Source organism: Schistocerca nitens, chromosome 1 (genome assembly GCF_023898315.1).
Source record: "Schistocerca nitens isolate TAMUIC-IGC-003100 chromosome 1, iqSchNite1.1, whole genome shotgun sequence".
Classification (NCBI taxonomy): domain Eukaryota; kingdom Metazoa; phylum Arthropoda; class Insecta; order Orthoptera; family Acrididae; genus Schistocerca; species Schistocerca nitens.
In genome coordinates this window covers 1249738918-1249883096 of record NC_064614.1, presented here as the reverse complement: position 1 = coordinate 1249883096, position 144179 = coordinate 1249738918, and the positions used below count along the sequence as shown (strand labels likewise).

The following is a 144179-nucleotide window of genomic DNA, read 5'->3' as shown; positions in this document are numbered from 1 at the left end:
TAACTGAAATTTAGCAGATTATTTTTAGTGCTCATGTGGATGGCCTCACACTCTTTATGATTTTGAGTTAATTGCCACTTCCTGCACAACACGGATACCTCGTATAAATCATTTTGCAATTCGGTTTGATCACCTCATGACATTACATGATGGTAAATGACAGCATTATCCTGCAAACAATCTAAGAGCACACCTCAGAAAGTCGCGTAAAAAATCGTTCCTGTAGATCAGGTACAAAAGGGGGCGTATTATATTTCCTTGGCGAACACCAAATATTACTTTTGTTTTAGTCGATAACTTTTCGTCAGTTACTACGAACTGTGACCTTTTGACAGGAAATAACGAATCCAGTCACACAACTGAGACTATACTCCATAGGCATGCAATTTAATTAGAAGTCGCTTGTGCCAAAAGACTTCCGGGGACCTAAAAATATGGAATCAGTACGACGTCCCTTGTCGATAGAACTCATTACTTAGTGAGGATAAAAAAGTAGTTGTGCTCCACAGGAACTTTATTTTCTCAATTCGTGTTGGCTATTTGTCAATAAATCGTTATTTTTTTTTTCGAGGTGAGTGACAATGTTCGAGCACTGTATTATATTCTAAAATCGTCCTGCAAATCGACTGGTAGTGATACTGGTCCGTAACGCAACGGATTCCTCCTATTAATTTTCTTGGGTATCGATGTGATTTTTGGCAAATTTCCAGTCTTTGGGTACTGATATTTCTACGAGCAAGCGGTTGTATGTGACTGCTGAGTATGAAGCTATTCTCTCAGCATACTCTGAAATGAGCCTGACTGGTATACCGTCTGGAACGGAATCCTAGATTTCCTTAAATGTTTTAAGTTGCTCGCTACACCGAGGGTATCTGCTTCTCAATAACTCATGTTGGCAGTAGTTCTTGGTTCGAATTCCGGAGCATTTTCTTCGCTATTTTTTGCGAATTAATATCGGAAAAACGTATTCAGTAACTCTGCTGTAGTGGCACTGTCGTCAATAATGTCACCACTGGTATCCCGCAGTGAGGGTACTGACGCGTCTTGATGCTGGTGAGCTTTACATACGACCGGAATCCCTTTGAGTTTTTTGCCAGATTTCGAGACAGTGTTTCGTTGTGGAAACTATTAAAAGCATCTCGCAGTGAAGCTCGTGCTAAATTTCGAGCTTCTGTAAAAATTCTGCAACCTTGGGTATTTAACGTTTTTATAAATGTGACATGCTTATTCCGTGTTATCAGATTGAACCAAACAGAACTTCGTTCCGAAGAGCGTATTCTCCTCCGATATGCCATCATGCTGACACTAATGCACAGAATGTCGTCCGAGCGACGATTCTCCCAGTGAAACGTCCCCTTAGAAAAATTATGACTCTGCTGGAAAACCTCTTACGTTATTTAATTTTCAAACACCTGAGCAAAACTGAACGTACTCAGACATTTCTCTCTTTACTTATTCTGATCATCACTAAACTGACACACAATATTTTTAGCGCAACGCAATCTGACTTTCAATAATCCCCACAAAGGAATGGCCCTGACTAACAATAACCGATAGCTTTCATGAATCACTTACCTACAAAAACCTTTGATACTCGAACTACTGCAATACAGCGAGCGCCAATACTGCCAGCTAAATAAAAGATTCTGACTACTAAAGGCACTAACTACTGATAGGCATAGTTAGCAATTGAAAGATTTTGATAGAGAACAAACAATGTATTTACCTTAATAATGTTCAAAAGTCATCATATATATATATCTATCAATTCATAACATCCATCTTTACAAATTTCCTTTTTCTGGCGGACACATGTCCAGGTCGTCCGCTTACAGTAACCTCTCAAAACTCTGGCATCTCTCTCTCCACATCCACCACTGCTGGCGGCTCAACTCCAGCCGGTGTTGCCAACTCTAAAAAACCCGAGTCGCTAGATCCAATATCAAAAGTCGTTAAAACTGATTTTACTATGGGTGTACTGAAAATTTCGTGTTGTGAATGGTGCAATAAGCCAGTGTGTGTGTGGGGGAGTGGGGGTATAATAAAATATTAATAAAAATTGTCTGATACGTAATTGCTATATTGTCTTAATTAAATGACGCACACGTTTGCAGCAACATACATATAAAATACGCTAATCAAACATGTTATCATAATTGACGCAACACATAAATTGTTGTTTCAATCACAGTAGTAAAATACAGTATACTAGAAATATACAAATATATTTGTAATAAAAGAAAGCAAGAACTCAAATTAGGTTACAAAATATATACATACCGGTATGTGAGCTATTCATCATCGTCACTCAATAACTCTTCTGTTTCATGCTCTGACAGAACTGTAGTTGATGTAGAGGGTTGAACGTCGCTCAAAAGGTGATGTTGCAGTTCGACTGGTTTTGTCACAAAAGAGTAGGCTAACTTTTGTCCGTTCCAATAAGCTCCAATACGTCTGACGGTATGTCAAAAGATGCACAATCTCTAGTTTGTTTCTTCAGCTGGTCTCTCAATATGATCAAAGCATTAATTGTCTTTAACGATAATCTGTTACGTTGTTTAGTTTTTATAATATTCATAGAACTAAATATTCTTTCCACTTCTGCATTTGAATGCGGTAGGCATAGAACAGTCATTGGTAGCTGTGAAATCAAAGAAAAAGGATTCTCCCCTGCGGCATTTTTATACTGCAAAACCTCACTCCAAAATCTAACAGCGTTAGTAGTGTTATTCCACCAAATGAAGTTGATATTATGCCATTCTTGCAGCATACCGTCTATGAAATCGCCACTAAAACCCAATTCTTTGGCTACATCCGCTACAGCATTATTTTTAATCACTTTTTGTGTTTCTTCAACATTCAGCACTGACATTTTTTTTTTGGGATCGTAACGTAACTTGGCAGTCTTTGTTGAATTTCTTTTACGAGTTTGACTAAACTGAATGCATCCCTTCTTCAAATAAACTTTATTTTCTTCAGACAAACTTGACTCACACAATTTCTTTTCAAACATAAAGCCAAGGTTCGGATTTGCGTACATACATTCGCTTGGAACTGGTGTTGTCAACAAATCAACAGTTGGAAAAACTGTTTTGTCCGAGTGACTGCATGAGAAATACAAGTGTATCTAGTAATTTAGTGGGGTCATTGTCTTCTCCTTCAAAAGCTTTTATTGCTATTTGTACGTCTTTTAAAGCATATTTAAGGTAAAACATGTAAAGATGATTTGAGTCGTCACAATACATCTTATACAAAAGATCGGCAGTGTAACAATTGTCTTGAACCATGACAAGTGAAAAATGCAGCTTTAGTTCTTCCCACTGCTCCCGAATTTTTCGTATTGCTGGTTCAATTGAAAGCCAACATGTTGCTGAGACCTTCGAAATTTTTAGTGACTGTTTTCCACAATGGCACTGAGGCGTGCGAAACTGCAAGCTGAAGAGAGTGACAAATGCAACGGATCAATACCAAATGCTTCAAACCATATTCTCTCTTGAGTTGTTCGAAAAGCCCATTGTTTATTCCAACCAATGCAGAAGCATTATCTGTGCCAATTCCTACCATAATAGCGATTGGAAGTTTTGCGATCTTTCAAAGAATTAGCAATAATTCACAGATTTCTTGCATCTGCAGTTTCTACTAAAGCGAGTTTTAGAAATGCTGATCTAATGGTTTGGTTGTTTACACTGTAGTACCGTATAACGATACCTAGCATTTTAGATATTGATACATCTGTGTATTCATCTATTAGTTCACTCTATTTTTGGTTCCCTATACCTTCAACCAATGATTGTGTAAAATATGAGGCCAAGACTTCAGTTATAATGTTAGTGCACTTTGTACGAAATAATTGCATGTTTTAACGCCCTCATCATCGGAAAACACCTTCTTGCACAGTATTCCTAAATGATCTACAGCTAAAATAGAACAATGTTAAGCAATAAATAAATAAAGGGCGCCTTCCGCTTTGCTTGCTACTCTAACTGTAGTTTTCGGAACAATTTTCACAGGCAAGGTGGTTTTTTTTTTTAAACCAATTTTTTGTTTATGCTTAATAGTTTTCGAATGCTTTCTAATATCACACAATTTACCATAAAACTCTGTTGCACATACTTGACATCTTGGCTTGGATAAGTCTCCAACGACTGGTTTCAGCCTCCCATTGAATTCAGGTTTTGCTTCCCACGCATCCCGATATTTTTTTAGCGTACTGCTTCTTCTTCTGCGGTAAACCCCTTATGTAAGCCACAACAACATAAGTGTCACCAATTTACAATCACTGAAAATACATTAAAACTGAGGCGAACTAGAGGTCATGAAACAATCTACTCACTCGGTAACTCGATATCAGTCCCACTGTTCATTGTTTAAAACATAATAAGGTCTGAGATACCCCCACCGAATTGTTCTTGCGTTACCACTGTGCATGTGGTGATAATTTGACTGCGAGTTAACTTACGAAAAATTAGAGGTTGCTGGACAGAAATGTATTTTATTATACTTAATATTACATATGTTTTTTGTCAATTAGAAAAATAAAGGGACTTCAAAAGTTGAAGACTTATAGATCCACGCGCTATCGATGATAACAGGCTAGTGGATAATGAATAATGAATTGTTCTCTAGTCAAGGTTTTCTTACTCTGTAAGCAAATACCACATTCGGGTTTACTAAATGCTGAACAGTGCTACATGATCTGCTATGAACTTAATTTAACTTAGTAAATCTAGAACAAAGTCAGTGTAGTACCCATTCTATAGTTGAAATATTAGTTTTGTTAATGAAAATTCTGGCCCAAAATAGTTTTAATTTGTACTTCAAAAGTCGTCAGTACTCCAAAAGTCGCCAGATAAGTCGCTAAATAATTTATGTCGCTAGAAAATTCTTTTTTGTCGCTAAGACGAAGGCAAAAGTCGCCAGTTCTAGCGACAAAGTCGCTAAATTGGCAACACTGACTCCAACTGCGCAACGCTACGCGCAGTTCACATCCAACTGCCCAACACTACACAAGCGAATATTCCAACAATGAGTCCAACCAGCCACAGTCTGCACACAGCATAGTCAGTGTTTTTCAAACGGAGGACTACGTGACGTTACCAACATAAAAACCTAAACAGACTCCTTACACCAGCAATGTACGTACGTTGCAAGTGCTACACACGCATTAACAAGCTGAAGATGCCATATTGCATGTTTGCCATTGCGACACACCACGTTTGTTCATCACGGACACATGCTGTCCCCCGCGTATAGAAATTCCTCGACCAATCACGCATCTATCGCCATGACATCACTGCGAGAGTCTTCATATAAAGCTGAAATCACCGATGGATTTCACTGCGAATCATCATGTGTTTGGCGAGACGCGCTAAAGGATGTATTCAGTGAAGTGGCAGAAACGCGGCGTGCACTACGCACATATTCTCGTTTGGATGACTGCGAAGATAAGACCGAAAGAAATCTATGATGTTATAGCAGTGTAAATTCGCTATGAAGAAGAAGATATAGACTTGCATGAAGTTACTAACAATATGATTCATAGCCCCTGCGGTGCGTTACATACCAGCTCTCCGTGTATGGTCAACGGAAAATACACCACCGGCCATTAAAATTACTAAACCAAGAAGAAATGCAGATGAAAAACGGATATTCATTGGACAAATATATTATATTAGAACTGACATGTAATTACATTTTAACGCAATTTGGGTGCATAGACCCCGAACAAACACCTCTGGCCGTAATAACAACCTTGATTCGCCTGGGCGTTGAGTCAAACAGACCTTGGATGGCGTGTACAGGTACAGTTGTGTATGCAGCTTCAACACGATACCACAGTTCATCAAGAGTAGCGACGGACGTATTGTGACGAGCCAGTTGCTCAGCCACCATCGACCAGACGTTTTCAGTTGGTGAGAGATCTGGAGAATGTGCTGGCCAGGGCAGCAGTCAAACATTTTCTGTATCCAGAAAGGCCCGTACTGGACCTGCAACATGCGGTCGTGCATCATCCTGCTGAAATATAGGGTTTCGCAGGGATCGAATGAAGGGTAGAGCCACGGGTCGTAACACATCTGAAATGTAACGCCCACTGTTCAAAGTGCCGTCAATGCGAAAAAGAGGTGACCGAGACGTGTAACCAATGGCACCCCATACCATCACGCCGGGAGATACGCCAGTATGGCGATGACGAAAACACGCTTCCATTGTGCGTTCACCGCGATGTCGCCAAACACGGATGCAACCATAATGATTGTGTAAACAGATCCTGGATTCATCCGGAAAAATGACGTTTTGTCATTCGCACACCCAGGTTCGTCGTTGAGAACACCATCGCAGGCGCTCCTGTCTCTGATGCAGCGTCAAGGTTAACCGCAGCCATGGTCTCCGAGCTGATAGTCCATGCTGCTGCAAACGTCGTCGAACTGTTCGTGCAGAGGGTTGTTGTCTTGCAAACGTCCCCATCTGTTGACTCAGGGATCGAGACGTGGCTGCACGATCCGTTACAGCCATGCGGATGAGATGCCTGTCATCTCGACTGCTAGTGATACGAGGCCGTTGGTATCCAGCACGGCGTTCCGTATTACCCTCCTGAAGCCACCGATTCCATATTTTGCTAACAGTCATTGGATCTCGACCAACGCGAGCAGCAATGTCGCGGTACGATAAAACGCAATCGCGATAGGCTACAATCCGACCTTTATCAAAGTCGGAAACGTGATGGTACGCATTTCTCCTCCTTACTCGAGGCATCACAACAACGTTTCACCAGGCAACGCCGGTCAACTGCTGTTTGTGTATGAGAAATCGATTGAAAACTTTCCTCATGTCAGCACGTTGTAGGTGTCGCCACCGGCGCCAACCTTGTGTGAATGCTCTGAAAAGCTAATCACTTGCATATCACAGCATCTTCTTTCTGTCGGTTAAATTACGCGTGTGTAGCACGTAATTTTCGTGGTGTAGAAATTTTAATGGCCAGTAGTGTATTCGAAGCCTAATCGAAGGGCTCTAGTAGCAGAAATAATTACTGGAAGTGGCTTTCATCCTCTATATCGTCATCGATCTACTCTGGACGACGTAAGAACATCAGTCGTCAAAGTGTCTCTATCTGAAATGGATGTTAATAATCGTTGGAATATTTCGTATTCGTCATTTGTCTCGAAGTGATTTACAGCGTACATCAATGTAGAATCTTGCCATTCCTTGGAATACATCAGATACGTCTGCAAAAATATGACCACAGGAAGGAAAGATGAAAGGAATATTTGGTTTGATGTCCCGTCTACATCGAGATCATTAGAAAGGGAGCACAAGTTTGGAAAGGGGAAGGAAATCGGCCGTGCGCTTCCAAAGCGACTATCCCTGCATTTGCCTAGACCGATGTAGGAAAATCTCGCAAAACCTAAATTTGGATGGCTGGACGCACGTTTGTACAGTCGTCCTCCTGAATGCGAATACAGTGTGCTGACCTGTGCTCCACCTGGCCCGGTGACACCTAAGGAGGTGTCATAAACGTGAATGGAGCCAGTGCGGAGAATTCCAACGGTGAAGTCACTCAGCATCAAATTGGCCTCTATATTAGCAATAAGGAAGCGGTTTGGTACACTTTTTTCATTCTTCATTCATGAAAGACAATCCACTTTTGTTCAATTGGTCGTACATCTGGAGAATAGCCAAAGACTATACTTCACTATGAAGAACGCTTTACAACGAGCTGATCGACCGCCATCTACAACAATGACAGGTTTTTGTGAAGTGCACCAGAATGTTTATTTTGCCTGAAAGCTGCTATACTCCGATATATTATAACTAGAATCATCTCTAAAGAAATTACAATGACGGAAACAAGGAAATCAACTTACAGGTTACCTCATGCACTTCCCACCTATACATTAGGTCGCACTGAGACAGTCCATCCAAGCAACGACCAGTGTTTCTGTTTCCGTTTGCTGTTAGTCAACGTTCGTGGCCCAACATCATCCTAAAATCTACGAACTATTAGTGGTGAATGGTGTAGCAAATACAGGCGAAGCTGTCACTGTTTGCGTCTGGTAGAAAATTACACCCATTTGGATTATATCCTCGGAGATGCCATTCCTGGACATGACACATAGAAATCGCCTGACTTGTCGAACATATTCGAAGGTGACATATCTGATGACATTTTCCGTCAGATGCTTACTAGAAAATCAAAGCAAGGTAATCCACTATGAGGAACTGAAATTAAATGAGGACTGTTGCATGATGATATCGAACAGTGTATTACCTCAATTAGGCATGACAGCCCGCCCGGTTGGCCGTGCGGTCTAACGCACGGCTTTCCGGGCGGGGAGGAGCGCCTGGTCCCCGGCACGAATCCGCCCTGCGGATTTGTGTCGAGGTACGGTGAACTGGCCAGTCTGTGGATGGTTTTTAGACGGTTTTCCATCTGCCTTGGCGAATGCCGGCTGGTTCCCCTTAATCCGCCTCAGTTACACTATGTCGGCTATTGCTGCGCAAACACCTACGCGTACACTACCATGACTCTACCACACGAACATAGGGGTTACACTCATCTGGTGTGAGACGTTCCTTGGAGGGGTCCACCGAGGGCCGAACTGCACAATAACCCTGGGTTCGGTGTGGGGCGGCGGAGGGGTGAAGTGGATTGCGATAGTCGTCGTGGGGTTGTGGACCACCGAGGCTGCGGCGGGGATGGAGCCTCTCCGTCGTTTCTAGGTCCCCCGTTAACATACAATACAATAGGCATGACTACGCCTAGTTGTCCAATGCACGACGCATTTAATCAAGAAATGAAGCGAGAAAAACGACTGCAATGCAGTGAGAAAGATCAATTCGAACGAAAGTTCCGCTGTTGAATCGGCAATGCAAATATGCAAGCGAAGTTCTCATGAAAGCTACCAACTACAAAAATGGAGGGATTTTCTTCTTGGACACTCCTCGTGGGAGTGGAAAATAATTTGTGATCACACTGATTTTGGCAACGATTCGCGCGCAGAATGGCATTACACTATCACTTTCCCCACCGGGTATTGGAGGCACGTTGTCGATCGAAGAGCTCATTCAGCGTTCAGGTTGCCGTTGAATATGGAAATCAATTAAACTCCACAGTGCAACCTTTTAAAGAACTGTTCAATTTGCAGCAATGCAAATTGATCCTTTTATATGTATGTACGATGGCCCATAAACAGTTTTTTGAGGCACCATATTGAAAGAGGTGCGATGATTCATCTGGCAGCTGATTTTCGCCAATCATTTCTAGAGATTCCACGGTCAACGCCAGCCGATGAACTTAATGCTTGTTTGAAACTATGCGTTTTGTGCAACCACGTTAAGACACTTAAATTAAGCATGAACATAAGTGTCGAGCAGTAGTACGACCAGTCTTCGGACGCATTTTCAAACCAAATGTTATATTTTTGACAATGTCAATACCCCTCGTTGACATTTTGATTGGCTGCGTTACAGTTCCCGTCGATATTTGGCAGTTCACTGAATCAAGGACCGAACTCGTCCGCGAGGTGTTCCCAAACATTGCTCAAAACTGCAAAATTCATGTTTTGTAGAGCCAACGTGCTATATTGGCAGCAGATAACATCGATGTCGATGAAGCGAAATTACTGGCAAAATGATGATGTACAAATCGGTGTATTCCGTTGCTAGTCAAGACGATGTCCTTAAGAAGAAATGTTTTTGGGAGGTTGCGCTTCTGCCCGAGATGGTGACGTAGACCTGTTTCAGTCGTGGCCTACGATAAATACAGGTCTGTGTGCACGTGTGGATGACGTCAGCAATGTAGTGTTACTGCCGGGCGACACAAACGTTGGAAGTACGTATTGAACCGTAAAAGATCTTTGTTAAAAGATTTCGTAGAACTTCTTCGACCAAACTACTTCACTGGAGCTGTTACACGATATCAAAATTTTTCTCTATAGTTATCTGGGAGTATGAGCAGCATAGTTTTTTCTGTACCATACCGTTTTATGGTGGCGACTGCCGAGCGAATTGCTTCAAAAGACAGAGAAATGGAAACACCTGTACGTGAAACGGTGCATAGAGAGAAGAAAAGCTCGACTTGTTCACCAGAATTTGCTTCTTAAGTTAAAGTGCGAGGACATAAGGAACAACACAAAATATTTGAGAATGGCGAAAGAAATTCAATTTGCCCTCATGAGCGTGGTCCCTCATATACGGTACCCATTTAAGAAATGCCATTTCTTAATTTCATTCGTCATAACCGATGTTTTTGGATAGCTACAATGCAGCTGGGCCATTAAAGATTTAAATAATGAAACACTGTACTAGTTACGTATTTTTTCACGCTTAAAATGACGCCTTTTGAGAATTTGTTCTCATTATCAAGAGGAAAGATTTACACACATTATTTACGTGGTGTTTGTGTGTTGTTCAAGTCTCTCGCCTTTTAGTTGTATTTTCGTGGGTTATTGCAATCGGATTGACTTCTTTTGCCCGATTTCTCTAAGCATCATACAACTTACCTATGTAAATATTTGTACTTGATCATGAGAACAAATTCTCCCAAAGAATCGTACAAATCATGAAAAAATACCTAAACGATGCAGCGTTTCATTATTTTTATCATGAATAACATTTCTGCTAAAGGTTCTCTCAAGAGGAGAAAGCTATTCTAACCTGTAATGTAGTACACGAATTCTTCAGTGTAGCATTTTAGGATTATTCCAGAGAGATGTAAACGAATCTATAAATCACCCAATGAGGAATTTATGAAGGGTATGTAGGTCAATTAGAGTACAAATAAATACATTTATTTTACTAAAGTACACACACGGCTTTTCAAATCTCCATCTCCTTCCACATCCTTTCCTGACGCTGCAGCAATTTCTTTGTAAGAGGCCATCCGCTTATTACGGTATTTGTAGTCATCGTACTTTGTATTATGAGAATTTTGAATTCTTTATACTTTGCAATGATCGCTGTGGTGATAGCGATGCACCAAATATACTTCGTCATTTGAAGCTTAAAGGCACTAAAGCAAGCGAGGCTACATGTAAGCAATGGCCCTCGCTCTAACTTCATTTCAAATATCTTCGCTGAAAGCTTCCCTGCAACATTAGACGAGTATACTCACTACTGCCCACTAAAATTGCTACACCAAGAAGAAATGCAGATAATAAACGGGTATTCATTGGACAAATATATTATACTAGAACTGACATGTGATTACATTTTCACGCAATTTGAGTGCATAGATCCTGAGAAATAAGTACCCTGAACAACCACCTCAGGCCGTAATAAAGGCTTTGATACGCCTGGCCATTGAGTCAGAGCTTGGATGGCGTGTACAGCTACAGCTGCCCATGCAACTTGAAGACAATACCACAGTTCATCAAGAGTAGTGACTGGAGTATTGTGACGAGCCAGTTGCTCGACCACCATTGACCAGACGTTTTCAATTGGTGAGGGATCAGGAGAATGTGCTGGCCAGGGCAGCAGTCGAACATTTTCTCTATCCAGAAAGGCCCGTACAAGACCTGCAACATGCGGTCGTGCATTATCCTGCTGAAATGTAGGGTTTCGTAGGGATCGAATGAAGGGTAGATCCACAGATCTTAACACATCTGAAGTGTAACGTCCACTGTTCAAAGTGCCGTCAGTGCGAAAAAGAGGTGACCGAGACGTGTAACCAATCGCACCCAATACCATCACGCCGCGTGATACGCCAGTATGGCGATGACGAACACACGCTTCCAATGTGCGTTCACTGCGATGTCGCCAGACACGGATGCGACCATCATGATATTGTAAACAGAACCTGGATTCATCCGAAAAAATGACGTTTTGCCATTTGTGCATAAAGGTTCGTCGCTGAATACATCATCGCAGGCGCTCCTGTCTGTGATGCAGCGTCAAGGGTAACAGCAGCCATGGGGTCCGAACTGATAGTCCATGCTGCTGCAAACGTCGTCGAACTGTTCGTGCAGATAGATGTTGTCTTGCAAACGTCCCATCTGTTGACTCAGGGATCGAGACGTGGCTGCACGATCCGTTACAGTCACGCAAATAAGGTGCCTGTCATCTCCACTGCTAGTGATACGAGGCCGTTGGGATCCAGCACGGCATTCCGTGTTACCCTCCTGAACCCACCGATTCCATATTCTAACAGTCATTGGATCTCGACCAACGTGAGCAGCAATGTCGCGATACGATAAACCGCAATCGCGATAGGCTACAATCCGACCTTTATCAAAGTCGGAAACGTGATATTACGGATTTCGTCTCCTTACACGAGGCATCACAACAACGTTTCACCAGGCAACGCCGGTCAACTGCTGTTTGAGTATGAGAAATCGGTTGAAAACTTTCCTCGTGTCAGCGCGTTGTAGGTGTCGCCACCGGCGCCAACATTGTGTGAATGCTCTGAAAAGCTAATTATTTGCATATCACAGCATCATCTTCCTGTAGGCTAACTTTCACGTCTGTAGCACGTCATCTTCGTGGTGTGGCAAGTTTAATGGCCAGTAGTGTACATTGCTGACGTCGCAAAGACAAGCACTCAGGCCTTTGTTTATCGTTGGCCAAGGTTGCACCTGGCAGCGTGTGTAGGACTGTGGGACAAACCGCGATTATGTGACCTGGAATAGGTTAAAGTGAACGGAATGCGGCTGTTTTTCTGAGGATTTAGACTCGACTAGCTACGAAAGAGGGAACGGCAGTCACGTTAAGAGAGTGTTGACTGCAAATATATAGCGACACTTGGTTCTGACTAATCATTCGAAAAGACGGAAAGATCAGAATAGAAAGGGTTCTCGTCTCTTGTGAACTGGTTAGCTTTGTAGTGATTGTGAAAGTGATGTGTTCTGCCTGTTGCCGTCTTCCCTATGATCAGATCTGAATTACCTGTCCTGCTAGTCTCCTGCCCACAGGACCGTGGTGACATCAGGCTCCTTCACGTCTAGCAGGGATTTCGATTGCCTATTAAAATTAATTGATTAATGAATGGAACAGTGAGAGACTACACTGGATCTTCTATCGATTTATGCGAACTTGTGTATTTCTTAAAATTAAACGATTGGTGATCACGAAAATCGCTAAGCCCTCCCCCCACCAACCATTCTGTAGTCCTATACTATGCAAGTTATCGGTGGCTTCAGTCAGTTTAGAACAGTTACTTCTAATGTATAAATGTTGTTGTTGTCGTGGCCTTCAGTCCTGAGACTGGTTTGATGCAGCTCTACATCCTACTCTATCCTGTGCGAGCTTCTTCATCTCCCAGTACTTACTGCAACACATATCCTTCTGAATCTGCTTAGTGTATTCATCTCTTAGTCTCCCTCTCCGATTTTTACCCTCCACGATGCCCACTATTACTAATTTGGTGATCTCTTGATGACTCAGAACATGTCCTACCAACCGATCCCTTCTTCTAGTCAAGTTGTGCCACAAAGTCCTCTTCTCCCAAATTCTGTTCAATACCTCCTCATTAGTTATGTGATCTACCCATCTAATCTTCAGTATTCTTCTGTAGCACCTCATTCCGAAATCTTCTACTCTCTTCTTGTCTAAACTATTTATCGTCCACGTTTCACATCCATACATGGCTAGACTCCATACAAATACTTTCTGAACCGACTTCCTGACACTTAAATCTGTACACGATGTTAACAAATTTCTCTTCTCCAGAAACGCTTTCCTAGCCATTGCCAGTCTACATTTTATATCCTCTCTACTTCGAACATCATCATTTATTTTGCTCCCCAAATAGCAAAACTCCTTTACTACTTTAAGTGTCTCATTTCCTAATCTAATTTCCTCAGCATCACCCGACTTAATTCGACAACATTCCATTATCCTCGTTTTGCTTTTGTTGATGTTCATCTTATACGCTCCTTTTAAGACACTGTCCATTCCGTTCAACTGCTCTTCCAAGTCCTTTGCTGTCTCTGACAGAACTACAATGTCATCGTCGAACCCCAAAATTTTTATTTCTTCTCCATGGATTTTAATACCTACTCTCAATATTTCTTTTTCTTCCTTTACTGCCTGCTCAGTATACAGATTGAATAACCCGGGGAGAAGCTACAACCCTCCCTACCTAAACACTGCTTCCCTTTCATGTCCCTCGACTCTTATAACTGACATATGGTTTCTGTACAAATTGTAAATAGACTTATGCTCCCTGTATTTTGCCCCTGCCACCTTCAGAATTTTGGAGTATTCCAGTCAACATTGTCAAAAGCTTTCTCTAAGTTTACAAATGATAGAAAAGTAGGTTTGCCTTTCCTTAAACTATCTTCTAAGAAGTCGTAGGGTCAGTATTGCCTCACGTGTTCCAACATTTCTACGGAATCCAAACTGATCTTCCCCGAGGTCGGCTTCTACCAGTTTTTCCATTCGTCTGTAAAGAATTCGCGTTAGTATTTTGCAGCTGTGATTAACCGATTGTTCGGTAATATTCACATCTGTCAACACCTGCTTTCTTTGGGATTAGAATTATTACATTTTTCTTGAAGTCTGTGGGTATTTTCCCTGTCTCATACATCTGGCTCACCAGATGGTAGAGCTGTGTCAGGACTGGCTCTTCCAAGGCTGTCAGTAGTTCTAACGGAATGCTGTCTAATCCCAAGGCCTTATTTCGACAGGTCTTTCAGTGTTCTGTCAAATTCTTCACGCAGTATAACATCTCCCATTTCATCTTCATCTACATCCTCTTCCATTTCCACAATATTGTCCTCAAGTACATCGCCCTTGTATAGACCCTTTATATACTCCTTCCACCTTTCTGCTTTCCCTTCTTTGCTTAGAACTGGGTTTACATCTGAGCTCTTAGATTAAATTCGTCGACTTTTTAATTAAAAGATGACACTCAGGTGAAAAAAGTCATGGGATACTTTCTAATAACGTGTCAGACAACTTCTTAACGGCGTAGTACAGCAACTCGACGTGTAGTAGAGTCAATATGTCGTTGGAACTCACCTGCAGAAATACAGTATTTAGTTATGGTGCCTCTTTGGCACTGTCCATGATCATGAAAGTGTTGCCGGTGCAGGATCCTGTGTACGAACTGGCCTATCGATTACGTCCCATAAATGCTCTATGGGATTCATTTCAGGCGATCAAGGTGGCCAATCATTCGCTCAGTTGTTCAGAATGTTCTTCAAACCGATGACATGGCGCACTGTCATCCACAAAAATTCCTTAATTGTGTGGGAACAAGGAGTCTATGAAAGGCTGCAGGTGTTCTGCAATCACGCGAACACAACTGACTGCATTCAGTGATCGTTTCAGTTGGCCCAGAGGACCCAGTCCGTTCAATGTAAACACAGCCCACACTATTATGGAACCACCACAAGCTGGCACAGTGCACTGTTGGCAACTTGGGTCGATGGCTTTGTGGGGTCTGCGTCACACTCGACTCATCTGACCAGGCCGTGATTTTTCAGTCATCTAGGGTCCAACCGACATGGTCACGAACCCAGGAGAGGCGCTGGCGGCGACGTCATGCTGTTAGCAAAGGCACTCTCGTCGGTCGTCTTCTGCCATAGCTCATTAACGCCAAATTTCGCTGGTCTGGCATAATGCATACGTTCGTCATACAAGATGCGTTCCATAAGTAATGCGACCAAATTCATAAAAAATCATTTATTGAATATAATCGTACAAATAATAAAAAATTTCCAAAATAGCACCCTCTTGCGTCGATGCACTTCTGGAGGTTGGAAGGCATCTTGAAATGCCTTTTCCGGAATGTCCTTTATAGCTGATGTAACATGCGCCTAGATGCTTTCTGTGGTGTCACCGCCAGACACCACACTTGCTAGGTGGTAGCCTTTAAATCGGCCGCGGTCCGTTAGTATACGTCGGACCCGCGTGTCGCCACTATCAGTGATTGCAGACCGAGCGCCGCCACACGGCAGGTCTAGAGAGACTTCCTAGCACTCGCCCCAGTTGTACAGCCGACTTTGCTAGCGATGGTTCACCGACAAATTACGCTCTCATTTGCCGAGACGATTGTTAGCATAGCTTTCAGCTACGTCATTTGCTACGACCTAGCAAGCCGCCATTACCAGTTACTATTGATGTTGTAAATAGTGGGGTACATGTTCCGCTATTAACCCGCCCATGCTTGCCCGGTGGCTAGGCGGGCAGGCCGCCGCACGTTGTCAACAGAACGGGCAGGCTGCTTCACTCCCAGCCAAGCCAAGCAGAACCCGACCCGGGCAGGCTGCGGGAAACTTACTTGCCTGCCCATATTACTGCTGAGCTGCGCTACGCAGCCGTGTAGTCCGCGCGCGTCATTGTCGTATTATGACCGTTAATCAAAAGTTTTTATTTTACCTGAGCACCAAAACACAAACCCCAACATTATATATATATATATATATATATATATATATATATATATATATATATATTAATTTCAGGTAAAAAAATATTGGGTTTTATTTGTATATTCTTCCTTTACGGGTATATTTCGGGCTTCTTATCTATATAAATAAAAATTAATTGCCAAATGTGTTGATAAGCGTAAAACTCGAGAACGGCTGGACCAATTCGGCTAAATGTTTTTTGCTGTGGTCGTAATTCTCAGGACAAGGTTTTTATGAAATAAAATTTTTCGCCGGCCGAAGTGGCCGTGCGGTTAAAGGCGCTGCAGTCTGGAACCGCGAGACCGCTACGGTCGCAGGTTCGAATCCTGCCTCGGGCATGGTTGTTTGTGATGTCCTTAGGTTAGGTAGGTTTAACTAGTTCTAAGTTCTAGGGGACTAATGACCTCAGCAGTTGAGTCCCATAGTGCTCAGAGCCATTTTTTTAAAATTTTTCGAAAATCGACCGAAAAATTGGAAAATTTGACAAAAACTGAAAGTGCGTTTTCATTGTGTCCGTGTGTTTGTATTGCATACAATCTTGATGAAATTTTGCACACTATACGTTGAAACCAAGAGGAAGGTCACAGTCTACATAAAATTTCGTATGGTGCATGGCAGAGGTTCCTTTACATAACGGAATTCGACAAATTGTACGTATTTATTCCGATCTTGATGAAATTTGGCACACTTCATATTCAAAGCAGGATGAAGGGCGCTGTCTGCTTAAAATTCTGAATGGTGCATGGCGGAGGGTACTTTACTTAGACACTTCTACACCAACCTACAATTTTATTCCAATCTTGAAGAAATTTTGCACACTTGACCATCAAGAGGAGCATCACTGTCTACATAATATTTCGGACAGTACATTGAATAGAGTACCTTACAAAAGATTTTGACATCGTTTGCGGGTTACCATGAAAGTTCACTATGTACGCATGTTTCCATGGAGAAGGTTTTTGAACATTTACATGTGCATATATATATATATATATATATATATATATATATATATATATATATGTGTGTGTGTGTGTGTGTGTGTGTGTGTGTGTGTGTGTGTGTGTGTGTGTGTGTGTGTATATGTATATATATATACATTTCTTTCGAACGAAATGTCTATGATCTTTTTGAAATTTGAGAGCTGTCTGACACATTCACAGTCATCGTGTTTGACAATTCGCGCACAGCAAATGTCGTTTAAAAGTTGCAAACCATTTTTGGTTGAGTGAACGTGTTATGTTGGCTGCAAAAAACCTTGATGTTAACGAAATGAATTTTCAGATTCAAAATATGACACCTGGCGAATTGCTGACATACAAGTCGGTTTATCCCGTTACTAACCAAGATGTTGTAGTCAACTATCCTACGGAATTTTTAAATTCGCTGGATTTCCCCGGATTACCGCCTCCCAATCTGTAATTAAGTCGGATCGGCAATCATTATGTTGCGAAAGGTAAACCAGCCACGTCTTTGTAATGGCACCCGGCTTCCGGGGAAGAAATTAAAGAACAACGTAATCGAAGCCACAATTTTAAAAGGAAAGTACAAAGGTGAAGACAGTTCGATTCCAGTATCACTAAGATTCCGACCGACATGCCATTCGACTTTAAAAGGTTATAATTTCCAGTGCAGCTTACATTTGCCATGTCGGTAGATAAATCGCAAGGGCAGTTGTTATATGTTTGTGGCATCAATTTTGAAAATCAAGTTTTTCACATGGCCATTTGTATGTCGCATATTCCCCTATCGGGACACCTTCAACTTCATTTGTTTACGCACCAGAAAACAAAACTATCAATGCTGCGTATCAAAAAGTATTACAATAAATGCTACCTAGCAATAAACTTTGACACTGATTCACTGATCACCTCAAAAGTTGACAGATATATATGAGTTTTCATAAATAGGTGAAGAGGAGATGAACTGAGGTGGCGGAATCCAACAGAGAGTGGACGAGGAGAAGGATAGAGGGTGGGGGGAGGTGGGACAAGGGATGGGTTCAAAAATGGTTCAAATGGCCCTGAGCAATACGGGACTTAACTTCTGAGGTCATCAGTCCCCTAGAACTTAGAACTACTTAAACCTAACTAACCTAAGGACATCACACACATCCATGCCCGAGGCAGGATTCGAACCTGCAGGCTGTAGCGCCTAGAGCTGCTTGGCCACTCCGGCCGGCCAAGGGATGGGGGGGGGGGGGGGAGGGACGTGATCAGAGAGATAGTGGGAGAGGACTAAATGGATAGAGAGAAAATAGGGGAGGGAAGATGGACTACGAGAGTATGGAATAAATAAATGCCCAGGCAACACAATGCAGTCTGTGCTGCACTTTTCAACACCGAAACGGATGGATATTTGTACTAAAGAAGTGAACCTCCACCCCCCAAAAAGAAGATTGGTCACCTCCCCAGAAGAATAAATTATCTACGCCCCTATTAACGACTGTACTGCAATGAGAACCAAATTAAGATTTTGGAAGTCTAGATTCATTAACTTTAATATGTTTCAGCCAAGTATGACACCAATTATATAAATATTTAACTACGTTTCCAGGATGTATTTTGCTGGTTCTGTGAATTCATTCGAAGTTGACAAAATCGTTCTAAATTGCCAAAATGCATTTTAACAAAATTGAAGGACTTGTTTCGTATCCAGTTCGTCTAAGAACTATAGTACTGGGAATACAATGGCGACCCTGAGCCATTTTTCGCGGCGCCTACGTTTGCGTCACGAGAGTCCACACTTGTAGTCTAGGTCTGCGTCATGAGGGACCATATTTCGGGCCATCATGATGCAGACTAAGACGACGAGTGTTTACTTGCATGATGCAAACCTAAACGACGACTGTAGACATAACACGGACCTAAACGACGAGTCTGAATCCTCATGACGCAGATGTAGACGCTGTGGAGAGTGGCTCAGAGTTTCCATTATATTCCTACTACAATACATTCATGGGAAAAGACGCTCTTCATTTTAGGAGCATTTGTAGTGTCTAGGTCTTCAGCATCTTGACTCTGCATGTGGGATTCCCCTTAATATAGAAATACAAGAATAAAATTACATTTTGCAACGCGTGTGGAACTCAAGAAAATAAATTGTAATTTAAACTCATAATGTGTATTGCCTTAATCCACAAATGAATATTTTATTTTGCAGGACACTTTTCAACATTAAATATTTACAAATTTTCCTTCAGTTCCCCTGAAAGTATTATTTAGGCCAAACCAGATACTCCTAAAAATATTTGGCTACTTTTGCAAATACAAGTAACAGAAAATGGTTTACAAACAATAATAAATGTCACTTGGGAGGATTGAAATCAAAAAGTTTAGTCTAAAATAAAAATGAACTGTATGCATTACAAAATTTCTATCTCAGAAATTGACGCCCAGAAAGCACAAGAAAGAAATCTGCACTCTTAATTAGTAAATTTGCGCTCAAACTCATAGTTTCCTGTTTAATGTTCTACTATATTCTTAATGTGTCTGCTGATTAGTGTTTGAATTAATTATGACGAGATCGTTAAGTCTGTCTGCTTTAAGACGTGATCGTTTTTCGCTAATTAGGTTTCCAGCGCAACTAAAAATTCTCTCACTAGAGGCACTAGTGGCTGGTATATTTAATATTTTTCTTGCCACACACGCAAGTCGAGGAAGTCGTTGGGAGTTATTTTTCCACCACTGTAGAATATCTCCCTCGTTCACACAGTGTTCTTGCAAGTATCTGCTGACTTCATCATGCAGGAGAGGAGGCTCTTCTGCCCAGTCCTCAAATTTCGCCATTTTGTACGGCCCTGGTTTTGTTCCTTGGGTGCTGTGACTGGGCACTTATACTGAAACTGTACAGGTTCCAATTAATTTTTGCAGAATAATGTGAAGATCGTAATACACATAGTTGAAATTATAATAGTTTTTAGATGATGCTATCATTTATCGTCCAGTAAAGTCACCAGAAGATCAAAACTGCAGGACGATTTAAATAACGTATATATTTTTGGTGTGAAAATTAGCAGTTGGCAATAAATAATGACAAGAGCGAGGTTATCCCTGTGTGTACTAAACTAAGTCCGTTAAACTTCGTTTACAAGATCAACCAGTCAAATATAAAGGCTGTAGATTCTACTTAATACCTCTGATTACAATTACGACCTACTTAAATAGGAATGGACACACAGAAAATGCTGTAGGCGTTTTAATGACAAAACACTCTTTTGGAGCATTGCTACACAGTTGGAGAGCCTTACGATTGACGGAAGAGGTCGAAAGAGTCTAAAGAAGGGCAGCTCGTTTGGTATTATCGTGAAACAGGGGAAAGAGTGTCGCGGAAATTACACAAGAGTTGGGGTGGGAATCATTACAACAATGGCGTTTTCTGACGCGGCGCGATCTATATATGAAATTTCGATCACCAACTTACACCTCCGAATTCGAAGTCCCACCTACATTGGAAGAAATGATCATCAGAATAAAATACAAAAAAGCAGCGCTCAGACGGAGAGATGTAGGTGTTCTATGCCGCGCGAAATTCGAGAATAGGAGACAAATAAGTTGAAAGTGGTTCGATGAACCCTCAACCAAGCACTTGCGTGTGTCTTGCAGAGTAACCACGTACATGTAGATGAAGAATATATGCATTATCTTAGGAGCTTACCTTCAGCACACATCTGTCGTGCTGCTTGGTAAACTTCAATTTTTTCATCCTCGGTTAACTTTCTTAATGTGCAGTAGTTAGCCACCATAAACGTTGCAATTTTATGCAACATACTAACGCACATTTTCTGTTCTAGGAAGGCATCGGCGGCTTGTTTCAAAGGTTTCGTGTCCTGATAATACATTTTCTCAACATACATATTTCACAAGTGGTTCTATAATATTCAGATGGAATAAAATTACAAACCACTTCATCGTTATCCCTTACGGTGCAGTGAGTTTTTAAGGCATAAAACCACGGTAGAACTAAATGTAGAGTTGGCTCCTTGTCACCCTCTAGATCAACTGTGGCTTCTTTAAATGGCTTAAGAAATTCTATAAGCTGGCCAGTTATATGGTGGTCATAACCCAGCATCTTATCAGAGGCACCTTCATTATGTAAAGCAGCCTTCACTGTATCAATCTGAGAATGGACTGATACAAGCATGTCAAAATAACTATTCCAACGAGTTGAAACCCACTGCTTTAAAGATGAGTTCAGTCTCACACAGAGACCGCTTCTCTTGTGGTACGAAACCGTAGCCCGCACTGTATTAAGAATGGCTAATATATTTGGAACATTTTCTTTCAAAAACTGTTCGCTCAGAACAAACTGTGTTTATACTATGAGCCATGCATGGAAGACGGTGATATATTTCGAGAGCTTTGGCAATGTTACTGCCCTGGTGTGTGACAAACGTGATTTTGGCAATGTCTTCACGAGAAACACCCATAGTTTCTAAGCCATCTTCCAACTCGTTTCGAATATTCGAGCCAGTTTTTGGGCAGTCAGGAAACGCAGAGCACATTAGTACATATTTATTCAAACGCCAGTCTGAATTTATGTAATGCATTGTCACGGACATGTAATGCACCCCTTCGTAATTGTCTGTCCATAGATCAATTGTACTGGCACATATACCAGAACGAATCGCATGCACTATATCTGGGAGCATTTTGCTGCGCACTTTATCAGCTAAGGTTTGAACTTTCCTAGCTACTGTCACTCGGGAAGGCATAACATTTTTAATATCAACTGAGCCATATTTTTTACCTATGTCGAACAATGTCTGCCCTAAATTAAGAAATCCTTCTCCCTCTATACTGCTAAATGGTCTCAGGTCCTTAGCACACATTTCGACGCACTTTTCGGCCACTAAATCTTTGTCCTCTTTCAAGATATTTACGGCGTGAGGGAACTGCTTGTCAAATTTGCACACATGTCGTAACATACTCGAGGTTCCCGAATAAGTACTTAAGAGCTTTTTACATAGTTTTCATTGAGACACACCTACCGATTTATTTGAAGCGGCCTCATAAACACACGAAGACGTTTCCCATGCGGCACTTGTGCTCTGTTTCGTTACCAGCATGTATTCGCCAGTTGTAATTTTTTTTCAATCTCACTAAAGTTCGACCTATTCATTGTGCTGCCTCCACCGTTGCGATAAATGAACTGCGGGCTAACTACCTGGCTACTCTATAGTCACGGTAGCTTGACAGCGCAACCTGTTGTCAGGCGCAGCAAGATGAGCGGGTCCCGTGAAGCTTGGCAGGCTTGCGGGAACCCAGGTAGCCCGGGCTTGCGGGAGCCCGTATCGGCTGCATTACCCACTATGCCTCAGTACACGCGCACTCTTGTGTTTACGTCGCGGCAGGCTGACGTGCATGAATGGCTGCAGAGGAGCTAGGGGCAAGCAGGCTGCAAGGGGAATTTGTACACCTCTAGTTGTAAAACATGTACCGTCACGAGCGATGTTCACCAATTGTGGATTAAAGTTAAGTATTCCAGCATTATTGGCTATATTAATTACCTTGTCCTGTTCCAGACCTCACGCCAGCCTGCGTGAGCTTAAACGCGTGCCTTTCGGCTTCCTCATAGTGGCTTGGCTGTCTTGCCAAGCCACAACACTTTCGATCGTGTTTTCCTTTCATGACTCCTTTTAACCGCGGAAACAAAAAAAAGTCAGCGGGAGCCAGGTCAGAACTGTAGGGAGGCTGGGGAACCAATGGAGTCTTGGTCCTGGCGAGGAATTCGTTTACAATGAAGGCGCTCTGACTCGGCGCGTTGTCGTGGTGAACTTTCCACGTGTCCTTAATGTCGCTTCGGCAGCGCGAGACCCTCCTTATCAGTCTTTTGAGCACTTCCAAGTAGAAAGTTGAGTGTTCACTGTAGTCCCAGTAGGTACGAATTCGTGGTGGACAATGCCTCTTATGTAAAAGAAGACAACAAGCATGGTTTTGATCCTGGACTTGCTCATGCGTGCCTTCTTGGGACAGGGCGACGATGGGGTGTATCACTGTGAACTCTGCCTTGTTGTCTTTGGGTCGTACTCAAAAATCCACGACTCATCACCAGTAATAACTGGGATTAAAATATGAGGATCATTTTCACACATTTCCAACATTTCTCAGCACCGAAGCACTCGAATGTGGTTGTGTTCGTCGGTCAACACTTTTGGGACGAGTTTGGCAAACACCTTTCCCATGTTCAAATCTGCGGTCACAATGCGGGAAATGGTTGTTTTTGACATGTTTAGAGTTTGTGCTATCAATTGAAGGCTCAGCCGTCCGTCAGAGTTCAAACAATCGCGCACACGTGTCACATTTTCGTCGACTCGTGCGGTTGATGGCCGTCCACTGCGAGGTTCGTCGGTGATCTCCTCTCGGCCCTCCATGAACGACTTGTGCCATCGAAAAACTTGTGATTTGGACAAGCAATCAGTTCCAAAGGTACGTTGAAGTAATGGAAATGTCTCGGTGGCGGACTTCCCAAGTTTAACGCAAAATTTGATAGCGTACCGTTGCTCTACAGAAGTATCCATTGTGCCGTGTTAAATAAACTCAAAACAGGGTTGACGGAAACTCACGTCCTGACTCTCCGGCAAATCGCAGCCGAATGAGGCAAAGAGCGTTTTGAAGCTAACACCCCCCTCCACTTAGCCCATCCGGTTACAACACGCTGTGGTGTACTGTTGCGTCAGAAAAAAATTGGTCTCATTAGTTACGGAACGCACTCTGTTCGTCGCACATTTATTTCTGGGGTTATTTCACGCAGTGTTGCTTGTCTGTTAGCACTGACAGCTCTACGGAAACACCGCTGTTCTCGGTCGTTAAGTGAAGGCCGTCGGCCACTGAGTTGTCTGAGGTGAGGAGAGGTAATGCCTGAATTGTGGTACTCTCGGCACTCTCTGAATAGTTTGGATCTCAGAATATTGAATCCCCTAACGATTACCGAAATGGAAAGTCCCATGTGGCTAGCTCCAACTACTATTCCAGATTCAGAGTGTGTTAGTTTCCGTCGGGCGGCGAACACAACGCCGGAAACACGTGAATCACCTGAGTGCAAGCAACAGCTCCGCCAGAGCACTGCCCTTTCATACCTTGTGTACGCGATACTACCGCCATCTGCATATGTGCATACCGCTATCCAATGACGTTCGTCAGTGTTATGGGGCTGGACTGGACTGCTGCTGTTCAGGCCTCATTACGGGCTCCAAACATCTCCAAAAGCAACTGTATTACAAACTGAAGCTGTCTTCTGTACTTTGACATAGCATACAATAATATTTAGAAGTGGAAAAAATAAATGTGACGAGCTTAGATCTTTCTGCGTCTTATCAAAATCATTTGATTCGTTCCATCATAACAATCTGACAAAGAAGTTAAGATTTTATAAAATCCGTGCTTCACCACTCACATGGTTTAGCTCCTGTTTACGAAGCAGGGTGTAGGAAGAAGCTACACTAAAATGTTTCGTCAGCGAAAAGAGTGCAACTACAGGATTTGCATAAAGAAAAATCACAATGGCCGTTCATCTGTATCCGACCATGTGCTCGTTCCTATCCTTGCTCTACGCTCGTGATCTACTATTCAGGTGGCTATAGGTCGACAAACTTAGAACTTCTTACGTGTGATTCACGAGTTATTATCAAAACGCTCAGATAAACAGTTCATAAAGTTTTTGTTAAAATTATCTGGTCTTACACTGCTGGGCTATCTTTTATTTACAGAAAATTGGCCACCCAGATTTAAATTGCCAAAAATATCCCCCTTGCTATTAACTTAACGTTCCAACAAAAATCGTAAGCAGAACTGAAAGATGTAATTTCTTCAGTGCACATCGTAGCTTCTAGACAAGCAGTATTCGTTGCGCAAAAGAATGTAATTAAAACTGTGAGGTTAAATTATGTGATCTTGCAGAAATACATACGCAGACACAAATGAACGTACACATACATTTTATTGTTGCCTGCGTGAGCGCTGTTCATTCTCTCTTTAAAAAGTTAATGAAGGAACCAATTCACGAGTTGCGAAGAAGGTTTCCGGGGTGCTTCTTTTCGTCCTAAGGCGAACGCCGGGACTGGAAATCGTCCCCCAGTAACCCAAATAAAGCAGAACAGTAGTATCACTACCTTCTATTGAATGTGACCTTCGCACTCAGTAGAGTACAACAGGGAAATACGGACTTTTTGACAATATTCCCATAGAAATAAAATATTTGCCGGACAGCAGAAGCGTTTAAAATGAAGGTTAAATTTATTTCTCTGCAGTAACTTCTGTGACACCATACAGAGTACACGAATAAAAGTGAACAATCTAAATATTAGGTAATGATTCAAGATGCTAGGCGAAAATATTGCAAACTAGGCTGCTAAATGAAAAGCAGTGGTTGAGCCGACAAAAAGAATAGCTACAACGGAAATGTAGAGAGGGGCAAAATAATTCCGCTCGAAATGAAACCAGGACATTTTTCCGTATCGTTCAAAAACTTACTACAGTGCTTAGTTTTTCAAATGGTGGCATAAAGGACAAAGACAAATGTATGCTTTTATTTCAATAGACCATGCAGTCTTAGCCCTAGGGACTCATCTTCAGGAGGTTGATCACTCTACTGCCTACTGAAGCACTCTAGCGATCAAACCAACACTCTGGTTGAGGACAGATTTCATTAAGGTCTGATACATCTTTGCCGTCGTTCGCCAGGGTTGTTACCTTCTGAGCTAGCCAAGTATGATTCACGACCCGCGCTGACAGCTTTACCTCCTCCTCTTCTACTTTTCACACGTCACCGAAGTTCTCCTGGATGCCTTACGGGTATAGTACTCTGGGAGGGAAGTGTATTGCGGAGAGGATTGTGTCCACAAATCTGGGGTCCTGTGTCCGGGTATCGGTGTGGCGCAGTTTTAACCAGGCAGGAAGTATGAAAGTTGTGGTGTCACCGCCAGACACCACACCCGCTAGGTGGTAGCCTTTAAATCGGCCGCGGTCCGTTAGTATACGTCGGACCGGCGTGTCGCCACTATCAGTGATTGCAGACCGAGCGCCGCCACACGGCGGGTCTAGAGAGTCTTCCTAGCACTCGCCCCAGTTCTACAGCCGACTTTGCTAGCGATGGTTCACTGACAAAATACGCTCTCATTTGCCGAGACGATAGTTAGCATAGCCTTCAGCTACGTCCTTTGCCACGACCTAGCAAGGCGCCTTTAGCAGTTACTATTGATGCTGTAAAACATGTACCGTCAAGAGCGATGTTCACCAATTATGGATTAAAGTTAAGTATTCCAGCAGCTACGTACGTTTTTTGTTAGTCTCATTTCCTTGACCTGTACCAGACCTCAATCCAACCTGCGTGAGTTAAAACGCGTGCCTTTCGGCTTCCTCTCATAGTGGGTTGGCTGTCTTGCCAATCCACAACAAAAGTAGCGCACACCAAGCTGCATAGTGAAAATTCGTTCTAGAAACAATTCCCTGGTTTGCGCCTACGAGCCGGCCACTGTGGCCGAGCGGTTCTAGGCGCTTCAGTCCGGAACCACGTGGCTGATACGGTCGCAGGCTCGAATCCTGCCTCGGGCATGGATGTGTGTGATGTCCTTAAGTTAGTTAGGTTTAAGTAGTTCTAAGTCTAGGGGACTGATGACCTCAAATGTTAAGTCCCATAGTGCTTAGAGCCATTTGACTTTTTTTAAATTTTTCTTTTATTTATTTATTTTTTGCGCCTACGAGCAGATAACTTCACACGAATTGTGTGCATTATTTCATGGCATCCAAGAGTGAAGGCGTTCAGTAATCAAAGCTAACAAAACCGGAATAACGGTTTATCTCATGGTTGCATATGGAGATTCATTCCACCATTAAACAGTAGCCTGGATTGTTTTGATAAGTGTAACATTTCCGGCCGCGAACGTTTACATTTACAGTTATCTCATTTATGCTTGCTTTTTCTCTGGGGATCGCTAAGTTGTGGTAAATTTCGTTAGATTTCTCAGTCTAAGATAAGAAAAATACTTATGGAATATTCCCTCAGGTCTTGGAGGAACATAGACATACTAAAAACCTGCATCACAGTATTGACACTCCACAATAATATTTATTTAATAGTTCGTTATGAACAGGCAGTCCACACAACTTCAGGAAGAATTCCTAGCTGTACAGACATCGTTTTGCACAGTTTTGTGACATTTCATGACCAATCGATAAGCATAATGCAATACCTGAAGAATCCTGAACAAATGAATCTTATATTACAGTACATCAAATATTAAAACTGTATGACTATAGTAGCCAAATATGAAGTACAAGTGAGTAATGGCACAGGCTAATATGCCATTTGGAAAAACTGGTGAATGTGATGATGAGGCCGAAAAAAAGTGGAGGGGGGGAGGCGGCGTGGAGTGAAAATGTCTATCGAATGTGGGTGTGAAACAGTTATAACAAGCTTGTTAACTATTGGTGAAAGAAATAATAACTGGTTACTGATACTTTAGTTAGGGTAAGTAATGGAACTCTGTTGGTTGCTAAGCACCACGTCAGAATTCATTGATTGGTGTGTATTAATGGCCAGAACTTAGAGTAATATTAGTTTTCTGCCTTTACTTTTTCTACGGAGAACATTACATTCCACAGCATGTGAATGACATTCTTTCAGAGCATGTTCAGCAAAGGTGGGATCTTTCTTTTTCAGTCTCCAGATCCTTTCATTATTATTTCTCTGAGCACTGGATAATTGGTTGTTGTAGCCAATCCACACCCAAATTCCATAGACTTCTTTCTGCCCCCTTTCCCTCCCCCTTTTTTCCGCCTGTTCATGTCATTTATAAGTGTGTACATATGATTTAGTGGCGTGTACTATTACTCACTTGCACAGCTTATTTGGGTATATACTGATGTATTTTTAATATTTGAATGTACTGTAACGTAAGATTTATTTGTCCAGAATCTCGTTAGGTATTACATTATGCCAGTCTTTTGTGTAGATATAGCCATAAAATGTCACACATCTTTGTGCAGCTATGAATTGTCGCTGAAGTTGTGTAGACTATCTGTTTAGTATTAAGTTCTCTGACCATGGCTTAAGAAGCCGAAAGCCGGTTCATAACGAACTGTTATATAAATATCATTGCGCAACGTTAATCCTGTGTATTCATATTACTGAAGAAAAATACAGTTAACGATGACAATTTTTATCGTCTCGGGGAAACGGACCTATATTCCTGGAATAATCAGTGGACGGAGATGTGGAATAAAATGGCTCTAGACCCTGAGCCAAGGTGCGTACTCCCAGGTGGTGAGACCTGTCGACCTCTCCTTGTGACTGTGCCACATCGCTAGCTCTTCGGTTTCGTGACTGACTGTGAGTGTGAACCTGCGCAGGCAAAGCGCGCGTTGCTGCAATCGTCCGCTTCCCAGAGCGGAATAACCGGTTTCTTCTTCCTGCGGCTAGCCCGACCCTGACCGCGTGCCTTTTTGTGCCACGCCCCCACGGGAGAGACGCCGGCCGTCATTGCAACAGAAGCGCGCCGTCGAATAGCTGCTCGCTGCACAGTGCTCGACTGCTGCGTCACAGGCAGACACTGGTGAGTACCTTCTAGACAAAGGCTCAAGGTCAGCGACGCGCGGGGCCGGTAATTACACTATCATATTTATTTGTCAAAGTTGATTTGTCAAATTTTTGTGTCAAAGAAATTTGATGGTGTAATAGGGAACTTTGTCAAATCTCACCTGTCGTCAAATAAATATGATCAAATCTATGGCCTCGCCGTAGATTCGATCATAAAAGTCGTTCGTCTTCCAATTACTGCAATGTGAAATGTAACCGCTTCGACGCTGGCGTCGCTAAAGCTATTTTACGTCTCTGTAGTCTGTTCGTAAACATGGCTCCACAGTTGGTTTTTTCCTTCGATTCTTTTATTATCTTAAACAAACTTGCTTCGACTAGGGCGGGGGGTGAACAAAGGGACACAGTGCATGCTATTAATTGTGCGTTGATGGGCATGTGAAACATGCTGCAGACCATTTTCACAATCACAGCTACAGCCATCCACCTCTAAATCAAGAAACATCCAGGCAGTTATTCAGCAAGCCGGAATAGAGGATGTGGTCGCACTGTAAAATAAAAAAGTTCTTTCTTAACTTTTCATTCTCCTTTGTCTATTTTTGAACACTGGATGCCACATGTTAAAAAGTGCTACATCAGTTTCGTACTTTTTATTTATTTTGTAGTTTGAACAGTAATTCCGTTAGTTAAATTATTCCAGATTAAAAATACTTTTTATTGCCCATATAGTGAACTAAATATTTATTTGCCGTCACATATTCCCGCTTCAGTGTTTTATAAATCGCTTCACACGTTTCTGGAATTATTTTGGTTAATGTGCAAAATGATATTCGAGTGCCAATATTGTAAACTGGAATAATTCTATCATGTAACAAGTAATCGCAGTGTCACAGTTTGCCTATCCTCTGCACACGCAGCATTTCTCAAGAGAGTATTCTGTTTTGTGATACAAGAAGCCACTGCACTGAGCAAATACTGAAATACATTCTCATCCATTCGAAAGTGATTTATATATTAATGCTTGACTTCCTCCACTAGTAGCTCTCGTAACAAATTTTGTTGAATGCTTTTACTATCTCGACGTAATACCTAGGGCCTCGTCTAAGTATGCTTCCTTTTTTTCAGCCGCTTTTCTTCCAAATAAATACACAATGTAATTGTGGTACTAACAACTGCATCGTATAGCAACAAGTCGTCTTCCGCCATCTTGAAATTTTAGGAAAAATATAACGACAGCGTAATACCCCTTTTTAGCGCCACGTCAAATATCTTTGTCAAAGAAATTTGACGAATATTTGATCACATTTCTTTATCAACGAAATACCGTAATACCGGCGTGAAGGCCGGCCGCGGTGGTCTAGCGGTTCTAGGCGCTCAGTCCGGAGCCGCGCGACTGCTACGGTCGCAGGTTCGAATCCTGCCTCGGGCATGGATGTGTGTGATGTCCTTAGGTTAGTTAGGTTTAAGTAGTTCTAAGTTCTAGGGGACTGATGACCATAGATGTTAAGTCCCATAGTGCTCAGAGCCATTTGAACCATTTGAACCAGCCGGCGTGAAAAGGCAGATACATTCGTGCAGTCATTGCATAAGGGATTCAAACACAGTATCTAACAAAACACTGATCCAGGTTAACAGGTACTCACCTGAAATCTGTTTTAGACGAGTGGCTTTGTGGCCAAAATCGACCACTTATTGTAGTTACGCGTCATGTGCTAGAGTGTAAAGCTACAATTACGAATACGACCGCAGATGGCAAGCCGCTCTGCCCCGCCACAAGCGGCACCACTCGCTCACATTGTTGGTCCTCACATGTACAGTTATAGCCGTGCGACTTCAGGCTGTGAATCTGCCAGCGAGCCTGCACGTGCGCAAAGCTGTGGCACACAGATGCATGGTGTGAAAGGAAGTCGGCGTGCAGGAGTCGCACGGGCAAGCGTCTGCGTGTGCTGAAACATACGCGTATATATCGGCACAAGTGTGGCGTTTGGAGTTACCTCAGTTATAAAATGCTGCGTGGCATGTGCTTGGCGAGAACGTTAGTTGCAACCATGTTCCGTACGTAAACGCTTCAAAAACATATTGTTATTGGCACGACAGCAATAGCTATTGCAGCTGTGAATATGAACCAAGCAAACGTCCTAAGGAGCACAGTTACCGTCACAATATAAACCACTGGCCATTAAAATTGTTACACCACGAAGATGACGTGCTACAGACGTGAAATTTAACCGACAGGAAGAAGATGCTGTAATATGCAAATGATTAGCTTTTCAGAGCGTTCACACGAGGGTGGCGCCGAAGGCGACACCTACAACGTGCAGACATGAGGAAAGTTTCCAACCGATTTCTCATACACGAACAGCAGTTGACCGGCGTTGCCTGGTGAAACATTGTTGTGATGCCTCGTGTAAGGAGGAGACATGCGTACCATCACGTTTCCGACTTCGATAAAGGTCGGATTGTAGCCTATCGCGATTGCAGTTTATCGTATCGCGACATTGCTGCTCGAGTTGGTCAAGATCCAATGACTGTTAGCAGAATATGGAATCTGTGGTTTCAGGGGGGTAATACTGGATCCCAACGGCCTAGCAGTCGAGATGACAGGCATCTTATCCGCATGGCTGTAACGGATCGTGCAGCCACGTCTCGACTCCTGAGTCAGCAGATGGGGACGTTTGTAAGACAACAACCATCTGCATGAACAGTTCGACGACGTTTGCAGCAGCATGGACTATCAGCTCGGAGACCATGGCTTGGTTACCCTTGACGCTGCATCACAGACAGCTTCGTCTGCGATGTTCTACTCAACGACGAACCTGGGTGCACGAATGGCAACACGTCATTTTTTCGGATGAATCCAGGTTCTGCTTACAGCATCATGATGGTCGCATCCGTGTTTGGCGAAATCGCGGTGAACGCACATTGGAAGCGTGTATTCGTCATCGCCATAGTGGCGTATCAACCGGCGTGATGGTATGAGGTGCCATTGGTTACAGGTCTCGGTCACCTCTTGTTCGCAATGACGGCACTTTCAACAGTGGACGTTACACTTCAGATGTGTTACGACCCGTGGCTCTACCCTTGATTCGATCCCCGCGAAACCCTACATTTCAGCAGGATAATGCACGACCGCATGTTGCAGGTTCTGTACGGGCATTTCTGGATACAGAAAATGTTCGACTGCTGCCCTGGCCAGCACATTGTCCAGATCTCTCACCAATTGAAAAGTCTTTTCAATGGTGGCCGAGCCACTGGCTCGTCACAATACGCCAGTCACTAGTCTTGATGAACTGTAGTATCGTTTTGAAGCTGCATGGGCAATTTTATCTGTACACGCCATCCAAGCTCTTTTTGACTCAATGCCCAGGCGTATCAAGGCCGTTATTATGGCCAGAGTTGGTTGTTCTGGGTACTGATTTCTCAGGATCTATTCACCCTAATTGCGTGAAAATGTAATATATTTGTCCAATGAATACCCGTTTATCATCAGCATTTCTTCTTGGTGCAGCAATTTTAATGGCCAGTAGTGTAGCTGGCGTTCCCCAGTGAAGTGTTATAGGCCCTCTGCTGTTTCCGATCTACGTAAACGACATAGGAGACAAGCTGAGCAGTCCTCTTAGGTTGTTTGCAGATGATGCTGTCATTTACCGTCTTGTAAAGTCATCAGATGATTAAAACCAACTTCAAAATGATTTAAACAAGATATCTATACGATGTAAAAAGTGGCAATTGATTCTAAATAATGAAAAGTGTTAGCTATCCACATGAGAGCAAAAGAAATGTCGGTTACACGATGAAGCACACAAACCTAAAGGCTGTATGTTCAACTAAACACTTAGGGATTACAATTATGAATAACTTCAGTTGAGACGATCACATAGATAATGCCGTGGGTAAAGCAAACCAAAGCCTGTGATTTATTGGTAAAACACTTAGAAAATGCAACAGGTGGACTAAAGAGACTACGTACACCACGCTTTTCTGATCTATTGCTGTGCGCTGTGAGATCGGCATCACATTGAACTGAAGGAGGACATCGAGAAAGTTCGAAGAAGGGTGGCTCTTTTTTGTATTATCGTAAAATAAGGAAGAGAGTGCAACGGACATGATGCGTGATTTAGAGTGGCTGTCAGTAAAACAAAGGTTTTTTTTTTTGTTGTTGTGGCAGAATCTTCTCATGAAATTTCAGTCTGCTACGTTCTCCCAAGAATGCGGAAATATTCTGTTGGCTCTCACATATATAGCGATAAATGATGAAAATGATAAAATAAGAGAAATCAGAGCTCGCACAGAAAGAATTGTGCTCGTTTTTATCGCGCTCTGTTAGAGAGTGGAAGCCGTGGAGAAATAGTTTGAAAGTGGTTGGATGAACCCTCGCCACTCACTTAATGTGGACTGCAGAGTAATCATGTAGATACTTCTTTGATTAAAGAGCTGTGACACGATTACCGAATTATCGAATCTATTTAAGAATGATACACTGTTGGACACTGTCAAGAATATAATCAGCTGGAACTACACAGTTAAGAAGAACAGCGGTTCTACAGAGAAACGTCTTACAGCTATTCTCAGATTTTTAGAATACGCTCACTCCCTCGCAGGTTTAAAATTTGCCACAAGAACTTCCAGATAGCCGTTGTCTAATGTAATGCCTGAGATATGAGAAATACTTTATGATGCACAACGCCTAGAGGACACGAGGGTAAACAATTAAAAGTGCTAGCTATTGTATCAATATTTTAATTAAGAAATAATTGAAACTTAGGCGGAGGAAAAGTCGCACAGACTTCCAAGTAAATTTTTTAGTGGCATCACTGCTTAGAAACGAGAAAAAAGACTAGGAACTTTTGTTACGCTGTGGTCATGTAATTACTTTGTTGGTGTAAAATATGTTAAGGGATGTAGTGCTTTGATCTGGGACAGAAATCTGTTAGATGCAGAATGAGACGAAGTAGAAAAATCTGTCGAAGCATGGGATGGTGCTGGTAACATGTTATTATCACACAGATATGTGTAGTCAAAGTTTCAGGCAGACCTTGACAGCTTTTGAGGCGCAATAAACAAAACGAAGCCGAATTATTATGCTGTCACTGTGGTATCCATAGTTCCAATGCCACAGCGTAAGTTCGCACTACGGGAGCGGAAGATTTTCGCTGACGACAGCGCCCTCTAGCCGGCGCTGTGCAGCTCTACGAGGGCCGCTCCACTTTCGCCCCAGTTCATGAAGAGCAGACAGCTGAGAACCATCGCTTTAGCTTAGCTTGCTATTGAGACTTTCTTATCTGGACTTCGACTGCACACGTACGTGCTCATAGCCTAAAGTTATGTAATATGTTTGCATATGTTTATACTATAGAAAAACTTCTTTTACTTTACTTACAGTACCGATGTGCTTTGCCACACCTGCTCCTACTCACTTCCAACATTCGGCCTACCTTTCAGATTTCAGGAGCAGACGCACGCGCCGCCTTCCAGGCGGGATACAAAAGACACTTTACCGTACAGTTTTAGGTTCAAATGGCTCTGAGCACTATGGGACTTAACATCTATGGTCATCAGTCCCCTAGAACTTAGAACTACTTAAACCTAACTAACCTAAGGACATCACACAACAACCAGCCATCACGAGGCAGAGAAAAGTCCTGACCCCGCCGGGAATCGAACCCGCGAACCCGGGCGTGGGAAGCGAGAACGCTACCGCACGACCATGAGATTCGGGCGCAGTTTTAGGTGGGGAGTGCTTTAACTATGGTTGCGTACGATACGGGTAGAGGTCGGGCCTGAATTACCACTGTCAACCGCAGCAAACAATTGCGCTGTAGCCACTACCAGTCTGCATTGTGTTATATATTACATTTTGTTCCTGATCTTTAAATGTGTGAAGAGGCTAACCCTAGTGCATAAAAGAATTCGAATGGGACTCTCGCCACATCAAAAGGCATCAGCAATTCCGCTGACCATTATGTCAGTTCTGTTTTCGTGGAAACACAGAACGCGGTCGTAGGACGGCAGCCCTTCCAGAGGTAGGTGAGGCTTATTCCCTCCACACCGCTACTCTCCCCTCGGGCAATCTAAGTTCTTGTGTGGTGTCACCGCCAGACGCCACATTTGCTAGGTGGTAGCTTTAAATCGGCCGCGGTCCGCTAGTATACGTCGGACCCGCGTGTCGCCACTGTCAGTGATCGCAGACCGAGCGTCACCACACGGCAGGTCTCGAGAGACTTACTAGCACTCGCCCCAGTTGTACGGACGACTTAGCTAGCGATGCACACTGACGAAGCCTCGCTCATTTGCAGAGCAGATAGTTAGAATAGCCTTCAGCTAAGTCCATGGCTACGACCTAGCAAGGCGCCATTAGCCTTAGATAGCTTGTATCTAAAGAGTCTCACTTGTATCGTCAAGAGCGATGTACAACAATGATGGATTAAAGTTAAGTATTCCAGCAGCTACGTACTTTTCCTTATAGCATTCATTACGTATCCTGTTTCAGACCTCACGTCATCCTTCGTGAGCTTATAGCGTGCATTTCGGTCTCCTCAAACCACACTGTGTCGGCACTTCTGTCGACACATCACTTGTTTGTTTACGTTCGCGGGCGATTGCCACGATATACTATCTGCATCATACCACAAAGGTGGTGGTACATGAATGTAATCGAGAGACCTGCCCTTCGCTTACTGTCGTAAACTTTCTCCCGTTCCTTTCTTAATAAGCTCCTTAAGATCTGTATTCTTTTTTGCAACGAAGTCGCGGTTCGCTTCGGATAAACGCCACCAGTATCATAAGCTTCAGTCTTTCAGTTCGCATTTTTATGGCATTTGAATTCCATTTTTCAAAAGCGCCGTTGCTCTTCGTGCATGTTTGTATATTCCGTAAAAAAGTAATTTGCCCAGCAACAGGAATCTGCCATGATCGTGTCACGTCTGTAGGTTACTGACAAGAGCCTCAGAAAGAGTGCACAGCAGACAGCCCCGTCGCGTACTGTAGGGAACAGGCAGAAGAATGTACTGAGACGGACAAAAGTATTCATACACTGGGAGTAAATTTTAAATGTATTTTCAACTTAAAACCTATATTTTGTGCTTTACACATGTCAAGTACATATGTTAGTCTGAACATATGAAGAACAAGTAACAAAACACACCTTATGTAAAAAAAAAAAAAAAAAGAAAATCGAAATATACAGTGGGCAAAAGACAGCAGTCGGTATTTGGTAATGCGTCCCTTACTCTGTATTACAGCCCTCAGTCTTTATGGCATCGAGTAAACACCTTTTTCGATATATCCGAACCAATATCACCCATTCTTCTCCTATCAATGCACTCAAATGTGTCAAACTGCTCACATGTCGTTTGTGTAGTCTCGTTTTCAGTTCATTTCAGATGTTCTCGATGGGATTGAGTACCAGAGACTGCGGTGCGGTAGTGCGGCGATGAGGCGTGTTGTATACGATCCACTGTTTGACATTTTCCGCCGCATGCTTGGGATCATTGTCTTTTAGGATATAAAAGTCACTTCCAAGAGCCAACGTCGCAGCATTTTTTGTCAGATTTTGTTTGAGTATATCAAGATAGACAAATTTGTTCATGGTGCCTTCAATAAAGACGTGCTCGAACCACCTCTAGAAGACATGAATCCCCACACCGTCGTACTACTGCCTCCATGTTTGATGGTTGCTTGCATATTTTTTAGCTCCCACTCTGTGTTTGCTTGACGCCACACTAAACCATTTCGACTTGAATAAAGGTCGGACTGTAGCCTATCGCGATTGCGGTTTATCGTATCGTGACATTGCTGCTCGCGTCGGACGAGATCCAAAACGGAACGCCGTGCTGGATCCCAACGGCCTCGTATCACTAGCAGTCGAGATGACAGGCATCTTATCCGCATGGCTGTAACGGATCGTGCAGCCACGTCTAGATCCCTGAGTCAACAGATGGGGACGTCTGCAAGACAACAACCATCTGCACGAACAGTTCGACGACGTTTGCAGCAGCATGGACTATCAGCTCGGAGACCATGGCTGCGGTTACCCTTGACGCTGCATCACAGACAGGCGCGCCTGCGATGGTGCACTTAACGACGAACCTGGGTGCACCCCAGGCATAACGTCATTTTTTCCGATGAATCCAGGTTCTGTTTACAACATCGTAATGGTCGCATCCGTGTTTGGCGAAATCGCGGTGAACGCACATTGGAAGCGTCTATTCGTCATCGCCATACTGGCGTATCACCCGTCCTGATGGTATGGGGTGCCATTGGTTACACGTCTCGGTCACCTCTTGTTCGCATTGATGGCACTTTGAACAGTGGACGTTACATTTCAGATATGTTGCGGCCTGTGGTTCTACCCTTCATTCGATCCCTGCGAAACCCTACATTTCAGCAGGATAATGCACGACCGAATGTTGCAGGTCCTGTACGGGACCTTCTGTATACAGAAAATGTTCGACTGTTGCCCTGGCCAGCACATTCTCCAGATGTCTCACCAATTGAACACGTCTGGGCAATGGTGGCCGAGCAACTGGCTCGTCACAATACCCCAGTCACTAGTCTTGATGAACTGTGGTATCGTGTTGAAGCTGCATGGGCAGCTGTAACTGTACACCCCATCCAAGCTCTGTTTCACTCAATGCCCTGGCGTATCAAGACCGTTATTGCGGCCAGAGGTGGTTGTTCTGGGTACTGATTTCTCAGGATCTATGCACCCAAATTGGGAGGAAATGTAATCACATGTCAGTTGTAGTATAATAAATTTGTCCAATGAATACCCGTTTATCATCTGCATTTCTTCTTTGTGTAGCAATTTAGTGGCCAGTAGTGTATGCCGCCTGGAAAACAGCTGTTACAATTTGTGATTTAGCACAATCGGTAATTCAATTAGATGACGTGTAAACAGGTTCAGTCTTATATTTCTACTTATCCTTCACTATACAAATAGCCGCTCCGTTCATATTAGCCGAAATTTTTTAAATATGTTGCGTTTACGTGGGAGTGAAAATCGATAGAAGGACTGGAAAACCGGCAACTAGAAGCGGATTTTCAGAGTCGATTTTTACGTCTTTACATGACCACCCAGAAGCGGTATTGGTAAATCGGTTGCGACATCCGGTTTTGTGAGCCCCACGTAAACAGAGTGACGGACTTTGTTGTACGCGGATCCTAAGTCGCGCGCGGGTGTGAGGGCCACTGACGCTTCTAATGCGGGGTGTGCCGAACGCGGCGACAACGTCCAAAAGTGCCGCCGTATAGCTGCTTCGGCGACAGACAGCACCTCCGCTCTCTGCTCTGAAACCATTAGTGCTGCCGCAGAGCTACTTAAAGACCGGAGACTGCTTTTACTGGCCTAACATAGCGAATTCATTAGTGTAAATCGGTTTTTCAGATTCCGAGGAAGGAAGTTAATAATTAATAAATAGTGTGGATGAATATTCCGTAATTTATGTCACAGGACATGGGGGATTCAGAAATGTCTTCGTGAATGATTGCGTCTGAATATACATAGTAAAGGAGTCAAATAAAATTAGAAAGTACTGGGTGATCAAAAAGTCAATAAAAATTTGAATACTTAGTAAACCACGGAATAATGTAGATAGAGAGGTAAAAATTGACACACATGCTTGAAATGACGTGGGGTTTTATTAGAAGAAAAAAAAACACCCTATATTGTTAGGCGCGTGAAAGATCTCTTGCGCGCGTCGTTTGGTGATGATCGTGTGCGCTCAGCCGCCACTTTCATCAAGCTTGGCCTGCCAGGTCCCCAGACCTCAGTCCGTGCGATTATTGGCTTTGGGGTTACCTGAAGTCGCAAGTGTATCGTAATCGACCGACATCTCTAGGGATGCTGAAAGACAACATCCGACGCCAATGCCTCACCGTAACTCCGGACATGCTTTACAGTGCTGTTCACAACATTATTCCTCCACTACACCTATTGTTGAGGAATGATGGTGGACATATTGAGCACTTCCTGTAGAGAATATCATCTTTGCTTTGTCTTATTTTGTAACGGTAATTATAGCTATTCTGATCAGATGAAGCTCCATCTGTCGGACATTTTTTGAAAGTTTGTATTTTTTGGTTCTAATAATACCTCATGTCATTCCAAGCATGTTTGTCAATTTGTACCTCTCTATCTACATTATTCCGTGATTTATTCAGTTTTCAAAATTATACTGACTGTTTGATCACTATTATCCATTACTGTACAGATTAGTATGTGTACTGGTAATGGCTGTTCTACCTTTCACTATCAGAACACTGTCGTACATGACATTTACTGTGTGTTTGTACTTCAGTCTAGATGTGTAACACTATAATGAGGGTTTAGTGCTTCCTATCAAAATTAACCAATGTTTGAACACGTTTTCACCTACACAAGGAATGCCAAACGTAACACTATCACATGAGGGCTACGAAAGTGGTTTTTAAAAATGCAAACTGCTGTCTGCCACTTTAAGGCACAAATCCACGCACAGGGATGCCAAGTGTAATGCTATCACAGCTGTCAGGGAAATGAATGTGGTACGTGCGATATGCTGTTGAAAGTCTAGTGCGTCCGCCTCCTATTCCTCGTAAACGAATTGCAGCCAACTTGCTTACCTCACGTCTCGTAGACGTTTCCCCAGATGGTTTCTTCTCTGTGGGTCCCGAGCTCTATCGCTTGTGCCATAAACAGTGCACAATAATGTGACGAGTGGGTACGTTTAAGTGGCTAAGCATGATAAGTATCGCAAAATTCCACCTAATTTTATTTTATTTCAACAACTGCAAAATTAGTAAAACGATTTCAGAAGACAATTAATATTCATGGCTATATTCCTGGTCATTAATCATTGCCACTAAAGCCACAGAAATGTTTCAGTCTTAGAACCACCATGAGACAAGTATGTTTTTCGAGGCTACGTTAACAAATCTTGAAAGTCTCTTCGGGTTTGCTGCGGGATCCTAAAATCAACTTGACTCGATATTTCGGCGATCCAGCTGGTCGCCGTCTTCAGAAAAATGTTGCTTCTGCTGAAGAGTCCCGCTGAGAAGCGACTAGCTGGATCGCCGAAATATCAAGTTGATTTTAGGATCCGGTGGCAAACCCGAAGAGACTTTCAAGATTTATAACGCCGGGAAAGCCTACGTAATCATACCTTCACAATTAATTCCGTCTTTGTGCGGACTCGCACTTCGCACAGTAGTTCGCGTGTTGTCACCTCGAAAACCGATCGTAGACTCCCTGGAACTGACACAGCATCGCGCAAGTGTGTCATGCGGGACAGATTTTCAACGAACAGTTCCGTCTTTACATGAGGTCAGATTTCATGCACGGATTCTTGTATTACCTCTTCAGAAACCGATCGTACACTAACAGTGAGCTATCTTAGCGGTTTGGCGCCTGCCTTCTCAGGGCACCTTGTGATTTGTCCATCCTTTCCATCAAAAGAGGACGAGGAGGAGGAGATTAGCGTTTCACGTCGCGTCGACAACGAGGACATTTGAGGTCGTGCACAAGCTCGGATTAGGCAAGATTGGGGAAGGAAATTCTCCGTGCCCTTTTAATGGAACCATCCCGGCATTTACCTGCGGCGATTCAGCGAAATCACAGAAAACCTACGTCAGGATCGTCGGGCGCGGCATTGAACCGTCGTCCACTGTGCCAATCACTGCAGCACCTCGCTCGGTCCTTCCCACAGACGGCAACTAAACTTCGTAATCAGCATTTCCTGATGAGCTGCGTGCTACTGAAATTCTTACAACACGTTGTTGGTGCGGGCAACGTCATCAGCACGGTTGTAAGAGATGATACTCATTGTGTGTTAATATTTAAACAGCAAATATAAAGAACAAAAAAATCGAAACTTCCTGGCAGATTAAAACTGTGTGCCGGACCGAGACTCGAACTCGGGACCTTTGCCTTCCGCGGGCAAGTGCTCTACCATCTAAGTTACCCAAGCACGACTCACGCCCCGTCCTCACAGCCTTACTTCTGCCAGTACCTCGCCTCCTACCTTCCAAACTTTACAGAAGCTCTCCTGCAAACCTTGCAGAACTAGCACTCCTGAAAGAAAGGATAGTCCGGAGACAAGGCTTAGCCACAGCCTGGAGGATGTTCCCAGAATGAGATTTTCACTCTGCAGCGGAGTGTTAGCTGATATGAAACTTCCTGGCAGATTAAAACTGTGTGCCGGACCAAATCTCGGTCCGGCACACAGTTTTAATCTGCCAGCATGTTTCATATCAGCAAATACTCCGCTGCAGAGTGAACATCTCATTCTGGGAACAAAAAATTCGCTTCTGGGCGCCCAGCATGGTAGGTGAATCCCCACTGTCTCTCTCTCTCTCTCTCTCTCTCTCTCTCTCTCTCTCTCTCCAGCAGTACGATGCGGCTCTCGCTCGCCCGGCCATTCTCACGCTGTCTAGCCGCCTGGAGCGTCGTTAGAGTCTGCCTTGTGATCCTGCCTACTCACCAGTCTCACGTAGCGAAATCTCTCTGTACTGTGCATTAAAACGTAAGAACAAAAAGTGAAATAAACATGGGCAAGGATAAGGCATAACCACTATAACGTGTACCATCCTTCCTAATGATGTTTAAATACAATGTAGCTTCTTTGGTTACATCACTCAGTGAAATTCTGAAGCTGTCGTAAGACGAAAACCGACTAACGCAAGAAATTAACCCTATGGAATACAAGCGATATAGTGCTTTTCATTTGTTATTTTAAAGTTTGCCGCTAAGTTGGAGTCAACCACTGTTAAAGAATCTTCCAAACAGAGAAAATCTAAGCATGTTGTTTCGGCTGGTTGCTTCGTTAACATTTAACTGTAAAATGGAGTATCGTTCTCTTCAAGGTAAACGTCACATAGCAATTTGTGTAAAGAACGTGCCGATAATGACTGGTCGTGTCACATCAGCCGCCACACCAACACGACTATAAATGGCTCTGAACACTTAGCTTATAATCGCAAAGGAGTTTCCTGTCATTCGACGAGCACGACGTTATATATAGTTATAGATTTGTTTATCTCGTTGTGATGTAGTAGCCTTTCTCAAATAACCTTGCCCATTGCCCATTTTTGAAATATCCCGCTGTCAGATTCTTTCCGCTAGCGCCGAGATCAACCACAGTACATTTATAGTTGGCGTCCACAGTAGTCAATAAAGAACTTAATAGAAATTTTTGCAATTAAAAACATCGATCCACTTTTCTCTTGTGGTCTTGTGCGAATGCGTTTCCCAGCTTACCGCCAATGTATATTCCATTCATAGCAAAATTCTTGTTCAATAATCTGAAATCTGATTCAATGGGAGGCACCAGTGTTGGCAATAGTCTTACTCTCAAAATGTTTAGTAAATATTTCACTTTTCTTGATGAATAAGATGGAGATAAACTATAAGATATCGCCTATAGCCAAATTCCTGAAACAAATGAATTATGTAACTGATGTAGTTTCAATTTAAAGGTGATAATTGTAAGACGAAGTGCTAGTTTTTAATAGACGGTTACCAGAGATCAGACAAATAGATCAGGAAATAGGGGTGAAACATCTGAGTTAACAAACGCTGAACGTTGTGTACCAGTACAGAAAATACACGCAGTGAAACTGGTATTAATGATATGATATTAAACATGTGGGAAGAGAGGGACTAAAGTAGGCAAAATTTATTGGAAACAGTTATGGGAAACACAGATGATGATACTGACTTATTCAGTCGTCATATCAGCGACGTCGTAAGGAGATGCCGCCAGTTTATAGGGCAGAAAAAATAATACATTTTCTGATTGAAATAATGGCTGCATAGTGAAACACGCATCACTAGTCAGGTAACACGAACAGTCCTTCAGTCTTCCAATCTCTGACACATCATTCAGTGTTAGAAAGTAACACCGACTCGCGAAGTCATGGAAGTGTAGCACAAGGTAGTAATGTACGAAATTTTGAACACTTAGCTCACCGTCAAAAATAACTTCCCTTCTGCGCTTGTTGCATTTTATGGCAGGTTTTGCTTCATCTTCAGCCAAACTAAGCACATAATTAAACTGTCTATTATTTAAACGAAAAACGCTTTTGAATATGGTTCCATACTGACAATTTTTTTTTTAAATTTAACGCTGTGTCACTTCCTTCCGCTGCTCTACTTTTATGTAAGGGCGCTGCCAACTTTAGTGCTTTTCTGGTATGTAACAATCATCCTCTTCCACCGACAGAAGGCCGTGCCGTTCTATGCGCTACAGTCTGGAACCGCGTGACTGCTACGGTCGCAGGTTCGAATCCTGCCTCGGGCATGGATGCGTGTGATGTCCTTAGGTTAGGTAGGTTTAAGACGTTCTAAGTTCTAGGGGACAGATGACGTTAGAAGTTAAGTTCTATAGTGCTCAGAGGCATTTGAACCATTTTTTCCACCGACAGAACAATAACCGCGTGGGAGGAGGAGGAGATTAGTGTTTAACGTCCCGTCGACAACGAGGTCATTAGAGACGGAGCGCAAGCTCGGGTGAGGGAAGGATGGAGAAGGAAATCGGCCGTGCCCTTTCAAAGGAACCATCCCGGCAGTTGCCTGAAGCGATTTAGGGAAATCACGGAAAACCTAAATCAGGATGGCCGGAGACGGGATCGAACCGTCGTCCTCCCGAATGCGAGTCCAGTGTACCGCGTGGGGTTACCACACATCTCGGCTCATGTAGTTCTTACGAACGATTTATTTGCTTGTATATATCGTTGCGCTCCGCAACTCACTTACTGGAGGCGACATCATTTCCGTCTGCATCTGTTTGGTCGGTTGCTGTGTCCGTGATCAGAATTGCACCTTTCACAGAGGTGGCAAAAGTCATGTGATATCCCGTAATTTCGGGTCGGACGTCCTTTCCCCTGGCACAGTGCACCAACTCGATTGCAGAAAGACTGAGCCATGCCGCCTCTATAGCCGTCTATAGTTCTGAAAGTGTTGCCGTTGTAGGATTTTGTGCACGGACTGACGTCTCGATAATGTGCTATAAATGTGCAGTAGGTAGCCAAATCTTTGGCTCGAACTGTCCAGAATATTCTTCAAACCATTCGCGAACAGTTGTGACCCTGTGACACGACCCATTGTCATTCACAAAATTCTATCGGTGTTTGGGAATATTAAGTACATGAATGAATGCTAATGGCCACCAAGTAGCCGGACACAGTCACTGATCGGTTCATTTGTACCAGAGGACCCAGTACATTCCATGTGACACAGCTCACACCATGTTGCACAGATCAAGCTGTGAAGATGGAGGGGGGGGGGGGGAGGCAAGGCGAAAAAAGAAAGGAAAGGGATTAATGGTATCAGCTACATTATGACATTATCCGAAAATAGCGGCGACTAGTGATAATGTGCGCTGAACCTGGATTGGAACCCAGGCTCTCCTGCTTACTAGGCCTATGCGTTAAACACTCCTCCACCCCTCACGACCGACCCACATTCTCACCGAGTGTCACTTATCCGCAGTCTGTCTCCATTTCATCCACGGTCGCTGCTCTGTAATTCCCACAGCAGATCCGACGTACTTGTGCATTCTCATTGAAGAAGGTGGATCCATTGCCCATCTAGGCAAATCAGTGACATGAATGCGCGGTGCCTGTTCTTTCGGACATGTCATTGACCTAAGAGCATTGTAGGTACATTCAGTTTATTCTAACTCATAATGTATGTAGACAATTACACACTGTGTTTGTATCATATAAGTGTATCACATTTGTTTCCATACATCATTATAACTTTTTACACGTGAAAGCTGTACGATAAAGGGCATACTATTTGCACAGGTATGTAATGAACTATAATACTGCAACTGGTTTTTTTCAGTTGAGGACCGTTGTTCAACATAATTGTATACATTGACACATTATCTTTCTAGATTTTTTACTAAAATTGTATGTGCTGTTTTATTATTGGTCCTAAGTCCCCTTAAACGTTTTATTGATGCCACTATGGCGATACAATAACATAATCATTGCTCATAGTGAACAAATATGCAATGTAAGACCTGGTCATATAGACACCAGTCAAATTACGGAGCATTGGCTTTTACATCTAAATCTACATGGATACTCTGCAAATCACATTTAAGTGCCTGGCAGAGGATTTACCGAACCACCTTCACAATTCTCTGTTTTTCCAATCTCGTATAGCGCGAGGAAAGAATGAACACCTATATCTGTCCTTACGAGCTCTGATTTCCCTTATTTCATCGTGGTGATCGTTCCGCCCTATGTAGGTCGGTGTCAACAAAATATTTTCGCATTCGGAGGAGAAATTTGGTGATCGGAATTTCGTGAGAAGATTCCGTCGGAACGAAAAACGCCCTTCTTTTAATTTCCAGCCCAGATCCTGTATCATCTCTGTAACACTCTCTCCCATATTTCGCGATAATACAAAACGTGCTGCCTTTCTTTGAACTTTTTCGATGTACTCCGTCAGTCCTACCTGGTAAGGATCCCACACCGCGCAGCAGTATTCTTAAAGAGGACGGACAAGCGCAGTGTAGGCAGTCTCCCTAATAGGTCTGTTAGATTTTCTAATTCCTGCCAATAAAGCGCAGCCTTTGGTTAGCCTTCCCCACAACATTTTCTGTGTTCTTTCTAATTTAAGTTGTTCGTAATTGTAATACCTAGGTATTTAGTAGACTTTACGGCTTTCAGATTAGACTGACTCATCGTGTAACCGAAGTTTAACGAGTTCCTTTGAGCACTCATGTGGATGACCTCACAGTTTTCGTTATTGAGGTTCACCTGCCACTTTTCGCCCCATTCAGATATTTTTTCTAAATCGTTTTGCTGTTTGTTTTGATTTTCTGATGACTTTATTAGTCGATAAACGACAACGTCATCTGGAAACAACTGAAGAGGGCTGCTCAGGATGTCTCCCAAATCGTTTATATAGATAACAGCAAAGGGCCTTGGGAACGGCTAAAAACACTTCTGTTTTACTCGATGACAGACTGAGTAAATCGATAGTCTGCAACGTCATCATAAGATCTGTGTGTTATTCAGTTCATAGTGAGAGAATAGGGTGGACACAATGTACAGATGTACTCTGTACATAACTGTCACCCGCAGACAGCTATTAATAATAACGCAGCTTTCTATTAGTTGCATTTCACATTACAGTTTGACAATAAATAGCTGCAGAGCTGCTTGTAAGTACTGTGTGGTAATATCGCGTGACACAGTGCGTATAATATTTGTAGACATGGTAAATAGTGATTTATGTCTTATAACAACATACGTTTGGATTTTCTTTTCTCCTTTTGATACAGGACTTGAAGATGGTCTGATTCAGCACCAAAGTCGATTGCCTTCAGTAAAAATGAAGTAGTGTGGATGTCTGTAGCACAATGCAATTTTTGAACATGCTCGACGAAATATATATTTAGAAACACATCAAACACTACCTAAAAGACGTGATAATAACACCCTTTTGCTTTATATCTCGTTTACTTTCCGAGTGTTGAATATCATAGAAAAAATAGAGTCTCTGATCAAGTACGTCTGCCGAAACAGTTTTCATTGAAATGTTTATCACTTTATCATCTTTTTTTTCCTACAGAGTACCCTTTTCCTTCGTTGAGATATTGTAATACGTGAATAATCTTTTTGGTTTCAGAGCTTTCGTCTTTCTTGTGGGAGGACACTAGTAGGAAAAATACCAGGACATCAAAAAACCTTCACAAAGTGTCACAAAAGCAATGACGAAAAGAAAGTTAAGATTAACAAGGCACAAAATCCATTACTATAAGGAGAAGTGTATACGGCGACTATAGATAAACCCCGTATTTTTTTGTAGTCAGTTGCTTGTAATATTACGGTATACTGATAATTTCTGCTTTATGGACCGTCTGACTACAGCTGAATGAAACACAATTTTCGTGTCATACGCGTTTCGCCTTTATTCTCTGCAAGGCATCTTCAGTGGCAGGTAGCGTGGACGATTTTCTACATACTACAAGTGTTCAGTTCCTAGTGCTATGAAATGTGGAAAAAAGCGCAAGTGTCATTTATAAGAAGAGGAACGACACCAAAAATTGAACAGGAGCGTAATAAGTAGAAAATCGTCCACGCAACTTGCCACTGAAGATTCCTTGCAGAGAACAAAGGCTAAACGCGTATGACACGAAAATTCTGTTTCACTCAGTTGTAGTCAGACGGTCCATAAAGTAAAAATTATCAATATTCCGTAATAAATAGCTCCGTATGTTAGCAGGCGAAGCGAGACTCTCCTGCTTCTGTGAATGCGCTGTCTGCAGCACACTAAGGATTCCATAACTTCCCACTCGGCAGAGTCATTGACGTTACTGATCGAGCCGCGTCGTGGTTGTGGAGTGGTTTACACTGAGGTGAGTAACGTCATGGAATAGCGATACGAACACATACAGATAGCGCTAGTACACCACTGCCCATTACAATATCTACACCAAGAAGAAATGCAGATGACAAACGGGTATTCATTGGACAAATGTATTATACTACAACTGACATGTGATTACATTTTTACGGAATTTGGGTGCATGGATCCTGAGAAATCAGTACCCAGAATCACCACCTCTGGCCCTAATAACGGCCTTGATACGCCTGGGCATTGAGTCAAACAGATCTTGGATGGCATGTACAGGTACAGCTGCCCATGCAGCTTCAACACGATACCACAGTTCATCAAGAGTAGTGACTGGCGTATTGTGACGAGCCAGTTGCTCGGCCACCATTGACCGGACGTGTTCAATTGGTTAAAGATCTGAAGAATGTGCTGGCCAGGGCAGCAGTCTAACATTTTCTGTATCCAGAAACGCCCGTACAGGACCTGCAACATGCAGTCGTGCATTATCCTGCTGAGATGTAGGGTTTCTCAGCGATCGAATGAAGGGTAGAGCCACGGGTCCTAACATATCTGAAATGTAACGTCCACTGTTCAAAGTGCCGTCAATGCGAACGAGAGGTGACCGAGACGTGTAACCAATGGCACCTCATACCATCACGCCCGGTGATAAGCCAGTATGGCGATGACGAATACATGCTTCTAATGTGCGTACATCGCGATGTCGCCAAAGACGGATGCGGCCATCATGATGCTGTAAACAGAACCTGGATTCATCCGAAAAAATGAAGTTTTGCAATTCGTGGATCCAGATTCGTCGTTGAGTACACCATCGCAGGTGCTCCTGTCTGTGATGAAGCGTCAAGGGTAACCGCAGACGTGGTCTCCGAGTTGAGTCCATGCTGCTGCAAACGTCAGCGAACTGTTAGTCCAGATGGTGGTTGTCTTGCAGATGTCCCCATCTGTTGACTCAGGGACGTTGACGCGGCTGCACGTTCCGTTACAGCCATGCGGATAAGATGCCTGTCATCTCGACTGCTAGTGATACGAGGCCATTGGGATCTAGCACGGCGTTCCGTATTACCGTCCTGAACCCATCGATTCCATATTCTGCTAACAGTCATTGGATCTGGACCAACGCGATCAGCAATGTCGCGATACGAGTAACCGCAATCGCGATAGGCTACAATCCGAACCTTATCAAAGTCGGAAACGTGATGGTACGCATTTCTCCTCCTTACACGAGGCACCACAACAACGTTTCACCAGGAAAGGACGTCAACGGCGGTTTGTGTGTGAGGAATCGGTTGGAAACTTTCCTCATGTGAGCACTTTGTAGGTGTCGCCCCGGGACTAACCTTGTGTGAATGCTCTGATAAGCTGATCATTTGCATATCACAGCATCTTCCTGTCAGTTAAATTTCGCGTCTGTAGCACGTAATCTTCGTGGTGCAGCAATTTTAATGGCCAGTAGTGTATAACATTGATCGACGGCCTTTAGTTAACAACCGACAGCAGCGTCGTTTGCGTGGCTGTCGGTGCTAAGAAACAAAGCAATATTGCGTGAAATAGCCGCAAAAAGCAACGTGGGACGTACGACTAACATATCAGTTAGGACAGTTAGGCCGTTTGGTGTTAATGGTGGCACATGACTGACCGATTCCCTTCGCCTGGACAGTTAGAAAACCGTGACGTGGTCAGTTGAGTCCTGATTCCACTCAGTAAGTGTTGATGGTAGGCTTTCAGTGTGATGCAGACTCCACGAAGCCACTGACCCAAGTTGTCAACAAGGCACTGTGCAAGCTGGTGGTGGCTCCACCATGGTGTGAGCTGTGTATACATAGAATGGACTAGGTCCTATGGTCCAACTGGACCGATCACTGGTTGCGTCCGCCTATTTGGAGGCCATTAGCAGTCACTCATGTACTTAATTTTTCCAAACAACGATAGAATTTTGTGTATGACAATGATCCCTGAAAGTCTCACTTTCACCGTTTTGGTGCCAAACTGTCCAGCAGACATTTCTGTCAACACAGGCAATTTTGGTGCGGCCGTGTAGACGGAAAAAACACGCTTGTGACAGCTGCGACTTAGTAAAGAAATAAAAAGCTAGGGGATGCTGAAGTAGACTTGCTTACAACGAGCAGACTGTTGAGACAAGAAAGTAGCTCGTATAAAAGAGCCCTTAGAGGTTTCCAAATGGCAATCTACGCTATACCATATCCATTCGTATGCAGTCTTTTCGCTAGCTATGCGACAGGTTCGACGATTTTTGGGGTTGCGTAGCTCAGTCGATAAAAACGGAATCCTTATTGGACAGTAATTGACTCTCTGTCGTCAGAATTTCTGAAATTTATGTCGAAACTAAGTTCAGCGGTCCATTTGCGATGTAAAATAATTTAAGCGTCTAAATCAATGAAGTCAAAAGAGACGACCGTTTATGTCAAATATTTTGATACTTGCAAACTCATTCTTCAGATCCTGTGGGTTAATTATCCATATACATGGTGAAGTTTGTACAGAACCCTGGCAGAGCGTGTCCTACTCGCAATTTTTCCTCGTTTTTACTTTCGGAATCCAGTAGGCACATTGTAGAAAGGCTATTCAAGACAAACAGTCAGCCTCCATAGCTGAGTGGTCAGTATGGCAGAATACTGTGCGAAGAGCAGTGGTTCGATTCACAGCCAGATCGGAGATTTTCTCCACTCTGAGACTGGTTGTCCCGTCGTCTTCATCATCATTTCATCGCCTTAGACACGAAAATCGTCGAAATGCTGTCAGCGAAAAGGCTTGCACCAGGCTACCGTTCTACCCGACGGCAGCCGCTAGCCACACGCACATTTCAACGGGAAGAAAGCACCGCTTGGCACCCTCATAGAACCTCTTACATTCTCAATGTATGTAGGAAAAGTTATCAGATAGATTCAACACCTCCACGACAGTATTCAGTGGTGGTACTGTTGTGGAAAGGAAATTATAATTGTTTGACGATCGATGAGAAACGTACAATGACTGGTACAAACCTTCCACTCTACATAATGAACAATATCTGTGTGTAAGTTTCGAAAATGCATTGCAATGCCTATAACAATGAGCAACGACCAGCCACAATCCAATTACGAGGTTAGTGGTCATTACCTGCAGCGTGTGACTTTGTCTAGTTCTTTAATGTTAATATTTAGAAGTTATATTAAATAGGACGGAAACGTAAGATCACTATTAGAGAATGTGAATGGAAGATTAAGATTTGGTGCTACCGTTCTGCGAATAGGCGATATACCTGAATATGAAATTGCACACAAGACACTTGTCGTCCAGTTATCGTATCATAGGTTAGGATGGACTGTATTGGTACAAAATAGTTTCCGCTAGTGTCACTTGTTGAGTGCTTAATGCTGTGTTCACCAGATACGCTTGGTGGCAAACATATCAATTCAGGATGAGAACCCCCTACCACCAAAAGTAATTGATCTTACAAGGTGGCTTTCTTGCACGCAGCTGCCATATACCCTCTTTAAAGGGTACAATAGGGTACATAGTATATATATGAAAATGATGGGAAATTTTCCTAGCAAAAATTTGCAACAGTTTGCTAATAGAAACTTTAAAAAACTCTACTGTCCTTCACTTAAGAAGGAAAGTAATCCCCGTAAGTATTGGAACAACGTTCTTACCACCCCAAAGTAGCATTATCAAAGATGGCGGCGATGACGTCATCCGGGATGGTGGCGATGGCGTCAATCAAGATGGCGGATATTGGCAGGAAGTCTGAAAAGTGGCGGGAAAGTGCCACGCCCCCCTACAAACAGAAAAATGGTGCAGATGTAAAATTCCAGCAGGATAATTCACCACATCCTGGTTGTCTCTACGAAGCAAAGAAATGGCGGGAAAGAAGGACTTGTCTTTATAATTTAACCAAATTCTAGCAGATGTGTTCTCCACTGGGTCTGGACTGCAACTGGCTTAGTTCATATCGTCGCCATCAGAGGACGCCACCATGATGTCAGGTGATGACGCAAGTAGCGTTATTCAAGATGGCAGCACCCAGTGTATTTACAACGATCTCCAGAGCCCAACTGGCTTAGTTCATTTCATCGCCGCCACAGGACGCTACCATGTCGTCGGGTGATGACACAAGATCGCCTGCTCTCCCTCTCCTGGGCGTTATAACCGGACACGCGCCACGCCAATAGCACGCGAACCGGTGGCTGCTCACTTCACATCCTCCAGCCTATACCTTTATACACGTGCTGAACATTGTCTTCTGTAAATATGCTAACAGATTTAACTGAATACATGTGACACCAACATCACTCATCTCACCTATCAATTACCTAAGTACTTAATTCCATTTTAATTTTAATCATATTCAATAAGTAAATTTACAATTTCAATATTCAATCATCAAATGAGAAGTTCCACATTTGCCCACTATGAGTGCAGTGTTCATTCATGGCCTAGCACCTCCCACCACCCCTAAAATGCTTCACTCCTATTGGCTACTGCACTAGTCATGTGATTAGACTTCGTAGAACCTAGGACTTGGAATCAAATTTCACCAGTGTCACACTCACCTGGACTTGGAATCAAATAGTTAAAGTCTCCACCACTATCCTCAACCCGGCACCACATCTCCTTACCGATCTTTGTTGGTGTGCTAACGTGTACTAACATGCACTAATGTTCATAGTCATGACGTAATCCTAGATGGTGGGTCGAAATGGCGGGAAAACCACTCTCTTTATTATGGACATAAGTTTTTATTTTGCGATCAGTGTCTCGACCACGAGATCTAGCCTCCAACTGACCTAGTACACATTACTGCCACCACAATGTACTGTCATCCCTGCTGTGACCTAATACCAGATGATGGTCTGTAGGAGGAAAATGACGTGAAAATGAATCAGACTCCGCTGGGCCGTTGGGAGGAGTAAGGAAGGAGTGCACCCTACTTAGTTTCAAACACTTTATTTAGCGACTGAATATATTTATCACACTGACGCAAAACACTCGCCATCTTGTGCTTTGGGTCACAATACACAGTCTTCAGACACGCAAACAACTCCTAATTTATGCAAATAATTTAAGTACAGACATTCAGACTCCTCCTAAATAATTCAGCACAGTTATGCATAGACACGCCCAGTACTAGTAAACTGTCCCAGTAACTCATAGCACAGCCTACAGACCTGCTCGCAAAATAATTCAATCAATGTGTGCAAGCACCCACCGCCAACCCTGTTGAGTAGAGCCAACCCAGTCGTCAGCTGTCAAATCACGCACAGGCCCCCAACCGGGTCCCGCAAGCATGAGGTGGCAACATCTCATTCATACTTCATTTTTGAGAAATTCCTATCCAAATATGTGTTCACCTAGACAGTGCTGATGTGATCAGGTGGGAGCGCAGCGAACTCATTTGAAAGTTGTATGTAGGTGCCTTTGGTGATTCAACCGGACAGGGTTGAAGGCTTATTTACAAAGCGTGCAATCCAAGCAGGGTTGTGCGTGTGGGGCGTTCCTTGCTAACCTCACTCTAACTGCGGTCCAGCGAAGACGCTGTAGAAATCCATTCCAGAATAGCAGAACCTGCTTTCCACTTACCCATTCTAGTGGCCCATACGTGATGTTTGACTGACGCTTCGCCATGCATAGCTACTTTTTATCATGAGCACATCTAGCAACGTTCTCAATCTTATACTCAAGCCATCTTGCTATCTAAAATAATAACGAAGATGAACTCTAGTAAATTCCATAGTCGCCCAGAAATACTTAATGTGTGATTTTCTAGTAGTTTTCGTCTTCTCTCAGCCTGTATGCATGGAATTCTTGCCTTAACAGAACCTCTTTACGAAAATAACGCACAATAACGTCCAATGAAGTCTTCCTTGCGGACGTAACGTGATACCCACTCCATCACATGATACCCATCCTGTTCTCTATATATGCAAATGTTCGCACAGCTATGTAGAGGTTCCCATATCCCAGCAAAAAGCATGCAAATGAATCCAACATAATCATATGCTCTTATCGAATTTACAGCCGAATTACTGATGCCGCTGGTATCCAAGCATCATCCACCTCTTCTTTCCTGGACTTTCAGCGGTAAAATTATTTTGCACAGATCGCTAAAGTGCATTACAATAAACCATTAAACTTGTCTATAGATCATCAAATACATACTGTACTCACAACGATACTGGAAGCCACAAACATATCTACCAGTGTAACTACAATTAAATATTACCATTGCTGCTACAATATGACACCTATCATTGTAGAGTTAATCTTTCCTCTTGACAACTGTGCTTCAGTATCCGTAGCGCATATAATTTTCCACTTAAAAACTCTCACTCATACCCTCATCATTATCAATCTGCTCAATCTATACATCCGTCACAATAGGAAACACAGTCATCTTCTCTAGTCATGCCATAACATAAACGATACTAGCTTTACAATGCAATATATATATATATATATATATATATATATATATATATATATATATATATATATATATCCATTTTATCAATGTAAGCCACACTAACTTATAATAATATAAAAATCTTAGACAACAGTACAGTTATCTTTTATGTCTATACAGCACCCGAAAAAAATTATTGTATTTCTACACTCACACCCACATTATCCCACTATGCTCCTTAGTCCTAGGGAAGCACCTTTTCTTTCTTTCTACAGACATGACATTCACAGTCAATAAAGTATTTTACACTCAATGCCATATTGCACCAACAGCTAAACCTCGCAATGTGCCATAAATATCGTCAAATACCTAAACACACCTACTCATTTACACTCTCCTCCCACTGGGGACAGGAGCTTGAATATTAGTGTGTGAAACCGATCTCCAACTCAGCAATATATCGACATGTACCCTATCGATGTAGTAAACATACAATAAATATCCTACACCATACAAAATCACACATTTCACATCAGAAAGCTCTCACTGAATCGAAATCACTCTCAGAACTAATGTGCAAAGACATCCTCCTTTCCCCACAGATACAAATGTGCTACTGTTTCTAGTCCAGACCTGTCTGCTTGCTTGCCTTTGTACACCCATCTCCGGACTCTGGGGTTACACCAATACAAGTATTTCCACTTCGTCAGTCATAATATTATATGATGATCGTGGTACTTCTCGATATCAAGACTCGAAATTATTTCTCTACAAACTCGAAACTTTAGCTATGTGGAGCATCCTCTAGACCATTCAGTAAACTCGAAACAAACTTATGTAAAATAATATCTCCACCTGCAAATACCAATCTCACTAATTTAACATATTCCATATCATCTCTCTAATTTACAAGCCAACTAAGGTCTTTCCCATCTCTAGAGGACAGCCAAACGTGCCTTCCATTTGCCACATCCACACATCACAGTCTATCTTCTCTCAACTAAATAAAGGCCAGAAATGTGCAGAAGCAGTCAATTGAACAATTTACATTGTAGAGAATAACAGTCCAGCGCAAACGCACTTCCGTACACAATCTTCACAAATTTCGACTTGATCACGAAAGCTGCCCAACACATAGTAAGTATTAATTCTCTATTTGATCATCTAGAGACGTCAAAGTAACTCATATACATTCCTACACTCCAACAGGCCTTAGCATTCAGATGGCTGCTGCCCTTAATGGGGAACGTGAATCATTCCCACCACAGCCCATGCACACATGGAATTATTCCAGAAAACCAGTTACATAAATCTTTTATCATTATACTTACAAGTGAATGCTACGATTGCACTCTCAATTTAACGGCACTCAACAATGAGCAAAGTATCAGAAATACACCCTGCTGTTGGCAGTGGTTTATAAAGTATGTGTTTGTGGAAAGGAAATGACCATGTCAACTCATAAGGATGGTATGGATTTGACTTGGAGTACAGTGATAGCAAAGGAAAGAGTATGTCCAGTCGTAAGGAAAGTGCAGATTTTTCTATTTCCAGAGCTACTGCCAACAGGGAGAGCAGACGATCTTCTGGCATAACCCGATGTCACAGTAGCGTGCTCTGGCAGCGACAATATAAACTAATTCAGTTGGGCTCTGGAGCTTGTGGTGGGTACACTGGGTGCTGCCATATTGAGTAACTGCATTTGCGTCATGATCTAACGTCATGGTTACATCCTCTGGTGGTGAGGATATGAACTAAGCCAGTTGGGCTCTGGAGCATGTTGTGAACACACTGGGTGTGGCCATCTTGAGTAACGCTACTTGTGTCATCACCTGAAGTTACGGTGGCGTCCTCTGGTGCCGTCAATATGAACTAAGCCAGTTGGAGTCCAGACCCAGTGGAGAACACACCTGCTTGAAATTGGTTAAATAATAGGACCTTTTTTCCCATCATTGTCTTTGCTTAGTAGAGATAACTGGGGTTTGGTGTATCATCCTGCTGGAATTTGAACTTTGAACTTTGCGCCATTTTCCTGGGGGGATGGGGAAGTGGCACTTTCCTGCCAAAATTCACACTTCCCACCAAAATCCGCCATCTTGATTGACGTCATCGCCGCCATAGTGGATGACGTCATCGCCGCCATCTTGGATAACAGTACTTTGTGGTGGTACGAATGTTGTTCCAATACTCCCATATGATGCATCACTGCTAAGTAATGCACGTGTAACTCAATGAAACTTGGCCCTTACTGTACAGATTTGTAGTGATGCAAGGAATATTTTAGGGAATTGGTTTAAAAAACTTTATTTCAGTGGCTCCAAACAATATTTTAGAAGTTTTCTTCCAGTGTAACTTTGGCTGCTCTTCTGTGACCCAAGCTTCCTATCTTCCAGAACCAAGTGGGCTCTCTATGCTTAAAGCTGTTGGCAATAGATGATTTTAGCTATCTGCTGATGTTGCTGACGCATTCACGCCATCAGTTTATCCAATATTGAGCATGTGATGCAGGTCACGTGTGGATGCTGGGGAATTGTGAAGAGCAAAACACAGTCGTTTCTGTCTCTTGTGATCCAGACCTTGACAAGGAGAGACGTCTGTTTTGGGATGCAGAGCCTCTAGCTCCGCGTTTCGTGATCAGTCACCAACAGAATTTTACATGAACCGCATCCTCTTCTGTTGACCGCATCTTAAGTTTGTTCAGTATCCTAGGTTGGTCTACACATGATAACTTCCTACCCTAGGCATGCCCATTGTGTTACGTATACTGAAACATATGCTCCTTATTTGGATTGAATGCCTATTCTCATTTAATACTAGTCCTGGAGGCGTACTCCTAATTGTGACCGCTCGACCACCTCTACTGCCAATGTGTGGTACAGAAGGTAGCCGACAGAAATACACGACATGGAGAGCAAAGACGCTTTTACTCAAAAACAATATCAGACTTATGTCAACGTGACGATTACAAACTGCAAGACATGCTTCTTGGGATGGTGATTGACCACGATGTATGCACTGGAATGCGGTGGAAGGTCCTCCTTTGCTCGCCACGAAATTGGTAAGCAGATCGTGTGACGATACTGGTTTATGACACATCGTTAAGCGACAATATACAGGGTGGTCCATTGATAGTGACCGAGCCAAATATATCCCGAAATAAGCGTCAAATGAAAATACTACAAAGAACGAAACGCGTCTCGCTTGAAGGGGGAAACAAGATGGCGCTATGGTTGGTTGGCCCGCTAAATGGCGGTGCCATAGGTCAAACGGATATCAACTTCATTTTTTTAAAATAGGAAACCCCATTTTTATTACATATTCGTGTAGTACCGAAAGAAATATGAATGTTTTAGTTGGACCACTTTTATCGCTTTGTGATAGATATCGCTGTAATAGTCACAAACGTATAACTACGTGGTATCGCGTAACATTCCGCCAGTGCGGACGGTATTTGCTTCGTGATACATTACCCGTGTTAAAATTGACCGTTTACCAATTGTAGAAAAGGTCGATATCGTGTTGATGTATGGCTATTGTGATCAAAATCCCTAACGGGCGTGTGCTATGTATACAACTCGGTATCCTGGACGACATCATCCAAGTGTCCGGACGGTTCGCCAGATAGTTACGTTATTAAAGGAAACAGGAAGTGTTCAGCCACATGTGAAACGTCAACCACGACCTGCAACAAATGTTGATGCCCAAGTAGGTGTTTTAGCTGCTGTCGCGGCTAATCCGCACATCAGTAGCAGACAAATTGCGCGAGAATCGGGAATCTCAAAAACGTCGGTGTTGAGAATACTACATCAACAACGATTGCATCTGTACCATATTTCTATGAGCCAGGAATTATATGGCGACGACTTTTAACGTCGTGTACAGTTCTTCCACTGGGCACAAGAGACATTAAGGGACGATAAAAGATTTTTTGAATGCGTTCTATTTAGCGACGAAGCGTCATTCACCAACAGCGGAAACTTAATCCGGCATAATATGCACTATTGGGCAACGGAAAATCCACGATGGCTGCCACAAATGGAACTTCAGTGACCTTGGCGGATTAATGTATGGTGCAGCATTATGGGAGGAAGGAAAATTGGTCCCCATTTTATCAATGGCAGTTTAAATGGTGCAATGTATGCTGATTTCCTACGTAATGTTCTACCGATGTTACTACAAAATATTTCATTGCATGACAGAACGGCGATGTACTTCCAACATAATGGATGACCGGCACATACCTCGCGTGCAGTTAAAGCGGTATTGAACAGCATATTTCATGACAGGTGGATTGGTCGTCCAAGCACCATACCATGGCCCACACGTTCACCGAATCTGACGTCCCCGGATTTCTTTCTGTGGGGAAAGTTGGAGGATATTTGCTGTCGTGATCCACCGACAACGCCTGACAACATGCGTCAGCGCATTGTCAACGCATGTGCGAACATTACGGAAGACGAACTACTCGCTGTTGAGAGGAATGTCGTTACACGTATTGCCAAATGCATTGAGGTTGACGGGCATCATTTTGAGATTTATTGCATTAATGTGGTATTTGCAGGTAATTACGCTCTAACAGCATGTGTTCTCAGAAATAATAAGTTCACAAAGGTATATGTATCACATTGGAACAACCGAAATAAAATGTTCAAACGTACCTACGTTCTGTATTGTAATTTAAAAAACCTACCTGTTACCAACTGTTCGTCTAAAATTGTGAGGCATCTATCACAAAGCAAAAAAAGTGGTCCAACTAAAACCTTCATATTTCATGTAGTACACGAATATGTAATAAAAAATGGGGGTTCCTATTTTTGAAAAAACACTGTTGATATCCGTTTGACCTATGGCAGCCTCATCTAGCAGGCCAACCATAGCGCCATCTGGTTTCCCTCTTCAAGCTAGACAAGTTTCGTTCTTTGTAGTTTTTTCATTTGACGCTTATTTCGTGAGATATTTGGCCCAGTCGCGGTCAATGGGCCACACTGTATAAAATCATTACTTACTGTGTTCTCGTGAACTTTTTGAGTGGAAGAGAAACGTCAGCGAATTCTGGCGTTTTAGCTCGTGTTTTTCCCCATATTTCGAATGTGGCGAGGAGGTCCTACCGCAAGCCTTAGACACTGGGTAAACAATAGCAGAAATCCGGGAGGTTTCCGTCCTGGAACTCCCAGAGGTAGTGGGTACTCGAGTAAGCCGTTTTGGATGTCTCCTAAGCCAGGGTACTTCAGAAGCGCCCTTCGAGGCTGCGCGAGCCACGCGAGTTCCCGTGAGAGTTGTACAAAGGCCCACATGTTTCCCTAAAAGCAGATACAGAGAAAGAGCGAACGCTATGTTTTACTAACCAGCGAGGGAAACGAGCTGTATTTTTAAGTCCTGCCATCTTTCCGCCAACCGTAAAGCAAGGGCTAGTACACCGGCAACCTTTAGTTCGTGAACAGAAATCACAACAAGCGCTGGAGGAGTAAATTCTGTAGGCTTTTCCTGCGTGCAACGTGAGAGAGGGCCAGTTCCCCCTTACGGTGTCTTTGGGGTGTGTACATGGTGGCTGTTCGTGTCTCGTCGGAGTGTTGCTGTTCAGTGCGCAGCTTCAGCTTGCTGCTTATTTAGCTGTTTTGAGGTAAGTGTGGCATTCAGCGTTTGCTTTGTCTTTGCACTGCGTAGCTAATACTTTGGGAGTCTGTTTGCAACTTGTGATTGCTTCTATCGATATTTATTTATTATACTGGGATAATATCCAGTACGTGCGCCTTCTGTGAGTTGCCTAATTTTTGGAAAGTAATTGCATCTCGATTTACAGTTTTCCAGAGAGCATTCAGGTGGCTTCTGCGCTGATAAAGTGACTGTAAATTTGAATATTATCACGCTGATGATGAAAAAGAACTTTACATCCTACGTCCACTGATATTTTTTTTAAATTTTTTATGTATTTATTTATTTACTTCACCTGGCAAGATTAGGGCCATCAGGCCCTCTCTTACGTCTAACCAGGCATTCTACTTATTTTACGTTCATATGCTTTAGTAGTCATGTTAAACTACATCTAGTACAAAAGTAAAATAAACAATTACAAAGGCACACTTGAAAAAAATACATACATATACAGTTTATATTCGTAGATGATAAGTACTGTTATAATTAGACATCATGAAAGAAATAGACTTTAGATAGGAGTGCTAGCAACAGGGAGTATGAGGGAGACTGATGGTGAAGGGAGGTGAAGAATAGAGACATTATGAAACATAATTAAGGAAATATAAAGGAAAAGAAGAGTGGGTGGCTAATAGAGATACATCAAGAGGAAGAAGAGAAAGGAGCAAGATAGGAGACTCTAGCTTTGCTATTTGACAGAGGGGAGGATTGGCCTTGTACAATAATTTTGTGGAGAACGTTATGAGGATGATACTAGGAAATGCTTCAGCTTCTTCTTAAAAGCAGCAGGAGATTGAATTTTGACCAAGGTAAGGGGCAGTTTGTTCCAGAGGCGGACAGCAGCAATTGAGAAGGAGTTTGCAAACGTTTTGGTTTTGTTAGTGGGCAGTTAGGATACCAAATAACAGTGACCTCGTGTTTCGATTATGATGGCATGAAAGGTGTTTAATCTCTGAAGCTAGGTACTGGGGTGCTTGCGCGACGAGGAGTCGGTGAAGTAGACATAGAGTGTGGTAGCCACGCAACTTGTCCGGCCGCAGTCACCCTAGCTGGGAGTATGACACACTATGATGATCATATAGGCGAATGTTACAGGTGTAATGCACACAGGCATTCATGGTTAGTTCTAACCGTCTTTGGTTTTTACTACTCATGCCTTGTTGAATTAGTTCACAATAGTGGAGGATCGATAGAACGAGTGCTTGCACAAGCTGGCGTTTCGCATCCTGTGGAAATACGTTCCGAAACTTTTTGAGAGCATAGAGACAAGCTGACGTCTTCCGGCACTCTGTGACTATATTCTCTGCCCAGTTGAGATGCTCATCCAAAGTTACACCCAAGTTCTTGATTGTTTCCTGATATGGTATTGGAATACCGTCGGGCAGAATAGGAGGCAGCTGTTTGCGGAAATAAGAACTTATTAATTTCTGATGGGCTATTAAGATTACTTCTGTCGTTTTTGCATTTAGTTTGAGCCCCAGGTTTTTCGCCCATGTCACTACTGAAGACAGATCATCATTGATCTGAGCGATTGCAGTGTTTACGATCTGGCGCTTACGTAGAGCTGGACGTCGTCGGCATAGAAATGATATTTACAGAAGGACTGAACAGACGAAATATCATTGACATATAAAGAATACAAAAGTATTCCTAAGACTGATCCTTGTGGCACTCCCAAGGAGACGTGTTTCCAGGAAGATTTTTCATTTGCACAGACAACACATTGCTGTCTGTCTTTTAGGTAGCTCATTGCACTATCTGAGAAATCAAGCTGCTGCATTTTTCTGAGCAATGTGTCAAAGCTAACAGTGTCAAAAGCTTTGCTGAAGTCTAGTAGCGTCAATATTGTTGCCTTTCGGCTGTCGATGGCATATTTCAGGTCATCAGTTACTTTAATTATAGCAGAGTTTGTGCTGTGGTGTTTACAGAAACCGGACTGAAATTTAGGCTGAATTCATGCAGGTGTTCAGTGATTTGATCATGAACAATATATTCAAGTGCTTTGGAAATGGCAGGCAGTATGCTAATTGGTTGGTAATCATTAGACAGTTGTGGGTTATCGATCTTAGGGATGGGTCTAGTTATGCATCTTTTCCATGCAGTGGGGTATATTCCGTTCATGAGGGAAAAATTAAATATGTCAGTTAAGACAGGTACTAAGATATCGGCAACATTCTTAATCATGGTTATACTGATATTGTCATTGCCTATCGCATCAGAAGTGATTCTCATTATTGCTTTTCTTGCCGTATTTATTGTTACGAGTTTTAGATAGGAGGTATCGTTGTTAGTTATCCAGTTAGGGAATTCTTGTGGACGGTAATTATCAGCTGTATGGGTATTCAGAGGTGCAGTGAAAAATTAATTTAATTCGTTAGCTGAGACATGAAAAGCAGTTTCCGATTTTGCCTTTCCGACCCCCAAGCTACGGAGATTATTCCATAGAGTCGTGGACGTCAGATCGCTGCGTACATGGGAGCGAGCGTGCCTGATTTTAGCATTGCGAATGCATTGTTTCACTCTGTTCCGTAGCTTTCTACATTCTTCAAACGCTCGGGTTTCAGATCTGCCTTGAAACGCCTGTAGTCAGCATTCCTATTATTCATCATTTGACGTAAATCAGCTGTTAGCCATGGAGCAGGAGATTTTCTTACACGGATTGTGCTTACAGGTGCATATTTGTCTTAGAGGGCAGTGAGTTTATCACAAAGTTCATTAATTTTGCCATCGATTGTAGGTTCTCTGATTATTTGATGCCATGAGATTTCTGAGCAATCGGCTGTTAGAGCGTCAAGATCAATAAGTTTCATGTTCCTACAAGTTATGTAACGCGATTTGATCTTTGGAGGCTGCACAGAGTAGGCCAGGAACATTACATCATGTGCTGAGAGGCCTGAGGCCAAGGTTTGACTAACTTCTCTTACTTTGTCTGTTTCGTTGCGATTACGTCTATAAGAGTATGACTGTGCACCGTATGGTGTGTATGATGTAATGGAAGAATATTCATATTATTGCAACTAAACAATCTTCTTAGGTTTATTGCGGAGGGAGTGTCTCTGAGCAGGTCTATGTTCAAGTCACCCACTATGTTCGTATTGACACTGAAGTGAATGTAATTACGCTTGAAAGGAACTCATTGAGATTTTTTTTGGCGGCTTGTACACGACACCAGTCAAGACTTCCGACTTTGTATATTCAATGAACATGAATTCAACCTCTTTTTCTTCAGCAGTGTTTCACGTACATAAGATTTTCGCTTTTAGATTTGTTCGTATATACGCGCGGACCCCGCAACCTCGCTTTTTTAATCTGTCTGCCCTAAGAAATGTCTACCATGGTAGATGAATAGATGCAGAGGATATTTTTAGTTTTAATCACGTATGGGATAAGAGAATTACGTGGTAGTTTAGTTGGGTGAAGAGGAGGCTAAGTTCGTAATGTGCAGATAGAGGCCGGTCGGAGTGGCCAAGCGGTTCTAGGCGCTATAGTCTGCAACCGCGCGGCCACTACGGTCGCAAGTTCGAATCCTGCCTCGGGCATGGATGTGTGTGATGTCCTTAGGTTAGTTAGGTTTAAGTAGTTCTAAGTTCTAGGGGACTGATGACCACAGCAGTTGAGTCCCACAGTACTCAGAGCAATTTGAGCCATTATTTTGCGGATAGAGACTGGATGTTGCAGTGCGCTATCAAAAGCTCTGACGCGTTCCGTTGAGCAGCCTGGTGTAGGGTGGTAGACTGGTTTGTCCCTTTGTTAGGCACGCTTCCGCCAAGTGACATTCCACGGGGGTGTCCGAGATTTGGCGCGCCCTGTTTGTGACTCCTCGAAAACAGAAAGAAAGGCGATCGAAAGAGATTTACTGAGGTTGCAGGGGTATAGAAAATGGAGTAGTGGTATTCGGTGCAAGGAGAATATCACCAAAACAGTGACGGCTGTGTGTCACTGTATATCTTTTGTAGTAAGAGCTGAAATGTAATTAGTGTATTTGAAACAACTTAGAGTGGAAATAAGGAAAAGGGGAGTGATTTAAAAGGCTGATGCTCCCAGCAGAGAGAAGTGAGCTGTCGTAGGAAGCTATAATTAAATTGAAACTTACTAAAGTGATACTGATAGTGATTATCACAGGAAGCTAAAATTAAATTGAAATTTACTAAAGTGGTACTCATAGAGATTTTTGTTATGAACAATTTAAACCGAAGAGATGGGTAATTAATGAACTAAAGGTGAGACTAATAGTTGCAATGTTACTATTACAGAATGGATGAGAGTAAACTGAGCAAACGAAAATACACTCCTGGAAATGGAAAAAAGAACACATTGACACCGGTGTGTCAGACCCACCATACTTGCTCCGGACACTGCGAGAGGGCTGTACAAGCAAAGATCACACGCACGGCACAGCGGACACACCAGGAACCGCGGTGTTGGCCGTCAAATGGCGCTAGCTGCGCAGCATTTGTGCACCGCCGCCGTCAGTGTCAGCCAGTTTGCCGTGGCATACGGAGCTCCATCGCAGTCTTTAACACTGGTAGCATGCCGCGACAGCGTGGACGTGAACCGTATGTGCAGTTGACGGACTTTGAGCGAGGGCGTATAGTGGGCATGCGGGAGGCCGGGTGGACGTACCGCCGAATTGCTCAACACGTGGGGCGTGAGGTCTCCACAGTACATCGATGTTGTCGCCAGTGGTCGGCGGAAGGTGCACGTGCCCGTCGACCTGGGACCGGACCGCAGCGACGCACGGATGCACGCCAAGACCGTAGGATCCTACGCAGTGCCGTAGGGGACCGCACCACCACTTCCCAGCAAATTAGGGACACTGTTGCTCCTGGGGTATCGGCGAGGACCATTCGCAACCGTCTCCATGAAGCTGGGCTACGGTCCCGCACACCGTTAGGCCGTCTTCCGCTCACGCCCCAACATCGTGCCGCCCGCCTCCAGTGGTGTCGCGACAGGCGTGAATGGAGGGACGAATGGAGACGTGTCGTCTTCAGCGATGAGAGTCGCTTCTGCCTTGGTGCCAATGATGGTCGTATGCGTGTTTGGCGCCGTGCAGGTAAGCGCCACAATCAGGACTGCATACGACCGAGGCACACAGGGCAACACCCGGCATCATGGTGTGGGGAGCGATCTCCTACACTGGCCGTACACCACTGGTGATCGTCGAGGGGACACTGAATAGTGCACGGTACATCCAAACCGTCATCGAACCCATCGTTCTACCATTCCTAGACCGGCAAGGGAACTTGCTGATTCAACAGGACAATGCACGTCCGCATGTATCCCGTGCCACCCAACGTGCTCTAGAAGGTGTAATTCAACTACCCTGGCCAGCAAGATCTCCGGATCTGTCCCCCATTGAGCATGTTTGGGACTGGATGAAGCGTCGTCTCACGCGGTCTGCACGTCCAGCCCGAACGCTGGTCCAACTGAGGCGCCAGGTGGAAATGGCATGGCAAGCCGTTCCACAGGACTACATCCAGCATCTCTACGATCGTCTCCATGGGAGAATAGCAGCCTGCATTGCTGCGAAAGGTGGATATACACTGTACTAGTGCCGACATTGTGCATGCTCTGTTGCCTGTGTCTATGTGCCTGTGGTTCTGTCAGTGTGATCATGTGATGTATCTGACCCCAGGAATGTGTCAATAAAGTTTCCCCTTCCTGGGACAATGAATTCACGGTGTTCTTATTTCAATTTCTAGGAGTGTAGTATTAGCAAAATGGTTCAAATGGCTCTGAGCACTATGGGACTTAACATCTATGGTCATCAGTCCCCTAGAACTTAGAACTACTTAAACCTAACTAACCTAAGGACAGCACACAACACCCAGCCATCACGAGGCAGAGAAAATCCCTGACCCCGCCGGGAATCGAACCCGGGAACCCGGGCGTGGGAAGCGAGAACGCTACCGCACGACCACGAGATGCGGGCGTAGTATTAGCAGTAACTAAAATTAAGTAAACGTTAGAGCTACAGGTACAAAAAATAGTACAATGTAAATACAATTACAAAAGCAGTTAGTTGAAGGTACAAATACGGGGAAAATTAAAAAGTTAATACAGGTGCAAGACAGTATATCTGAGTATAGGGGATGTTACAATTTGCAAATGGTGTTAAGTTTGCACTTTTGTCTCGAGCAGCTTCACAATACTATTCAGTTCTGTCATGTTTGTGACTGTCTCCTTTCCAGCTGCTGTCTTGATCGTTACTCTGCCATCCTGAGTCCACACATTCTGAAGACCGAAACTGGATATTGCACTGTTTAAAATCTTTAGCCGTTAGTATGTCAGATCTTCCCTTATTGTAAGCCCTGTACTTGCTAACTTCTTCTTCTGGGTAAAGATCTCTGCCGTTTTCCGGTATGAGACAAATTTAACTATTATTGGACGAGGTTTGGTAGCACCTGGTAGTTTCCGTCCCACCCGATGACTTCTGTCAATGTCTGCCTTAGTCACTTTTTCACGAGAGTAATGGTAAATTAATACAACCTCAACTTGAGCAATATTGAAAAAAGACCTTGAAATTGTATCTCTATTGATATTTACCTTTTTGATGAAAGTTATTATAAATTAGAGCCACCAAAACTTGAGCAATATTGATTGAGCACAAATAAGTTACTATTTTGAACATAACTTTTCCTCACTCCGTAATTTCCTCCTACAACATTCTGATGAGGCGACATTTTTCACTATAATAAGTATGGTCGTAGGACTGTAGCTCACTGAATCGCAGACTCACTGTGACAGTGTTCCAATTTAATACAGCAGCCATTACGAGAAAGATAGTCTTTTGTTTTTATCTAGCAAGTTAGCTGTGTCCTTTCCTGTGCTATTAATTATTCCATTCTACTAATTCTAATTGAATATAGTTTTGTCGACAATGAAACTTCAAATGAATAAGCACTTAGCAGCATGAATAATTATCATTATAACAGTTGTGCGATTGTGTCGTATTCTATCAAAGCATAGAACTGCTTGCTTGGTTGTCTGTGTGTTATGTTCGCAAGTGTGGCTGGCAGCATTCCTGAACGACTGCTAAACCCCAGTCGACGGGCACACCGCACTATACAAAATATACGGAGCAGACCACAACATTTGAATCTGATGGTATGACGTTCCAATCCTCGACGAGCACGGTTGGCTTGGCCTCGATGGTGGGTTTGGGACATGTGGATACGTCTCCGCAAAACAGCCCATATGTGCTTGATGGTGTTAAGTCGGGGGGGGGGGGGGTCAGTAGCTCTGTCCATTCTTTAAATATCCCCTGATTCCAAGAGCTCTTCCTCCCGTGATACTCGATGTAATTACTCATTGTCATCCATAAAACTGAAGTCAGCGCGAATGCACATCTGAAAAGTCGCGCATGGGGAAGAAATACTGTGACACAATTATTTAGAACGGTGAGCGCACTTTATTCAAAGATTTCGAGGTCAGCACATCTATGAAACATTATGACTCCTCACACCATAATACTTGGACGAGCGAAATGACAACTTTCCTCGGTACATTATGTGCTCCCAAAAATCGCCTTGTTATAGTGTTTCCGGAACACTGATCGGTATGGAACAATGCAGAAGGAGGACGAACACTTGGAACCAGAGGATATTCAGTTAATCGACTTGCCTACTAATTCCCTCGACTTAAATCCCACTGACCAAGTGTGGGATGCGTTGGAGAGACGTATTGCAACGGTTCAAAATGTACAAACGACCATCTAGCATTTGTCAACGGCTTTGATGGAGGCAAGGAAATCCGTGCCACAATAACTCCTTAGTAACCAAGCGGTCAGCATAGGAGGACATTGTAGGGCATGTATTGCCGTCCGTGGTGAAGACACACACTATTAAGGATGACACTTTTAGGTACTGATAACGCTGTCTCATACGAGTACGCGGCATCTTCACAGTGATCGCTAAAGATCAGATGCTGTCACGCCCCTTAAACGCTACCAGGCCTGGTAACAACATTAAACAGAAAAAAACACTAATGTACTCTGGTGTTTATAACATCCGTCCCAGAGAGTTCAAACTCTAATCATTTGCACACATCCAGATTGTGTGTAAGTGTACAATGTTTCATTGAGATCTGACGATGTTTTCTGGGTGGTTCACTTTCTTGTTCAGGCAGTGTAATTTAAGAAAGAATTCATTATCAGAGAAAAACAGTGCACTAGTTTGGTCATTTCATTACGCTGGTTAACACAAGTACGATGAAAGACAAATTATAAAATGGATATGTTTTTAAGAGAGGGGTTGGGTTGGGTTGTTTGGGGGAAGAGACCAAACAGTGAGGTCATTGGTCTCATCAGATTAGAGAAGGACGGGGAAGGAAGTAGGCCGTACTCTTTCAAAGGAACCATCCCGGCATTTGCCTGGAGCGACTTAGGGAAATCACGGAAAACCTAAATCATGATGGCCGGACGCGGGATTGAACCGTCGCCCTTCGAAATGCTAGTCAAGTGTTTTGAAGTGTGGAAAGGAATTATAGGGATAAAACGAGCGAGAGAACAATGTGGCCAATGAGGAGCGACAGTGGTAGATGGTGGCGTATTACCTAGCCTGGAAGTCGTAGCTTATCGATAGACAACAATGTTAATTGCTGAGAAAGTAAATAACGGCTCGCAAGCGGTAAACGCCGTACTATATATCTGACGTAGTCCTTAGAAAATGTGAGCTTCTATTGGTACTAGTCCATCGTCAAAATAGTGCTTAACAGGAGGCATATCATGTAGCACGGTGACTTCGAAAAACCGCCAAGTTGTAGGGCAGTGATCCAGATGGTATGTGTATCAAAACTCGGTCCCAGAAAGACATAGGTGGCGCTGTTGTACCTCGGTACGTTTTTCAGAAATTCGCAGCTAGGGCGCCCAGTAACAGAAGTTTGATATCTTTTCTTATTCTATTTTTAAATCGTGGCATTTTCTTATCGTGTTCTGCGGTCTTTCTCATACATTACAATTAATAGTCAGGAAAAATTAATATTTGTCCAAAAGAGAAAACATGTTCTAAGGTATAATATAACCTAAATTTAAAAGCGTTGCAGTCGATAAAATCTTGTTACTCTACTACGCATCATAAATAAGAAAGTGAAAATGGTTCAAATTGCTCTAAGCACTATGTGACTTAACATCTGACGCCGTCAGTCCCTTGGACATAGAACTACACTACTGGCCATTAAAATTGCTACACCACGAAGATGACGAGCTTCAGACGCGAAATTTAACCGACAGTAAGAAGATGCTGCGATATGCAAATCATTAGCTTTTCAGAGCATTCACACAAGGCTGGCGCAGGTGACGGCACATACAACGTGCTGACATGAGGAAAGTTTCCAACCGATTTCTCATACACAAACAGCAGTTGACCGGCATTGCCTGGTGTTGTCGTGATACCTCGTGTAAGGAGACGAAATTCGTACCATCACGTTTCCGACTTTGTTAAAGGTCGGATTGTAGCCTATCGCGATTGCGTTTTATCGTACCGCGACATTGCTGCTCGCGTTGGTCGAGATCCAATGACTGTTAGCAAAATATGGAATCGGTGGCTTCAGGAGGGTAAAACGGAACGCCGTGCTGGATACCAACGGCCTCGTATCACTAGCAGTCGAGATGACAGGCGTCTCATCCGCATGGCTGTAACGGATCGTGCAGCCACGTCTCGATCCCTGAGTCAACAGATGGGGACGTTTGCAAGACAACAACCCTCTGCACGAACAGTTCGACGACGTTTGCAGCAGAATGGACTGTCAGCTCGGAGACCATGGCTGCGGTTACCTTTGACGCTGCATCACAGACAGGAGCGCCTGCGTTGGTGTACTCAACGACGAACCTGGGTGCACGAATGGCAAAACGTCATTTCTTCGGATGAATCCAGGTTCTTTTTACAGCACCATGATGGTCGCATCCGTGTTTGGCGACATCGCGGTGAACGGACATTGGAAGCGTGTAATCGTCATCCCCATACCCGGCGTGATGGTATGGGGTGCCATTGGTTACACGTCTCGGTCATCTCTTGTTCTCACTGGACGTTACGTTTCAGGTGTGTTACGACCCGTGGCTCTACCCTTCATTCGATCCCTGCGAAACCCTACATTTCAGCAGGATACTGCACGACTGCAATTTGCAGGTCCTGTACGGGTCTTTCTCGATACAGAAAATGTTCGACTGCTGCACGCCAGAAAATTCTCCAGATCTGTCACCAATTGAAAACATCAGGTCAATGGTGGCCGAGCAAGTGGCTCCTCACAATGCGCCAATCACTGCTCTTGATGAACTGTCGTATCGTGTTGAAGCTGCATAGGCAGCTGTACCTGTACACTCCATCCACACTCTGTTTGACTCAATGCCCAGGCGTATCATTACGGCCAGAGGTGGTTGTTCTGGGTACTGATTTCTCATGATCTATGCAGTCAAATTTCGTGAAAATGTAATCAAATGTTAGTTCTAATATAATATATTTGTTCAATCAATACCCGTTTATCATCTGCATTTCTTCTTTGTGTAGCAATTTTAATGACCAGTAGTGTACTTAAACATAACTAACCTAAAGACATCACACACATCCATGCCCGAGGCAGGATTCGAAACTTCGACCGTAGCAGCCGCGTGGTTCCCGACTGAAGGGCCTAGAACAGCTCGGCCACACCGGCTGGCTAGGATAGTGAAATCAAATGGAACAGAAATATTGTCAAAACTCAAGGAAAAGGAAATTGCTATTTACCTTAAGGAAGACACGTCAAGTTGCAGACAGGCACAATTAGAAAACATTCACATAAAACTTTCGGCCACAGCTTTTGTCAGTAAAAGACACCACACAAACATACACACACACACACACACACACACACACACACGTATGTATATAACCTTCACAAACACACAATCAAGCATACCTCACGCACCGCACGACCGCCTAATACAGTTTGATGAACAGACACAGTACTATCGTTGCACGTCTTGCTTTCGCAGAGTTTGGAACGATGTCCCTCACCGGGTCCTGCCTGGGAGACGTGGTGGCTGCTGCGGCCCTCGTGGCCACGCTGGTCGTCCTCGCCTGCAGGTGGTTCTATGGCTACTGGGAACGCCGTGGAGTGCCGTCTCTCGAGACGCAGTCGATCTTCGGCAACTGCAAGGACATACTTCTGAACCGCAAACATTTCGGTGAAGGCCTACTGGAGCTGTACCGGCGCCTGGACCCTCACCCTTACGGAGGGATCTTCATATCCCTGAGACCAATGCTGGTCGTCAGAGACCCAGAGCTCATCAAGAGCTGCCTCCTCAAAGACTTCGGCCACTTCCAGCACAGGGGACTCAAGGTGGGTAGCGGTAAAGCGCCTACATTGCAAGTGACTTTTTAATATTTTGCTTACACATACCTTGTCAGCAGAGTTAAAACAGACCAAAAAACGCTTTTTTGTATGCAATTAAAGGTGTATACAATGGTTATTACTACTTGGAAATAAAACTGATTAGAGAAGCTTTGACGAACCTTTGAAATATGCTTGAAATTATGTGCATAACCTGAAATGTTCATTAACCGTGATTTATTTTCAAAGAATATTCTTAAGAATTTATTTTATTTACTACCGATTCATCAAGAACATTAACACATTTAATCACACTATGTAAGCATGGAAGTAGTTTCCAGGGAGTAACTGATGAAATCATAACCAAATTCCTTTTAATAAGTGGGAATTTTATTCACTTTAATAGTGCATAAAAGCATTATTTAAATGAAACAGATTTAAAATTATAATCAGAAAGCACCCTCTAAATATCAAAGTTACAATTTATTCGGAGGCAGAAAGAAACAAGTTTTGACTGTATGAGCTTTCGTGCAGAGAAACTTGCCGCTACCTTTTGACACGGCCGTAGTTACGACCACTCACAACAGCCTCTGAAAGACTACACTGGTGCAAATCTGCAACACAACCAGATTAAACTAAGAGCTTTAACAATATACACAAGCACACAAACTATGCACCCCCCGCAGGAGGGAGGGAAATGGTACAAAACACTAACAATTAAAATATTTACCTTGCCACCGAAGGTGCAACTTGATTTTAACTTCTAAGAAAAGTCTTACGGTGAAAAGGTGGCAACTTTATATACTAAAGTGATTACTTAAATAAAAGCCCATGAAATGCAATCTTATATAAAATTCTACAAGGTTGGCCAAACAATAGTTAAGATGCTCTACAATACACAGATACCGCCTCTCAAGATCATAGGCAATAATATCAAAGTTTCCAAAGATCAAAACATATTTCAGGTACTAGTCGATTAGACTCCAAGCAATAAATTCGTTCACACACCAAATTCGACAAACATGACAGAGGCAGCTCCTAACGTACAGTAGATTGATAGGGATATTACCGAACAATCCGAACCGCAGGTTGCTCTAACCCGCCCCTACTCCACAAGGGAAAAACGGACCACCCAATTTATAAACAACCACCTTCCCGCGGGTGGGCAAACGGAGAAGAATTGTGGGACGACCCCAAAGCAAAACGGTTGGTGACCTCACCAAGAAAACAAGTAGAATTTAACAAGAGTAAATGAAACAACATATCACCAATCACTTAATTTCCAATAAACTGCGATTTCTCGAGAAGACCTGGCGTAGCACCCCCAAATAGCTCTCCCGAACCGTCTGCTGCCAGCCGCTTCAACGGATGCAGGAAGACGCGCCTGTCTCCCGTCTCATGGCGTCGCAGCTCGCACCGGACAGACTGATGTCGTGGGTTGACTCCTGTTGCTCTCGTGTCGACCGCGAAGTCTCTATCCCTCGCTATACGCCGCGGCCCATTGGATTCACGTGGCGACCTCACAGGCGCCGACGCTCAAGACGGACAAGTCATCTTGTGTCTCAGTGCGTGACCGGCCAACCGATCGATCCAACCGCCAATGATCATTGCCTGAGCCAACTCGAGCAGACTGGCGGCCTCACGCACAGACTCAGATGCAGGAACGAAGCCCCGACCGGGCGAGTTCTCTTACTGGCGGAGTGGAAAGACTCTCATTTTGCCGCCTTTAAAGGTTGATCCGAACGACAGACATACTAGCAGTCCGAACGACAGACAGACACGAACTTCCTAACAAATGCGGATAGACTAGCAAACTGCGGACGAGAGACTGACCCAGACTGACTCACTGGCGAGCTCGTAGCTCCCCTTAAATGCACGTGAACAGCAGCCTCTCCCCTTTCCCACCAGAGGGAGACACCAAAGCTACGATTGCCACAAGGATGCCCACGCCAGAAACGGAGGGCGACTGCTTCACACTACACGCTGCGGCGCGCTCTTCAAAACAGCAATTTTTACGACGCCTCAGTTCACGCTTCAGTGGCGTAAGGAAACCATCGAGTGGAAGTCCACCAGATGAACAACCTCCAGTATTCTTTAAGGTGCGAAGTAACTTCAAATTGTCAGTCAGCACTTTATTTGCTGCACATGACTTCGAGCAACGTTCAAAGGCGCGTCCAACGTTTCTCGAAAGGAGCTATCAAATGAAAACCGAACACCCGCCACAACGTGACCATGGGACGGTTCTTTCCAGATGAAATCACGAGACGCGTTAAAACTTTTATCCAACTGGGAGACAAGACAATTCAATACCGTTTCGCAGAAAGCGGTCGGCGAATGAAACCGACATCCACGCATGTTTTTCCGCAGGTTCGCAAGGATGTAACAACCACATGATGGAAGATACGGGAGATGTTGCGTCTTTCCCAACCAGATCGCTGAAGTGCAGCCTTCGTCCGATTGGCAGTGAGGGTGTAGGAGCTGCCGTGAAACGGGATGAATCTGTCCAACAGCATTCCGACAGCCCGAGGGAAAAGGCAAAGCCAACAATGGAACATTCCACATGTACCCCAAGAAAGAAATCCTAAGTTTCCACATGTACCCCGAGAAAGAAATCCTAAGTTGTCCACACAAGTTTCGGTACAGCCACGACGACCTTCGTCTTCCAATGCAGTCGGCATGTGCCCGTCGAGATCTACAATTAGTGCGCAGTGCTATCGAGACACTTACAGAAACTGCGAAGTGCCGCAAAGTCAAAACTTCCAGGAATGCTGTCGGACTGAAATATCCTGCTGCACTGTCACGCCCGCCCCCACACTGCCTGTCTCACGGACGCTACACTTGATCGATTTGCTTGGGAAACACTGCAACAACTTCCGTTGAGCCCGGATCATTCACCGTGTGATTTTCTCATCTTTGGCGACTTGAAGACAGAGATGCGTGGACGACGGATTCAGTCGAACGAGGAAGTGCAAGAGTGGTTGCGGTTTTCGATCCGTCAGAGGTCGACTGTGTTCTACAAAACAAGACTTGATCGTCTCATCTCCCAGTGTGATAAAAGCCTTAGCACGTGTGTTGATTCCTTTTGAATGGAACCGTTGCATCGTCTTGTTGTCACAGGTGTTCAGTTTCCATTTTACTACTACTCATACTTTATTTCTTAATTTTAGACAAAGTATTTCACAAAACATTACATTTTTTTTCTAATTTTTTATTTTTATTTTCAAGTTTCGCACAGCAATAAAGATCGCTATATTTTTATTATTAACGGTATACGCATCAGTCAGCATTCGTAGCTGAGTGCTCAGTGCGGTAGACTGTGATGCGAATGACCCGGGTTCGATTCCAGTAAATGCCAAGGTATTTCCCTTTGTGGGAGGGCTGGTACGGGGTGCAGTCAGCTTCTTGTTGCCAATTGAGGAGATACTTGATCAAGTAGTATCTGCTCCAAGGTCTGGAAAGTCGGCAAAACGGCCAGGAGAACTGTGTGCTCACCACATACCCTTACATACTTCTTCTGCATGATGCAGAGGACGACACGGTGGTGCTTAGACATCCTTTGTAAATTCCCAGTCTGGCGAGAAGCTCGCATATACATCAAGAGAAAGCAGAGAAGTTTTGACTTACGCTTCTTTGTTGTAAGAGTACAGGCAATCGGCAGTTCATCTGTAAAGGAAATGGGACACAGGACGCTACTGCGACCATTTGGAGAGCACTGCTGCAGTGTTTGGAATTGTTATCAAGTAGTCATGACAACAGACATAAACAGAATTTAGACACGCACTGGTAGTATCGTAATACGTCGGTGTAGCTTGTACAAAAGTGTAATAGAAATACTGGGGCAACTAGAATGGTAGTGGCTCCGCTGCCCCTACTGCTGTCGTTTTACGCAACAAGCAGTGATGTATCTGGCCTTCAATAACCACACACGAGATTGTCACAAAACAGAAGTGCACCTCAGATGCACTTCCACCACCAAACTCATCCGGCACCAGTCAGAATTTCTAGTATGGTGGTCGTGGCACTTTCTCCCATCACTGTACCAAAATTTTCGACTATACGAGGTGTTCCCGATACTCGACCTTTTTGGTCTCCATTGATTGGACTATTATAGCACCAGCATGGTCGGCTATGTCGTTATTATTATTAATATAAACGTCCCCATGAATGACTTCCGCAATCGTTGCACTAAAACTATATTGGCACTTACAAGCACGGTAGTTTCGTAGTCAGAAGGCCTGACGAGTAAACCGATAAAATTATTTATTTTATGCTGCTAACACTCACAAGACTGTTAGGTGAAATATACATAAACATCAATTTTTACAAATTCTGAGTGCGCGACTAAGCCGGTGGCATAATAAGGCCAGCCAATGAAGACCAAAAAAGTTGGACTGCGGCAAATAGTTCGTGCAGGCGCAAATTTTTGTGCAATGGTAGGGGGGAGTGACATGAGCACGAACTTGAAATCCTGACCAGTGACGGTTGAGTGTGGGAGTGGGGGCGCCTTTGAAGGCCTTTTGTGTGCTCTTTTCTTGAATCACTCGAAAACTACGGCCTCTAGAAACATATCCTGGTACAAAATCCACTAGATTACATTTCCTTCAGAAAAGGTCCCATTGAGAAAAAGAAAACTTCGCACGTGGTTGTTAAGGTCAGAAATAACACTGTGCGCTGCACAAAACGAGAGCAGTAGGCGCAGCTGTATCGCCTTGTATATGGATTCCAATATTTCCTAGGGGAAACATTGTGTTTAGAGTTTGAGGAATATAGCAGATGATAACCACCATTGCTGAGTCCAGAAATCTCTGGGATTCTGCTGTTATTCAGGGAGGAACTATGGTACAATTTAATTTTCTTCCCTTTATTTCGACATCTAGGCAGAACTCATACAGACATCATCATACGGAAAAGGGTTCACGAGTACGAGAGCAACATACGCGTTGGATTTAATACACTGCACATAGTCGTAAACAAACAATTGCAGTGCAGTCATATTAGAAACTGGCATGCTCTTACAACAGAAACTCATATACACAGACAGAAAAAAATCACAACATCAAAAAGTAATTACTGTAGAGTACTAAAATTTCGCCGGCCGGGGTGGCCGAGCGATTCTAGGCGCTACAGTCTTGAACCGCGCGACCACTACGGTCGCAGGTTCGAATCCTGCCTCGGGCATGGATGTGTGTGATGTTCTTAGGTTAGTTGTGTTTAACTAGTTCTGAGTTCTAGGGGACTGATGACCTCAGAAGTTAAGTCCCATAGTGCTCAGAGACTTCTGAAACACTTTTTTGAATGAAATTTCAATAATACATTTGCCTAGGTAAAACCTTTAAGCGATTAAAATTGCAAGTTACAGGTTAATATAAGTGCGAAATTAGCCATTGCAAATATGAAATGTTAATACATTGCTGACAGCTAACGACCTTGCCGCAATGGTAACACCGGTTTCCATCGGATCAGCGAATGCGTTGTCTGACTTTGATAGAACTTCGGTGCACTCAGCCCTTGTGAGGAAAATTGAGGAGCTTCTTGACTGAGAAGTAGCGACTTCGGCCCCCAAAACTGACAATGGCGGGAGAGCAGTGTGCTGACCTCATGCTCCCCCCTCCCCCAGAGTCCGCATTCAGTGACGCCTATAGGCTGAGGATAACATGGCCGTCTGTCAGTACCATTGAGTCTTCCGAGACGGGTTGGGAGGGAGTTTAGTTTGGTATATTAAGATCTGGTGTTACCACCAGGAAGTTGAATGCAAGCGTGCAAACGTGTATGCACTGTGCTTTATAGGTGCCGGTTCTCAAATTGTAGGATAGAGTTCTGTGCCTGTTTCTATTGGTCGGCCAAAACACGGACGGTTAATGCTGTTTATGGATGACGTTCGAGTTGTTGTCCGATGATGTTCCACATGTGCTCGATCAGAGACAGTGCTGGCGATCGAGCAGGCCAAGAAAACTTGTTGACACTCTGTAGAGCACGTTGGTTTACAACAACATGAGCCCTGTATGAACGAGCGTTATGCTGCGGCAAAGTCACACCATACCCTTGCCCCCTTCCAAATGGCTCTGAGCGCTATGGGACTCAACATCGGGTCATCAGTCCCCTAGAACTTAGAACTACTGAAAGTAACCTAAGGACATCACACACATTCATGCCCGAGGCAAGACTCGAACCTGCGACCGCTGCGGTCACGCGGTTCCATACCGTAGCGCCCAGAACCGCTCGGTCACGCCTGCGTGCTCCCCCGTTCCCTCCATCCCCCCCCTCCCACTCCCCACCCCCTGGAAAGCTGTTCACAAATGGCAGTACAGAACATCGAATCACCGGACTGACGTACAAATATGGAGTCAGGGTGCATGGGGTAACCACGCGTGTTCCTGCCACCATACGAAATGTAAGTCCTATATGTCTGTCACGCAGACATATTGGTTGCAGGCCCTAAGTTGGTCTCCTCCTAACCAAGCTTCGCGATCACTGGCATCGACGCAGAAACAGCTTTCATCAGGAAACACAAATGACCTCCATCCTGCCCTCGAATGGGCTCTCACTTGAGACCACTGTGGTCGCAAATGGCGATGGTTGGTGTTAGTGGAACGTACGCTGTAGGCTGTGAGACTTATTTTTAACAGTTCGTTGTGTCGGTATGTTTCCAACTGCTGCTCATATTGCCGCTGCGTATGCAGTACGATGCGCCAGAGGCGTACGCCGAACACGATGATCGTCCCACTCGGTAGCGTCACCTGACCGATCGGAGCCCGGTCTTCTTGCGACCTTACATTCTCCTACATCTACATCTACATTTATACTCAGCAAGCCACTCAACTGTGTGTGGCGGAGGGCACTTTACCTGCCACTGTCATTAAATCCCTTTCCTGTTCCAGTCGCGTATGGTTCGCGGCGAGAACGATTGGCGGAAAGCCTCCGTGCAAACTCGAATCTCTCTAATTTTACATTCGTGATCTCCTCGGGAGGTATAAGTAGGGGGAAGCGATATATTCGATATCTCATCCAGAAAGGCAACCTCTCGAAATCTGGACAGCAAGATACACCGTGATGCAGAGGGCCTCTCTTGCAGAGTCTGCCACTTGATTTTGCTAAACATCTCCGTAACGCTATCACGCTTACCAAATAACCCTGTGACGAAACGCTCCGCTCTTCTTTGGATCTTCTCTGCCTCCTCTGTCAACCCGACCTGGTTCGGATCCCACAATGATGAGCAATACTCAAGTATAGGTCGAACGAGTGTTTTGTAAGGAACCACCTTTGTTGATGGACTACATTTTCTAAGGACTCTCCCGGTGAATCTCAATCTTCCTGCATTTCGCTGCAATTTTCTAATGCTGCCACTTTTCTGTATACTACAGCATCATCCGTGAAAAGCAGCATGGAACTTCCGATTTTATCTACTAGGTGATTTATATATATTGTGAAAAGCAATGGTCCCATAACACTCTCCTGTGGCACGCCAGAGGTTACTTTCACGTCTATAGACGTCTCTCCATTGAGTTCTGTTTGCTAAACACTCGTCAATCCAGTCACACAGTTGGTCTGACATTCCGTAGGCTCTTACTTCGTTTATCAGGCGACAGTTCGGAACTGTATCGAACGGCTTCCGGAAGTCAAGGAAAACGGCATCTACCTGGGAGCCTGTATCCAATATTTCCTTGTGACCACCGCTGCCAGGAATCATATACAGTGGCTACATTCCTGCCAAGGCTTTCTGCAGTATCACAGAAGGAACATCCAGGTTCTCGTAGCCCTATTAGACGACCATCTTCAAACACACTGAGGCGTTATGGCGTCTTTGTCGCAGTAAAGTCCTTCTTGACTAACATCAGTTCACCATGTTTAGTTTCAAAGCTAACTAGGGCTCACGAACGTTAGAGTGTCTATTTAAAGCAAAGCTGATTTGCATCGGCGAAGTGCCACTACTAGTAGCCCCACTCTTACGCGACTGGCGCGAAATTTGAACAGGCATCATCTTTCACATGTAGAAAAACACCTACCAACTTTCGTTTATGTCGCAAAACTCTCTTGGTGTTGGGATTTTTTCCGTTCAAGTAAAAGGCCATATATTGAAGCCGGACAGTACGGTGACACAAGTCGGAAAACAACAACCAGAGGTGATCCAAAGGCTGTAGGAAGAGGCCTGTGGCGATGTATGTGTTTATATAGTCAAGACAAATGTGTCCGTCACCTTCTTCTTCAACAGAGTTGCGCAATAGGGTCGCGACCAGGTCAATAAGATGTAGCTGATTCCTCTAAGAGGTTTGGTTGAATATAAGGTGCCTTATAGTGTTGGTGAGTCTTCTGGAGCACCTGGTCCACTTTGGCCGGTGTCGGCCGTCTTCCTGTGTCTGCAGGTGGACGAGGAGCACGACCCGCTGAGCGCGCACCTGTTCAACCTGGGCGGGCCGCGGTGGCGCGCGCTGCGCACCAAGCTGACGCCGACGTTCACGTCGGGCAAGATGAAGCTCATGTTCCCGCTGATGGAGGCGTGCGCGCGCGAGATGGTCGCCGCCCTGCAGCCGCTGGCCGACCGCGGCGAGGTCGTCGAGATGAAGGAGTGGAATGCCAGGTTCACCACCGACGTCATCGGCACCTGCGCCTTCGGCATCCAGTGCAACTCGCTGCGGGACCCCGAGTCCGAGTTCCGCAGGATGGGCCGCGGCATCTTCACCTCGCCCATCCGGAACCTATTCAATTTTGTGCTGGTAACGTACTCACGCTCTGTTTATTCGAGACTAAAGGCGATTCTTCTGTGGGACTAATACTTTGCACATAGTGAGCGAGAGAATATGAAAATTCTCCGTGGTGCGTGTTGTGGGTTGCATGAAACACATCCGTAGGGGCAGCTGGATCAAACTGTATAGCCATCTTTTCTCCCATGTACAGAGTGACTCAGCTGCCCCTACCGAAAGGTTTTATGCAATCCGCAATACCTTCAGAAACCATGAGCGAGAATTTCATACCGATATTCCTACAGAAAAACTGAACAAGATCTTTTTCCAAGAAATTCATTGTAGATAAGTTTCGTACTGGGATACGTTTTCGCTGGAAGCCACGGTTTTCGAGTTATTCAAGAAAAACACGTTTTATGGTCACTTTTGTGGGTTTTCGTTTGATAATTCGAAAGCTACAGCCTCTAGCGAAAACGCTTCCCATAAAAAAATATTCCATTAAATTTCCTACAAAAAGATCCTGTTTATTATTTTATGTGGGTCTAATAGCTTGCACATAGTGAGCCAGAGTAGGGTGACCAAACGTCCGTATGAATCCGGAAATGTCTTCCTTTTCATCTCTTTCCCCATGCTCCACGTTCATTTTGTTTGCACTGTCTTCCATTATCGCAAAGTTGACCGTAATAAAAATTATATTTGCGATTGTTATTGTTCTACTGCTCTTTTCTTAAATACCTTACCTCTTGATGGCAGCAGGATCTTTGACTTTATCGATGTTCCACTCATGGATCGATCCATAAGCCAGTGCAGATATCGACGGTTTAAAATTTCCGTTCCGTATTTTCAATTCCGTATTCATATTCCCTTGACTTGGCATCTTAGATTTCATGTCATGTACTCAGTATTCATGTGTGAGTGTGATTTGCTGTTTATTGTAACCGAGTGAGTTTCGTAAATTATCTGGCGTTGTGACAGTTCGTAATTACTTTTCTATTTACGCTGTTAGAAAGGAACGGCATGTGAAAACTAGGTGGTTACCTCTTTCTCCTGGCCATTGAAAATGTACTGGAAATTTATCCTGCTCTGAAATCTTACTTTCTGTCTGAAACCCAGCCACCAAAGGTTTCGTTTCCGTTTTTTGAGAACAGGTTAAGAGAAATCTATGTATGGCACTTGTATTAATTGACGTCTGTGTTTAGTTTAAATATTCTGCAGATCGAAAAGGTGGGCAGTCCTGTGCTTGAGATGACTGAAATCTTAGATTCAGTATGTAAGGTGTTTGAGAACCAATTCAATGAAACATTCATTTGCCTAAACGTTAAACAGAAGCTGGATATGGCAACGGAAGGAGGCTTTGATAATGAAGTTAAATTTTTTATGGAGGAAGCATATGTTGCTGTATCAGTCGCGCCATGAATATTTAAAACGATGGCTCTATATGACTGACGGCTTTTCCTGTTTCAAATGGATGTCTCTAAAGAAAGAAGTTATTTACAATGATGTTGAAAAAACCCTTTTGTGATTACAAGATAAATGTAAAGCTTTTTAAATTGAAGATGTAAAACGTTTTAACCAATTGTGTAGTTTTAGACAGTTTGTGAAACAGAATAGTAATGATACTGAAGTTAGTCGGTTATCTTCTAGTTAAACATGGGCCAAGTATTTTTGTCAAAGAAAGTCTGTTGATTGTCATTCAGATTTGTTAAAACTTGCCGAATACTTTTTCAGTGTATGGGGACACAACGCAGGTGTAGAAGATGTATTTTCGCTCATTACAACACAGTGAACTGATGACAGGACTAGGTTGAACCTTGAATCTGTTGAAGATTTTTAATGGTCGAGTATAACAATTTGAAAGAATTTACCTATGTATCTTTTTACAACTGTTTGCTAAGCTAGCCAACACATCTACAGAGAATTGGATCTTCAGTGAAGTACCTTAAAACTTAAGGGACGTACCTTATTTCTAATAATTAATTCATTTATTGAATTTTTTTCTAACTTCGTCCACCTTTTTTAAACTGTTTGTCGTCTTCTTTTTACGTCTGCATCTGGTCACCCTAAGAGAGAGAATATGAAAATGCTGCGTGGTGGGTGTTACGGGTTGCATAAAACCCATGGGTAGGGTCAGCTGAATAACCGGGTGTAGCCATCTTTAGACTTGTATTCAACAACAAAAAGGTATGTTATAATACCAGGGATAAGAATTAAACCGTCTTTTATTGGTATGCTTGCTACGTCCTTCTGATGCCCAGTCTCTAACACTGCTATTTAAAAGCGGACGTTTGACCAGTGATCGGCAATCTCAGTACATTAGGGATACACAGGTCTATACCATTTCACTGAGGGAGGCACGGTAAAGGTAGCCACTTCTTGAGTTAACCTTTAAACCGGTATGTCGAGTCCTCATAAGTGCTATGGGTAGCCGTTACAATGTTCTCCTGAATGTATTGCAGTTTACCGAAGCACTTTTTACAGTGCGAACAGCAACGTAGCAGATTAAAATCTGGTACCTATTACAAAGTTACGTTGCCTTAAGAAGTACACGACATTTGCCCTGATTGTAACGGGGGTCAACATTCTGTTTAGAGGAGTGTTGTGGTTTCATATTAAATATTTGTAATTGTTTGTCCCTCCCTGGTTGTTGTCACAGGCAGTCAGCGTAACATTTTTCCCGTCATAGTATTTTTGTACCACTTACTATTCTTGTTTCAAATGGCTGGTGTTAGCCCTATCGCCATCATTTTCTTCTGAAAGTAGAGTACATAATAAACCACCAGCAATTTGAAACAAAAAGAGTAACTGATACAAATACATCCTTACTTGTAAGATATTAACCTGATTGACTGTATTTCTACACATGTCCTGAAAGATAGAAGAAAAAGGGCGAACAGTCTTTAGAAAAGTGAGTGGCAATTCAATGCAAATGAAGACTTATTCAGTACCAGTCTAACATTTTTTACAAGTCCTCGATTGTGAATGATCATTTGAATTGTATTTCAGAACGTAACACTTCCTCTCCAGTACCGTATGACGTAAACCTAAGGAAACAAATGAAAACACAGAAGACTAGTGTAATCTGCCCCCTCCTTTCTGCTTGCAGCTATTGTCCACAATAAGTAATATCTTCTGTGAAAACTTTGAGAGGAGCAAAGATTACAATTAACTTTCTAGTTTACTTAGCTTCTCGTGTAGATTTGGCTCGATTTCTTCTTGTCTAGGGGACTGATTCTTGAAGCTGAAAAGGTCACGTTTTAGGTCCTCACTGCTGGACTGATTAAATAAATATCAAGATTGTTGCTGGAGAATTTTTGTTGTTACGTTAATATATTTTGTCACGTTTTTGTATATCTTACGTTCTTTTGATTTTTCACATTAACAAAGCCGAAATTACATTGTTCGCACAAAATACAAAAATACGTCCGATAACATCAGAGGTCTGCTTACGACAGTCTCACTCAGCAGAGATAAAAATATTCCAAAGGGTTTACAATTTTTCTTAACAAATGAATTTCTAATAGTTTCTGTTACATTATTGTTTTTGATGATTATTTTATAAATGAATCCAGAAATAAACATAGTAACCAGCACAGTATTGCTCAATTAATAACAGAAATTTTAAGTGTGCCAATAGTTCGTAATTTCAGAGGTTTCTAAAACTAATAATTTTAACTGTACATTCAGAATTAGTACTTACCGATTACAACAACAGAAATAAAGTAATTCCTTTTCATAAATATCAGCTTGAAATCCAACATACTGTGTATGAAATTGTATGAAACTTTTCAGAAAAGCAGCTGAGATAATACTGACCTGTCCAAAATACGAAAAATAACACTGGTATCGACAACTACTGTTGACTAAAAGCAATGCTAGAGGATGTCCAGTTACATAATGCATCAGAGGAACAGGCATATGGAAGTGACGTAGTAGATGTTTCGGATTTTCAAGAAGGAAGGCTCACTGGAGTATAACGTCCCGTTGACAGCGACTCAGGTTTTACGTAATTGATGACAATTCATTTAAATAAGGTCCTAAAAGTATTAAAATATAACACTGAATGGAACTTCCAGTGGTGTTCTGTAGCTGTATCAACTCAAGTAGATTAGAGACCCACTTCACCGATTTCGCAGCTTCTAAGTTGCATCTTCTGTTGTGTACCTCTGCAGAACATTTTATAAATTACTAATGTTTTGACAATGGGGAACCGAAGTTATGTGAAATATAGTAAAGTACCGAGTGAACAGACTTCAAAAAAATGTTCAAATGTGTGTGAAATCTTATGGGACTTAACTGCTAAGGTGAACAGTCCCTAAGCTTACACACTACTTAACCTAAACTATCCTAAGGACAAACACACACACCCATGCCCGAGGGAGGACTCGAACTTCCGCTGGGACCAGCCGCATAGTCCACGACTGCAGCGCCGTAAACCTCTCGGCTAATCCCGCGCGGCGAACAGACTTAAAGAAGGAAGAAAATATGATGCGTCTAGTTACGAAACTAAGTGTGAATCACATACACCCCACAAACGGGCCTATACGTATTTAATAAATGAGATTTATAATTTCATACGAAAAAAAAGTTACTTACAATCCTACACAATATGACATAGAGAGTCGTTAGAGAATTTAGCACAGTAATAATTGCCGTGGCTAGGTAAAGTTTCAGCCTTCCTCAACTGCCCAGTCCAGTCTAAAATACGAAGTAATAGAATTAGAAATAAGAAACTGATGTTGGATTCAAACACATCAAAGTAGTAAGTAAAATGAAAAAGAGATGGCTACAGTCCCCATATAACGTGGAACAACTGCCAAAAACAGGACTGACCTATGTTAAAATCACGACCTGTCATCACTACCGATCAAGCAACAGACAATGTCCCTGGTAGATGCTATGCAGAAAAGTAATGAATCGTGAAGTGATTTAAGAATAAAATAAAAGATAATGATGAAAACTAATAAAATTAATGTATTGGAATACAATAAAAAGCCATTTCTACAATGTTGTGGGGGGCACCAATGATCGAAAGGAAGGTTATGGTGACGGTCGGAGTTACCGAAAGCCGGCATTCTTATGTGTCTTCACCAGCATAATAATAATAGTAGGAGCTCATAACACAAGCTACGAGGCGTTCTTCGTGTTGTCGGAGCGTGTGTGGTGACCGACGTCCTTATACTAAGACGGTTAAGGAAATCAATTAACACGGGCAAATGAAAGATACGAGAAGCGCGCTGCTGATGTTCTGTTGAGGAACTGCGGTCACTTCGAAAACGATTACACTCTGCTCTCTCTATTACCTTTAAAACTAAACCTGGGTGATACTGATCTAATAATGTTACTAAGGTGAACATTGTAAAAATTGATGGCTGTTTCTGCTTCAGTAGAGCAGTGTAAACATTTAATCAGATGACATAGATGTGGGCCGGCAGTGGCAGTAGACTTGGATATTAACATAAAAGACTGTAATAAGTTAACCAACTAGTTAGCCGCTGAGTCATCTTACTTAAAAAATTCAAATAGTGGAAGTTGGCCAACAAAGCTCGGTGTCTTAATTCCGTTTGGTAGTTGAGATTATTACCGGAGGTCTGTCTTATGATCTTTATTATACGAGGGTTGCCCAGAAAGTAATGCACCGTATTTTCTTTCCTTCAACAATTCTTTATTGAACGTAATGAGAATTACACATACGAAAGAATGATGTTTTATCTACATCGCGTTCTATGGCCTTCCTCCAGCGTGAAACGAGGGCGTGTATGCCCTGTCGGTACCGATCTTTGTCCTGGTGGCGGAATCAGTGCTTCCCTGTGTGGATCAGCTACTCATCGTCCTCCAAATGCCTTCCACGAATTGCATCCTTCAATGGGCCAAACAAATGGAAGTCCGATGGGACTAGGTCAGGGCTGTATGGTGGGTGTTGTCCCCGACCACTGCAAATCGTGGAGTTCCGCCGAACCGCATTCTGATTATCTCACCCTCCTTGCCCAGTGACTAACTGTACTTCTGTCGACATCAGATGCTCCATAGACTTTGCACAAGCGTTTGTGAATAGTTTCCACAGTTTCTTCTCTGCAGAAGGAAATTCAATGACGACACGTTGCTTGTAACGTACATTACCTACAGACGCCATTTTTAAACCGTCCTGCAGCTACGCTACGCGTCGCAAGTGACGGAAACTTGACGCCCTCACTTCAAGTAATACACACGTAGCGTTTCGCATTCGTATCATTGTTTTTGGCTGAGAAAAAAAAATTCAGTGCATTACTTTCTGGGCAAGCCTCGTACTACAGATTTTCCAGACGGACACTAACACACCGTTACCTAGCGTGATTTCGCGAGAACACCGTCACGTTTCATCCAGAGGTTGACATCGAAGATACCTGAACATTATTGTTACCCTATTGTACAAATTACACCGACCTGTAAGATCGAAGTAGTCAGTCTCTCTGCTACCATGCCTGTTTGATAAGGACTCCTATAGCTGGAGCAGTACACCAAACTGTGTATTTCCTTTACAGAATCACTGCCCTTTACAACAGTCACCCCGACGTTTCTTTGTCATCGTGCCTGACCGTGTTTTGCGATGTGTTCAGCAGTCCTCAGATTATAGTGGGGCCGAGCTTTATCGTGTTGCAGCAAAACATCTCCTGGTTTGCTGTGGTGCCGAAGTCGCCAGAAGCGCGTCTTGTCTTTTATTAATGTGTTGACATAGGCTTTTGAGTTAATGGTACAGCCTTTTGGTAGCACATCAATGAGAATCACACCTTCACAGTCCCAGAACACGGTGATTATTGTCTTACCGGCGGGAGCAGTTGCTTTGAATTTTCTCTTCTGTGGGGAGCGGGAATGGCGCCATTCCATCGACCGTCGTTTAGTTTCGGACTCAAAATGGTGAACCCAGGTTTCATCACCTGTCACAATCCGGGACAAGAAGGCCTCCCCCTCAGCTTCAGAACGTAACAAATCAAGACAAATGATTTTTCTGTGCGATTTGTGATCCACCGTTAGACACGGCGGAACCCATCTTGCACACAATTTTGAATATTCAAGAGCAAATCGTGGACCCTTCAGATGACCTCACCATCCGTGCACAGCGACTAACTGTACTTCTGTCAACATCAGATGCTCCATAGACATTGCAGAAGCGTCTGTGAATATGGACCACAGTTTCTTTCTCTGCAGTGAGAAATTCAATGACGGCACGTTGCTTGTAACGTACATCACCTACAGAATCCATTTTGAAACTGTCCTGCAGCTACGCTATCTGTTGCAAGTGAAGCAAACTCACTCAGGAGACTTCTAATAATAAATACGTAACGTTTCGTATTCGTAGCATTGTTTTCGGCCGAGAAAACAGAAAGTGGTGCATTACTTTCTGGCAACCCTCGTATGTATCTCCTTAAGGATCTTTAAAAAACAGTCACATCTCTCTTTATGTAGTATCTCCAAGTTATGTTGGAGATCTGAAATATGATGTTGATTATCACGTAAGTGAGAAGTTAGTGAGGATTTCGATCTGCTCACTTGGAGATGTTCTTAAAGCGCATTTAGAAACCTCTACTATGAAACTTCCTGGCAGATTAAAACTGTGTGCCCGACCGAGACTTGAACTCGGGACCTTTGCCTTGGCGGGCAAGTGCTCTACCAACTGAGCTACCGAAGCACGACTCACGCCCGGTACTCACAGCTTTACTTCTGCCAGTATCTCGTCTCCTACTTTCCAAACTTTACAGAAGCTCTCCTGGGAAACTTGCAGAACTAGCACTCCTGAAAGAAAGGATATAGCGGAGACATGGTGTTGTGGCCTGACAAGAGCAGCCAGTCCACAATAAGGTAGCCGACAGGGCACGCGTAACTCACGCCGTCTTGCGTTAAATCTGAAACAGTATAGGTGATGAAAGCTATAAAGAAAAGAACGGAGCTTCTCCTATACTTAACTTTAATTTGTTCTTGTACATCTCTATGGTGAATACAAATGAGACTCTCTACAGATATGGATAACTGCGCCTTGCTAGGTCGTCCGTACAACTGGGGGCGAGTTCTCGTCAGTCTCTCGAGACCTGCCATGTGGTGGCGCTCGGTCTGCGATAACACAGTGGCGACACGCGGGTCCAACATGTACTAAAGGACCGCGGCCGATTTAAGCTACCACCTAGCTAGTGTGGTGTCTGACGGTGACACCACATTCCTCCCCCGCAAATCGGCGAACGGTCGTGTTATAAGGCTTCCGTCCGCCGTGGGGAGGACCCCATATTGACGTAGGCGATGAGGTGGGGAGCCTAACAACAGGCGAGGCTGCGCCACCCGCACCCGGCCATTCGGTCCGAGGGGAGCTAGGAAACGCCTGAAAACCTAGTCCAGGGTGCACGTCAACATGCGGTGTATGCGCCCTTAAAGAGACAGGAGGGGCCGAAGGGTCGACCTCCATGGCGTCGGGGAATCCGACGCGCGATGACGACATCTGGTCCGGAGCGGGCAAGAGTTCCATGGCGGAGGACGGCTGGGCACGGGAAGCGAGCGGCGGCGCGTGACCCAGGGAGGCGCGTGGCGGTTGCAGCAACGCGTCCACTGCGGGCGGCGCCGGCGGGAGAACAGGCGGCGGCGGCGGCGGCGGCGGCGGCGGCGGCGGCGGCTCGTCGCCATGAGGCAAAATGGAAGGCAGCGTCGGGAACACCTGGGGATGAGGCGAGCCAGTAGATGGGTCCCCAGGGCGCTGACCTGACGGCTCCGTCGCTGAAAGCAGACGGGGAGCGGCAGAACCCAGGCGACGACAGAGGCGCAGCTGATTGAGATGCCGACGCACCTCACCAGAGGCCCCCAAAACCAAATACATCGCGCGGCCGAGGCAGCGAAGAATGCGCCCTGCGAGCCAACGCCGTGAACCGCGATAGGTGCGATAGAAGACAACGTCGCCAGGAGCAAAAGCAGGAGTCCGCCGCTGCACAGGAACCTGATGCGGCGGATGCAGCAAAGACATCAAGGTTCGATGAGAACGACCATGGAGCAACTCAGCCGGCGAGCGACCATCGCGGGGCTGAGAGCGATACGAGGACAAAAAGAGCAATAATGCATCCTCCCGAGAATGCGACTCTTTCAATTTCAACATCTGTGACTTGAAAGTCCGGACCAATCGTTCCGCGGCACCGTTTGACTGAGGCGAAAACGGCGCGGACGTCAGATGTTGAATACCATTGGCCTTGCAGAAGGACTGAAATTCTGCGAACATGAATTGTGGGCCATTGTCGGAAACAATAGTCCAGGGTGCACGTCAACATGCGGTGTATGCGCCCTTAAAGAGACAGGAGGGGCCGAAGGGTCGACCTCCATGGCGTCGGGGAATCCGATGCGCGATGACGACATCTGGTCCGGAGCGGGCAAGAGTTCCATGGCGGAGGACGGCTGGGCACGGGAAGCGAGCGGCGGCGCGTGACCCAGGGAGGTGCGTGGCGGTTGCAGCAACGCGTCCACTGCGGGCGGCGCCGGCGGGAGAACAGGCGGCGGCGGCGGCGGCGGCGGCGGCGGCGGCTCGTCGCCATGAGGCAAAATGGAAGGCAGCGTCGGGAACACCTGGGGATGAGGCGAGCCAGTAGATGGGTCCCCAGGGCGCTGACCTGACGGCTCCGTCGCTGAAAGCAGACAGGGAGCGGCAGAACCCAGGCGACGACAGAGGCGCAGCTGATTGAGATGCCGACGCACCTCACCAGAGGCCCCCAAAACCAAATACATCGCGCGGCCGAGGCAGCGAAGAATGCGCCCTGCGAGCCAACGCCGTGAACCGCGATAGGTGCGATAGAAGACAACGTCGCCAGGAGCAAAAGCAGGAGTCCGCCGCTGCACAGGAACCTGATGCGGCGGATGCAGCAAAGACATCAAGGTTCGATGAGAACGACCATGGAGCAACTCAGCCGGCGAGCGACCATCGCGGGGCTGAGAGCGATACGAGGACAAAAAGAGCAATAATGCATCCTCCCGAGAATGCGACTCTTTCAATTTCAACATCTGTGACTTGAAAGTCCGGACCAATCGTTCCGCGGCACCGTTTGACTGAGGCGAAAACGGCGCGGACGTCAGATGTTGAATACCATTGGCCTTGCAGAAGGACTGAAATTCTGCGGACATGAATTGTGGGCCATTGTCGGAATCAATAGTCTGCGGAAGACCTTCAATGCAAAAGATAGCAGACAATGCTTGGATTGTGGCAGAAGACGTCGTGGAAGACATCTGGACAACAAAAGGAAAATTACTGAAAGCATCGACCACAACCAACCATCGAGCATTCCAGAATGGACCAGCAAAATCGATGTGCAAGCGTTGCCAAGGGGAAGTGGCATTCGGCCATGCAAAGAACTTCCGCGGCGGTGCGGATTGCTGGGCGGCACACGCCATGCAAGAAGAGCACATAGTCGTAATCGCCGCATCGATGCCGAACCAAGTACAGTGCTGACGAGCAAGTTGTTTCGTGCGCACTATACCCCAATGTACCTGGTGAAGAAGCCGTAAGACAGAGGACTGTAACGAATGTGGGACCACGACTCTGGATTGATCATTATCCGAACGCAACAACAAAACACCACATCGTACAAAAAGTCTCTCCTTGTGAGCAAAAAATCGGTGAACCAACGGATCCTCGATCTGTGACTTTGACAAGGGCCATTGCGTAGAAACAAAACGCAAAACAGTAGCAAGGACAGGGTCAACAGCTGTGGCCGTAGCTACACGACGAAAATCAATCGGAAACGATTCGACCACGACATCGGATTCCGAATCAATGAACATGCCAGCAAGTTCGGAAGAATCGAATGCTTTATCCCCAGCAACAGGCAAACGGGACAACACATCAGCGTTTCCGTGCTTAGCAGTGGACCGATACAAGATATCGTAGCGGTACTGCGAGAGGAAAAGAGACCAGCGAATGAATTTCTGCGCTGTACGTGGAGGTACAGGCTTGTTCGGATGAAAAAGCGATGTCAAAGGTTTGTGGTCTGTGATGATGGTAAAGGGACGACCATACAAGAAATCATGGAACTTAGTAACACCAAACACGAGAGCTAACGCTTCTTTCTCTATCTGTGAATAATTGCGTTGCGAAGACGAGAGCAATTTGGACGCAAAGGCAATAGGACGATCATGCGATCCATCTTTGTGCGCAAGCACAGCACCGATCCCGAAATCCGATGCATCTACCATCAACAAAAGGGGTTTTCGGGGATCGAATGGCGTACGGCAAGAATTTGAAAGTAACGCCGATTTCAACTGGCGAAAGGCGCGTTCGCATTCCGGCGTCCAGACGAACAGAACACCATTACGGCGTAAGCGATGAAGCGGAGCTGAAATGGAAGAAGCATTGCGCAGAAATTTATGATAATAATTGATTCTACCCAGCACACACTGTAGTTGCTTCAAGTTCTGCGGTGACGGTAAATCCTGTATGGCACGGAGGTGCTCGGGACTCGGATGTATCCCTTGGGCATTGAGTACATGGCCCAGGTAGGGTCAGCCCCGAGCAAAAAACACACATTAGTCCTTCCTCAAGGGAAGACCATTTTGTCGCAAGACCTGAAATAATGTTCGGAGATTTTGCAAATGTTCGGCTTCTGTCTTTCCGGAGATCACAATATCGTCCAGATAGTTCGCAGCAGTAGGGACCGACGCACAAACAGTTTGTAAATATTGCTGAAACAATGCAGGTGCGGATGCACACCCGAATGGCAGTCTTTTGAAGCGATACAAACCAAGATGCGTGTTGACCACCAAGACGCGCTGGGATTCTTCGTCCACCGGTATTTGCAAGTACGCATCTGCTAGGTCCAATTTCGAAAAATATTTTCCCGGGCACAGTTTGTCAAAAAGATCTTCCGGGCGGGGCAAAGGAAAAGTTGCAGTCACAAGTTGTGGATTCACAGTTGCCTTGAAGTCCATACAAAGTCTCAATTTTCCGGAAGGTTTTGGCAAAATTACCAAGGGGGAGGCCCAGAGAGAAGCCTGCACACGTTCAATTACACCTTGCGATTCTAAATCGTTAAATGTTCTTGCGACCTCATCACGCAATGCGTGGGGAACATTGCGCGCTCTGAAAAATTTCGGTTGCGAGTTGGCTTTCAGTTCCAAATGTGCTTCATAGTCCTTAGCGCAACCAAGGCCCGGTGCAAAAATGTCTGCAAATTCGTCACATAGACTAGAAACACTGGCGGAAGGCACAGTCTGATTCACTGAGAGGACCTGATTTACGATAGACAAGTGAAACAACTGAAATAAATCTAAATCAAACAAGTTCACTGCAGTAGAAGAACGAAGAACGTAAAATGACACAAGTTTTGTTTGTCCCTTGTATGTTGCAAGAAGGCTGCACTGTCCTAACACTGGTATTTTCTGGCCTGAGTAACTATTGAGCTGAACATTTGCTTCACGCAACGAAGGTTTGCCCAGTTGGTTGTACGTGTCGTGATTGAGCAATGAAACTGCAGCTCCGGTATCGAGCTGGAATGGTATCACTTTGCCGTCAAAGTCTAAGTCTACAAAAAGTTAATTGTCCTGCTGACGACAAGAGCGACTGTCACGTGCAATTTGAACTGATACTGGTACAGAAGCACTTGCGACTTTACGGGATTGCCGGCGACGTCGACGCACACTTTTTGTGGGACGATCACAGTCACAGTTAGATAAAGTGGCACTGGACGGGGTGGAAGTAACTACATGAATGTCAATGGGCGAAGGTCCACGAGCCTGATTGTCCCCGGTTCGATTCCGGCGCGAAGCAAAAGGCCTGGAAGTATTGCGATTGTCTGATCTTAGCTTTTACTGGCAAACACTTTGAACATGTCCTTTCTTGTGACAGTAAAAGCAAATAGCTTGGCGTGACGGGCAATGTTCACACGAATGTCGAGTTGCACACCGCGGGCATCATTTCACTGCATTTGCTTGCTTACGCGGCGCACGTGTTTGCGAGCTAGGCGGCTGCTGCGCTGACGGGTGCGAGGGCCGCTTAGCGTCCCGTGCAGCGGGCCCGGCGGGCCGGGTAATGTGACACACTGCTGGCGAAGTTTCAAATGATTCCTGAGCAAAGTCAAGTGTGTCTTGCCTGTCCAATAGGTCTATCACTTGTTGAAGGGATGGATTAACTAGTTTCAAAATCTGTTCCCGTATGCGAACATCAGAAACGTTCTGTGCAATTGCATCACGCACCATAGTATCTGAATAAGGGAGGCCACATTCACACTGAAATTCACAATCCCTAGTAAGTCCTTGCAATGTTGCAACCCACTCCCTATTAGTCTGACCGGCCGTACGTTTTGTACGAAAGAACGTATACCGTTTTGCAACGACATTTACTGTTTCTTTGAAATAGGCATCTAACGCCGGCAAAATTTCTTCGTAGGACAGAGTTGCTACGTCGCGTCGGGGAAACAACTTCACTATCACACGGTAGGTGGACACACCGACACAAGAAAGCAAAAACGGCTGCCGCTCATTACCTTGAATTCTGTAGGCGGCTAGATGAAAGCTGAACTGGCGGGACCATTCCGGCCAGGACTCGTGCGTTGAATCAAAATTACGGAAGGGCGGTGCAACGGCGTGTTGTGGCTGCGGGAGCGATGAAGCGGCGGCTGCCGCATCGTTTTGCAGCACACGTTGACCCTGGACGAGCTGTCCAAGGCCATCCAATAACGCCTGCGACTGCTGATTCTGCAAGCGAAAAAATTCGGACAGTACATCCGGAGATTGTGGCGAAGCCATGACACAAGCAATTCAGAGCAAAACAAGGGGAAAGAAAAAGAGAACAAAATCCGTTAATCCTTGTCGCCAAATGTTGTGGCCTGACAAGAGCAGCCAGTCCACAATAAGATAGCCGATAGGGCACGCGTAACTCACGCCGACTTGCGTTAAATCTGAAACAGTATAGGTGATGAAAGCTATAAAGAAAAGAACGGAGCTTCTCGTATACTTGACTTTAATTTGTTCTTGTACATCTCTATGGTGAATACAAATGAGACTCTCTACAGATATGGATAACTGCGCCTTGCTAGGTCGTCCTTACAACTGGGGGCGAGTTCTCGTCAGTCTCTCGAGACCTGCCATGTGGTGGCGCTCGGTCTGCGATCCTGACAGTGGCGACACGCGGGTCCGACATGTACTAAAGGACCGCGGCCGATTTAAGCTACCACCTAGCAAGTGTGGTGTCTGACGGTGACACCACACATGGCTTAGGTCCCGAGTTCAAGTCTCGGTCGGGCACACAGTTTTAATCTGCCAGGAAGTTTCATATCAGCGCACACTCCGCTGCAGAGTGAAAATCTCGTTCTGGAAACCTCTACTAGTTTTCCATTTGTGAACGGACATTACATTAAATTGAATAAAACTGTGTGTTCTTTCCTGGAGGTTAGGGGGAAGTGATGGAGGCGGTGGAGAATCGATCGTGAGACAGTCATTTCACGGGATGATATGAAGAACGATGAAGTAAGGTGTCAGTGGTTGACAGTTTCCGGTAAATGTCAAAAACAAAAGTATTGTTTCTTAATGTGATTTAGACGTCAGGGTAAGTGAGTGTGCCATTAACACTCAGTTCGATTGCAGCTTGAATGCCAGACTGCTGCGAGTTCAAATGGTCCAGAAGGGCGCCGCAAAACTCCTTGTGGCCTTTACATAATAAGATAACGTAATAAACATAACGAAACCAACCAAGGATTTCTACACCGTAAGATCGGTGTTGTTGCACAAAATCGTGTCCGAACTTAGACGAAAAATTTTAGCAAGGTATTAAGACAATGGTGAACCGATCGCTAGGCCTTACTTTTAATGAAAAAACAATTACCAAAATTGAAATAGTTATAATTAAAACAATTCCTAACAGCTTCAGCGTTTCATTAATTTCGTCAAATGGACGACTGCAACGAGTGCGAAAACTTTCAGCAGTAACAGTCTGGGCTTGGTGAGTAGGTGCATTGATATACGTATTTTTAATACCTAAAGATGCTGAGATGGCGTAAGTTGCACTCCTGAAGTTGTTTGGAATGCAAATTAGACGTGCGCGGTTGCGTGACAAAAAAAAATTAAAGATAGACATAATGGTTATTCAAAATGATATGTAACGAATTCGTGAGAATGAAGCACAACCTGGCATAGGGGAAGGATCAGGAACGAAATAGGCCATGCTCTTCCAAAATCATCTGATTTTCAGAAGAATTTAATTTCCTTGGAACATCATTGACCACGTTAACTTGTACCTGAACGCAAACTATATGTGTGTACCATTAGTACAAATTATATAGACAACCTTTTCGAACACTTTATCCAATTGTTGTCGTTGCGTCATCCTGTATAACAGCAAGATGAAGTAATAGTGGCCATTATCATGTACGAGGGTGAGTCAAATGAAAACCTTAAATACGAGGGGCGTTCAGAAAGTAAGCTCCGATCGGTCGCGAAATGGAAACGACTATGAAAATCCGATAAAGCTTTGCACAGATGTGTTGGGTAGTGTCTCTAGTATAACCCCAGTTAGCATCACGTCGCTCTTCTCATTTCTGAGCTCGCAGTGACTGCGTAAAGATGTCTAGAAAATAGTGTCTGCCGCCAAGTACGAGGGCCTGGTGAGAAATTTCGCCTGAAGCTATGCAGCTAACATTACATAACTGTCGTGCTGTTTCGTCTTCAAGACAATTCTCAGCCGCATTCTGCAGGGGCAATGAAGATGCTCCTGCATCGTTTTCAAATGGAAATGTTAGATTACCCACAATACAGTCCGCAATTGTCTCCCCCTGAGTTTCATCTCTGGTCACATGAACCGCTGTCTTTGACGACAACATTTTGACACAGACAACGAGGTGTAGGCCAGCGTGGAGAATTGGCGGAAATCAGTGGCGGCTGCCTTCTATGATGAGGCTATTGAAAAGTTGGTACAACGCTATGACAAAAGTCTAAGTCAGAACGGCGACTACGTAGAGAAGTAGCTGAAAGGTGTAGCTAATTGTTACAAGTAAAACATTTCTGATGTTCACTGTGGTTTCAATTTGGCAATCAATCGGAGCTTACTTTCTGAACAGGCCTCGTATTTTTTCAAATATTATTTATTGTGCAGAAGTGGAACATACCTGTATCACTTTTCAACATAATCTCCCCCACGCTTAATGCAAGTCCTCCAGCGCTTACAAAGTGAATAAATTCCTTTAGAAAAAAATTCTTTTGGTAGTCCGCGCAACCACTCACGCGATGCGTGTCGTACCTCTTGATCAGAACGAAACTTCTTTCCTCCGATTGCGTCTTTGAGTGGTCCAAACATATGGAAATCACTAGGAGCAAGGTCTGGTGAGTACGGTGGATGAGGAAGACACTCAAAATGCAGGTCTATGATTGTTGCAACTGTTCTACGGGCAGTGTGGCGCCTTGCATTGTCATGTTGCAAAAGGACACCTGCTGACAGCAATCAAAGTCGCTTTGATTTGATTGCAGGCCGCAGATGATTTGTTAGGAGATCTGTGTATGGTTCACTGGTGACAGTGGTCCCTCTAGGCACGTAATGCTCCAAAATGACGCCTTTCTTCGTCCCAAAAGAGAGTCAGCATAACCTTCCCTGCTGATGGTTCTATTCGAAACTTCTCTGGTTTTGGTGATGAGGAATGGCGCCTTTCCTTGCTCGCTCTCTTCGTTTCCGGTTGGTGGAAGTGAACCCAGGTTTCGTCCCCAGTAACGATTCTTGCAGGGAAACCATCACCTTCTCGTTCAAAGCTCCGAAGAAGTCCTTCACAAGCATGAACACGTCGTTCTCTCATTTCAAGAGTCAGCTGCCGTGGCAGCCATCTTGCAGACACTTTGTGAAACTGGAGCACGTCATGCACAATGTGGTGTTCTGACCTGTGACTAATCTGTAAACATGCTGCAATGTCATTCAGTGTCACTTGTAGGTTTTCCTTCACTATGGCTTCAACTGCTGCAGTGTTCTGTGGAGTCACAACTCGTTGTGGCTGACCTGGACGAGGAGCATCTTCCACTGAAGTCACACCATTTGCGAACTTCTTACTCCATTCGTAGACTTGCTGCTGTGACAAACGTGCATCACCGTAATTAACCTTCATTCGTCGATGAATTTCACACCTTCACTACGCAAAAACCGTATAACAGAACGCTGTTCTTCCCCGGTGCAAGTCGCAAGTGGGGCGGCCGTATTTATACTGATACTGCGACGGTATGTGTGCATTTCCACTATGCTGCCACCGCCACCTACAGGCCATTCTGCACGCTGTTTGTAGCACGCTTACCAACTTACAGGATAACGGCGCAGAATTTCGATTTGTTATTACAAATTTAAGGTTTTCATTTGACTCACCCTCGCAAATTGAAGTTAGATGGGGAGATGAAGGAAAGGAAAAGGAAAGAACTGATGATTTAAGCAGCATCGTCATTTTATGCGGGGTAAGTTAAGTCGAGTGAAAATGTGTGTCAGGCTGGGATTCGAAACCGACATCTCCTGCCTGCTAGACAGTTGCAGCAACCACTGTGCAGCCCGGGAAAAATGTTGATCCACCTGCGCTTGCTACCTCTGTACGTCCCTCGACCGATCCACATTCCCCCCTAGTGCTACCTCTCAGCAGTCTCCGTCGATGCCCTCCATCCTCGCTACTTTGAGATCCTCATAGGAGCTCAAAAGAGATTGAGCATACTCACAGGAGCTCAAACGCGATTGAGGATTCGCACTGAAGGTGGTGGATTCATTTCCCATCGAGACGACTCAGTTACACGAATGCGCGCCGTCTGCAAGGATCTCAAAGTAGCGAGCATGGAGGACATGGTCGGGCACTGTGGACGGTGGCGCTGGGTTAGAGTGTGGGCTGGTCGAGAGGCGTACCGAGATGGTACTCGCAACTGTGGTGAACTCCGCGTGCGGGCGGTGCAGTTGTTAACGAAACTGCGTAATCAGCAGGAGATGCCGGATTCGAGACCAGGTGCGACTGTTGTAACCGCGACCGTTCCTGTCGCGGGGTTGCCGAGAACGAAAGCGCGGCGGAACCAAACGGGAGAGGCCAACGAACAAACAAAACGAACGGGGAAGGACAGACACGAACACAACGGCGGACGACCGAGCAAGATCTAACGAACAATAACACCCAAATAGCAACGGGTCGCAAGCAGTACTTCACGAATCCACAATGTCCACTCGTACACAGAAACCAGGTAAACACGCTGTCTGTAGGCAAGATGTCGAATAGACTAACTGCCTACTGAGCTTTTTTTTTTCTTTATTGTAATTTTAAGCACCTCATACAAGGCGGGCTGGCAGCAGCATAATACGCTGCTCTTCAGCCTTAAGGGGCACAATAATACGATATATAGGTGACACAGACAATACAAAAAAATGGCGGGCAAAGAAAGTAGATACAAAAACAATAAACATGAAGCCGTTCGCCGGACGAAACAAAAAAGAACAAAAAAAACACTAACACTTGTTGACACGGCGCACAGAAGACGGACGACGGCGACGACACACGTGAACAGTTGAGGCGTGACGACGAAAGAACACTAAACGCTGACGAAGGCACACACACGAGACACTGATGGCGATGATCTCCGGCGCGCGAATGTTCACTGAGCGTGTGCGAGTCCGGGGACCTGCCAAGAGAAGAGGAGGAGGAAGGGGAGTGGGAGATGGAGAAGGGAGAGCAGAGATGCCAGGGGCATGGGTGATAGGGGGTGGGAGGAAGGGGGAGGGGAAGCCCGGGGGAAGAGGGGTGGAGGGAGGGGACTGGGGAAAAGGAAAGAGAAGGGAAGGAAAGAGAAGGGAGGGACCTACTGAGCAAGAGGCAGGCGCTTAAATACCTGATGGAGTACGTCGCTATTGGCCGCTGGGACCACGTGCTCCACCGTGGCGCTCTCACATTATACGCGGGCCAGGAGCGCGCGCGCAGCCACGGCTTATGAAGCGACGGCTGCAGAGACCTCTAGTGCTAATCGAGGCCATGCTGACTGGCGCGGATTCAAAACCCGCGGCGCTCGGTACCAGAGCGACACAGAATTTCACTCTCCGCAACTGATTCCGCTTAAAACCGCGATGCAGCTGAAATCATGAGTTCCTTCCTTTTCATTTCCTTTCTCTTCCCCCCTCCACCTTCATTTTACATAACATGTATCATAGCTGCAGATTCCGCGTGATGTTGATACATAAGACGATCAGGGCTCATCCCAGTGATGCCAGCTTAATCTCATAGAAGCACAAAACTTGCCCTAATAACAGCTTTTTTCCAGACCAATTTGTCTCTTTAATTATTGAATGACCCTGGTAAATAGCGCACAATGTCCAGATGAACAGGCACCTCGTATTTATCTGAATAACGGAAGTTAGTATTCCATCAAAATACTCATTTATTTGACTATTTGTCCCTCAGTTGTTAGAAACTTTTTATTTCAGTTTTTAAGAATGGTACCCGATGAGAGACCTGTATGCTGTCAATTAATGGTACGAAGATTGTTAAAAGAACTCTTCACGCCACCGTAGTCCTAATAAAACTTATTACATCTCGTACGGTATATGGAGAGCATGAACTGTAAAGAACAAGAGCGCAGTGCAGCGTCTTTAAATTTGAGCAGTACAAGCCGCAAGAGCGTGTGGCCCTATAGCTGTGTTCTCCTTTCAGGCAAGGCAACAATGGAGTGTGCGTCGTGAAATGGATGAATCTCTTCGACTGTCGTCAGCACAGTTCTCCTCCGCTGTGCGTGGATGAGGACTGATACATACAATTTTTGGTCTCTGTTGAGTATACGTTCCTTTTCCGATAGTATCTCTCTTTATTCAATAAGGGTCCACTTTCTGGTGGAGGTGATTTTATACAGTCCCTTTACAGCCCTTTTTCCAGAATGAGCTTGTAGCAATAACCAGGAAATTGCAGACTAATTCTGCACACGGTGGGTTCGTCCCATTTGATATCGAGACAGAGGTATTATATAGTGTTCATCACTCCGGACTTTATACCTGCGCACTTGCACCTGACAGTTCCATAACGGTCTCCAGGGCACCACATGCCAGCTGAGGTCGATATCTTGGCCTTCATTCATTTTTCTATATTTCAGTCCAATACTTTGAGCAAAGCTTCAAAAACACTTACAATTACATTCGATGTTCGCACTTTTCTCCTTTTCAGAAACGTTCTGCTTTATTAAGTTTACAGTTTAAATTTAGCTTACCACAGCCAGTGGCAGTTCTTCTCCTGCCCAAAAACAAACCGACCTACTTCTTTCATTGTCTCATTTTCTAATCTGATTCCATCAGCGTTATCTGATTTCATTTGATTACACCAGACTTTCCTACTGTTCTGCTTATTTAGATTTTTTCATTACATACAGCAAAATATACTTTCCAAGACACTATGTATTCCATCCATTGCGTTCAAATAGTCTTCCAAACCCACTGCAATCTTTCACAGTTTTACAACGCAACAACTGTACCTGAACAATTTTTATTTCTTAAGCTTGAAGCAGTAAGTACTACTTGCACAAGTGCTTTGAACCCTCTCACACATAAGATAAGAGTGATATGAAAGCAGTCCTTTTACAACTCCCTAGGTACCAAGGTTCTTCTCGTATAGTGTATTGCCTACAGTCCAAAACCACTACTTAATGGTTTCTCGGAAACTCGGAAACTCATCTATCCAAAGCCTGAATAATCACCTTTTGCAGAGCGGACTGTTGTCACACATGCAAGAAGAGCACCAGTGAGTTTCTGGAAGGTACTGCCAAAGTTGTGGAGCCATGTCGGTCCGAGCCCCGTGGCCAGATGCGCTAGGTTTCACGGCTGAGAATCCATGACGTGAGCAGCTTGATCCAGGTGGTCCCACAGATTCTCGATTAGGTTTAACACCGGAGAGTTTGGCGATCAAGGGAGTACGGTAAGCTCAGGCTGGTGCTGTTTGAACCACACACTTGCACTGCAAGCTGTGTGACGCGTTCCATTGCCCTACTGGGAGATTACAACGGGCCAAACAAGAACACACTGCGTATAAGGTTTGACATGGTCCCCAAAAATAGATGCATACTTATGTTAACCCCTTGTGCATTCCATAATTTCGAGATCACGCACAGAATGTCACGAAAACATTACCCACATCATAAGGCTCTCTCCTCCACCCTAGTCCCTTCCGAAGGGTGTTGGCTTTCAGACATTTCACGCCGTACACATCGCACACGCAAATGGCCGTTTTTCCGATAGAGTATAAAACGTGAGTCATCTAGAGAGGTCGCGTGTCATCCAACTGCGGTACTGGTGTGCAAATTCCAGCCTTCGTTGCCCAAGTACGTCAGTCGGCATGGGTGCATCGATCAGGCGCCTGCTGCCGAGACCCATATGCAGTAACATGAACGATCGATGAGAAGATACTGCTGCCATCTCCGTTTATTTTGGCGGTCAGTTGCACGTTCATTCGCCCGCACACATCTCCGCTGCCGTTGTTCAGCCCTCTCATCTGTGCCCCGTGGTGCACCACGGTTGTCTCGGCGCCGGTTTTGGATAGCGCCATTTGACATGTTATGGTATATTTTAAGCATGGTAGCACGCCAACAGTTTACAAACTTCGGAAATGCTTCCAATCTTGACCCAAAAGCCAGTGATAACGCGCTTTTGCATGTCAGATAAATGTTCAAATGTGTATGAATCCCTAAGAGACCAAACTGCTGAGGTCATCGGTCCCTAGACTGACACACTATTTAAAGTAACTTAAAGTAACTTATGCTAAGAGCAACACACACACACGCACCCATGCCCGAGGGAGGACTCGAACCACCGGCGAGAGGGGCCGAGCAATCGGTGACATGAGGCCTTGACCGCGTGGCCACTCCTCGCTGCTCTGTTTCCGCATTACGACAACCACTGCACCGTTGCCAGCCAGGACCCCCCACCCCTCATCCCCCGCCAAAAAGCTTTAGGTACCCTCCACTCCATCCACTGGACTGTATATGAGGTTTCTTACATGATATGTACAGGGTCAAAATTGTAGAAATACGAGAAAAAAATGTAAGTTAGTTACAGACGACAACGTGTACACAGTTTATTCAAAATGTAAACGAAATTACACATATTCGGATTTAAGTTATGACATGTTCGATACGCCTGCCGTCACTGACTATGATGTGGCGCAGACAAATAGCGCAAATCTGCATGACCCATTGAAGTATCTGAACATCGATGCCGCGGATGACCTCCTCAATGCCTGTTTTCAGCTGAGCAATGGTTTTGGGGCTATTGCTGTACACCTTGTCTTTAATACAGCCCCACAAAAAGGAGTCGCATATCTTCAGATCCGGAAAATATGGCGGCCTATGCCAGTTGCCGGTCGGTGTGGCCGAGCGGTTCTAGGCGCTTCAGTCTGGAACCGCGCGACCGCTACGCTCGCAGGTTCGAATCCTGCCTTGGACATGGTTGTGTGTGATGTCCTTAGGTTAGTTAGGTTTAAGTAGTTCTAAGTTCTAGGGGACTCATGACCTCAGATATTAAGTCCCATAGCGCTCAGAGCCATCTGAACCTATGCCAATTGCCACTGAGTACCCCAGAGCCAGAATGCGGTCCCCAAAGTGCTCCTCCGTGACATCACTCTGCTGTTTCGATGGGGAAGAGCTCCGTCTTGCATGAACCGCATCTTGTCGAAATCATGATCACTTTGGATAATGTGGATGAAATCATCTTCCAAAACCTTCACGTACCGGTTAGTAGTCACAGTGCCATCAAGGAATATCGCTACCATTATTCCGTGACTGGACATTGTACACCACACAGACATGTCTACGTCTACGTGATTACTATGATATTCACAATAAAGTGCCTCACAGAGGGTTCAATGAACCATCTTGAATCTGTCTCTCTACCGTTCCACTATCTAACGGCGCTCTGGGAATACGAGCACTTAAATTTTTCTGTGCGAGCTCTGATTCTCCTATTTTATCGTGATAATCATTTCTCCCTATCTACGTAGGTGCCAACAAAATGTTTTGGCATTAGGAGGAGAAAAACGGTGATTGAAATTTCATGAGAAGATCCCGTAGCAACGGAAAACGCCTTGATTTTAATCACTTCATCTCCACGTATCATGTCTGTGGCACTATCTCCCCTATTTCGCGATAATACAAAACGATCCGCCCTTCTTTAAACTTTTTCGATGTCATCCGTCAGTCCCACGCGATGCGGATCCCACACCGCACAGCAATACTCCATAATAGGACGAAAAAGCGTGGCGTAAGCAGTATCGTTTGTAGACCTGTTGCACCTTTCAAATGTTCTGCCAATGAATCGCAGTCTTTGGTTTGCTCTACGCACAACATTATCTATGTGATAGTTACAATTTAGGTTATTGGTAATTGTAATCCCTAAGTATTCAGTTGAATTTACAGCCTTCAGGTTTGTGTGACTTATCGCGTAATCTAAATTTAGCAGATCTCTTTTAGTACTCATGTGGATAACTTCATACTTTTCTTTATTCTAGGTCAATTGCCACTTCTCGCGCCATAGAGATATATTATCTAAATCATTTTGCAAATCGTTTGCCGTTGAATGCGGATTCTCAGTTCCCCAAATGCGCCAATTTAGCTTATTGATGTAACCACATGAAAGTGGCCTTCGTCGCTAAACCAGACCACATTCATATTAATGTCCTGCGCGTGCGCATGCGCATACTGACTCCCATCATGCACCGCGGCCAACCGTGCAGTTTCGACGTCCTAACGCAAACTGTTCAGAAGTTAACGACTATTTTATTTCGTGGAGTTCAATAATTGCCAACTGTGTATAAATAACATATCGTTATTATCTAGTGTTCCAACTATTTATACTGGTCCGAAACGGATGACGCATCGTAACGTTTCACCTCCCTTGCTTTCCTTCTTTAATTTTTTTCCCGAGGGTCCCCCACTCTGTTGGGGGAACTTGATTGAAATCGATGGTTGCAGACCCCTCGGTTTAATTGTTCGTGCTGTTCCTCGTGTGGATTTTTTTCCCTGTGGCACTAATGGTAGTCGCAGTTGAGAATAGTAAACGTATTTTATGGGAAATACAGACTCTACATAAGATATAAATCTCAACACGCTGTAGTTTCCGTTAGATGTTATTCGTCGTTTATGTTCGCCATTTTAAAGAATAATATTTAGTCTGAATCGTTGTCCCGAGCATTTCTTGTACAAATATATATACATCTACATATGTATTTATCCTGAGAATGAGATATTCTTTATTTATTACATTAATAGAGACCACCTTCGTTGCCATTATCAAGGATTAACAATGATCCAGACTACGTACGACGTCTTGGACACATGTGCAACTAGCATAACTCATTTCAGATTACTGCTTCACTGGTTTCTGAAAACACTCGCGGTTTTCACACGCCATCGTGGATAAAATAATAAATTATAGACGTCTCACTGTTTCTCGATGCTTCTCTGTGGATTTCATTTACGTTCTCCGACAAGGAAAGAAGTGAACGTACCTTACATGTCTGACGTAATAATATTCAACTCTGTGTTGCAGGTGCGTATTGGTTACCTGCTGCGCATAAAATTTCTGAGTCCCGAACACGAGCGCTTCTTCATGGGCGCTGTGCGTGAGACCGTGGACTACAGGAAGAAGAATGGCGTGGTCAGGAACGATTTCATCAACCTGCTGCTGCAGCTGCAGCAGAAGGGGCAGATCGACCCTGACCACGACAGTCCTGACAAGGGCAAGGAGGTTTCTCACTCACCGGCCACCGACTTCAGTAAGTACACGCATGCCACTAAGAACGTGCAGCACGGTCTGCAGGAAGATGACGTTTCTTCCTATGAAAATGGTTAATCAGATTGGAAAAGGTCTCAGGTCATCCCCGTTTTCATGAAGGGATGTCGAACAGATGTGCAGAACTATAGACCTATATCTCTAACGGCGATCAGTTGTAGAATTTTGTAACACGTATTATGTTCGAGTATAATGACTTTTCTGGAGACTAGAAATCTACTCTGTAGGAATCACCATGGGTTTCGAAAAAGACGATCGTGTGAAACCCAGCTCGCGCTATTCGTCCACGAGACTCAGAGGGCCATAGACACGGGTTCCCAGGTAGATACCGTGTTTCTTGACTTCCGCAAGGTGTTTGATACAGTTCCCCACAGTCGTTTGATGAACAAAGTAAGAGCATATGGACTATCAGACCAATTGTGTGGTTGGATTGAAGAGTTCCTAGATAACAGAACGCAGCATGTCATTCTCAATGGAGAGTAAGAGTGACTTCGGGTGTGCCGTAGGGGAGTGTCGTGGGACCGTTGCTATTCACAATATATATAAATGACCTTGTGGATAACATCGGAAGTTCACTGAGGCTTTTTTCGGATGATGCTGTAGTATATCGAGAGGTTGTAACAATGGAAAATTGTACTGAAATGCAGGAGGATCTGCAACGAATTGACGCATGGTGCACGGAATGGCAATTGAATCTCAATGTAGACAAGTGTAATGTGCTGCGAATACACAGAAAGAAAGATTCTTTATCATTTAGCTACAATATGGCAGGTCAGCAACTGGAAGCAGTTAATTCCATAAATTACCTGGGAGTAGGCATTAGGAGTGATTTAAAATGGAATGACATATAAAATTAATCGTCGGTAAAGCAGATGCCAGAGTGAGATTCATTGGAAGAATCCTGAGGAAATGCAGTCCGAAAATAAAGGAAGTAGTTACAGTACACTTGTTCGCCCACTCCTTGAGTGCTGCTCACCGGTGTGAGATCCGTACCAGATAAGGTTGATAGAAGAGATAGAGAAGATCCAACGGAGAGCAGCTTGCTTCGTTACAGGTCCAGAGACAGACGCTGTAAGGGAGGTGTTTTGGATCACCCTGTGCTTTACTGTCAAAGTTCTGAGAGAGTGCGTTTCTGCGAGAGTCGACCAGTCAATTCTTTTCTTCTACCTGTATCTCGCGAAAAGGCTTTGAAGGTAAAATTAGAGGCATCGAAGCTCACAGTTCTTCCCGCGAACCATTTACGACTGAAACAAGAAAACGGAGAAGCAACAATGATGCACGATGTACCTTACACCATAAGGTGGCTTGCTGAGTTCAGATATACACTCCTGGAAATTGAAATAAGAACACCGTGAATTCATTGTCCCAGGAAGGGGAAACTTTATTGACACATTCCTGGGGTCAGATACATCACATGATCACACTGACAGAACCACAGGCACATAGACACAGGCAACAGAGCATGCACAATGTCGGCTCTAGTACAGTGTATATCCACCTTTCGCAGCAATGCAGGCTGCTATTCTCCCATGGAGACGATCGTAGAGATGCTGGATGTAGTCCTGTGGAACGGCTTGCCGTGCCATTTCCACCTGGCTCCTCAGTTGGACCAGCGTTCGTGCTGGACGTGCAGACCACGTGAGACGACGCTTCATCCAGTCCCAAACATGCTCAATGGGGGACAGATCCGGAGATCTTGCTGGCCAGGGTAGTTGACTTACACCTTCTAGAGCACGTTGGGTGGCACGGGATACATGCGGACGTGCATTGTCCTGTTGGAACAGCAAGTTCCCTTGCCGGTCTAGGAATGGTAGAACGATGGGTTCGATGACGGTTTGGATGTACCGTGCACTATTCAGTGTCCCCTCGACGATCACCAGTGGTGTACGGCCAGTGTAGGAGATCGCTCCCCACACCATGATGCCGGGTGTTGGCCCTGTGTGCCTCGGTCGTATGCAGTCCTGATTATGGCGCTCACCTGCACGGCGCCAAACACGCATACGACCATCATTGGCACCAAGGCAGAAGCGACTCTCATCGCTGAAAACGACACGTCTCCATTCGTCCCTCCATTCACGCCTGTCGCGACACCACTGGAGGCGGGCTGCACGATGTTTGGGCGTGAGCGGAAGACGGCCTAACGGTGTGCGGGACCGTAGCCCAGCTTCATTGAGACGGTTGCGAATGGTCCTCGCCGATACCCCAGGAGCAATAGTGTCCCTAATTTGCTGGGAAGTGGCGGTGCGGTCCCCTACGGCACTGCGTAGGATCCTACGGTCTTGGCGTGCATCCGTGCGTCGCTGCGGTCCGGTCCCAGGTCGACGGGCACGTGCACCTTCCGCCGACCACTGGCGACAACATCGATGTACTGTGGAGACCTCACACCCCACGTGTTGAGCAATTTGGCGGTACGTCCACCCAGCCTCCCGCATGCCCACTATACGCCCTCGCTCAAAGTCCGTCAACTGCACATACGGTTCACGTCCACGCTGTCGCGGCATGCTACCAGTGTTAAAGACTGCGATGGAGCTCCGTATGCCACGGCAAACTGGCTGACACTGACGGCGGCGGTGCACAAATGCTGCGCAGCTAGCGCTATTCGACGGCCAACACCGCGGTTCCTGGTGTGTCCGCTGTGCCGTGCGTGTGATCATTGCTTGTACAGCCCTCTCGCGGTGTCCGGAGCAAGTATGGTGGGTCTGACACACCTGTGTCAATGTGTTCTTTTTTTCATTTCCAGGAGTGTAGATGTCGAGGGACTGGCAGCTGCCTCTCAAAGTAAACATATGTGGAATATTGTGCTTAAATAGGCAGTATGGCTGATTAATTATTGCATGGATATAAGATAGAACATTCAATAGAAACTAGGTCTGTTCACATTTTTAAAAATATAGGTATTCCGGTGTATCGATATTTAAAAAAATTCATTACCGACCCTAGATGTATCGATGGAATGTATCGATATATCGACGGTGAAGCTACCCACGTGCTTGCCCATAAAAATATCGGCTGCACATTGTAAATATACTGACGGGTTTAGAACTCTGTATTTAAGCACTGATTTATTATTAGATATTCTTTACATCAACAAGCTTGCACCCTACCTATCCTCCTAAGAGCAATAAATGAAAGGAAAACTACACGCGTTCACTCTTGGCAATAATCACTTTGATAGCAATTGTAATTGCATATACGAGTAAGTGGCGTTAAGTGGCGTAATAGAAGGTGTCCGATGGGTCCTTCTTTCGGTATCGTGACATATCGGATTTGTCTGGTACACTTCATGTCGACTTCCCTGTTTTTCCATTTCCGCCAACGCCAGCGACCTAGCAGCTGGAGAGTCAAACTTGCTTGGCGAAGCTAAACGTCGCACTTTCTGTTGGTAACGCCGAGTGTCGATTACGTCAGAATTTCCTCTCACGCGTCTCCGTCTACCATACAGACAAATTATCTCATTTAGATTTTTGTTCATCATTTTCAGCAACTGTTTTTGAAGAATTCCGATGTGAAGAAATAGCAGGTGTGCTATTCCTTTAACATCCTCACTTCCCCCCCCCCCCCCACCGCCATTCAGTGGACATATACTTCCTTCACACAGTCAGAGAGACAGAGTGCACTTGGTGAAACCTCAAGAAGTAGTAAGACCCCTTCACACATTGAAAGTAAATTATGTTCTACTACAATTTCAAAAGAACAATTTCAGATATTTACCAGAAATTGTGAAGAAATATAATATAAAATAAAAACATCGGCACTCGACGTTGCCAATTTGATATCGGTATATCAGTGTTCAATATCGCTTGTACAAAAGCGATATTTTCACATGGGGTCTCGATATATCGATAAATCGTTATTATATCAACAGCACTACTACAAGTAGTCACATCCATAAAATATCTGTGAGTATGCGTATGACATAAAACTAATTGCAGGTAAGACAGATGCCATACTGAGATTTATTGGGAGAATAGGGAGAAAATGTGTCCCACTCATAAAAGCGGTAGCTTATAAAACCTTCGTTCTACCAGTATTTAAATATTGCTCGTCATTCTGGGATACGTACCAGATAGGGCTCAGACAGGAAATAGAGGAGACCCAAGGAATAGCAGCACGTTTCGTTACAGGTTCGTTTAGTATACGCGAAAGCGTCACGGAATGCTCAGCCAACTCCACTGGGAGATACTTCAAGAAAGACCCTCTGAATCACGTTGTGGTTTGCTGTAAAACGTCAAAAACTGACGGTCCTCGTATGGATATTTCAAAGAAAGATCGTGGACGTTAGATTGGAGAGACTCTAGCTTATATGGAGGCTTACTATTAATCGCTCTTTCCGCGAACAGTTCAGACTGGAAAATAGCAGAATGATACTGATACACGAAGTACTTTCTTAAACACACCATAAAGTGGCTTGGGTAGTATAGATGTAGATGCAGATATAGATTTAGAAAACAGATTGTAGTGATAACATTCGAAAGGCAAGGAAGGCAGTGCGACAGACCAGTCGCTTATACCATTGTTATTGAATCAGTACATCAAACCAACAGCAAAGATAACGAAGGAGAAATTTGGGAGAGCGGATGAGAGATACCGAGGAAGAGACGTAAATTTTAAGTATTGCCTATAACATTACAATTCCTGCAGAGACTCTCAAGGACAATGGAGTTCAGGTGACAGGAATGAGTAGTTATCCAGAAGAAAAGCCATAAGACACATGTCAGTAAAAGTACATTGTAGGTAATGGAGTCTAAGCAAAATGTATCAGGCAACGCTGGGCGAATTTGATTCGGAAATGAGGCCCTGAAAGTAGTATATGAGACTTGCTATTTGGACCGTAAAACAACTGACGGCGACAAAATATAACCATGCAGCCTGGGGGTAGAAAGGAACGGTTTTCTTAACGAAGGGAAACTGTTGATGTCGACTACAAATCCGGTTTACGAAGCGTTTACTGAAGGTATTTTTCTGCAGTTTAAGTACACAGAAGTACGGATGATTAAGAGTATACTCAACTCAACTACGACGCCACAGGAACATTCTTGAGATTATATCGACAATCGTGTAGCTAAAGAGGATCTACTGATTTAAACCTCGAAGGAAAGAGTTTCATGGCACAACTTCAAAACGTGAAGGGATAGGTCACCACCATACACCTATGGCATCGAGGAACATTAAATTTCTTAAATGTGGTAGGTGTGAAGGGTAAAAACATATGGTGAGAAGAAGGCTCGAATACACTCTTGACCATTTTCAGCTGAAAAAATACGGAATTTGTTGTGGGCGGCGTGGAATATTTCCGCTTGAGCGTATGTACACTACTGGCCATAAAAATTGCTACACCAAGAAAAAATGCAGATGATTAACGGGTATTCATTGGACAGATATATTTCACTAGAACTGACATGTGATTACATTTTCACGCAATTTAGGTGCATAGATCCTGAGAAATCAGTACCCAGAACAACCACCTCTGGCCGTAATAAGGGCCTTGAATCGCCTGGGCATTGAGTCAAACAGAGCTTCGATGGCGTGTACAGGTACAGCTGCCCACGCAGCTTCAACACGATACCACAGTACATCAGGAGTAGTGACTGGCGTATTGTGACGAGCCAGTTGCTAGGCCACCATTGAGCAGACGTTTTCAGTTGGTGAGAGATCTGGAGAATGTGCTGGCCAGGGTAGCAGTCGAACATTTTCTGTATCCAGAAAGGCCCGTACAGGACCTGCAACATGCGGTCGTGCATTACCCTGCTGAAACGTAGGATTTCGCAGGGATCGAATGAAGGGTAGAGCCACGAATCGTAACACATCTGAAATGTAACGTCCACTGTTCAAAGTGCCGTCAATGCGAAAAAGAGGTGACCGAGACGTGTAACCAATGGCACCCCATACCATCACGCCGGATGACAAGCCAGTATGGCGATGACGAATACACTCTTCCAATGTGCGTTCACCGCGATGTTGCCAAACACGGATGCGACCATCATGATGCTGTAAACAGAACCTGGATTCATCCGAAAAAATGACGTTTTCCATTCGTACGCCGAGGTTCGCCGTTGAGTACACCATCGCAGGTGCTCCTGTCTGTGATGCAGCGTCAAGGGTAACCGCAGCCACGGACTCCGAGCTGATAGTCCATGCTGCTGCAAACGTCGTCGAACTGTTCGTAAAGATGGTTGTTGTCTTGCAAACGTCCCCATCTGTTGACTCAGGGATCGAGACGTGGCTGCACGATCCGTTACAGCCATGCGGATAAGAGCCCTGTTACCTCGACTGCTGGTGATACGAGGCCGTTGGGATCCAGCACGGCGGTCCGTATTACCCTCATGAAGCAACCGATTCCATATTCTGCTAACAGTCATTGGATCTCGACCAACGCGAGCAGCAATGTCGCGATACGACAAACCGCAATCGCGATAGGCTACAATCCGACCTTTATCAAAGTCGGAAACGTGATGGTACGCATTTCTCCTCCTTCCACGAGGCATCACAACAACGTTTCACCAGGCAACGCCGGTCATCTGCTGTTTGTATATGAGAAATCGCTAGGAAACTTTCCTCATGTCAGCACGTTGTAGGTGTCGCCTTCGGCGCCACCCTCGTGTGAACGCTCTGAAAAGCTAATCATTTGTATATCATAGCAACTTCTTCCTGTTGGTTAAATATCGCGTCTGTAGCACGTCATCTTCGTGGTGTAGCACTTTTAATGGCCAGGAGTGTAGTTTCATTAAGTTCCGATGTGTGGTGGCACTATATGTAGCCTTTAAAATGCCATCTGTAAGGGAGTTGCGTTCCAAGCCCGAGAGCTTCCATTGTGTTCCTTTCATCCGAAAACATGACCATCAAAGATATTCTTAGCGCCAGCAGAATGTCTGCGGAGACCTGCAATTGATCAAAAGCGCGGTTAGTCGTTGGACGCGGTGCCTGTCATTATCGCAACAAAGTCGCACAAACCTGTCCCATCCATCGCGTGTCGGCTGGCCGCACACAGCTGTAGCTTCTGCAATGACGGAACGTGCGGACCCTCTCATTTGAGGTGATATACGGATCACAATCAAACATGTCGCTGTATAGCTAGACGACTGTGTTGGTAGTGCCGACACACTCGTCCACCATTTGGTGTAGTAGAAAGTGTGTGCCAGTTGGATTCCTCACGCCTAACGGAAGACCATAAAGTGAGACGACGGACCTTCTGTGCGTAATTGTTTGGGCGCTACGATTCGGATCGTCAAAACTGCAATCCACTGAGTGGCGCTACACTACTTCTCCGTCGGAGAAAAAGTTCAAAGCCACACTCTCCGCTGGGAAACTCACAGCGACGGTCTTCTCGGACTCTGAAGGGGTCATTCTGTTTTATGTCCACCGTCACCTGGGAAGCATATTGTGTTATCTACATCTACGTGGATATTCTGCAAATCTCATTTAAGTGCCTGGCAGAGGGTTCATCGAACCACCTTCACAATTCTCTATTATTCCAATCTCGTACAACGCGCGAAAAGAATGAACTCCTATATCTTTCCGTACAAGCTCTGATTTCCCTTATTTTATCGTGATGATCGTTCCGCCCTATGTAGGTCGGTGTCAACAAAATATTTGCGCATTCGGAGATGAAAGTTGGTGATTGTAATTTCGTAAGAAGATTCCGTCGCAACGATAAATGCCTTTCTTTTAACGATTTACAGCCCAAATTCTGTATCATTTCTGTGACACTCTCTCCCATATTTCGCGATAATACAAAACGTGCTGCCTTTGGTTCAAATGGCTCTGAGCACTATGGGACTCAACTTCTGAGGTCATTAGTCCCCTAGAACTTAGAACTAGTTAAACCTAACTAACCTAAGGACATCACAAACATCCATGCCCGAGGCAGGATTCGAACCTGCGACCGTAGCGGTCCTGCGGTTCCAGACTGCAGCGCCTTTAACCGCACGGCCACTTCGGCCGGCTCGTGCTGCCTTTCTTTGGACTTTTTCGATGTACCCCGTCAGTCCTACCTGGTAAGGATCCCACACCGCGCAGCAGTATTCTAAAGAGGTAGGCAGTCTGCTTAGTAGGTCTGTGACATTTTCTAAGTGTTCTGCCAATAAAACGCAGCCTTTGGTTAGCCTTCCCCACAACATTTTCTATGTGTTCTTTCCAATTTAAGTTGTTTGTAATTGTAATACCTAGGTATTTAGTTGAATTCACGGCTTTTCGATTCGACTGATTTTTCGTTTAACCGAAGTATAACGAGTTCCTTTTGGCACTCATGTGGATGACCTCACACTTTTCGTTATTTAGGGTCAACTGCAACTTTTTGCACCATTCAGAAATCTTTTCTAAATCGTTTTGCTGTTTGTTTTGATCTTCTGATGACTTTATTAGTCGATAAACGACAGCGTCATCTGCAAACAACCGAAGAAGGCTGCTCAGATTATCGTGTATATAGTTAAGGAACAGCAATTTGACTATAACACTCTTGGGGAACGCCTGAAATCACTTCTGTTTTACTCGATGAATTTCCGTCAGTTACTACGAACTGTGACCTCTCTGACAGGAAATCGCAAATCCAGTCACATAACTGAGACGATTTCCATAAGCACGCAATTTTACTACTAGCCGCTTGTGTGGTGCAGTGTCAAAAGCCTTCCGGAAATCCAGGAATACAGAATCGATTTGATATGCCTTGTCAATAGCACGCAGCACTTCATGTGAATAAAGAGCTAGTTGTGTTTCACAGGAACGATGTATGTTGACTGTGTGCCAATAGACCGCTTCCTTCGAGGTAATTCATAATGTTCGAACATAATATATGTTCTAAAATCCTGCTGCATATCGACGTTAACGATATGGGCCTGTGATTTAGTGGATTACTCCTACTACCTTTCTTAAATATTGGTGTAACCAGTTCAACTTTCCAGTATTTGGATACGGATCTTTCGTCGAGCGAACGGTTGTATACGATTGTTAATGTATTGCTAATGTATCAGCATACTCCGAAAGGAACCTAATTGGTATACAGTCTCGACCAGAACACTTACTTTTATTAAGTGATTAGAGTTGCCTCACTACTCCGGGGATATTTACTTCTGCGTTACTCATGTCGGCAGGCTTTTCCCCATTCGAATTCTGGAATATTCACATCGTCTTCTTTTGTGAAGGCATTTCGGAAGGCTGTGTTTAGTAAATCCTCAGTAAACTGAAGAAACGAGTTTAGCGTGTACGTCGCCATAAACTTGCAAACAAACTTCTCCTTTTCTATGACAACGCGAAGCTTAACGCAATTCTGCTCACCCGAGAGGATTTCACGAAACCATTGGACTGTTTTCCACCCTACGACCTTAATCTCGTGCCCTTGACTTCCATATGTTTGGCTCAATGAAGGACCCACTCCGTGTAAATCAGTACGTGAATTATGAAGAGGTCATTGATGCAGCAAAACCGACGTCGACCAGCAGAGTGGTATACCGTGCAGGCATACAAGCCTTTCCAGTAAGGCGGCGTAGGAGCGTCTTGTGCACGCAGATTAAGCTGAAAAACAGGGTTTTGTAGAGTGGGGAATAGTATAGTGTGTTGAAATCCTGAATAAAACCAACCTGATTTATAAAAAGAAATGTTGCATCACTCACTGACCGCCCATTTTACGATACATTAAAATGATCTACATCTACATCCATACTCCGCAAGCCACCTGACGGTGTATGGCGGAGGGTACCTTGAGTACCTATGTCGGTTCTCCCTTCTATTCCAGTCTCGTATTGTTCGTGGAAAGAAAGATTGTCGGTATGCCTCTGTGTGGGCTCTAATCTCTCTGATTTTATCCTCATGGTCTCTTCGCGAGACATACATAGGAGGGAGCAACTTACTGCGTGACTCTTCAGTGAAGGTATGTTCTCGAAACTTCAACAAAAAGCCCGTAGCGAGGTTCTGAGCGTCTCTTTTGCAGTGTATTCCAATTGAGTTTATCTACCATCTCCGTAACGCTTTCGCGATTACTAAATGGTCCTGTATCGAAGCGCGCTGCTCTCCGTTGGATCTTTTCTATCTCTTCTATGAACCCTATCTGGTACGGATCCCACATCGGTCAGCAGTATTCAAGCAGTGGGCGAACAAGTGTGCTGTAACCTACTTCCTTTGTTTTCGGACTGTATTTCCTTAGGATTCTTCCAATGAATCTCAGCCTGGCATCCGCTTTACCGACGATTAATTATATATGGTAATTCCATTATAAATAACTCCTAATGGCTACTCCCAGATAATTTATTGAATTTACTGCTTCCAGCTGCTCACCTGCTATATTGCTGACCTGTTACATTTAAGGTTAGCTGTCTTGGTAATCACAGTATTCTATGAGGAGTATTCAGAAAGACTTAGCCATAGTTCCTCAGTTCTATGGAGTGTTATCTATTTTATGAAGGTAAGCAACTGAGAGTACAGACTAACGTTGGTGTATCGTGTTGCAGAGCTCACAGACGAGCTACTCGCTGCACAGTGCCTCGTCTTCTTCGTAGCGGGCTTCGAGACATCGTCGACCACAATGAGCTTCTGCATCCACGAACTGGCAGTCAACCCGCATATCCAGGACCGCCTCAGGGATGAAGTCGACAGCGTGCTCAGCAAACATGGAGGGCAGGTGACGTACGAAGCGGTGCACGAGATGTCCTACCTCGACATGGTGGTCGCAGGTAAGGGGAATTCTACCACCGACATTAAATACACTCATGGAAAAATGAAAAGCTTACAGTTTACACCTGTAAACACGAGACAAGTGAGAACAGTCTCCAGATGGTTGTTAGTGTTCTTATCCCACCCTTCCGCAGGAAATGGTGAAGATGGCTGTTGTCGAAATGTTGCGGTTTCTAAACTCTGGGGACCGACTGGAAACACGAGAGCTTTTCTTTCATACTTGGGAACACAACATTTGCAGCGGAACTGATAGACAGCAGTTAAGATCATGACCCGAAGCTCTGTGCCATAAACGTATACGAGATCATTTCTCAGTCAGGCTCATCACAAGTTTGAACCTGTCCTCCATGTTTTACTACCTTGAGCTGTTTTTTTTTCATTTCTTTCTAGGTGCCACAAGAAACGTTTTCTTTAAGCTGTTTTGTATATTCCTGTCTTCACAGCGACAGGGTTAACCTGGTGCCGGAATATAATAATGTGTCCCACCCTATGGTAACAGTCTCCCATACATTTATTTCGTCACCGATCCCGGAAAACTCCATTGCTTCTTATTTCATTACATCTTTTAGTGTCACATTTGAAATGCTCCAAGTTTCTTCTTCTCCTGGCAACTGATAGTACGACTTCCAGTTCTATCCGATGTTACCTTTATTTACTTAAATCCAAGTCCAAAAAGCACCAAACACAACATAATACCGAGACTACAGTCTAATGTTAAGCTAGAGAATTTCATACTTCGCGAATCCAAGGTTCCGCAGCAAGGGCATTTGCTGTAAACAAATCTACTATGTCAGAGGGCTTGCTCAGATTACCGTAAACCAACAAAAGTTCAGAGTCGTGTCTTGAACCACATACACAAAATTTATCGCCACTGGCGACCCACACCTTCAGATTAACCTTTCCGCTCGTCTCTCCTGTTCTCAAACTGTTGACAGCCACCCAAGTCCCGTATCGGAGACCGCAGCCTCATGGCAATTTCTCTTTTGCTGTCCACAATCCACCAGGGGGCTTTGCTCTCCACATCTCATACCGACGGGCTATTGCGGAAGCTGAAAGAGGAAACGTTTTCTCGATTTCCATCGTTGTGGATAAGCAACAGTCCCAAACAATCGATTACTCGCATTCGTTTCTTGTCTCTTCTTTTCAGTCTCTCATGCTACATGTCTTGTTACAACTGGAGTCGTTGTTCCCCATAGCAGAAATATCGTGTTGACTGGAGTACGGCGCAGGCTTCTGTGACTGCGTAACCTGTCCCGTGAAGAGACACGCCCACGTGGTTAGCGTGAGCAGAGTTCCTCGGCGTACTCTACAGTAGAGGAACACAGACCGAGCGCGGGTGGGCAGCAGCGGTTGGGCTGCACTTCCCGCGTCGTGTTTGTCAGTTTGAGTAGGATACCGGTTTCTGGTGCATACCTTCTATCGGGTGTCGCTTATAAGTTAGGGCACGGTACACTTTCAGCCCCAGGTATCAGAGGTGAATGCAGTGACTTAAACTGCATCAGCTCTCTACTTGCTTCCTTGGTGCGTAGATCGAAGCCGCATATGAGTTCAATACGGGTTGGGTTTGGTGCGGTTGTCGTCATAGTGGATAGCAAGTCCTTTGAGAGCACGCGTTAGCTTGGACTCTACTATTTTAACTGTCGGTTCTTTATGACCGATAGCTGTGGCGTCTGCGTAGATGAAGAACTGGGTTACAGTGTTGAATGGCTGATAGTTACAACATATGTTTTGCAAATATCAGATCCAGCACATTTCCTTATGGAACGCCATTCTTCTGCGTTCTCCATCGGCTCTTTTTGCCCCTCAGTTTGACAATAAATCGTCTGTTCTGCAGCAGAGACTGATTAAACTGTATCAGTTCTTAGTTGTGAACAGCTTCCTGGTTTCTTGTTATTTATGGTATCACAAGCAGCTCTAAGATCGATAGAAGCAAATCCTCTTACCTGCTTCCTTTCACACCCTTCCTCGATGTGCTGGGTTAAATGATGTATCCATTATTTGACTGAAATTATATGAAACCTGTCATTTAATAATCTTCCAGCCGACAGAATCAAAATTTCGATTGAAAACCATTCTCTGAATAATTTTAAACAAATGGTACATAAGTGAGACCGGTCTGGACTTCTTGGTGAATCGTTCTTTGCTTGGTTTGCTTTGGTTGCCTTGCTACAGATCTTCGAGATTATCATTGTAGACCACTGTTCATCAGTTTCAGGGCCGAGATTCCTTATTTTCTCCGATCTCATGTGATTTGAGCCTTCATATTTGATGCTTTACATCATAGGCATCAGATACCAGACGAACCTTATTGAAGAAAATAATCTCTGATTTCTTCTTTGCTTCAGTCATCGTAGCTTTGCTCACTAAATGAGAGAATTCTTCCCAATTTCCGCAAATGTATCGTCCCCAACGCTTAAGCAATCCGTTATTATCGTACCATCGCCCTCCATCACATTCGTATTTGCGCTGCTTATCTTTCAGTTACGTACCATGTTAAGTATGCATTCCGTCGCATTCAAAGAATCTTCGAAGTCTATCTTAGAATCTACTGGGAGTGCTGTGTCGCCTGCAAACCTTAGTATTCGAGTGTGTCCTCCGTGCTGTACTTTTAATACTTTTCCTAAATTCCCTTTCAATTGTTCCATCGATTCACAGACTTGCAGGTTGAACAACCACGGTGATCCACTCCACCCTGCTTTAAACAGAGTGATCATTAATAAAACCCGAGCGGTTCTAGGCGCTTCAGTCTGTAACCGCGCCACCTCTACGTTCACAGGTTCGAATCCTGCCCAGGGCATGGATGTGTGTGATGTCCTTAGGTTAGTTAGGTTTAAGTAATTCTAAGTTCTAGGGGACTGATGACCTCAGATGTTACGTCCCATAGTGCTCAGAGCCATTCGAATTAATAAAACCGACAAACTGCAGGGACGGTAAAGGTGGCTTTGTCGGTAAAGAGGACTGATGATAGAAATCACATAATTATGATGGTCTGGTGGAAAAGCTATCGACAAAATCCTTTCTGTGGAGGGAGACCCGCTGCTGATAATCCTTGCTCTCTTTGCAGGTGATAGGGATAGTAGCAGTTGTCGTGCAGGATACACATAATCCAACTTTGTCTTACACCATGTCAGTGGCCCACTTCCCTGGGGCTTGTTCTAGGGTTCGTCTCAATATCCTGTAGTCCGCCGCCTTCATGCAGCTTCGTCTGTCTGAGGAGCCACGAGCACAGAAATGCGAAAAAAGATCTTGAAATACAAATGTTTTTGGATAGGGTCTGCCTTTAGCAAAACACAATTTTGTTTTTTAACTCAAACATGTTTCACTGCAGTTGCAGCGTCTTCAGTGATCTTTTATTTTCCATCTGATAAAGATAAAGAGTGTTCTTTGTTGTTTGTATACATGTAGATATTAGTTTTCAAATCGTAATTACAGATATTTGAAAAGACACATAAATTACGAGTTCATACCTTTTTACCACATGGTGTGGTTTTTCTGATGTGTTGTTTTTCTACAGTGACCTTTTTGTTGCACAATTTGTCATCTGCAACCACTTATACTTTAAAGTAGACAAATTGTTTAAGCCAAAATTACGATTTGAAAACTTGCTATTTCTATACGTGAAATTATTTAATTCTATTTGCGAGTGTCTATTTACATAATGTTTCACTTACATTTTCCATTTAATCATCTTCAGTGTATATTGAGTTGCCACTGTCACTATCACTGTAACTGTTTCATTGCATTACCAGCTGTAAGAACAAATATGACGGGCAGTGGAACAATTGAAGGTGTAAAAGCAAGATGGATGACAGTGGAACAGTTGAAAGAGTTCCTGGCAGTTGTTCTGAATCTTTCAGAGGTGTCTGGGATTTTTTTCTTGTGTGTGTGTGTGTGTGTGTGTGTGTGTGTGTGTGTGTGTGTGTTTGTGAATGTGTGTGTGTGAAAAGGGACAGAGAGAGGGAGAGAGTGAGGGTGACAGTTGGTTTAAGGATTTATTTTATTTTGTTTTATTTTACTTTATTTCATGTGTGTGTGTGTTTGTGTGTGGGAGGGGCTGATATGGTTTTGGGGGAAGGGGGGGGGGGAGAGCTCTACTGGTTGGTTTTGTCTAATAATTCCTTGAGGGCAGAGAACAGAGTACCACTGCAGAGAGCTGGATATTCATTTATCACTTTGTTGCCCTCCACTGTGGCTTTTTGTGTTTGTCTGTGCTTGTGTTGGGTGTCCTTAGTTTTCACTGTGTTGAGTTGTCTGTCCTGTAGGCTATTTTTACCCCTTGTTTTTTGAGTAGTTTGCCTATTTTGTGGACTGCTTTGTTGTTGTAGGTGAGAGTGAACCACCTGTTTCTCATGGTGGGTGTTTCCTGTTCTGGTATTTACCAACTAACATACCAGGACTGCAAAGCAGTTTATATAGGGTAGACAAGCAGAAACTTTAATACCAGATACACAGCACTCAGAAGAGCATTAAAAAGCAACAGCTGTCATTCCACATTTGCTGAACACCTCTTGGACAAGAAACATAACCCAACAAACGTCAATATGGATTAGAAAATTCTGAAATGCAACAACAGCCCCCCTGCAAAGCTGATAATTGAAGAAAATTATCAGATACAAAAAGCCACAGTGGAAGGCAAAAAAGTGATAAATGAATACACAGCCCTTTGCAATGGCACTCAGTTCTATGCCCTCGAGGAATTATTAGACAAGACCAAGCAATAAAGCTCTCACCCCCACCCCGCACCCCACCATCCAACCCCCCCAAAGCCACACAAACATACACACACACACAGAAAAAATAAAATAACATAAAACAAAAAAATAAATCCCTATACCTACTGCCACCCTCTCTCTCTCCCTCTCTCTCTCCCTTTTCACACACCCACCCACCCACCCACCCACCGACCCCCCCCACACACACACGCAGACATACATACATAAAAAAAATCCTAAACCTACTGTCACCGTCATTCTCTCTCTCTCTCTCTCTCTCTCTCTCTCTCTCTCCCTTTTCACACAGACACACACTACACACACACACACACACACACACACACACACAAAAGAAAAGAAAATCACAGACACCTCTGAAAGATTCAGAACAACTGCCAGGAACACCTTCAACTGTTCCTCTGTCAGCCATCTTGTTTTTACACCTTCAATTGTTCCACTACTCGCCATGTTTGTTCCTACAGCTGGTAAAGTAGTGAAACAGTTACAGCGACAGTGGCAACTCAGTATATAGTGTTTGACAGTGATGAAGATGATTAAAAGGAAAATGTAACCGAAACATTATGTAAATAGACACACACACAGAATTAAATAATTTCAGGCACAGAAATAACAGTTTTTCAAATCGTAATTTTGGGTTAAACAATTTGTCTACTTTAGGGTATAAGTGGTTGCAGATGACAAACTGTGCAACTAAACGGTCACTGTAGAAACACAACACGTCAGAAAAACCACACCATGTGGTAAAAAGATATGAATTCGTAATTTATGTGTCTTTTCAAGTATCTGTAATTACGATTTAAAAACTAATAGCTACATGTATACAAACAACAAAGAACACTTTTTATTTTAACAGATGGAAAATAAAAGCCCATTGAAGATGCTGCAACTGTAGTGAAACATGTTTGGGTTAAAATACAAAACTGTGTTTTGCTAAAGGCGCACCCTATCCAAAAACATAGTATTCTTAAAGCAAACACGGAAGAAAAGAGATTCAACCCCAAGATGATTATTACAGCTTGAAATGTTGTGCGATGTGGTCGGTGTTGGTGAGTGTGCTTGTTTCGGTACAGCCGTGCTGCCTCACGGCCGTTTCCATCTGTTTGACAGTACACAAACACCACCTCGGTTTGTTCCCGACACAAATACGGGACCCTTCTGCTGATTATGGTATGCTGCGTCAATGACACAACCTGTAACACACAAGGAACACAAGGCATGTGGTCAGAGGAAGTGTTATTCACCAACGCGTTGTTGCGTTCGCAACAGATAACACAAGAATGGCAATCTACCAACGGTGCAGCACATACATTCGATGGTACTGGTAGCTCTTTCTGTTATTAAGGTGAATTTAATATTTGCTTTGCTAGTCGCTTTGACTGTCTTGTTAAAACGACAGTTAGTTTGGGGGCAAGTATTCTCTCTATGTGTCAGTACTGGTTAGGGATACTGGCAATTAAAGAGGAGTTGTTTTTTAAAAATACATATTTATTTTCGAAATGGGCAAAAAAAGGAATTTACATTCAACTGACAAATCAGGTTTCGATCTGGTTACCAAATTATTCATCCTAATAGATATGGAACCTCACAACCACTCGCATGCTATTAGTGCAACACTGGGCGTCCTCCCAGAACTACGTGATATCATGAGCAACGTAAGCAAAGTTATTATGTCTGGCCACCTGTCTGAGGTTAACGAAGCAAACATCAACAAACTATTTCGTTGGTCACAGCTGCTGAAAACCCACAAACCGTTGGGCGACATGTAACTCAATGAATTTAAATTGTCAGTTGTTGTTAAGTCATTCATCAATTAGCAACGCACAGGAAAGGGGTTCAAAATAACACATGCCTGACACTGCCATGCGAACTTGGGGGGGGGGGGGGCAGCTAATTGAACGCTGTCAAAACTACAGCAAATTATTTTTATGAATTATTTTCACTAGACTCGAAATTTATTTACAACGAACTCTTCGTCCAACAAATGTTTACAGTGATCACACCAATAGCACCAAGCAGATAACTGCCTGCGCACCAGTGGTGGGAAAATACGGTTGCACTTCAGTTGCAGGAATCACAACAGAACGGGTAAAATACTTACGTCAAATGTGGGAAGCCTCACTCATTTCCTTTCGATCTAATTCTTAGTGTAAATAATTCGCACCGGTAGCTCATTAAGAGTCTGTTAGTCTATAGCACAGCAAAATGATAGTTACAGGAGAGAGGACTCTGACTGCAAAGAAATCAACAAAAATCATTAAAATTCGCAGCAGCTAACGGCGGAAACATATGATTGAACACCACTCACAGAGAAGTCTGCGTTAAATCCCTGAAACCCCTAGACAAAAATTTTGTAGTCTTATTTATACGCAATTCAACAAACTGTTACCATAAGAAAACACACCTGTAAGTATAATATGGACATAGTGAAACCGACACATCACAAATGGTGAGAACACATTGCCAAGTTCCACATATAAAGAACAACATTATAAAATTTCACACAGAACAACAGCACTGCACGTGAAATTAGAGCGCAGACTGACGGCTCGCAATCGACCCGGAGTCTCCTCTTTATCATTTATTTTCTCAAAATAACACAGTTAACACATCTCTTACAGTTTCCGTTACTACAGTGGTAATCTGTCACTAACCAGCAAATTCTGCTACCTCTGTGTGTACCTCTGTGTGGTACGTCCACACACTTCGCCACCCAGTCCATTTACTGCAATATGGCGGAACCGCAGTACCGACAGTTTCTCGTCCAAACTCCATGGAGCAGGTACGTTCTTATGGGCTGTGAGCAATCTGCCCACCTAGGTTAGTGCTGCCTCAGTTTGTTCCCACTATCTATTGTTAACTCTAAGCTTTCCTGTCTTTATTTCATCTTGTGCTCATGTACTCAAACATAACCTCACAAGAATGGAAATGAATACAAGGAGAAGGAATGTGATATATTGGTTCATCTTTCTGTCCATTAAGCATAGTATATTAATAAAAGAAGGATATTTTAGATATCATTCAATGGTATCAAATTAGGATTGTATGAAAGTACTAAATGGAGCGTAACTAATAGTTTCGCTTCAAATGAAGTTTATCATGCCATACGTGTTGTGCTTCTGTTATTTCTAAGGTATGTTTAGTGGCCTGCCGGCAGGAGTGGCCGTGCGGTTCTAGGCGCTACAATCTGGAGCCGAGCGACCGCTATGGTCGCAGGTTCGAATCCTGCCTCGGGCATGGATGTGTGTGATGTCCTTAGGTTAGTTAGGTTTAATTAGTTCTAAGTTCTAGGCGACTGATAACCTCAGAAGTAAAGTCGCATGGTGCTCAGAGCCATTTGAACCATTTAGTGGCCTGAAAAATGTACATATATGCGTTAACACTATTTTGTTTTACAAATTGTGCATTGTACATTGAAATTCTCATTTTACAAAGGTTTGAAGATCCTCTTCTCGTTCTTCAGTGTTTCCGATTTAAAAACTGTGTTATTTTGGAAATCAGCCTGAGACAAACACAATTAGTTTATTTTTATATTTCACCAGACATGTTTCGACACCAATGTGTCATCTTCTGTGGGTTAAATTTTTATTTTCTGTAAAGTACAACATCACATTTGTAATAATTTAATTACTTTAAGCCTAAGAAATACAATATTTACAATTTGCTTCGTTTTTTTGGGCACTCACCTTAAAATTACATCGCTAATTGAACTATAATATTAAGCCGCGTGGGATTAGCCGAGCGGTCTCAGGCGCTGCAGTTATAGATTGTGTGGCTGGTCCCGGTAGAGGCTCGAATCCTCCCTTGGGCTTGGGTGTGTGTGTTCGTTTTCGTCCTGTTTTGACAGAATGTCATCTGCAAACTAGCCATGAACAGAAATTACTGCTTATTTGTGGAGAGCTGTTTTGGGGTTAGAGGTTATGTACGTTTCTGTACTTACATTTTACGTCCTGTTTCGTGTCCCTGGTTGGTGTCTCAATTAGCTACTATCTAGTGCATTGCTTTTATCAGTTCTTCATAAATTTCCGCTCACTACTTCACCTCAAATGCACTTACACAAAATGTGGCGAAATGTGATCTGAGCCGACACTTCTGGCAATACGCTCAGTGAGATGTGTCATGTATTGTCGTTGCTCACTTGTTCATCGTTGGTCTTGTGTGTGTTATGGCGCTGATTTTGAATATGTGTGTGTGTGTGTGTGTGTGTGTGAGAGAGAGAGAGAGAGAGAGACAGACAGACAGAGAGACAGATAGAGAGAGAGGGAAGAGGGAGGGAGAAAGAGGGGTGGAAGAGAGAGAGAGAGAGAGAGAGAGAGATGGAAAGAGAAGTGGGGAGAGAACCAAGAAAATAGAAGTTCTTTTTTATCTGTTGTGTTTCTTGTAACGAGTCACCTTTGTATAGTTCGCTGAGTGTTCATTGCTGTTCATTGAGTGTTCATTGCTAGTTTGCAGATGTCATGCTGCCAAAGAAACGACAAAAACAAGCACTAAAATAGATGTTTAATAATACAGTTCAATTATCGATGTAATTTTAAGGTGAGTGCCCAAACAAAATGAAGCAAATTGCAAATATTGTATTTCTTAGGCCTACAGTAATTAAATTATTACAAATGTGATGTTGTACTTTAAGAAAATAAAAATTTAATCCCCAGAAGATGACACATTGGAGTCGAAACATGTCTGGGGAAATATAAAAGTAAAGTAATTGTTTTCAGAATTTAAAGTAATTGTGTTTGCATAAGGTTGATTTCCAAAATATCCCAGTTTTTACATTGAGATTATAAATAAACACTTCAGTCATTTTGAAATTTTTTATGACAACATAATAGTTTCAATTTCTATTTACAGATTTCATAGGTTTTTCCCTACACGCTTTATTGTTTAGGTTTTATTACTCTTCTTCTGTTCGTGTTCATACAAAATATCATTAACACAGTAAGAGGAAATAAAGCCGTTTTCTTCATGTTACGTTTTGATTTATGTAGCCAACTGTTGAATGTTATTGCCAAGTATAGAACACGTGTTTATGATATCAGCGTTCTGTGAATGTCTGTGTGTGCTTAAATTTATTTGAATAATATTTGCTTTACTATAATTAGGTGTGTGCAAGCTTACTGCTTTTATTATTACTATTATTATTCACTTTTTAAAAATTATTTTACGAATGAGTATGAGACAGAATTTGTATTTATTTTAGGCCGAAATACAAGCTTACACAGCCACGTGCTCACACACACACACACACACACACACACACACACACACATAGAGAGAGAGAGAGAGAGAGAAATCACCGAGATAACTGTTTATTAGTAACAGAACTGTTTATATCCCCAATGTAGAAAGTACAATATCTAAGATGAAATAATGTAAATTACGAATATGGTCATATTTCAGGTCAATAGAGATGTCTTTTGAATAACAACCCGTCAAGTGTGACACGAGAAAATTCGTTGCATTCATCCGTAATTAGACGGATCCCAACTGATAATTATGAAGGGAATACATTTTTAATTATAAGTGAATGTGAATATAACCTAATGTAGTGTTTCTATAATTAATGTTGCTACTTGATACTTTCAGCAGTACAATCTATCTCGGAACCACTAGTAACAGTATGGTTATTTATATAGCAGACCAATCAAGACTCTGCTATCGTAATATTCAGCATCGCAAATATGATGAATTATTGCATCTGATTTACTTCAAAACCTTTTGAAGCTGATACTGAACAATCTTACCAGCAGGGCAAGATGTTGACAGTTGCAGGCGGTCCTGGAGCCATTCAATAACTCTCACTGTAGACTATGACTCCAGGGTTAATACTCGGAAAGGAGTTTCAAATCCTGGTGCAAGAGTCTGTTGCTTCCCGTGAGACATCAAGCAGAGGGTTGAAAATCCATCACTGTTCGGAACTCAAGTGAAAGATTTATTACACACTCTTTCTATAATAGCTATTTATCATAATATTTTGACTCCAAGATGTGAATTCCAGTTGTCACTAAAGGTCACATTATACAGGCCTTTAGCTTCACCAGCGTATATACAGACAATATTTCTCTGTGTAAAATTACATTAATGCTTAATTTGAAGTATTACATAAATGCAGCAGATCAGTAATTTGAAAGGTGAAACATTAGCTTTTTTTATGTATCTGAATTTCTGCTGACGAAGAGATCCGTAAATAATTTTCAGAAGCATTAACTTATGTGGATCAGCGTTAGTCATTACTGACTGCTTATCTGCAATTCATAAATACTTTGCCGTGTTTGTTTCTGCTATTTGACTCGTATTGCATCCTTAAGGTTTCACAATCTTAATAGAACTTGAGGAACTGAACGAATGAATGAATGGCGTGAGTAACTTTCTGACTAAGCCTTTACTTAAATATCTAAATAAAACCGATCTATGCAATGTCTTGACTCTGAGAAAGGTAACACACAACATATTTTAACGGTAGCCAAAATAGTTGTTATTGGCAATATGTCACATTCTTTGAAACTTTGTATGTTGAACATTTAAGGAGCTGTTTTATAGTGGTGTCATATACAAGACAAATCAGCATTTTCGGATTGCATTACATAAAAACCTGAACTGTGAGGATGAAGTCGTGACTTCCGAATTTATGCTGGCACAACAAAAACTATTATTATTATTTTTTTCTCTATTTTTCGCATATGGGTGGTTTAACGAAATCGCTTTTATTTTCGTTAAAGATAGTATAATAGTTATTATTGCTTTTAGTTACTTAATTTGCCTCTCTCTTTAACTGTCTTCTGTAAGTGTGAACTTTGTTGTAGAACCTCTCTCTTATTTACGTGTGGTAATAAAAAAATTCACTTTCAAAAGAATTACGTACATTTAAGAATTACGTGAACTCATATTAACTGATTAAGCATATTTAGTTGAGAATTAAATCCTTTACATAATCCGGCCTTGGCACACATTTTCTAAATGCAGTGGTTTTTTTTTTTTTTGTTAAATATTTACTGAATTCTACCCCGGCGTTAGCTATGGAACACAAGATTATCTCTATTAGCAGAAAATGGTTAATTATTGCCAAGCCGACATTTAATTATCGCTGATCAAACCTACTTCGCTATACATTTAAGTTATTTGAATGAACCAAAATTGTTAAATTTCAATGTTAACTAACATTAACTATTCGCCTACGAATGCACAAACGTATAATTAGTTTAAAAATTCATCAGTCTCAGGATCACTGTAAAAGAAGAATATTTTCTTAATTCACTGTTAATTTTTATCTGTTCCCGATTTACGGGTTTGGTTGATTTTTCCTTTAGGGGAACAATTTTTTAAATGTGCCGCCGCTGCAAATCGATCGGTCGCGGCACAGCCAAGCAACACCGCTAAAAATGCTGAAAATTCTTTAAAGAAATTTTATAGATGACATGGGCAAGCTAATTTACATTAATAATACACACTTTTGATAAATTCTGATATATTTAGATCCAACAATAATTCAACTCACATTAATCTGTAACGCCTCCTCTAATGGCGGCTAAATCTAGACAGAGACAAAAGAAGTCTACCCATTCATAAATCGGTTCGACACAGCTTCCTCTCGCATTCAGCTCTACACAGAGAAGACCAAAGAATACGCTGTACATGGTTCTTTTATACTACTGCTGACTATTAACATTTCTTTGTAATTTGACAATATTATTCTCCTCTGGCTAAATTTTACATCTCTGTTATCGCAGATACTGACACATTTCACAATCACATAATAAATATAGAAAAATTACTATCCTAAATACAGAGAGAATATTACTACAAAAATATTACGATAATAACAAATGTCTTTTACACAAAATTCAGTAATATATTTTGTTCAATAATTACGGTATATACAACTTGCTCAGAGCGGCGTATATGGTGCAAATAAACTCTTGTTCATTAATATCGTGAGTTTTCCAAGGAACGTTACAGTGGTAATAATAAGATTTAAAATTGTATGATTTTCTTATTTACAGAGACACTCCGGAAGTACCCTCCTGTGACGGAGTTGGACAGAATCTGCACAGTGGCGTACACCATTCCAGGCAGCAATGTCAAGATAGAGGAGGGGACCAAGCTTCTCATTCCGGTCTACGCCATACACCACGACCCCAAGTACTACCCGGACCCGGAAAAGTTTGACCCGGAACGCTTTACGGAAGAGCGAAAGGCGTCCCGCCATCATTTTGTTTACCTGCCTTTCGGTGAGGGACCCCGTATCTGCATAGGTAAGGGCTTCGCGTTGTGCACCTAATTTTAAATACAGGGCTATTACAAATGATTGAAGCGATTTCATAAATTCACTGTAGCTCCATTCATTGACATACGGTCACGACACACTACAGATACGTAGAAAACTCATAAAGTTTTTTTCGACTGAAGCCGTACAAAATGGCGACAGGAGCCGAGAAAGCGTATGTCGTGCTTGAAATGCACTCACATCAGTCAGTCATAACAGTGCAACGACACTTCAGGACGAAGTTCAACAAAGATCCACCAACTGCTAACTCCATTCGGCCATGGTATGCGCAGTTTAAAGCTTCTGGATGCCTCTGTAAGGGGAAATCAACGGGTCGGCCTGCAGTGAGCGAAGAAACGGTTGAACGCGTGCGGGCAAATTTCACGCGTAGCCCGCGGAAGTCGACGAATAAAGCAAGCAGGGAGCTAAACGTACCACAGCCGACGGTTTGGAAAATCTTACGGAAAAGGCTAAAGCAGAAGCCTTACCGTTTACAATTGCTACAAGCCCTGACACCCGATGACAAAGTCAAACGCTTTGAATTTTCGGTACGGTTGCAACAGCTCATGGAAGAGGATGCGTTCAGTGTGAAACTTGTTTTCAGTGATGAAGCAACATTTTTTCTTAATGGCGAAGTGAACAGACACAATGTGCGAATCTGGGCGGTAGAGAATCCTCACGGATTCGTGCAGCAAATTCGCAATTCACCAAAAGTTAACGTGTTTTGTGCAATCTCACGGTTTAAAGTTTATGGCCCCTTTTTCTTCTGCGAAAAAAATACAGGACACGTTTATCTGGACATGCTGGAAAATTGGCTCATGCCACAACTGGAGACCGACATCGCCGACTTCATCTTTCAACAGGATGGTGCGCATTTCTTAAACACGAGATTGGAAAACCGATGGATCGGTCGTGGTGGAGATCATGATCAGCAATTCATGTCATGGCCTCCACGCTCCCGACTTAACCCCATGCGATTTCTTTCTGTGGGGTTATGTGAAAGATTCAGTGTTTAAACCTCCTCTACCAAGAAACGTGCCAGAACTGCGAGCTCGCATCAACGATGCTTTCGAACTCATTGATGGGGACATGCTGCGCCGAGTGTAGGAGGAACTTGATTATCGGCTTGATGTCTGCCGAATCACTAAAGGGGCACATATCGAACATTTGTGAATGCCTAAAAAAACTTTTTGAGTTTTTGTATGTGTGTGCAAAGCATTGTGAAAATATCTCAAATAATAAAAGTTATTGTAGAGCTGTGAAATCGCTTCAATCATTTGTAATAACCCTGAATAAAAATATGGTGATGCATCAGGAATTGATTGAAAAGAATATAGAAAAAAACCAAACAATCAAGTAATATTTCAAGTCCTTTAAGAGCCTTCTGTTATGAAAAAAATCATACTTTGCAACAAAATGTAAATCTGCCAAAGCATATTTACTAAACACAGCCTTCCGAAATGCCTTCACAAAAGAAGACGAAGTAAATGTTCCAGAATTCGAATCGAGAACAGCTGCCAGCATGAGTAACGTAGATGTAAATATCCTCGGAGTACTGAGGCAACTCAAATCACTTAATAAAGCAAGTCTTCTAGTCCAGACTGTATACCAAGTAGGTTCCTTTCGGAGTATGCTGATGCATTAGCTCCATACTTAACAATCATATACAACCTTTCGCTCAAGGAAAGATCCATACCTAAAGACTGGAAAGTTGCACTGGTCACACCAATACTCAAGAAAGGTAGTAGAAGTAATCCACTAAATTGCAGGCCCATATCTTTAACGTCGATATGTAGCAGGATTTTAGAACTTATGTTGTGTTCGAACATTATGAATTACCTAGAAGGAAACGGTCTATTGACACACAGTCAACATGGGTTTAGAAAACATCGATCCTGTGAAAAAAAAAACAAGCTCTTTATTCACATGAAGTGTTGAGTGCTATTGACAAGGGGTTTCGGATCGATTCCGTGTTTCTGGATTTCCGGAAGGCATTTGACACTGTTCCACACAAGCGGCTCGTACTAAAATTGCGTGCTTATGGAATATCGTCTCAGTTATGTGACTGGATTTGCGATTTCCGGTCAGAGAGGCAACAGTTCGTAGTAATTGACGGAAAGTCATCGAGTAAAACAGAAGTGATTTCAGGCGTTCCCCAAGGTAGAGTTCCATTGCTGTTACTTATCTATATAAACGATTTGGGAGACAATTTGAGCAGCCGTCTTCGGTTGTTTGCAGATGACTCTGTCGTTTATTGACTAATAAAGTCATCAATAGATCAAAACAAACTGCTAAGCGATTTAGAAAAATATCTGAATGGTGCGAAAAGTGGTAGGTTACCGTAAATAACGAAAAGTGTGAGGTCATGAACTTGAGTGATAAAAGGAGCTCGTTAAACTTCGGTTACACGATAAATCAGTCTAATCTAAAAGCAGGATTTGGGCTTGGAAATCATTAAAAGAAAGGCGTTTTTCGTTGCGACGGAATCTCTTCACGAAATTCCAAACACCAACTTTCTCCTCCGAATGAGAAAATATTTTGTTGACACCGACCTACATAGGGCGGAACGATCACCACGATAAAATAAGGGTAATCAGAGGTTGTACGGAAATATGTAGGTGTGCTTTCCGAGCGCTATACGAGATTGGAATAATAGAGAATTGTGAAGGTGGATAGATGAACCCCCTGCCAGGCACTTAAATGTGATTTACAGAGCATCCGTGTAGATGTAGATGTAGAAGGGAGGAATGTACTCATCTTATTCCAGGTTTTGCAAGCTTTATCGCTGGTATTAGAATGAAATTGCAAGGCGGAAAATTTTACAACGAGAGAAATAGTGATTAACACTAAGACAATATGGTATAGCTTATCATAAATACTTTTTTGGTGTACATAACAGCACTCTGAACTGAAAAGATAAGGAGGATTAATAGCAATTGTTCTACTAAAGCCATTCTGTTTCATCGATGACCGAATTACCCAAGGTGGACCTGAACACGACTTCCAAACATTGTTGTACTAGCTCTCCTTTGTTTACAAAGTTACATATCTGCAAGGTCTCTACTGCAAAAACAAACAAATGGCATCCTATGCCGAGGGTCTGGTTCGGTCGAACATTGCACTGAGGAATAAAACCATGGAACATATTACATGTTTCAGCTACTAGGGTTGTGACAGCTCATATTTCCAAAGCAGTACCGCTGAGGGAAAACGCCGAACGTTAGCAATCCACATGTGCCACAGTCTTTAAATTCTTAAACCAAAATGTACGCAGAGAAACAATTACGAATTATACAAAACAGTAATCGTGCCAATGTTGGCATATGAAGGAAACCTGGAGAGACACAAAAATAAAATGTTATTCATGGATCTGGACTGAGATTTCTAAGAAGAACTGATGGTGTAACAAGATTTCCCACTAAATCGACAGAGCCTCTAACATACTGGTACACAACTTCATACATCTTCAGTTAATGGAATACTAGCGGAATGCTAAAATCTCTTTGGCACATATGGCGCGAATGTAAAATGACAGAGAAAACATTTGTGAACTGCTAATATAAGTTATTTAGAAGAAGATATACTCGGTGTAGTGAAGCAGCTTAAAACCCTTAAGAGAGGCAAGGCCTCTGGTCCAGGTTGTATACCAGTGAGATTCCTTTCAGAGTATGGTAATACAGTAGATCCATTCTTAGCAGTCGTATACAATGGCTCGCTCGTAGAAAGAGCCCTGCCCAAACACTGGAAAACTGCAGAAGTCACACGAATACCCAAGAAAGGAAATAGGAGTACTCCAATGAATTACAGACCCATTTCACAAACGTCGATTTGTATTAGCGTTCTAGAACGTATACTACGCTCAAACACTATGAATTATCTTATTAACAACCAACCAACACGGATTCATTCTGTGAAACACAAATAGCACATCGTTCTCACGAAGTAATGAGTGCTATTGACAGGGGACGCTAAATTGAATCGATATTTTTAAATTTCGAGAAAGCTTTTGACACCGTTCCTCACAAGCGACGTCTAATTAAATTGCGGCCTATGGAGTATCGTCTCAGTTGTGTAAATGGATTCGTGATTTTCCGTCAGAAACGCCATAGTTCGTAATAACTGGCGGAGAGTCACATGGTAATACGGAAGTTACACTCCTGGAAATTGAAATAAGAACACCGTGAATTCATTGTCCCAGGAAGGGGAAACTTTATTGACACATTCCTGGGGTCAGATACATCACATGATCACACTGACAGAACCACAGGCACATAGACACAGGCAACAGAGCATGCACAATGTCGGCACTAGTACAGTGTATATCCACCTTTCGCAGCAATGCAGGCTGCTATTCTCCCAAGTAGACGATCGTAGAGATGCTGGATGTAGTCCTGTGGAACGGCTTGCCATGCCATTTCCACCTGCCGCCTCAGTTGGACCAGCGTTCGTGCTGGACGTGCAGACCGCGTGAGACGACGCTTCATCCAGTCCCAAACATGCTCAATGGGGGACAGATCCGGAGATCTTGCTGGCCAGGGTAGTTGACTTACACCTTCTAGAGCACATTGGGTGGCACGGCATACATGCGGACGTGCATTGTCCTGTTGGACCAGCAAGTTCCCTTGCCGGTCTAGGAATGGTAGAACGATGGGTTCGATGACGGTTTGGATGTACTGTGCACTATTCAGTGTCCCCTCGACGATCACCAGTGGTGTACGGCCAGTGTAGGAGATCGCTCCCCACACCATGATGCCGGGTGTTGGCCCTGTGTGCCTCGGTCGTATGCAGTCCTGATTGTGGCGCTCACCTGCACGGCGCCAAACACGCGTACGACCATCATTGGCACCAAGGCAGAAGCGACTCTCATCGCTGAAGACGACACGTCTCCATTCGTCCCTCCATTCACGCCTGTCGCGACACCACTGGAGGCGGGCTGCTCGATGTTGGGGCGTGAGCGGAAGACGGCCTAACGGTGTGCGGGACCGTAGCCCAGCTTCATGGAGACGGTTGCGAATGGTCCTCGCCGATACCCCAGGAGCAACAGTGTCCCTAATTTGCTGGGAAGTGGCGGTGCGGTCCCCTACGGCACTGCGTAGGATCCTAAGGTCTTGGCGTGCATCCGTGCGTCGCTGCGGTCCGGTCCCAGGTCGACGGCCACGTGCACCTTCCGCCGACCACTGGCGACAACATCGATGTACTGTGGAGACCTCACGCCCCACGTGTTGAGCAATTCGGCGGTACGTCCACCCGGCCTCCCGCATGCCCACTATACGCCCTCGCTCAAAGTCCGTCAACTGCACATACGGTTCACGTCCACGCTGTCGCGGCATGCTACCAGTGTTAAAGACTGCGATGGAGCTCCGTATGCCACGGCAAACTGGCTGACACTGACGGCGGCGGTGCACAAATGCTGCGCAGCTAGCGCCATTCGACGGCCAACACCGCGGTTCCTGGTGTGTCCGCTGTGCCGTGCGTGTGATCATTGCTTGTACAGCCCTCTCGCAGTGTCCGGAGCAAGCATGGTGGGTCTGACACACCGGTGTCAATGTGTTCTTTTTTCCATTTCCAGGAGTGTATATTTGGCGTTCCTGATCAACATAAACGATTTATTACGCAATCATAGCAGCCCTCTTAGATTGTGTGCAGATTAAGTTGTCATTTACCGTATTGTAGAGTCATCAGATGATCAAAACTCATTGAAAAAATGATTTAAACAAAGTACCTACATGGTACAAAAAGTGGCAGTTGACTCTGAGTGATGGAAAGTGTGAAGTTATCCACATGAGTGCTGAAAGGAATCCGTTAAATTTCGGTTACACTATATCGCAAATATAGATACTTAGGCATTGCAATTACGAAAAACTTAAAGTGGAACGATCACACGGATAACGTTCAAAATTGTTTAAATGGCTCTGAGCACTATGGGACCTAACATCTTAGGTCATCAGTCCCCAAGAACTTAGAACTACTTAAACTCAACTAACATAAGGACATCACACACATCCATGCCCGAAGCAGGGTTCGAACCTGCGACCGTAGTGGTCGCGCGGTTCCAGACTGGTGCGTCTAGAACCGCTCGGCCGCTCCGGCCGGCATGGGTAATGTTGTGGAGAAAGCCAACCAAAGAGTGCGAGTTATTGGAAGAATACTTAGAAAATCCAGCAGGTCTAATAGAAGACACTGCCTACAAGTACACTACGCTTGTCCGTTCTCTGTTTGAGTGCTGCTGTCCCATATGGGATCCGTATCACATAGGTTTGGTGGAGGACATCGAAAAAGTTCAAAGACGGGCAGCTCGTTTTGTATTATGCCACGTTTTTGTATTATGCCACGCGCATGATACACGAATTGCGGTGGCAATCATTAAAGCAAAGGTGTTTCTGGCTGCCGCAGGACCTTCTCACAAAATTTCAATCACCAACTCTCTCCTCAAAGTGTGAAAATATTTTGATTGCGCCCACCTACGTACGGAGAAATCGTCATCATAAAATAATTAATCAGAGCTCGCACGGGAGATTTAAGTGTTTGTTTTTTACACTTTCTGTTCGAGTGTGGAACGATAGAGGGGTAGCTTAAGGGTGGTTCAATGAATCCTGTGGATTGCAGAGTAATCTTGTAGATATGGATGTAAATGTAGATGTATCGTCCAACGCTACCACACGCATTGGAAACAATGACAGGGGGGGGGGGAGGGTCAAAAGAAGAGCAAAGAGGTGTTGTTCTGACAGCGGAAGGAGTAGGAGGAACGGACTTTCATCGACGAATGTCACAAGTGTACGGCGAACACTGCATGTCCCTTGCAAGGGTCAAGGCGTGGCACAAGCGCTTCAGGAAAGTGTTGGTGTCGTTGCACGATGATACAAGGCCTGGAGCACCACTCTCCATTACCGATGACATGGTCCAGATGGTGGATGCACTCATTACCCAGGACTGCCGAGTATGAAAGCCATAACCGCCGTTGTCGGATTGAGCATCGGTAGTGTTCACACCATCATGAAGGAACGACTGCACATGCGCAAAGTGTGTGCCCAATGGGTGCCTCACAATCTCCAACCACACCTGGAAGCACGTCGAATGGCCCATTGTCTTGCTCATCTGCAACGCTATGCTCGGGAAGGAATTCGTTCCTGGCATGAGTTGTGGCAGGAGATGAGTCATGGTGTCATCACTTTGAACCAGACTCAAAATGACATAGCCTCCTGTGGAAGCATCCAGGGTCACCACCACCAAAGAAAGCCAAGGCCATCCACACGAGTGCAGAAAAAGTTATGCTCACGTTCTTCTTTGACCAAGATGGCTACCTTCTGATTCACTTCCTGCAGCATGGAACAACAGTGAATGCCCAGCGTTACTCGCACACCATGACCACCCTTCGCCAAGCGATCAAATCAAAACGACCAGGCAGTCTCACCTGTGGGGTCATTCTGCTCCACGACATTGCAAAGCCTCATATGGTCAACACAATCGTGGCACTCCTGCAGAAATTCAAATGGGAGGTTCTCGGCCACCCTCTGTACAGTTCCGACCTCTCTTCCTGTGATTATGCCACTTTTGGTCCACTCTTTGAGGGGCAAACGATTCACCTCGGACGTCCAGCTATACGTGCGGAAATGGTTAACCTCGCAGCCCCGGGAATTTTATGAGACCGCCATTCACCACCTTATGTCACAGTGGGACAAGCGTCTCAGCAGCTAGGGTCAAAACTTCTAACATACAGGTACTGGTTTCTGTAATTATGCATGCGGCTCGTTTCTTTTTGTGAGATCGGGACGGGAGCTTCGAGTCCCTTAGGAGACTGCTACTATTACTACTGTTAATAGACTACCACCAGTTCCAGACAACCGCAAAGCCACCATCTCATTTACGATTACTGTTTTCATCTTAAAAAGAATGCAGGGCACTTCTCATTCCACAGAGCGAAAAAGAGAAGTGGTTCGCAAAATTATATACCAATATACACTCATGCTCTTAAATTAAAGATAATGCTGATACATGGTGAAACAACGCTCTGGTTGCGGTTTGCGGGTTTCAATCACCTCGGGGTATGACCATGGGGAGCATTTGACCTGCGGTCGTCGCATGGTGGCGCTGGCAGCAGTCCACATACGCAGAGGTGTGTTGGTGCATGTCAGAGTACGGTGCAGCGAGTAAGTGTGCAGATGTTTTCAGACGTGCTAATGGTAAGTGTGTGTTGGAAATGCTCAAGCAAAACATATTGATGACGTTATGACGGGTAGAATACCAGGGCGAGTGGAGGCTGGTTAAACACAACAGGTCGTAGCACAGGCCCTCCGTGTACCACAGAGTGTTAGCTCAAGATAATGGCAACGATTCCAGCAGACCGGAAACGTGTCCAGATGTTACAGTATGGAACATCCACAGTGTACAACACCACAAGAAGACTGATATCTCACCATCAGTGCCCGCAGACAACCACGGAGTACTGCAGGTATCCTTGCTCGGGACTTTACCACAGCCATTGGAGCAGTTGTCGCCAGACACACAGTCTACAGACGACTGAACTGACATGATTTATTCGCTCGGAGACCTGCAAGGTGCATTCCACTGACCCCTGGTCACAGGAGAGCCCATTAAGCCTAGTGTCAAGAACACAGTACATGGTCATTGGAACAGTGTCCCAGGTTATGTTCATGGACGAGTCCAGGTATAGTCTGAACAGTGATTCTCTCCAGGTTTTCATCTGGCGTGAACCAGGAACCAGATACCAACCCCTTAATGTCCTTGAAAGGGACCTGTATCGAGGTCGTGGTTTGATGGTGTGTGGTCGGATTATGATCGGTGCATCTACACCCCTGCATGTGTTTCACAGAGGAACTGTAACAGGTCAGGTGTATCGGGACGTCGTTTTACACCAGTATGTCCGCCTTTTCACGGGTGCAGTCTGTCCCACCTTTCCCTTGATGCATGATAACGCACGGCCCCACCGAGCTGCCATCGTGGAAGAGTACCTTGAAACAGAAGATATCAGGTGAATGGAGTGGCCTGCCTGTTCTCCAGACCTAAACCCAATGGAGCACGTCTGGGATGCTCTCGGTCGATGTATCGCTGCACGTCTTCAAACCCCTATGACACTTGAGGAGCTCCGACAGGCACTGGTGCAATAATGGGAGGCTGGGCCCCAGCAGCTGCTCGACCACTTGATTCAGAGTATGCCAACCCGTTGTGCGGCCTGTGTACGTGTGCATTGCGATCAAATCCCATATTGATGTTGGGGTACATGCGCAGGAAACAGTGGCGCTTTGTAGCACATGTGTTTCGGGACGGTTTTCTCAACTTTTCACCAATACCGTGGACTTACAGATCTGTGCCTATGCTATTAGCGCCAAGTTTGTTTAGTGCCACGTTGTGTGGCACCACATTCAGCAATTATCCTTAATTTATCTCCTTACTTATGTACATTATCTAGCAGATGGTGACTTTCCGAGAGCGTTAGACACTGTACCACACTGTCCACTGACAGTTTCGAATATATCGTCCTGTGTGTCTTCACAGAAATGCCATCGGCTCGATAACTTTTTCACTAATCGTATCCAGTACCGTGCGGTGAATGTACGATGCAAAGAAAAACAAGGTGGACTGTATCCAAAGGACAGCTGACTGAGCAAATGCTCTCTGTACGCTGGAGTGCAAAACTTAAGGACAAAAGTAAATTTGTACGATGTGTCCCTGCCAAGTAACATATTTCGATGAAACTTGGACCATGCTTTGAAAGGGCTGGTATAGTTGAGTACAGTACAGAAATCACACTTTTATTCGAGGACAATAATTAGACACAATTCAGCGCTATTTATTTCGGTTCCATACACATTACTTTGTCGTGCAGTGCGCAGGAGGGCGGAGGGGAGGGGCACTGTTGCCACCACGCAGCCAGTCACGCTTCACAACCACAAGGTTCTGTACGTAACTTCAAAACAGAGAGGCGAGCATGAGGCGTTACTGCATTACTGTTGTGCATTCCCTGGCCCCTATTACTAGACCGCTGCAACGTCAGTCACAAAATAATTTTATTCGGAATGTAGCAGGGTATATTATGACCTCAGATGGCAATGCGTGTATCTACAATGTGATGCCTACCTGGACACAAGGTTGGTAAGGAGTCATTATGGTGAGGCGCTCCATTTCTCCACCAGTGCGACTGACAAGTGCTGGATGGTCGCTGGTGCCTGTGGACGGACTGAATCGCGTCTCCCCAACGCATCCAACATTTACTTTAAGGGATTTAAGTCTGGGGAACTGGAAGGACAGTCCATGGCCCAATACTCTCTCGTTCCATGAGCTCCTCTACTTGCTCTATTCGATGCGGTCGCACGTTCGCATCCATAAAAATAAAGTCAGGACCGAATGTACCACTGAAAAGGTGCACGTTAGGACAGAGTACAGTGTAACAATGGCGCTGACCGGTGAGTGCACGTATTAAAAGATTCGTTGATTAATACGCCCATGCGTAACAGAACGCAGCATGTAATTCTCAAATGGAGAGAAGTCTTTCGAAGTAAGAGTGATTTCAGGTGTGCCGCAGGGGAGTGTCGTAGGACCGTTGCTATTCACAATATATATAAATGACCTTGTGGATAACATCGGAAGTTCATTGAGGCTTTTTGCGGATGATGCTGTAGTGTATCGAGAGGTTGTAACAATGAAAAATTAATTGAACTGGAATGCAGAAGGTTCTGCAACGAATTGACGCATGGTGCAGGGAATGGCAATTGAATCTCAATGTAGACAAGTGTAAGTTGCTGCGAATACATAGAAAGAAACATTCTTTATCATTTAGATACAATATAGCAGGTCAGCAACTGGAAGCAGTTAATTCCATAAATTATCTGGGAGTAGGCATTAGGAGTGATTTAAAGTGGAATCACCATATAAAATTAATCGTCGGCAAAGCAGACGCCAGACTGAGATTCATTGGAGGAATCCTAAGGAAATGCAGTCCGAAAACAAAGGAAGTAGGTTACAGTACACTTGTTCGCCCACTGCTTAAATACTGCTCACCGGTGTGGGATCCGTACCAGGTAGGGTTGATAGAAGAGACAAGATCCAACGGAGAGCAGTGCACTTTGTTACAGGATCGTTCGGTAATCGCGAAAGCGATACGAAGATGATAGATAAACTCAAGTGGAAGACTCTGCAAGAGAGACGCTCAGTAGCTTGGTACGGGCTTTTGTTGAAGTTTCGAGAACGTACCTTCACCGAGGAGTCAAGCAGTCTATTGCTCTATCCTACGTATATCTCACGAAGAGCCCACACAGAGGCATACCGACAATCTTTCTTTCCACCAACAATACGAGACTGGAATAGAAGGGAGAACCGATAGAGTTACTCAAGGTACCCTCCGCCACTCACCGTAAGGTGGCTTGCGGAGTATGGGTGTAGATGTAGATGCAACATTATGCCTCCCTGCGCCATAATACCACCAAAAGTAGAACGTTCGACAGTGCTGGATGTACACCCATGTGTGGAAAGGGGGGGTGGGGGGAGAGGGAGGAGCGTAGTGCACTCATTATGATTTTAATGGTAACTAGCAACTATGAAATGGGTGAAAACTAAGAACTGCAATAAGTATAGTGTAAGGAAAACTGAGGTTCCTTGGAATGTTGCTAGGGAAGTGAGGTTCCTCTGTCCTGGATACTGCAAGATGGGAGCTGGTTACGAACAATTGCAGAGTCTTCTTCCAGTGCTTGGAGTCCAGATGAGATGAGCGTGAAAGCAGGCATCGAATGAATTCAGGAACACGCTGCTGGAATCTTAACAGGTTGTTACAACCTATTAGGAAGTATACCAGTTGTCCGGAATGGTTGAGCGGTTCTCGGCGCTACAGTCTGGAACCGCGAGACCGCTACGGTCGCAGGTTCGAATCCTGCCTCGGGCATGGATGTGTGTGATGTCCTTAGGTTAGTTAGGTTTAAGTAGTTCTAAGTTCTAGGGGACTGATGACCTCAGAATTTAAGTCCCATAATGCTCAGAGCCATTTGAACCATTTTTTTGAATACGTCAGCCTCTGCTGTTTTCATCTCGGGGCTCAGGTAATTTCAGCGTTGTCTTGCTACCTTCATGCCAAGTTAAAGGTTGTATTCAGGTGGTTGGTGGAAAACGGGGAGAAATGAATGACTGGATGCAGATTTCCTCTTATTGTGTTGGTTGTTTCTCCACACGGGCATCTGATAGTCTAATATGCTAATATCAAACCACTGAATGTATTGGTCACTAGTGCAGTGCGTTATATCAATTATTGTTGCGTAATAACATGTGGAGAGATTAAGTTGAACTATCATATAGACGCGGATGTGGTTAAAGCAAACGGAAAGTTATGGGAAAGTTCCATTTTTTCTACAAAAGTGACTGCTTACAAAATTTTTATGTGGCAGATGCTTGAATATTGCTCAAGCGTGTGGGACACACATCAGGTCGAAGTATCAGAAGACATAAAGTGTACAAAAAAAAAGGGAGCCCGTCGAACGGTAACAACGCTTCTGTGGCAAGCAAGAGTGTAAAGAAGTGTTGCAAGGCCTAGATTACTTCAAGAACAGTCGTTCATGGCAGATGTTATGGATGTCTTAAAGTTTCATCTTATATGCTCCGCATTGTCCACGCAGAATGGAAAATGGTATACTAACAGCTCACACAAAGTTGCCATTTTTTTGGTCCTACACATGTGGAACGTGTGAAAACGCCAATATATTCGCAGTAGAAACAACCCCTTGCCATATATATATGCCAGTGATTCGTAAAATGTGGGGTATATAGAAGGCTTCATAAATTTTTCTTGTCCTCTGAAGGTTTCCTACTAACCAGAGACACGTTTGCATTAAGATTGTAACATGTTACAGGAAAACAAATGCCACGTACAAGAGCAGTCCTTGTTTTCTCTTTGCAGGTATGCGCTTCGGCCTAATACAGACCAAGCTCGGCATCGCTTCATTGGTCTCCAAGTTTATCTTCAGCGCCACGAGCAAAACACCTGCAAAGCTCCAGATGGATCCCAAGGCAACTGTGGCGTCTGCTCTCGGAGGCATCAACGTGCGTATCACCGCGAGAACTTGATACGCCCACAAGCAGGGCTGTCTACAGAAGGAGCTGACACGTATGGGTTTGAAAGTGTATACTTACTATAGCAAACACACATAAAATTTTGTTTACTAACATCAGTGAGCCATGCACCTCCAAAATAAACTTGAACTATGGTAAATATAGTAATAAAGCCCTTCTATTGCCTTTTCGGTGACGTATTTTATTCGCCTATGTTCTATCATGTCCAAAAGTATCCGACCGCCATGAACTGCGTTCGGCCTGATTTTCGGGCAGCCCGCATAACGTAACATCCTTGTTAGTCCTTAGCCACATTTTGATACAGTCATATGACTATATAAAATAGTCACCACAACACATCACTAGAGAATACAGCATTGTAATTTAGTCACTCCAGATGCAAAGTAGTACTCCGATAGAACAAATGTCGCACGACAGGTCATTGGACGTGGCACTTACTTTAATGTTTGTCCACTCAAAGATATTAGAGGAAGTGACATTTCAAAAAAACACAAAAAATTACCTTTTTTTATTGCAAAAGGCTAAGCCTTGTCTCTGTAGCCACAGCTTCCTCTCTTCAGCAGTTCTCTTCATTTCCGTGTATAAAGAACACTCCATATCACTGATCATATTTCTTTTAAATAGGATGTTCTCGATAGTCTATCTGTTCCCTCCCCTGCGATGTTGTCTTCGAAAACGCTTTCTAGAAGAATACCATGTCTAATTATGTGTCCAATGAGTTTTACTTTGTGTTAGCTCACATCGTTGACTACATCTCCGTTCGTTCTCTATCGGTCCAGCTAGTTCAAGCAATTCCTTCAGAACCACATTTACACAGCTTCGAGGCCAGCTTTCTTCTGCATTTATAACGTCCAGAGTTCACATCTGTATTCCAGGATCTCCACTTTAAGGTCTTTGCCTATCATTTATTGGTGTGGACGCTGATGTGTTTATTTCATTGAAGTTTCTTCCTATTTTGGATGACACTCTAGGCCTCTGTTATTCTACTCTTGATTTCATTCAGACATCTATCAGTTTCATCCACAGTGCTACAAAGAGGCTGAAATTCGGTTTCTTGCTCGAGTTGCTCACTGTCTATTTTGATGTCTTCCTTACCTTCACGGACTTTTTTGTCTATAACCATGACGTTTTTCTTCTTTATGTTTATTTTTTGTTTTGGTTTTGTCACACTGTCGACATCCTCCAAACGATTCAACACTAAAAAAATGGTTCAAATGGCTCTGAGCACTATGGGACTCAACATCTTAGGTCATAAGTCCCCTAGAACTTAGAACTACTTAAACCTAACGAACCTAAGGACATCACACACACCCATGCCCGAGGCAGGATTCGAACCTGCGACCGTAGCGGTCTTGCGGTTCCAGACTGCAGCGCCTTTCACCGCACGGCCACTTCGGCCGGCCTTCAACACTACGCTAACGACTTCACGGGTCAGCATACCCACTGAACGTGATCTCACTCCAAATTTTGCTCTGGTATACAGGGTGGATCCTATAGGGACGGTTCAAAAACCATTCGACGAAATATGAAAGTGATCCAAAGCAGCCCTCTGGCTCACCTGCGGTGTGATCAGCGGGAGTTCAACATTGAAATGTGTGTGAATAAAGCGGCTAGGGGTCTCTCTAAGATCTCCGGTTTTATCAACATCTTCAGTGCGACCCACAAACCTTTCTTGAGCTCGTTAGAAAGGCACCGGTCAGAGATTTCGACACTCACTCAGCTGAGTGGTGCCTCGTGGCTGCTCTAGCGCCTGAGGGCATGCAACCTCAACTAAGGGGTACAAAAAGGAATGTCTGTGCTCAGGTGCTAGAGCAGCCACGAGGCACCACGCAGCTGAGTGGGTGTCGAAGTCTCTGACCGGTGCCTTTCTAACGTGCTCAAGAAAGGGGAAGACGATGCAAGAGAGACGCCATGAAACACAGTATAGTTTGTTGTTAAGGTTCGAAGAGAGTGTTTTCCTAGAGGTGTCAATCAACATACTGCATCCTCTGCTTACATCTCGCGAAAGACAGTAAAGGTATCACCTACCATTCTTTCCACTAACCGTGCAAAACTGAAACGGAAAAAGGGGAAGTGACAGTGGTGCACAAATAACTGTTCATCAAACGCCATAAGGTGACTTGCGGAGTACTTATGCAGATTCTTCCTCTGAGTCTGCCACTATTGCAGCGTCATCAGCAGTTCTGATGTTCTGATGCCGTCGACATGAATACGATTAATTTTAATTCCAGTGGTCTTTTCTCTCATTGCTGTTATTGGCCCCTCGATGAACGTGTTAAATGACTAATGTGAAGTAGGCAACCCTGTCTTACTGCCATTGTGACGTACGCTTCTTACTCGTCACCACAAATATGTAGTTCAGTTCTGTGCTTTTTGTATATACTCAAAAGTAAATCGGCTGTCTCTCCAGTCAAGTCTTACTTTACGAATCGCCTTATAAACTTGATATATATGTACTTCCACTCTTCCTTCCAAACTACATGCCGGCCGAAGTGGCCGTGCGGTTAAAGGCGCTGCAGTCTGGAACCGCAGGACCGCTACGGTCGCAGGTTCGAATCCTGCCTCGGGCATGGATGTTTGTGATGTCCTTAGGTTAGTTAGGTTTAACTAGTTCTAAGTTCTAGGGGACTAATGACCTCAGCAGTTGAGTCCCATAGTGCTCAGAGCCATTTGGACCAAACTACATGACGAAAATATTTTCTTGGTCGAGACTCTGACGATGCGAAGTGAGCTGATCGTGTCTATATACAAAACTAGCTTAACGCCCGCTGGTTTGGTCGGGTAGACTGTATGGCCTGCAAAGATTTTTTTTTCCTTTTCTTTAACCGAATTTTTTTGTTGTTCGCACATTGCAGCACCTTCTAAACTTTTGCAGGCTAAATAATTTTAATAGAAGCGTGGTGTTTTCCGAATGTACTTCTGACCAAAAAGTGATTCTAGTAGCTGGAGTCCAATTCATCATGTCCTTTGTGTTCTTGTGGAGATATTGCCGAAGAAACTTTCATCCCCAACACTAATTTCTTTCTTTCTAACAGAGAGGTCAGTTGTAGCTTTCAAAATGTTTTAAGAGTTTCCTTAACAATTATTTTGTTTCAAAAGAATTTCACCCACTATTTTACCCCCTTCATGGTTGAATTTCTAATAATACTGAAACAATTGGTTTTGTTTCTGACTGAGAAATCGAATACCAATTTTCATAGTTCAAGCTTGAAAATTGCCTTAATAAAGATTATATTTTCGAAAAGCCTTTCATCTCCTATTTCACCCACTTGGGAGTGGAATTTCGGACAATCGCTTCTTAAACGATGCCTACAGTATAAGATCCACATCTCCCAGAGTTTCAAGTTTCTCTCCCTAGCGGTTTAGGCTAGGCAATTTTGAGTCAATGAATCTGTCTGGCCCTATTTCACCCCTTGAAGAGTTGAATTAACAAAAATAGCAGTGAAAGATCTGT

General features: G+C 43.9%; 1 protein-coding gene across 1 annotated transcript; it reads left to right on the top strand.

The window, feature by feature from the left end:
• The first annotated feature begins 28766 nt into the window (after positions 1-28766).
• LOC126239809 (probable cytochrome P450 6a13) lies at positions 28767-140895 on the top strand. Its single transcript, XM_049947886.1, has 7 exons — positions 28767-28899; positions 70251-70597; positions 78949-79299; positions 103760-103985; positions 114442-114663; positions 127392-127643; positions 140553-140895. The coding sequence occupies exons 2-7, from the start codon at positions 70262-70264 to the stop codon at positions 140717-140719; spliced, it is 1554 nt and encodes a 517-aa protein (XP_049803843.1). The 5' UTR covers positions 28767-28899; positions 70251-70261; the 3' UTR covers positions 140720-140895.
• The last annotated feature ends 3284 nt before the right edge of the window (positions 140896-144179 follow it).

Coding starts and splice junctions, on each gene's coding strand:
- LOC126239809 (XM_049947886.1), top strand. CDS start 70,262: ATGTCCCTCACCGGGTCCTGCCTGGGAGACGTGGTGGCTGCTGCGGCC. Junction 79,300..103,759: donor ACCTATTCAATTTTGTGCTG/GTAACGTACTCA, acceptor TCTGTGTTGCAG/GTGCGTATTGGTTACCTGCT. Junction 127,644..140,552: donor GGGACCCCGTATCTGCATAG/GTAAGGGCTTCG, acceptor TTCTCTTTGCAG/GTATGCGCTTCGGCCTAATA.